The following is a 115,580-nucleotide window of genomic DNA, read 5'->3' as shown; positions in this document are numbered from 1 at the left end:
TATAAAAACGCCATCGGGTACTAAACGTACCATGACACCGTTAGAGAATGGGAGTTTTCTTGCACGTGGATAAATATTCGCTTACAGGGCGCCTATATACAGGGGTGAGGCAGTGCAAGTTAATGTTCTCTTGCAATTTCAAGATCATTCATAAAGCTACGGGTCATTGATCCATCTCGTTTTGATCTGGACGGAAGTGGAGCGACGAGCCTGGGCTAACGAAAATTCATCACCGAATGCTCATGCACAAAGTTTGTTACAGTCGTAACGGAGAAGCCTTGACGTCAATGGACGTTTGATTAAGCACGTTTGTGATGTCATGCATCATCGCTGTCATATATGGTTTGCCACAAACTGACACATCAGTTATTCTTTGGTGGTAAGAATTTGATTTAGACCGAGTTTCTTGTTTATTTTAAAATATCTATTTAATCTACAGTGCCTTAACCACTATCTCATTTGCTTTCCAGAAATGGAAGTCTGTATTACACTATATTAGTTTCATGGTTTACCGGAAGCTGCGCACTAACCAGTTTATATTATAACCTTATTTTCTGATATTCTCGCCTTATTTTCTATTTTGTCATATAGTCTAATATACTGATATGCCACTCAACACTAATACGATTGAAATTTGTTCTAAGCAGGATTATAAATTACTGAACTACCTGTGATTACTGTTATTGAAATCATAAATAAAAAAGTTTAAATGGCTCAAACGAAAAACAAAGATCATTGTAGATTGTGAGTACACTTCTAAGTTGGTCATAATTTATTATCTGTTCTTGTAACCCAGTTTCTGTACTTCCTTGCATGCACAATATATACGTCCGGATGAAACCGGATAAAGTAGACATTATTCAAAGCATGATTAAAATCATTTTTGGAATTTAGCTTATATTTTGTTTGTAAATTTATTTTTTTACTATAATTTCCAAGATCATTAAATGAGTCTTAAAAACATTTTACTAAAACCACATTCAAAAGCATTTACACTCAACTTTCTAACTTATAATGCTGTAATCTTAACTAATTTACAAAAATTTTAGCCTTTGTGAAATAGTGTTTTATGAGCATTTCATGAGAAACTCTAGCTAATTTAATTCATTTTAAAACAATTTTGCATCTTGATCGATTGAAAAACAATTGACTGAGACCACATATGAAAGCATTTTTCACACACATTTTGGACTTTTGGTTTTGAACTCTTAAATAATTTACTAAGTTGTCAGCATTAGTGAGTTTAGGCTTTATGAAAATGTTATGAAAACCCCTGGCTTGCTAAACTCCAAATAATGTGTGAAAAACACAAGCTCACCACCCAACAAACCTTTATGAAAAACCGTGGCTCATTTACACTCAACCTTTTCTGAAGAAAAATAAACATGTACATGAACCTCAGATATGTTATGACAAAACCTATCAGACTTACCCACAAAATGTAATGAAAAACGATCAACAATTAGCAATCCCCCATCCCCCACCACGGTAGTACACTACAGCTGCTATCGTATAAAATTGAATGTGCAAGTTATGTTTTTAATCTAGTTTTGGAGATTAGTGAGTTAGAAGATTTCATAAAATTTTCAAAGGTTTGTTAGTCAGGGTTGTCGGACATATTTTTTAGGTTAGTCAACCAGGATATTTCACGCAAAAATAGATGGCCAGTGAGCCAGAGTTTTTCTTTTAAATAAAATTTTGGGTGTAAGTAAGCCGGAGAATTTCATAAAAATGTTGAGGTTAGTTAGGCATCATTTTTCATAACATTTCAGATGTTAGTAAGCTAAAGATTTTCACGCCATTTTCACTTAAAGCACTTGCTCACTATAGCTCAAAATTCTGTAAAATAGTTAAGAGTTCGGCACCAGAAGTTAGATATTTATGTGCAAATGTTTTTAGATGTAATTTTAACCGAAGTATTAAAGAAAACGACTACAAAGCAAAATGTGGGTAAAAAACGTGGCAATTGAGCCATGGATTTTCATAAAATATTCCTAAGAACACTAGATACTCAAAGCACAGAATTTTTTAAGTCGAGACGAACTGAAAATGCACAGACCATATACGAGTCCATGCCTTTTTGAAGGAGTAATAAGTAGAATAAACATGGACCTTGACCTGACAGCGCACTATGTGACTGCAGGTAAGGGCCTATATGTTTCTTTTTGCAGTTAGTCTCGACTTATAAGAGAATGCTTACGCTATATTTACATTGGGTTTTGTGCTTGCCAATTTAGTTTATTAGTGAAGTCTAAATGTAGTCTGGTTGAACTATACGTAAAACCGTAAAAATAGCACACATCAATGGAAAATTGTTGTTATTACACACACACACACACACACACACACACATATATATATATATATATATATATATATATATATATATATATATATATATATATATATATATATATATATATATATATATATATATATATATATATATATGGGAGTGGGGGTGTTTTCTTCAAATTAAATGCTTGTTTGTATTCCGGAAATTAATTCTGCCAAAGACTTGCTGTGGATACATCTATCTAATTATGTACCATTAACTTTACTGGAGTATTACATTCACCTTATGTACCTTTAACTTGACTGAATTATTACATTCAACTTATGTATCATTATTTGACTGAAGCATTACATTCACTTTATGTACCATTAAATTTACTGGAGTATTACATTCACCTTATGTACCTTTAACTTGACTGAATTATTACATTCAACTTATGAATCATTACTTGACTGAAGTATTACATTCACTTTATGTACCATTAACTTTACTGGAGTATTATATTCACCGTATGTATAAATAAATTTACTGAAATATCCCATTCACCTTTTGTATCAATATCAATTTAAATTCACTGGAGTATTACATTGACCTTATTTATCATTAAATTTGCCGGAGTATTGCAGTTCATTTTTTGTATCATTAAGATTAATAAAATGTATCATTTTACTGTAGTTTTCCATTCTTTGCATGTAACGTTCTCTTTGATGGAGTATTACATTCAAGTTCAGTGAAATGCTTTGTGATTCCACGCGTTTTTAGTGAAATAATGTTTCTATTTGCTTGTACCAAATATTAAGCTCGGTTACATCCAGTCGATACTGGAAATCATTAGTCTTAAAATCTGAAATGTTCAAAAGGCCAACCCATGGTCGTGGGTCAATAGTTAATATCCATTAGTTCTTATCTTTACATGCCGTGCTGGCGTTGACAACATTATGAACTTTTTATTATCAAAGAAATATTAATCCCATATCACATACATCAAAACAGATTTCTGCAGCTGAGATAAAACCAGCCCTTGCATCAGATGGCTTGTCATTTCATTAATTAGTTCTTTAATGGATATTGTCTTCCACCATTTGTCACATTTTTATTCGTTGGTGATCAAATGGTTGTATCACTGTTTGTATTTTTATACTGTAGATTAGATAATTGAGAAAAGATGAATACGTGACGGAATTCATCATAATATTTGGACCAAACGTTGCTTGTAAATTATTTCCCCCTTCCACCCCACCCCCTTCTTTTTACAACACTGTCAACACATTTTCGATCATATCAAGACATGGAAATGGGATCTAAGTGCCTTTTTAAAAGAACATCGAAGCTGTTGCTTTTAATAGTGAGCAAAGACACTGATAAAGAAATTACGAAAATAACACTGTTCCAATTGATTGGTGCAAAGTCAGAAGTAGCAATTATTTGCCCTTGTACCGCGGGTTTTAGTACTTTTATTAAAGTTTATATTTGGTACTTTCGTTCATGTTTATATTTGGTACTGAGGGCATTTGTCGAAGATACAGCGTCCAAGAAATATATGAAATTGGATTAGAATATAACTATTGTAACTTTTATAACGTAATGAACTTTTGATTAAAATCCATTTAAGGATTTATCAACCCTAGAAGAAAAAGAAACATAATAAAAAAAACAGCACTCAGAGGAACATAACTTCATGGTGGTTGTTGGTTGCATTTAGTGTCCATGATTGGTGTCCATGGTAAGCATCATGCACATCAGGCAGTGCGTGGATGCATAAATGTACGCTGAGGGGCATTGGGGAGGCCGTTTATCCCCTCTCGATTTCCCAAAGATCCATTATGCAATATATATATATATATATATATATATATATATATATATATATATATATATATATATATATATATATATATATATATATATATATATGTGTGTGTGTGTGTGTGTGTGTGTGTGTGTGTGTGTGTGTGTGTGTGTGTGTCACCTACAGCTGGTCAAAGTTTAAGTGTAAGCAACAGATATTGGGTCAAAGCGTGTATTGGGTCGAAAAGATGACCGCGACCTAATGTTTTGCGATCGATTTCTCTTCTTTTCTCCTTTTTCAGTCTGAAACATTATGTTTAGAAACAATCCCGCTGACCTGAAAAATAGTAATAAATTCTGTTTAGTGAGCAAGCCACAAATGTTATAAAATGTTGCCTTCAAAGCTAAGGGTTCATATTTGGCTAATGAACAAAAAATATATTATGTTAAAGGCCCAATATTTGCGTTAGTTTCGGTGAAAATAGGTTTACATTTTTGTCTAATCTTGCTCATGAAGAAATACATTGATATTTGTTCTTAAATTCGTTTGTATACATATTCTGAAATATATATTTGTTTACGATACACACTTCCAAAGAGTCTAAATATAGCACATCATCTTATCGAACTCCCTTTACGGTTAATGTTCGTCCATCGGTGTCGATGAGGACCATTCAATATCATCGATTCACTGGGGGTGGGTCAGGAGATGGCTGATCAGTCCAATCCGGGCCCGGAAGAGTCTGTTACAGTGAGGACATGGATGTACTGGTTGCTGACTGCGAGTTGTGGAACTGCTGTTCATGGACTTGCGCAGATCACGTTTCTCAGCTGCGTCCACCAGTCTTTTCTGCTCAAAGGCTGTAGCACCGGCATTGAATTGACTGCACCAACCAGGTCGATCAGTAGCGACACTCTCCCAGCTGTCAGGATCAATGCCTAAGTTCTTCAACGAGGCCTTGAGGGTGTTCTTGTACCTCCTTGTTTTGACCACCGTGAGATCTCTTGCCTTGCTCTAGCTCTCCATAGAAGACGTTCTTGGGTATGCGTTCTAACGGCATGCGGACAACATGGCCAGCCAGTCGGAGTTGTGCCTTGCATAGCATGGTGTGGATGCTCGTCGTGCCGGCCCGAGTGAGCACCTCTGTGTTCGGTACCTTGTCCTGCTATCTGATGTTCAGTAGTTTTCTCAGGGAGCTCATATGGAAGTGGTTCAGTTTTTTTTTCACATGGCGGTTATACACAGTCCGGGTCTCGCAAGCATATAGGAGGGTGGGGAGAACAACCGTTGCGTAGACTTTGAGCTTGGTGGCAAGCTTGATATCTCTCCTATCCCAGACATTTGAGCGGAGTCTGCCAAATACTACGCTGGCTTTGGCAATCCTGGTGTTGACCTCATCGTCTATGTGGACTGCTTGTGAGAGGGTGCTGCTGAGGTATGTGAACCTGTCTCCATTATTTAGCTTTTGGCCATTGACAGTGTGGACGTCTGGGAGGTTGAATTCTAAGATTCATCTTGGAAATCAGTAGCCTGTGGTCTGTCCAGCCGTCAGCACCACACATGGCCTTGGTAACACGGACATCCTACCTGTCATTCCTATGGACTAAGATGTTGTCGATTGGATGCCAATGCTTATACCTTGGGTGTATCCAAGTGGTTTTATTATGGTTAGGCAGACGCAAGAAGGTATTTGTGATCAAGGGCTCATGTGTTGCACACATCCTCAAGAGCATATGTCCATTACTGTTGCAGTTGCCAATTCCATGTCTACCAATAACTCCCTCCCGCAAGATTTGGTCCGCGTCAACTTTGGCGTTAAAATCACCAAGAATGGTCAGCTTGTCTGACTTTGGTACTGAAGAAATCAAAGCTTCCAGATCCTGGTAGAATTTGTCTTTGGCTTCCTCCGAATTGATCATTGTTGGTGCATAAGCACTAACGAGTGTGGCTTGCCTTTTTCCATGTAAGGTAGCTTCAGCGTTATAAGCCGGTCGTTAATACACTTTGGTAAGATGGAGAGATTATTCACAAAATTCGACCTGACAGCGAATCCAACTCCAGACGCACGACGTCCACTCCAGAAAAAGGTGTAACCAGCTCCAACTTCAGTCAAATGGCCCTCGTCGGCCGAGCGAGTTTTACTCAGGGCTGCTATCTCTATCTTGTAGCGAGCAAGTTCTCTTGCAATCAGGTAAGTTCTTCTCTCCGGTCTGTCAGCCTCTGCATGATCCAATAGAATGCGTATGTTCCGCGCACAAAGAGTGAGCGGAACCTATCGGGTTTTCTTTGTGTTTCGACCGCAAGAATGGAATTACCTCCAGCCGCGGTAAGCTGGTCGGGGTAGATGAAGCAGAATTGGTAGGGCATCTTTTCTAGCCCCTTCGTCAGGCTACGAAGGTAAGCAGCACAATTCTGAAGAGGTCTGCTAAATCGCTCAGACGGCTGCCGAGATCCATTTCTTCTCCAGATCAATGGAAGACGACCATATGACCTGAGCCGCCTGCGTGCAGGTCTGCCATTATGGCTGCCAGTGCATACGCACCTTCCGCGTCGCAGCTCGCTCATCGTCGCAGGACTTGGGCACGGGTGATGACATAAATGACTTGCGCGTGAGTTGGATTAAAGTGAGGCAGAGTTGCGCTGAGTCACCCACACTCTCTCTTCCAGGCTCCACTTGTGGTGTAAGGGGTGCTCATGGAGGGGTAGTACCTCTGGTGGGGGTAGCAGTCGTACTCCTTAGGGATAACTAGTCCACCTTTGGTCTCCACTTGGCGCTCAACTCTCACATGTGGCTCCAAAAAGCTGCAGCATGTACAGCGGCCACACCACTGGCAATGTCTTCGACTGGCCGGCTAAAACCAGGTTGAGGGTAACCGAAGGGTCTCAAACCCCCGGTGAGTCAGGGATTGTCATCCATTGCATGTGAAGACTGGACCCGGCGAACTGCGCGGAGGAACCACCAGCTGATCAACGGACAGGAAGGCGGACCCAGAAAAATGATGTGGAGCGCTAAGAGTATGGCAAGACACGTAGGACGCCTTGGTGATCCACTGTATCCAGTCTCCATTCCAGCCGTCTTGACTCTACGGTTAACGTAAAGTGACGGTGGAGCTGAGATGGCGTCTTCTCGATTCCGATTCACAACGTATATTTCTTTTTCTTGTGGGTGGATTATGGTAGCTTATTATGTATGTTACTTCTCCTTTATTGAAGATTGGTGACGTTTTTATGTACAGAGTGGTGCAATAATGTATTCTTCATTGCATCTATCGACCATTTGGCATTTGTGATATTTGTAAAATTGTGTCACCGAACCAAGCCAAACCCTGTTTAAGTCTGCTGCCTGGGAAAGTTTTCAAGGGATTTGTACATAGAACAGTATGTGTAATCTTCATCTGTACAAAGATATTGCTCTTCAACGACCTGAGTAACATCAATCAATTATGAATATTTAAGCAATTACACGTTTAATAATTCCAACAAAATTTTCAGTGGACTAGCAATTTAACAAGATCTTGGATAAATTGCTAGATTAATCCCGATTTTGACATGATTTGCCAAGTTAGTGCCTGTACGAAACTTAGCCCACTCAGATGATGCAAGCAGAGTTAACACATTGTCATAGGAAACGAAACTTAAACCCTCATGATCTGGTTTGATGTGATAGTTTGTTGATCCGTATAGGTCAGGTGGTAATCGAAGATAAGTGTCTCTGCCGAAAACAAGGACGAAACAAAACCTTCTATTTTAAAAATGCGGAAACTTAATTGATCGAATTTGAATTATTCAAACGTCGTGTGTTGGATGCACTCAAATATGGTTAAGAATGAGACATAATACAGTCCAACAAAGTTAGATTACACAAGGATACAATGATACAGCCAAATACAACAAACAAAATTAAATACATAATTAAGTCATACATTGTGTGAGGAAATTTAGGCTGAATTTTTCCCTTTTTTACGGCCGTGATTTTAACTTCTTGTTGGCTAAGGGTTATGTAGGTTTTATGACATTCAGGTTAGAATGTGAAGCCAAAAGCGGATGGCCGGCTGTGTGTTTATTCAGTAACTAGACTGTTGAGTCAGCTAGTTGCTTCAAAGAAATAAGTTCTTTGTGTCGATAAGAAGGCCAGATTTCTGCGCTCACAGCTACATGTGAAAGAATTTGGGCCCAAGCGCCGCTGACCATCAAACGAGGCGCACCAGCCTATCGGAATTAGAGGAATTGAAAAACCTACCAGTAGAAGGCGATCATGTCTCAGACAGAAAAAGGGACAATGAAATATCTAGCCAAACCTGTGTAAAATTCATCATTGGTTTCCTGACCCTTTGAGAAGAGCGGAGGATACAAAGAATTATCAAAAAAAAAATTATGGGAAAAGACCACTCCGAGGGAAAGACGAATTGAACTGGGAAAATATAAATCTTCTACAGGTAGGAAATATCTCAGCCGAATATTTGTGTTTCTCTCTCTCTCTCTCTCTCTCTCTCTCTCTCTCTCTCTCTATATATATATTCCACAGGAAGCTCGCAGTGTGTACGTAAGAGGCAGCACTAAACTCTCAAGAGAGTGAAGGAGGTGCAGGAGAAGATAAATAGTACAAGGAGTGGGGCCACAGGAGGGGTGCGTGAGGGAAGAAGAAGGGAGAATACACAAAGAGAGGAACTGATGCATATGATTACAAGGAACTACTCGCTGAAAGTAGGCTCTCTCACGTTAGCGCCCATATGATGGAATAAAAGAAGGCGGCTTTTTAACAAGCCAATTAATGTTTTAATTTATGAGTGAAGTGTAATTGGAAGATTTATATCCACAAATTTCTTGAATAATTTATTTATTAACAGTACTGATTCATTTGTAATATATTTTACCGTGAGTTGTTCCTGTATTTAGGCTGTCGTCATTCATGACTGGGGCCTCGTGAGTCATTTAAAAGGTAAATGTCCACCTTTCTGCCGTATTAATTCTATTACAGCAGAGGGGTTGTGACACATTGGAAGTACAAACTACCAGGATGAGTTGATATTTTACATTACACTCAGTATTTTAGAGATTGCTTCCATTTTTATTTGCTATGTTTGAAATGAAATTGTCAGCAGCTTAACATAACGTCTCGTGTATAATACAAAGTACGGAAACTCGAGTGCACGACATTATGTAAAACTGATGCCGACTGTTGAAATAACGTGTTTACTATCTCTGACATCAAATTGTCATCTGCATAACTTGAATGTTTCAGTTTCATTGAGTCGGTATCGCGAATGAGACAATTTATGAAAACTCAAGTGCGATACTTTATGTAAAACGGGTGTTGGCTATCGAGATAGCGAACCAGGATGTCGTCATCATGTAGCATGAAACTTCTATTTACAGTCCTATGCTGCATTTCTGTTAATGTCAAAATGCCTACAAAGTAACAAAAGTGATCTTACGTGAAATGACAACAAATACATAAAGCATTTCCTAAGATTAAACTTGAACTACGGTAGCGTTCAATCAACCTAGAATCCAAATCCGAAGGAAAATCTACGATGTAATCTTAATAAAACATTTTAAAACCATTATATTAATTGAAAAAAATAAAGATTGTAAGGTAAAATAAAAACAAATATCTCGTTTCGAAAGAAATGTCCACCCTACTCCGCATAAATTAAATTGTAGATTTCCTATACTCACTGGAGTGCTAAGTCCTAATAATTGCTTGCTCCACCTTTGCAAATCAGTGTAATCTTAAGTCGGGCATTACCTCTTTGAACGTGGGGGCCCCGAGCGGCCGAGTGGTATAAAACGCTCTCCGTCACGGAGGTGCCATCTCACCTCTGTGTGCGTGGGTTCGAGTCTCTGACTCGGCCAATGTGGATATGTGAGAAAGCTTGCCGGTAGCTTCTCGTGGGTCGATGGTTCTTTCCGGGGTTTTCCCGGGTTCTTTCTCCACCATTAATACTGGCTGCCATGTATAGTCTTTCTTGCGCTTAAAAATGGCGTTAAACCCTATAACAACAACAAGAACAACAAATTCTAAGAACGCAGTATTTGAGAAATGCAAATTATGAACAGTGGTATAAATACAAATTATTTAAACCTGTGTGGACAATGAAATAATGGATCAACACTGTTGCAGGGACAGTGAAAAAAAATCGGCGATATGCTATATTTGCATATGATGGATTCATAATTACTTATGCGATTTACTATAAGCCATATTTGTTCCTTTTTCAACGTTCTAGACCCTTTTATAAGATTTTCTTTCTTCCGATTTATTATCATTTTCATTGCTTGCCGCTTATAATTTAAAAAAATCCATGTTCCATTCCGTTTCTTTATTTTTGCTATAAGAATTAATTTTGAATGCTTGACACTTCGGCATTTGAGTTTGTTCTATACTTGAATTTCTTGATTCCACATTTCCTCCAATCTCGTCTCTTTTATTGTATGTAGTCAACTGAATCAAAACTACAGTATTAGTTGCTTCATAATTACCAGTGTAATTAATATTTGTAAGGTGGCTCATCTGCAAGGGATGCACACTAATGTTGACAAAAGCGCTTAGATCAGTTTCGTTAAATAAATTTAACACAAATTAACTGACCGAAGCAAAAATCGGCTATCAATGTATTTCGTACAACCGAAATATATGTCGACGGTTTTTGAAAACGCCTCCACTTCCTTGTGCCAGGATTTCATTCCGCCAGGAAAACAACCTGGAAAGTACAGTCCGACTGAACAAAACGATTTTAATTTGTTTAGCGTTGTCAAAAGGGGCAGTGTTATACGTTGAACATCTTGTCAAAGTTCTTTACAGATAACGATCCACAACATACGGATCTTCAGTAAGACACCACTGTATATATTCTATATATTCTGCTATCGTTAGATAAAGTCACTGTGTCGCAGAGAAATTGTGTCTTTGGTGCTTTTGTAAAATTTCTGAGTGTTGTTGTATCTTTATAATTATTGCGAAATTAGCAGAATCCGAATTCAGATCAATCTTAATTAGTATAATGCGTCATCTCGCACTTTAGACTTAATATCTTATTTTATGAGATTGTTCCCATTTCGTCTGTCTGAGAGATGGTACGAGATTGTGCCCACTTCGACTGTCTGAGAATAGGTACGAGACTGTGCCCACTTCGACTGTCTGAGAGTAGGTACGAGATTGTGCCCGCTTCCACTGTCTTATGTAGATTTTATATATATATATATATATATATATATATATATATATATATATATATATATATATATATATATATATATAGAGAGAGAGAGAGAGAGAGAGAGAGAGAGAGAGAGAGAGAGAAAATGGTCCCAATAATAGGTCGTTAGCTTTTGCTACTTCTAGAGGCGATCGGTTTAATCAGTGAACATCAATGATTTGTTTATTTTTTGGTAGAATTATATACATATATATATATATATATATATATATATATATATATATATATATATATATATATATATATATATATATATATATATGTATATTGTGTCGGAACATTGTATAAATGGTCCTCTTGCATAATAGATATATACTTGCAAACATGTTAAGTGTCATACAGTACTGCATACTGCATAATATTTGTATACGAGACTTTTTTTATCCACCCGCTAAAAGGCGTATCGGATCTTGTTATGATGTTTGCCGTTGGCCTGTCTGCTCCCTATTTTATCCGAATGACCTTTAACCTTTTTATCCTATATCAATAGGCCTCTTCTTTCTTTTCAGCGAAAGCCTTCCACAAAGTTTATCCAAGGTACGTTATCGGAGTCTAAAGTTATTATGCACAAACCAGTACTTCTTGAAATTATAGTGACATTGACCTTACGACACAAAAATCGGTACGCTTCTTTGTTATCAAAGTACAAGTCATCCTTAAACTTTGATGTAGAGACACGATCGAAAACATAATATATGCTGAAGCAAACATTAACAGGCTTCAAGATTTCGCCGACTGCAAGCCTTCCATAAACCTTCAGGCTGCGTTGTATGAGGTAAAATTAGAGTTAATGAGCGGAACGAAATGCAGTAGAAATGTCTCCCGGTACCTTCAGAAGACAATCTTGAGCTGTGATAATGAGCATATCTTGGTCAACAAATAGTCGAAATCAGCTTGATATCATGTAAAAATAACATAGAAGGATGCGATCATGGATAAAAAAACCAATGAAATCTCAATTTGAATATGGGTGAAGAAATCGAATAGACGACTGAAATATTTCACATAATTATCATAAAACTGACATAAGAGAGAACATGTCACTACTGATGATAATTAATATCTGCATGTGCCGTTTATGTGTCACACGCGCACAAAATGCAAACACTGCTTGTTCTACTTACGATTTCAAACAAACAACGACCACATCATTGAAGACAGATCTAGTTCGAACATATTTCCGTGATCGATGAGTGTTATATATTTCCATTCATGCCAAATACTCGGGATAATATATATGATTCCTTTCATGCCAAATGATACTTTAGGTTGAAATACTGCCTTATTTAAATCAATCTTTGTGGAAATCTAGCTAAACATAAAAAACAGAAATATTAATTTTTATTCAAAGATGCGAGTTTAAAAAAAAAAGCATCCTGTAAATGAGTACTAGAAGAGTCTGTATACTCGTACATTTCCTTATTAAACTTAATAAGATTATACTTTTAATATATTTTGGCTATAAGAATATGTGATTTTCAAAAGAGACTGTAATTTTAGTAAATCTTGACAGGCAGAATATGTGTCATTTTAAAAGACAATTATTCTTGTAGTAAAAATAGTCATGTAGATTACGTGTCATTTTATTTTACTAGAACACTGGATTAACTAGAAGTAAGCTTCCGTTTTACTTCATTTCTTCTGATTTGTTTTAGTACACTAAGGCTCCTGTATACTCAACTGCCAAATATTAAACTTGCTTGCACGAGAATGGATATAGTATGTTTTAAATGTTGGACTTTTCGGCGCTTTTGTTTAAGTAGTATTTTTACCGTTGTGTGCCGTACTCCAGCTGGTAGTATTATTACCGTTGTGTGCCGTTGATATTTTGTTTACCGTTGCGAGCCGTATTGTAGCTGCTTTTCAACTTATATTATCAAAAGGGTTATACAATTATGGCACGAATCTCGCAAGATATTTCGTTAAATTCAATAAAATTCGGACTTTGAATAGGTGCTTTTGTAATTTCTTTTCGCATCAACAACAATATTTCGTTAATTGGTCCATTCGTTATCTGTTACTGATCCTGTCTGTGTGTAACCTCTATTAATTTTACACTGCAGCTTACATCATAAGTCACTTAAAAATCATTGATTAATAAGAAGACTTATGCAGCCATAGCTTACGCAGCCACAGACAGTAACTGAACGTTTGGTGCAGGAGTGAAACATTCTCAGACAACGGTGCTGAAACGGTGAAGAAAGTCAAAAAGACGATTAAACTGACATGACAGTCTGTCGAATTATACATTAGTAATAATTAATGATTTTGTCATTGAGACCCAGTTTCTGTACTTTCTTGCAGTCAAGTATACGTCAAGCCTGATAATGCAGGATTATTATTCTTGTTTAAACAATATATTCAAAAAGATTTCGTGACACAATCCAGCCACAACAGCACTTCAGCAAGTTAAAACAACTTCCTGTACATCCGACAGATTAAAAAAAAGACGTTCTCTGAGGTTCAACGTGAAATTTATGCTGACAACTGTTTATCAAAGTTTAGACAAATGGTTGGGCTGGAATAAAGGTTGTCATAACAGTAAATCATTGTGATACCACTCGAGTTGTTCCCATAAAGCAATTAGCATTCATGAGCGGCATCATGACGGACAAAAATAGTACGTAAACCCTTCCAAGGCTTGAGTATAAATAACGACTAATTTAGAACCGCACTGTCAGCACAGAAAGTTTTTTTTCTTTCCTGGCTTGCTCTCCTGACCAGTTCAGCATAAATTAAAATATTTTCTTACAATTATACGCAGATATATGTCGCTCACAAGATTAATTGTAAGTTGTAGTAACAGTAGTGGGACCGTACACAGTAAATAATAAGGAGATTTGGTAGTGCAAGACTGAGTTATATTTAAGCACTTGTAGATAATGGAAAGCAAGCGATAAAAATTACAGAGAGCACTGACCACACGATATACTCAAAATTACAGAACCAAGATTAGTTGTTTAGTTCCATTTTAGGGTCAAGTGCCTTCAACAATGTTAGAAACTCGTATTTATAATTACAATACGAAAATGCCACCAGCAGGTACAAATTTTGCCTGACACGAGGCTGTGTCTGACGCAGTGGTCTGATCCCAGGGGCTGTGATTACCTAACCTACACCGATGCACAATAAAGGTTTCTTTTTCTCACATTCTCGGGTCAAGCAGCCAGGTAATAAATAAAATGGTCCCCCATTTAACACAGATTCACCATTAAAGGATAAATACACATTTAATATTTTGGGGACATTATGAAAGCAGATGTTGACATTTTAGTGTGTGTGTGTGTGTGTGTGTTTTCTTCCAAAATGTCATTAAGCCTCAGAAATGAAACATAGATTCTGAAATTAAATCAAAATAATACATAGAAAACGATAACGCAATGAAGTCCTGCAAACGAGATGAGTAGTGATATTTCAGCAGTGCACATTTAGAGCATCCTGGACCAGTCAGTATGTGCGTGTGGGACTTGGATTTTTAACATAGCTCTAACAATATTTCAGTCATATCGCTACTACGTCTGCAGTGTGGCAGTTTGTAGTGATGTCTAGCACTGGGGCATCATGCCGCAGACATGTAGCATAATGTCCCACCCAGTCACATTATCCTGACACCAGTCGACCAGTCCTAACATTAACCTCTTAATGCTGAGCGCCAAGAGAGACAACTGTAATTACCATTTTTGTAAGTCTTTGGTATGACTCGACCGGGGATCGAACCCACGACTTCCCGCATCCGAGGCGGACGCTCTAACCACTAGGCCACCGGAGCGGGTTGACCAGTTAGTAAATTAATGAATTGAATCTGTAAATTGGAACCACAATATGGGACTTCCGTCACATTCTGTCATTAGTAAATTGTAATTCAATGGGTAACTAATGAAAAAACCCCAAACGGTGCTCAAAATACATTCTACTCTAAAAATTACTAGACCAGTCAGACTTGAGAACATTGTCTCACAAATTTAAAATTACTATACAGGTCAGACTTGAAGCACAGGTAATAAAATATGTTTGGATTTAATGGTGGCAACACTGAAAACAATGAAGAATTGTACGAACTTTTAATTATATTAAACCATAGTTGAAGATACTGCTGGAAGATTCGACAATTTGGCCCTGTGAAACTTCAATCAGACTGCGATTAGTCTTATGAAACGAGCCAATAAGAAGAAAAAGCTGAATATATAAATTTTAAAACAGAACAAGGTCTCTGCTGAATAGCGTTTACATGAATATAGTCTCTGAACGTTTAATTGCCACTTTACAGAGTAAACTCGGGCACAAAAAGGAGTGTACACGATGGATCTTTGACAGGATTGAATACTTAACACTGAACATACAATGGTATTACCGCTCAGAGGAAACTTTCAAAGTACAGTTAGGAGATATCCAGTTATTAGTTGGCTAGCTGTTCCATAAAAAGAGAGGTAATCATACAATTTTTAAAATGAAATTGAAGTGTGAAATATTGGAAGCGGAAACGGAAGGAACTTCATCAAAATGGATAAAATAACTGAAATAAAAGACAAAGGGAATATTGACATATTAACAGAATTTGAATGTGGCAGTCCTGATAAATACAAGCATGGAAGGTAACACTGTGTTGGGGGTGGGGAATCAAGATCATTGTATCACAGTTCAAAAGATACAACCGGCAAAAACATCCGAAAATGCTTTTTAATTCAATATACCCAAAAAAGAATCTGCACAAAAAAGACTGTTACAATGTAGATAACTATCTACACTATAGCAATCTTTTTGTGCAGATGTATTACCTCAAAAGGGTTAAACTGTATAATGTAACAACTATAATAACAATTTTAAATTCAGTATGTTATTTTTATGATGGTATCATTGTACACATGAACAAAGGAATTCACATACAGCGACGGTTCATGAGCAAAGCAAAACCGAACAGACAATCCTGTATAATCAAACCAAATATATTTTATTATGTTTTTATATCGGACTCAAAATAATCCTTAATATATTCACGGTGTACTGAGAAAACTTGCAAAACTGTTGTGTGAAATCTTAAGGACCATGAAACCCATGGTGCTCCGTCGATTCAGATATATCAATTAACGATTATCAGTATGCACAGGATAAATTTCTGGTCATTAAGAGTGGTATAAGAGGTGGAATTAGTATGATACCACGTGCACGCATCAAAGAAAATAAATAATATTACTCAGAATGAAAAAGAACAATAACATTTTAAAAACGATCGTATGTATCAAAGGTCATTATTTATGTACATATGTATCAAGATGGCATAGGCCTTGAATCAATGATTAACTGAAGTAGACATTAAAATGAATGAGCAACGTTTACTCTCTTAGATGCTGTTTTTAATATAAGCCTAATTTTAGAAGTGGAGTTAGAGATTACATTACACTGCATAACTATTTCAAGGAATTCAATTTGCTCCAGAGAAATTTATTCCAGACACGGACATGATTTATCAAATTACAGAAGTTGAACATAAACACAAAAACAAAAAGCAATAGTACCAAAATTATCTGCATATTAAAAAGTAAATAAAAATACGTTCTTCAATAGAGAACCCCAAATCTTTGCATACAATTAGGTTTTAATGCTGAAAAATAAACAGAGTTGTTTTGTTTAATCAACACCAATTGTTACAATCATATATTGAGCTGAATATAAATTTCAGGTAAAAGCTAGCAATGATTCCGCGAAAGATTTTAAACTTACAAAAATGCTATGTTTAGTAAACATTTGGAATGTCTCAGAAAAAAGACATTTAAAATATGTTTAGACGGAAATAAATCACACTTGTAAATATTATTATTATTATTCGTGAGGAGAATAATTTCTGACAATGGTTTAGTGTTAGTTCGGTAAACAAAAAGATCAAATGTACCAAACCAATGTACGGAGGTTTCACATTGTTAGAGTTCTCAAAAATGGTTGACGCACAAATTTTTCTACAACAATTGGAACACAAATACGGTAAAAGAATGAGATTACTCATGACTGATAGTTTCAATGTGCATCGGTGTAAAGACAGAAACTGTTGATAGTGACACGAAAAATATAATTAAGTTGTATGACTATATTATCTAATGAAACCGCTACATGTTTATTTCAAACAAATATGAAGAACATTATACCAGATCTTCTCAAATTTGAACTAACATATATTTCCATTCAAGCATCTGTATGATTGAGATCCAAACTATTAATTCAGGACTTTTCTGTACTTTTCACAACCGGATTAAAATCGAGATGTCCAACATAACGATCTGACGACATCGATACAAGATTAAGTGTTGCTGATCTTCATAATGATCAGCCAGATTACAGCTTTCACATTTACGAAACTTAAAAACTAAATTTTCTCTCGGAGTGAACTACCGGCTATTAGCCATTAATATGGAATTCCTTACAAATTTGTAGTCTTGTACCCTGGCTTAGAAAGGCAGGGTACCAGACGACTGATACATATGTACATAACGAACATACTTAGACAGTCCAGTTGTCCCTTATACAGAGCAGTAAGCAGCTTCATTCGCAACGTACAGCTTTTAGCGATAACTCTCCCGAATACGAAATGCAACACTTTGTCTGATATATTAATAAAATAAATCGACCAGGAATTCCAAGGGTCAGCAAAACATTACTTGTCTCTAACATTCTTAACATTCCAACGGAATGCTAGACTGTTTTCGCATGCTACCACCATGATTGCCATGAATACCACCGCTTAATATGCAAGCGCAAAGAACTGATTGAAAATATGCCCTCTCATTGGTCGACCGAAGATTACGTACTGCGCCTACTGATAACACTATGTAACACAATTGTCGTTTCTGGGTAGTAATTGTTATTTCGTAATTGCTTATGCCTAAAAATTATAGAAAATGGCTCTTATTCCCCACAAACTTTGCTTTTGTGACCTGGACAGTGATATTTTAAAACTTACCTATTTCTAATGAACAAACTGGCAAATTTGTGTCGTTTCGTTCACATAAAGTCAGAAAAAACAACATATGCATCAAAAATTAAACATGTATTTATATTAAAGAAATACAAAAATGACCATAAAATTTTTAGAAATGAGTAGTTTTTCGAGATTTACGATTATACTGTAAATCACTTTCACGAATCAGCCCCCAAATGTAGTCTCCGATCATGTTCTCGTTATACTGTCCTTGATAGCGGCGTTGAAAGTCCAGTATATCCTGGTGGAAGCGCTCGCCTTGCTCCTCCGAGTACGCTCCCATGTTCTCCTTGAATTTATCAAGATGAGCATCAAGGATAATGGACTTTGAGGGACATCCTGCAACCCACTGTGCCCTAGTTCTTCACCAGAGTCTCGACCAGCACCACATAGCGTTCAGCCTTGTGACTGCCCATAAAGACCCGAAACACTGCGACAAAGCTGTTCCAAGCCGCTTTTTCCTTACTTGTGAGCTTCTTTGCGGAAATCATTGTCCTTCAGGGTCTTCTTTATCTGTGGTCCGATGAAGACACCGGTTTTGACCTTTGCGTCAGACAGCTTAGGGAAGAAGTCTCGAAGGTACTTGAAGGCTGCTGACTCCTTATCAAGAGCTCTGACAAATTGTTTCATAAGGCCCAATTTGATGTGCACTGGCAGTATCAGCACCTTCATAGGGTGCACCAGTGGCTCCCACTTGACGCTGTTCCTCCACACAGAGAACTCGGTCCGCTGTGGCCAGTCCCGCCTGTGGTAGTGCGCCTTGGTATCCCTGCTGTCCCAAAGACAAAGATAGCTGGGAAACGTGGTAAAACCTCTTGAAGACCCACCAGGAATGCCACCATTTTGAAGTCTCTGATGACCTCTCAGCCGTACTCATCATACTTCATGGAATCCAGCAAGATCTTGATGCTGTTTCAATCCTCTTTGAGGTTCAGCGAGTGAGCCAGGGGAAGAGACAGGTACTTGTTTCCATTAAGCAGCAGCACAGCTTTGAGGCTCCTGGATAAGCTCTCGATGAAGAAGCTCCACTCATTCTGGTTACAGGCGATTCCGATTGCCTCGAACAGACTGGTCACATTGTGGCAGATGCAAAGCCCATCTTGACGGGTGAAGAAGCTGCATAAACCTTGGTGACGCTTCCTCTGATCTGCGACTTGCATACCTTCATCCAACAAGTTCCACTGCTTCAGCCTAGACGTCAAAAGCTCGGCACTGGACTTGGTGATACCAAGATCTCTGATCAAGTCGTTGAGGTCTGTTTGGATGGGGTAGTAAGGATTTCTCTCCTCAGCTCCAACTCTGAAATTGTTATCTGGACATACAACGTCTTCCTCACTCTCTGACTTGCTTGTCTCTTCTAAAGACGGCTGCTCTCACTCCGGAGGAGTGGGTACGGGGAGCTCAGGGCAGTGTGGCACTGGGGCGATCGATGAGGGAAGGTCCGGATACGTGATAGCAGATGCATTCTTGCCAGTCCGACGTTTGGATGGGTCCACCATGCAGAAGTAGCAGTTGCTTGAGTGGTCAGTCCATTCCCGCCAAATTCTTGGCATAGTAAACTTCATAGCCTCTTTTCCCCTCTGTACCATCCTACAAGTACATTTATTTCATCCATGAATAATGTGTAAGCGAGATCTCGCAACATTTTTCATATATATTTTTCCAATAATATCGAAAATTGTAAAACGTTTTAAAATTATAAACTTTTACAATTTTACAAATTTTAACAAATTTTATAACATAAAATTCCGAACAACAATTGTCCATCTTACCTTCCCGAATTTTTCTGCAGTGGTCGCAGGTGAAATGAGGTGACCAGAGTTTGTCTTGATCCGACAGGCATGCCGAAATATGCTTTGTAGGCCTCACATATCTTAGCAGATGCTTCCACGGAGTACCTTTTAGCTCATGTCCTGATAAATTGTCCGCAGACATAGCAAAATGGTCTCTTGATACCATCTCAGAAAAATACAGACATGTGTCCACTTAGGCAGCTGGAACGAAACTGAACTGATGGCTTAAGGCCCCTGTATTTATACTTATACTACTATTTATATTACTGGAAAGTTCTAGAAAGTTTTAGAAGTTACTCCAAGTTTACTCAGCACTGAATCTATCTTGAATGTTCTGGAAAATAGGTAAATTTTAAAATATAACGGTCCTGGTCACAAAAGCAAAGTTTTTGTGGAATAATAGCCATTTTCTATACTTTTGAGGCATGAGCAATTAGGAAATAACACTTACTACCCAGGAATAAAAAAACTGTTACACGGTGTAACCTGATTTTAAGTCGACCAATAAGGGGCAGCATTCCATTTATAGTAAGTGTTTGCGATCATGACCATGTTGAGAAGTAGCGTGGGAAAATGGTCTGGTGTTCCTTAATGTAAGAAAGTCAGACTTCGTCTAGGCCTACGAAACGGAATGCCTGTTCTAAACATCGCTACCAAATTTATTACGCTGCGCGAAGTGCAGCTTGAAATACCAGAGCTGATTCTTAAATAGGTCGTGCGAGAAGCAAGACAAATGTCCTTGCTTGTAGGATTATATAGTGCATACATGATTTGTAGTAAAATTGTATGCAACGATACGAGCCCATGTGGTTAGAACAAGAAGAAAAGTTAATTAAATTGGGCGGACACTTTTGGTTATAAAGTAGGCTTGACCTTTTCAAGGTAACATGCGAGACACACGTAGCAACAGGATCGGAAGCCGGACAAGGTGGTGTGTTTGATGTGATGAACACACAAAACTGCCGTACAAAACTTTAAAACCATATGATCTCCTTTTTGAAAGAATTAAGAAGCCTATGCAAGAAAGCACTAAGTTTTGCATGGAAAGTGATAAGAAATTGATTTTCTTGAAATTTAAATATACTTAACAGCTCATGAAATGTAAATGATTTATATACATATACACGTGTTGTTATAATGCATTTAGATATACCAATACTGTTGGTTTACCAAATTGTGATCCACCCATTTGCCTAAATGCGCATATATGTCTGTTGCTGCTATACAGGGGCGCCCAATCTTGAAATCAGGTCTCCGATGTCCTACGTAAAGATCTGACGACGAATGCTTAGAGGTCAAGTTCTGGAGACCTTTGAATTAGCCAATGAAAATGCAGCTTTCCAGTCTCCAAACACGAAGAAATAAGATTTTATTTGATTGGCTTAGAAAATTAGCGATTACGGTAATAATATAGGTTGCCAGAAGATTATCCTTAAGCGTTCGCTGTCATATCTTCGTGTATAGCAGCGGAGATCTGATTTTAAACATATTGCAGGGGCGTCCAGAGAATAATTATCGGCGCACCCTCTCCCCTTGCCCCTATGTGCGGGCGCCCATACTTCTATACCCTCTACATTAGTCATGAATTTCCATCGATTATTATTAAAGGCATGAGAAAATAACGATAAAAAATATTAATAGTCCCCGTATTCGAAATGAATTAAACACGATTTACTCTCTCTCTCTCGTAAATAAATTACTTGAAACTCGGTAAAGTGAGAGAAAAAAGTTGCCTTTGATGAAGACCTGGAAATGAACTTGCACTAAGCAAACTACAAGTACATGGGTCGTCGTAACGGTATGTGTGGACATTTTCCTTGGGATTTATAAATAGTGTTCACAATACCAATGATATACATTGTAAAAGCCTGTGTATAATGTACTGTAAATATTTTGGTTACATGCGCACACACACGCACGCACATACACTGCAATATATTTAGTGCTTTGATTTTTATATTAAAAAACCTTCCTGTATAATAAGGTTCTAAAAACATTTTTAACAACGAAACAATCTCTGAAGGTTGCTCCACCTCCCATTTCTGGAAGACCGAGAAAAAAAAAAACCGGGCGTATCGAATTTTCGTCCGTGCTTGCAACGATATCCATGGAGTATGAAGTTTGGTAAAATTTACAAACAAGTCGACCAATGGAAACCGCAGAGAGAGAGAGAGAGAGAGAGAGAGAGAGAGAGAGAGAGAGAGAGAGAGAGAGAGAACGTATCTTTAAAAAAAAGTTTAGTCATATCGCTACGATGTCTGCAGTGTGAGTTTATAGTGGTGTCTAGCACTGGGGCATCATGCCGCAGGCATGTAGCATGATGTCCCACCCGGTCACATTATCCTGACAGCAGGCCGACCAGTCCTAACACTAACCTCTTAATGCTGAGCGCCAAGCGAGAGGCAGCTGTTGGCACCATTCTTGTAAGTCTTTGGTATGACTTGGCCGGGTATCGAACCCACGACATCCCACATGCGACAATGAGACAATTTAAGTAAGGTATCACTTTTAATACAGCGAAGCCTAGGTTAAAAAAAGCATTTGGACGTGCAATCATTAATCCATGATCGTCCATATCAACAGCAAATACATTATGTGCAAGATTCTTGATGTCTGCCTGTTTGAGAACAGTATGCAGAGGCCGGCGCTGCATCATAGTCTTCACTGTAACATGTGAGGCTGGGGATCATTGTAATGTCCATGCGCTGGGTGATCTCCACGATATTGCCATTGATCAGGCAACAGGCTGAGATCTACATGGTCATGATGCCATTGTTCACCGATGTAACGTTGCTGGCAATTTATTACACAGTCAACCCTTTCAGCCTTGTGACCCTCCCCACAACTCGAGAAAAGCCTTGGACGTGAGAAAGAAGTGCAATGTGTCCTGCACTTCTGTCTCAAAGCTGGCCAGCTATTACAGTTACAGCGCATCAGTCATAAAAATTTCTTCCTGACGCTGTGGCTGTGTAAAACATGTTCCCACATTCTCAAGGCATTGTCAATCACATACTGGATGGCTGCAATCGTGCTACCTCGTTTGTATAATTTCGGCCAGTCCTTGTACTATATAATACGCCACACAGAAAGTGGGTCCGTGTTGGGCTACAAACTCACAAAAGTCTGAGCTCATGGCAGGGGTTGTGGATACGGCTGCAAAGCCTGACCCGAGAGGCCATGAAACACTGGGCGACAGTGGTGACTGGACATCTATCAGCATACTGACAAGTCTTCTATCTTTGTTGGTACTTGACGCAGCGCTGGCACGGGCATGCTCTGGGCAACTGGAATCTCGAGGCAGGCAAGGCATGCTGCTGCGGCGGCGCTTGCAGCCACCTATCTGGCTGCTTTCAGTGCATCTGGAACAACGGTCTCGACTGTGTTGTGTGCCCTCAAGACATCAGCTTTGCAATTCAAAAATTATCATTCTTCCATCTTCCACCGCTACAGAACAGCCATGAATCAAATTAATACCATCTAAAATTGGTGCAGCTAAATTTTAACTGAAATGGGTCTTTTTGTGAATGCTGACGCTGCCGTTTGTAATGCACCAATATCATATGACATGACACCAAATTAATCAGGATTAAGATGGTTGCAAATGTACTTATTTATCTGTTAATTTATGCATATAACAATGAAATATTACCTTCTTTTTTATCCTTTTATTTTTTGAATAGAACTACATTTCTTTGCTGAATCTTTATAGATCAACATAAGCCACAATGATGCTTGCTTTTTATGTAAACTAGTTTGTATTGGCTACCTATGAGCGAATAAATAATAAATTCAAACACTAGGGTTCGAACAGGACAAACAAAACTGTTATAGAAGGTTGCGCTTCAGACCAGCATGTGACGGCTGGTGTGCCCCTAGGATATATACTTGGACCACTGTTATTTTTAATTTACATCAGTGATTTTGTCACAGACATTCGGGCCAGTATAAGATTGTGTGCTAATGGAATTTTTTTGTGTGTGTAAGTTCAATACAACCCTTTGCTGTACCCTTCTAAATCACATCTAAATAAGTATCTAGAAAAAGTCCCAATCTATTTCTATCAAGGAGAAAGAACAGCACCGATTATGCACGCAAAGACTGTAACTTGGTGTAATTTATTAAGGGATAGAAGTTCATGCAGAGAACAAGACAATGCAAATATTTTCTCTTAGAATGTACAGAATATGTCACTTTCAGAAACTGAATAGTAACGTTGCCACATAATACAAATATAACTTCACTTGTAATGAGTAATCCCTTGCTATTGGCAGAGGTCACTGACAAGATCTATTTGATCACAAATTATGTCTTTACTTTTAGTTGTAACATCGCTGGTAAATATTTTGTTAATATAAATATGTACTGAGATGAAGTTATAAGTCCTTTTTTTACCCACCCAATCAATGCCAACACCTTCAGCCATTTTCTCTCATCGGTTGATTTGCAAATTCCCAGCACATGTAACATGATTTCTGCTGTAAATGCTTATTAGTTACTGTCCAACATTATTACAATATTCTATGTACAATTTTCTTTCATTACCACATTACCAAGATAACATGATTTTCAAGATGGCTGATGTGGCAGCCATACTGGATGTGTGAGCAGCAGCATTTCACTTATGACCAACCATACCTTGGAATGAACGTGTGTCACTTCAATCCTCCAAGTAGTTTAGAGGAAGTAATAATAAACTTGTGCTAATCAATAAATGGATGACAGATAACAGATTTCGAATGAAAGATAACAGACAATGAACAGCTGGTCATCCCTAAGCTCTTCTGGTATATAACCAGAACAGCACAAAAATTTAAACAACTTTTTCTCCAAAACTGCTAAACAGAACAGGCTCATATCTGAAATAAAGCATTCTGACAGCAAGACCTTTCAAATATTTATTAAAGAGGATGGTTTATAATCAACCATGACTACTGATGCTAAACACAGAAAAACATTTACATGACCTCTGCAAAACTCCTGAAGAGAATTTCACAAAATTGTGCAGAAAGCATTCTGGCATGAAGGCCTTCTACGTTTGTACAAATGATGATGATCTGTTATCAAATATGACCTCCATTCCTAAAATAGAAAACCTATAAACATATCCAAAACTGAATAGAATTTGACGAAACTTGATTGAAAGCATCCACACAACCTTCAGAATTTGTACAACAGATGCAAATTCACCATAAGATATGGCCACTATTACTAAAATAAGAAACTTTTAAATAGCATCTTCTAAAAAAAAAAAACAGCTGTACAGAATCTGACTAAAATATGACAACGTATCCTGTCATAGACCATTTTCAACTTTTGTACAACTGATGGTGATTTGCCTTCAAATATGTCCAATGTTGTTACCAAAATTAAAAGCCCGAGTATGTCCCCAAAACCACTGGACAGAATTTGTTATTTGAGGAAAAGCATGCTGACTTGAAGTCTTTCAAATTTATATAAACAAATTATGCCAATCTGCCATCAAATACAACCCTGTTACTAAAAACATAACAAACTTTAAAGGATTTCCTTCTCCAGAACTGTTGAATACAATGGGACTAATCTTGACAGCAAGCATCCTGTGATCAAGATCTTTAAACTTTGTACATAAAATATGGCTACTGTACAACCTTTAAATAATAATAATAATCATGAGGACTTTGTAAAGCGCCTAATCTTTATAAGTTCTAAGCGCTTTACAACTTTAAACAACACCTATAAGACAAGAAACATAATAATATTACTACAAAAACAAACAACGTGAAATTAGAAAAACATTAAAAAATATAATAAAAAACATGCTGAGAATATTTCAGGAAGGAAACATTATTAAGTCTTTAAGTTTGTTCTTGCTGTCGAAATAAGTGAGTTTTGACAGCCCTCTTGAATGTGATCACTGTGTCTTTGTGTCTAAGTTCAGTGGGCAATTCATTCCACGTTGCTGGGCCCTGCTATGCAAAAGAATGCTATCCATATGACATTGTTTTCATACTTGGAATAATCAGCATACGATTGTCAGAAGAGGAGCGTAAGTATCTTGCTGGTGTGTACACATGGGTGAGGTCAGATAGGTATGTTGGACTAGAGTCCGACAGTGAAACGTAGCACAGAGAACAAATTTTGTGTTTGATTCTGGATCGAATGGATAGCCAGTGTACATAAAATATGGCTATTGTACAACCTTTAAATAATAATAATAATGAGGACTTTGCATGGCGCCTAATCTTCATAAGCAGAGCAGCGGGGAGGTGTGCTCTGGTCGTGGTACTCTAAGTATGATCCGAGCAGCTGTGTTTTGAACTTTTTTTGAAGCTTCTGGAGTAGATATTGAGACGAACCAGACAGAATTGAGTTACAATAGTCCAGTCTTGAAAGTACTAATGAACACACAAGTGTTTTAGTGGCATCAACTGAAAGATATTTGCGAATTGAGCTGATGCGTCTCAGCTCAAGATATGCAGCCTTGCATATGTTCATGACATGTTGGTGCAATGTGAGAGTACTGTCCAGAGTAACACCTAGGTTTCGTACTGATTGTGTGAATTTAATGTTGGTATTGCTGATATTTATTGTTTTAGGTAAAGGATGTGAATGAAAAAGTCTTTGTGTTGTGATCAGAATGGCCTCAGTTTTATTATCATTCATCTGCAGCTTGTTACAAGTCATCCATGATTTCACATCAGAAATGCACCTCTCTACTCCTTAGATGGTAGCATCAACTTCAGTTGGGTGGTTAGATTTGTATATTTGCGTGTCATCAGCGTACAATTGATGAGACACTGGATGATGATCTATGACACTTGAGAGCGACTGAGTGTACAGAATAAAGAGAACAGGTCCAAGAACAGACACCTGTGGAACACCACAACATAGATCAACTGGATTGGAGTGTATTCCATTTGCAGATACAATTTGTGTCCTGTTGACCAAGTCGGACTTGAACCACAGTAAGGCTGTATCATGAATGCCAAATACATGCTTGAGACGGTGAAGTAATATATCATGATCTATTGTGTCAAATGCTGCAGACAAATCAAGGAGGGTGAGGACTGTAATCTTTTTACTATCCAGTGCAGAGAGAATGTCATTAACTACTTTTAGAAGAGTAGTTTCAGTACTGTGGCAAGGGCGATATGCAGATCGTACACTGCTAAAAAGACTGTTTGAATTTAGATGAGATACAAGCTGGGATAGAACAACCTTTTCTAAGATTTTTGAAAATGAATGGGAGATTAGAAACTGGGGGGTAGTTCTTTAAATCGTTATGGTCTAGTGTTTGTTTCTTCAGCAGAGGCTTTACAATGGCACTTTTGAAAAATGACGGGAATTCCCCAGATGAGAGAGAGGTATTAATAACATCAGTTAGTGAAGGCAATACTGGATCTAAGCACTCAAGCAGCAGTGATGTTGGAATTGGATCAAGTTCACATGACTTTGGTGCACTCTTCATCACTATTGTACGTACGAAATCCATAGAGACAGGTTCAAATGCTGCTAATGGTTGCCGCTCAAATTCTTTATCCCAACTGTATGGTGACGACGAGTCAATTGAAATTGTGGTGTCAAGCTTATCTCTAATGGTTTGTACTTTGTCACGGAAAAAATCTGCAAACATGTCTGGAAGATCGACCGGAGTGAAGGTAGTTGGAAGTGGTGTTGATTTGTTCCTTGACATTAGCTTGTTAGTAACCTGAAGAGTTCTTTGCAGCTGGAACTTTCCATGATCTTAGTAGTGTAGTGGGCTGATTTCGCTGCATGGACTATATTTGTGACATTCTTCTTAGCGACTTCATAGATTTGCTTATGAATAGTGAGTCTGGTGGAAAGCCAGAGCCTCTCAGCTTTACGGTGGTCTCTTTTAGCAGTGCGAAGCTGGTCCCTAACACTGCTATACCATGGAGAACACTTTTTCAACTCATACTCTGCACTTGGTAGCTGGGGCATGTTTGTCAAGTAATGAACGCAGACAGTTATCGAGTTGTTCTGCGGTAGGAGGTAAGCAAGTTGTTAGGTTAGCTTGGATGTCGTGCATTAATTTGGTTCTATTTATCAGGTTTTTCTTAGTAGCAGATAAAGGTGGAGGGTTAGGGACTGATACGTCAAGATGGCATATAATGCAGAGGTGATCTGATGCAAGGTCATGGGATACCAGGGAGGACCGTAGAATGTTATCATCAGGTCTATGAAGAATCCAGTCTAAAATGTGACCATGTTTATGGGTGGGTTGGTTAACTGACTGTTTGAGGTTGAAAACATTAATTGAATCTAGGAGTTTTGATGTATCTGAGTTTCCGGGACAGTCAAAGTGAAAGTTGAAATCTCCAAGAATAATCAGGTTGCCACCTATCGAATTTCCCTAGTCCAGGAGATTCGGAAACTGCTCCAAAAATAGAGAGTCAGCCAGCTTGTTTTTTCTATTAGGAGGAGGGCGGTATAGGCAGAAAAAATGGACTGACCTTTGCTCCAGTGTGAGTGTGGTTTGAACTAGTTCAAACGATGTGTGGTCGAAATTGAATGTTGTGGTGTAGTTCAGACGTTTTATCATGGAGTTCTTTGTGATGACAGCAATTCCACCTCCGCGAGAATTACGGGGGAACGACTTGATGGAGTAACCAGTGGCTGTTAGATCCGCACACTTGGGCTCATCGCCTGATGTTTTTAGCCATGTTTCTGTCAAGAATAACATGTCAACATTTTCGTCGTTGATAAAATTAACTATTTCTGTGCGCTTTTCCGGTGGTCCTACTGACTGGGCATTGAATAATGCAATAATGCGCAGAGGTATTTCTTGGATAGTTGACATAAACTACCAAAAAGTGTTATCATTGTTCCTTTCTTTCTACACTCTCATGATAATGTGAGCATTTGTGTTTAATTTTCTGAGTGTTCCTAACTTTCCCTGTATAGTCAAACGCTGTATTATCGCGGGCTCTATATTATCACGGAAAACGGGATTTCCAGAGTAATTTTGCACACGAGCGGCATAGAGGCTGTTTACCTTAGTAAAGTTGCAGAAAAGAGGTTACGCAGATCGGTTAGAACACATTTTCATCAAAATGTCAACATTTTTGGTAAGTATCATTAGAAAACCCCGGAAACGCACTATATGTTAAGGTGCATGCAATTTCATGGATCACTATAAACAAAGCACTATCGAAATTTTAATATCTACATCGGTCTTGAGTACTAAATATACTAAATGTGTCGTCTGCACTTTAATAATTATAGGTTATATACTGGTGGTGACGTATAAGCCATATCAAGGCTGCGCATGGAATTAGATTCTATGGCAGCCAATAAGGACCAAAATGGACAAAACGTAAACAATGATCATGGGCATCATGCATAAATATGAAATTATTAATACTTAACTGTTTCCATTTGCTATTTTTAAACAATAATGATAATAACAACACATTCCTTAGTATTCAGACCTTTATATATATATATATATATATATATATATATATATATATATATATATATATATATATATATATATATATATATATAATCATCACAAACTTATATTATTTCTGTCTTTCAGAATCAACGTTTTAAGAAAGCAAGGATACAGTATAATTATACGAATTTACATAGACCTTTTAATGCAACTCTTGCAGGCATGTCTGTTTATCATGCAGCTAGGCAGTTTGGTGTTCCAGAGTCAACCTTGAGAGACAGGACTAGAGGACATGTATCCCTTGATGCCAAGACAGGTTCAGAGAGAATCTTCAGTGATAATGAAGAGCATCAACTGGTAGATCATCTCAAGTATATGGCTGATATCGGATATGGATATACAGAGGCAAATATGCAGTACCTTGCAGCAGACTATGCAGTGTCTTGTGGGAAAAAAATGGAAAAAAAGATCCAAGTGAACGACCATTGAGTGATTGCTGGTTTTATGGGTTTATGTGCAGGTGGCCACATTTACAACTTGCCAAGCCACAGAAGCTATCTATCATGCGAGCAAAATGTGCTTCAAGGGATGTACTAAACCACTATTATAAGGAGCTATCAGCCATCCTTACAGTCAACAATTTATGAGAAAGGCCAGATAAAATATTTAATACTGATGAAACTGGAATCAATACTGAGCATTCACCTCCAAGAGTTGTATGTGGCAAGGATACTCAGGCACAAGCAGTGGCATCAACAAGATCACAAAATGTAACCATCATTGGGTGTGGCAATGCGCTTGGAAACCACATCCCACCATACTTTGTCTTCCCTGGGAAGATGTGGAATACTCAGTTGTTAAACGGTGCTCCTCCAGGATCTGTTGGTCAGATGTCAGATAGTGGTTGGTCCAACTCAACCATATTTCATAATTACATCACCAAACACTTTGCAAAGCATAGTGGAATAGCTGATGGAAATAACTCACAGCCCACCCTCATATTGTATGATGGTCATAAATCACATATAGCTTTAACTCTTCTAGACTGGGTGAATAAAAACAATGTCATTCTTTTTGTACTGCCACCTCATACAAGCCATATCACCCAGCCTCTGGCCATTGGTATTTTTGGACCCTTCAAATCAATGTACAACAGTGAATGTCAGCTATTCCTGCAGAAGAACCCAGGACACTAAGTAACAAGATATGACATTGCAAAAGTTAATTGCAAACCTTACTTGAAGGCAATGTCTCCTGAAAATTTAATTTCTGCTTTTGGTAAATCGGGAATTTATCCATTCTCAAGTAAGAAAATTTTGGATTCCCAGTTAGCACCATCAACCATTTACCATGTGGAGAATGATGCCAGTCAGGGTGAAGAACAAATTACAAAAACCTCTCAAGCAGCAACTCAGGATTACGATAAAGATGTTAAAAATGCCAAAACATCAGAGAAGGATGAAGACATACAAGATTTCTTTAAGAAGAGAAAAATTTTAAAAATTGCCCAAAAGCCACAAAAAAATTGTTACACCATTCCCTACTGGTAGCCTAGCAAAGAAGAAGAATGTCAACATCATGCAACACTCATCAGCTACAAAACCTTACAAAGCTCCAATTGTTCTAGACAATTCAACAAGTTTCACTGTCAGGAAATCATCTGTCTCAACTGTGAAGTCAGCAAGTACAGAAATAATGAATATCAGAATTGTACCTACTTTCTCAAAGAAATCTTGTACTACAGCCAATTTTTTTTCTCGAAAACATCACCTATGATTACAATCCCTTCTTCTCCTCAGCCTGGTCCTTCTGCATATTATGCAGATGATGATGATGAAAACATATTTGAGGACAGTCACGACAGCTTATCTGTATCAGAGGATGAATTGTTGTTGTTGTTGTAGGGTTTAACGCCATTTTTCAGCACATGATAGGCTATACATGGCGGCCAGTATTAATGGTGGAGGAAGAACCCGGGAAAACCCCAAAAAGAACCACCGAACCACGAGAAGCTACTGGCAAGCTTTCTCACATACCCACATTGGCCGAATCCGAGACTCGAACCTACGCAGACAGAGGTGAGATGGCAGTGATCCGTAACGGAGAGCGCTTTAGACCACTCAGCCACTTGGGGCCCCTTGAGGATGAATCTTCCAATTGTTGTGTATGTCACAAGCATCAGCCTCCTGCACTTAGGGGTTGTGTTAATCTTGTGATTGTTAAATGGGCACAGTGGGACAATTGCCAACATTGGACACACCTTTCATTTTCTTGTGCAGCATAAGTTGTTAGGCGACATAGTTCACTTCTTTGCCCATATTGCATTTAAAGTTCATAGAAATTTAATTTTTTTAAACAATTTATTGCGTTTTTATTCATGGATTTCATGTTTAATTACATTTCTGTTGTTGTTGTTGTTATAGGGTTTAACGCCATTTTTCAGCACAAGATAGGCTATACATGGCGGCCAGTATTAATGGTGGAGGAAGAACCCGGGAAAACCCTGGAAAGAACCACCGACCCACGAGAAGGTACCGGCAAGCTTTCTCACATATCCACATTGGCCGAGCCCAAGACTCGAACCTACGCAGACAAAGGTGAGATGGCAGTGATCCGTAATGGACAGCGCTTTAGACCACTCGGCCACTCGGGGCCCCTACATTTCTGTATTCCAGTTAATCACTGGATCCTTTTATTTATGTGGGATATTCAGCCAATGCAAGTGTGGACATTCATTCTTATAGGTAAGTTCAAATTTACATTTATTATAATACATGCGTGCTACCATACCCAAGTTATGTAAATACCGCGATAATATAGAGTTGTTCCCCCATGGTAATTGAATCTGGGTCATCAACTATATTTGATTTTATGTACATTTATGGGCTTCGATTGACAGAGAATTTTTATAGGAATGGATAGAGGGAAAGTCACAGAAACTTTACGAAATGTAACCATGCAGTAACAACAAAAAGGTTTCAATATATACCAATAACAACATTATGTACCGCAATAATACAGCGTTCCAGGCTAATTATCTTTTCCTTAACTTAAGAAAAGAAAGCTTTTCAAATGGCACATAGTGATGTTTATAACTCAAAGCAGTGAACTTTAAATCAAATTTACAGTTCCTGGTTTTAAATAGAATGCTGATTTTGATTGTACTTTTAACACATTATTGGCTATATCATGCCAAGGAATAGAAGCTGTGTGCCAAGGCATCCAACACAGCTTGGTCTAGGTGTGTATCAAAGCAATGACCTTTGAATCAGGAGTCCAATGCTCAACCAACTGATCTAGTTCTCCATTACATAGAATAGTATTCTATCAAGTACTTTAGACATCGACCAATGTAATTCTATCAAGTACTTTTGACATCTACCAATGTAATTCTATCAAGTACTTTTGACATCTACCAATGTGATTCTATCAAGTACTTTTGACATCTATCAATGTAATCAAGTATTTTTGACATCTACCAATGTAATTCTGTCAAGTACACATGATATCTACCAATTTGACTGTGAAGTACTTCTGACATCTACCGATGTAATTCTATCAAATTCTGACGTCTACCAATGTAATTCTATCAAGTACTTTTGACATCTACCAATGTAACTCCATTAAGTACTTTTAACATCTACCAATGTAATTCTATCAAGTACTTTTGACATCTACCAAAGCAGTTCTATCAAGTACTTTTGACATCTACCAAAGCAATCCTATCAAGTACTCGAGACATATACCACTACAAAATTATACAATTTTTGTTACTTACCTTTCTTCCAGGGATATAGTTTTCATAACATCAAATCTCTCTTTCTCTCAACAAAAAAATATTACAGTATGATATATTCTGATATATTGTGTAGCTTAAGGCACCAATCCTCATTCCATTCTAATACAGTGTAAAGACAAGATTACATACTTGAGAACATGCTGTACAGTAATGGACACAAAAATGTCAACATTTAAAACCAATCAGCATTAATACCAAGCTGTTGATGAAACATGAAAACTATAAATCAATAGTTTCATTTAAAATGCTGACACAAGCATTATCTACCAACTTTCTTTTAGGCTTGATTGGCCCATCGATAATAAAAAAAATTGATGACAAGAAATTTAAGGACATTTACACTTACAAAAATTCCATACATTTCTCATTTCTTCATTCAGTGACATTTTGCAAAAATGCTGCAAAAACTATGAAGTTTATTAGATTTTACTGAAATGACTGATCAAAATGATCAGTGTTGGAACAAGATTTTTTTCTCCTTCAATAAAAATATTAAGTGATCTAAGAATTACAATCAGATTTGTTATACATTTTCATCAGGACCTGACACTTCAAAGTTTTACCATTCACACAGCTGTCTTCTTGAAAAAAGCCATATTAATCTCAATTTAATATTTCTTATTTCATAGTAATTTCAATTGAGTACAAAATATAGATACATATATTGAAATTTCACTTCCACTTTTAACAAACCTTTGCTCAATACAGAATTCTATGAGACATTTAAGGTAGTTACATATTTATTGCCACTTGCATTAAGTCCACTTTCTATGAGACATTCAAAAGTGGGTATATATTTATTGCCACTTGCATTAAGCCCACTTTCTATGAGACATTCAAAAGTGGGTATATATTTATTGTCACTTGCATTAAGCCCACATTCTATGACACATTCAAAAGTGGGTATATATTTATTGCCACTTGCATTAAGTCCACTTTCTATGAGACATTCAAAAGTGGGTATATATTTATTGCCACTTGCATTAAGTCCACTTTCTATGAGACATTCAAAAGTGGGTATATATTTATTGTCACTTGCATTAAGCCCACCTTCTATGAGACATTCAAAAGTGGGTATATATTTATTGCCACTTGCATTAAGCCCACATTCTATGAGACATTCAAAAGTGGGTATATATTTATTGCCACTTGCATTAAGCCCACATTCTATGAGACATTCAAAAGTGGGTATATATTTATTGCCACTTGCATTAATTTGTATATATTTATTGCCACTTGCATTAAGTCCACTTTCTATGAGACATTCAAAAGTGGGTATATATTTATTGCCACTTGCATTAAGCCCACTTTCTAAGAGACATTCAAAAGTGGGTATATATTTATTGCCACTTGCATTAAGCCCACATTCTATGAGACATTCAAAAGTGGGTATATATTTATTGCCACTTGCATTAAGTCCACTTTCTATGAGACATTCAAAAGTGGGTACATATTTATTGCCACTTGCATTAAGTCCACTTTCTAAGAGACATTCAAAAGTGGGTATATATTTATTGTCACTTGCTGTTGTTGTTGTTGTGGGGTTTAACGCCATTTTTCAGCACGATAGGCTATACATGGCGGCCAGTGTTAATGGTGGAGGAAGAACCCGGAAAACCCCGGAAAGAACCACCGACCCACGAGAAGCTACTGGCAAGCTTTCTCACATGCCCACATTGGCTGAATCTTAGACTCGAACCGCCGCAGGCAGAGGTGAGATGGCAGTGATCCGTAACGAAGAGCGCTTTAGACCACTCGGCCACTCGGGGCCCCTATTGTCACTTGCATTAAGCCCACTTTCTATGACACATTCAAAAGTGGGTATATATTTATTGCCACTTGCATTAAGCCCACATTCTATGAGACATTCAAAAGTGGGTATATATTTATTGCCACTTGCATTAAGCCCACCTTCTATGAGACATTCAAAAGTGGGTATATATTTATTGCCACTTGCATTAAGCCCACTTTCTATGAGACATTCAAAAGTGGATATATATTTATTGCCACTTGCATTAAGCCCACTTTCTATGAGACATTTCAAAAGTGGGTATATATTTATTGTCACTTGCATTAAGCCCACATTCTATGAGACATTCAAAAGTGGGTATATATTTATTGCCACTTGCATTAAGCCCACTTTCTATGAGACATTCAAAAGTGGATATATATTTATTGCCACTTGCATTAAGCCCACTTTCTATGAGACATTTCAAAAGTGGGTATATATTTATTGTCACTTGCATTACGCCCACATTCTATGAGACATTCAAAAGTGGGTATATATTTATTGCCACTTGCATTAAGCCCACTTTCTATGAGACATTCAAAAGTGGGTATATATTTATTGCCACTTGCATTAAGCCCACTTTCTATGAGACATTCAAAAGTGGATATATATTTATTGCCACTTGCATTAAGCCCACTTTCTATGAGACATTTCAAAAGTGGGTATATATTTATTGTCACTTGCATTAAGCCCACATTCTATGAGACATTCAAAAGTGGGTATATATTTATTGCCACTTGCATTAAGCCCACTTTCTATGAGACATTCAAAAGTGGATATATATTTATTGCCACTTGCATTAAGCCCACTTTCTATGAGACATTTCAAAAGTGGGTATATATTTATTGTCACTTGCATTAAGCCCACATTCTATGAGACATTCAAAAGTGGGTATATATTTATTGCCACTTGCATTAAGCCCACTTTCTATGAGACATTCAAAAGTGGGTATATATTTATTGCCACTTGCATTAAGTCCACATTCTTCACTTATGACACTCATGTCGTACTATTGCTCCATGAAATGTAAATAAAATGTCGGAAATAATGAGACCTAACTTCAGTGCACACTCTTTCTATGCTATAGGTGTGTATGCACTTGTAAAGTACCATGTATTCATAGGGATTTATTATCATAACAGTGTTTATAGTATTGACCAATTAAAACATGACTTGTTTCAGCAAATCAACATATATAGTACTCTACCATTTGTTTGTAATACAAAGTCAAGAAAAATATTGTAAAATGAGATATATTTAGTATAATATACAAAGAGATAATTTAATAATTAATTGCAACTCTCCAGATACAAGATTTATTGAAGGTATTCACACAACAAAGTAAGTATGATTTAACATTTTGTACAAGCATGAAAAATAATTCAACATACAATATAGTAGTAAGAAACATATGTCTACTCAAACTAGAAATGTACACATATACCTTGATAACTCTCGCACAACGAGGTTCAAAAACATAGACTGCACTATAAGCAAAGGTGTGAGTTATAGAGGGACCACTGATAAATAAAAAGTTATGCCATCCCTGCTGGACAAAACCGTGCTGGGGAGGGATGAGAAACTGGGCTGTTTAATGGCTGAATACTGGTTTTATAATCACTTTGAAAGTAATTGTCAATATAGCACTTTTTCTAATGAAGTTCTCCATTATTAAGTATAAATTACATTTATTTTCAAGATGTCCAACATGTGAAAGATCATTAACATTATTTCAACTGATTTCAACAGCCTTCATGTTTAATACATTTGTGTATTACATCACTGAATTTTGTTGTTGTCGATTAGTCTGGTTCCCAGCTTATTATGTTATAGTGGAGTGTGAAATAGGAAGACTGCAAACAGAGAAACAGATTACTTGTTGACAAACCACAAAACTAGATTCCGTCTTTTTTCAAAAGCTAGAAAATTTATGTCATGTAACAATCATCTATGTCAAAACTTAAGTTTTGTACTTTTCAGTTGGTAAAATATTGATGACATGATTTCATTGCAAGTAATAGTTGAACTTCTCATCTTTAAGGATATCTCTAAGTGCCAATTCAGGATATTTCTGAAACTCACTTCTCCACAATGACCTGTGTCTGGAAAACAAAGCTTTTTATTTCATGAAGTATTAATTTTGCTTGGTTGCCTGGCTATCTTTGATCACATTTATGAAGGATTTGCATGCCTTTTAACTTTTCTTTTATTCCACATCCTGTATTTGATACAAAAGACGCAATTAATGTTATATTACAAAGGAGCTCAGCTTTTAATTCAGTGCAACAATACAACAAATATTTCAATAAGTCAGATATCAAAACATGGTTGGCAGTTAATTAGGTTCTCAGAGAAATGCTTGCAGACATGGCTGTGGATTGACACATATTACATATGAATACAAGAGGGCACATTGCATTTATGATCATTACACTTAGACCTATCAAAATGGTAGAACTCAAATATAAATTTCAATTGATAAAAAACTTGTTAATTGGTTTATATTTATTAAAGTTATGCCTCCAGTAGGTGAAAGTGACACTTTCATTTATAAAAATTTTGGTGAATATTATTATTTACAGTATACTAAGAATGTTGTTTGGTATTTATGACTTCTTTTTAAAAGCTGACCATTTCATAATGTTGAATCAAATTTCCAGGTCCTATTTACTATTTTCACTGACAAAACAAGTGATATATCAAAATTTAGGTTACCAACTGTGGTCACGATGTTCTCCAAATTCAAAGTTCAACAAATAGGGGTCAATTTTTTGTTGTTGTTGTTGGGGGGGGGTAATTTCCTGTGTAAAATAATAAGATCTACACCTGACCCCACGTTATAAGCAGGTTCATTAGTTATCAAGCCACCTGTTATGGAGAGAGTGCTGTATCTATAAAACACATATGCCCCCTCCAATATGAACCAACTGATGGTCAAAGGTGGAAGTCAAATGGGACCATAACTCTGAAACATTTGGCTGGAAAATGGTTAAAACTGACACTGAGTAAGGTCTTAATGTAAATCATCATCCCAGATTCATTAAGTCTCTCAAAAGTCACTGAGTAGAAATTGAAGGACAAAGAAAAGCTTCAGACAGGGGTCATATCTTCATACATATTTTTTAAACAAAAAATGGCGTGAATCATAACTCTGACCTAGATCTTCTTGATGTAAAGCCTGATACTCAAATTTCCTTTTAGTCCATTAAGTCTTTTGAGAAATTACTGAGTGGAAAGGCATTTGAAGGCAATATGCTAAGTCAAACAGGAGCCATAACTCTGTCATGTTTTGCCAGAAAACGGTGAGAGAGAAAAAAAAGCTGACTTTTGGTCTTCTAAATGTAATGCCTAATAACAAAATTTATTTTAATCCGTGAAGGCCTTCAAAACTTAGTGAAAAAATTATCTATGTGATGGATATAACAAGGTAAGATGCAAGAGGTAACACTACCAGCTTCCCTAATAAATACACCAAAGGCATAGAAAGCTACTTAACTATCACACATTTTAAAACTTTTTAAAAAATGCTTATTTTTATCCTTGCTCTGCTAATATTTTGACATTTTAACCCAACACTGTTTGCAAGTAAATTAACCAATCTATTTATCACAAATAAGAAAGACAATGTAAGCTCACTGTAGCCTATATTCTTCCATTGTAAAGAAGCTTTGCATATTGCCATCAGAGTTACTTCCCCTTTAATAGGATTTGAAGTTCCTCATCATTATGGCAAAGCTGTTTCTCTGCAGAATTTTTACCTCTTACATATGTTCAGAACCTGTGCATATACTATGGTAAGAACAGATTCTGGTGTCCCCAATTTTACGTTTACATTGTTACATTGATGAAAAGATGTTCTAAGCTCACATTTGATTAACACCAAATTCAGGTGTGGTTAACATTTGTTTTAGAGACAAATCATGGACTTTACGTACCAATCAAAAAGTAATTTTTAGCTTATTATAAAAATGAAAATTGATGCATTCAAAAATAAATGAATTCATGGTATCATGAGTGTATTTATTCCTTGAGTTAATGGAAAGTTTATAACCAAGCATTAAGAAAGACATGATGCATTTATTGCCCTTGTAAGCAGGAGATTCAAAGATTCATTCATGAAAGGTAAGGCATGTTCGACACAGGCAAATCCAGAGTGGAAAATGACTTTTCATGACTGAACAAATCCTCATATCTCCCCAAAACAATGGCAATAAATTTTTTATTATAATGAATTAAGAAAATGGGGAAACATGATTGTGCAAGGCACAATCACATGAGAAAGACATGGTCATGTGAGAAAGATGCCATGTTTTGTCACCTGACACATGACATCAGCATACAAATCAGATAAAATTAATTTTAAGGTAAAATAATAATAAAAATATAGAAAATACCAAAACAAAAGCTTTAGATAAATCAAGAAACAGGTGGCCAGAGCTTACTCTGGTTGCCATGTTTAGTAGAGACAGAGATCACAAGACACTGCCTTAATAGTGTACTTGTATATTACATGTCACCATCTTTACTTGCTTATAAGTCTAGTCCAACTGCAAGCTGCACATACCCAGATCTGCCACTGCATAAAGTGCCAGCAGATCTTGGTCTGTGCAGTATGTTAGGAGCAATCAGTACAACAAACAACATAGACCCTAACATGCAGGTGCATTATGCTATGGCAGATAAGGATCTTTTGTTGTTTGCAGTTTGACTTATCAGCGACTTATCAGCGAGTAGATTTGTCAACTCAAGCAGACGACGTCCAATTACAGCTTGATCAAGACGAGTGACCTTGTTCAAAGAATCAGCATTAATGTCAGCAGGAGGACTAAAACCACTAACAACCTTATCCTGCTTTGGGTGTGCTTTAAAAGACATACTGACTCTCTCCTATCTTGAAAAAGTTGACTCAAAAATATTTTCTTTCTTTGAAACAAGCAGTATTGGAAGAGGACAATTAAAAATTTACATTTGTGATTACTCATTACTCTTAGATGAAAAATATGCAAAAGTCTATTGATAAGAATTTCTGAGTTTATAGTAATTTTCTGAGAATTCTTGAATAATAAACACCCACAATGGATGCCAGAATATCTTGTATATGATTTAATTTAACATCTCATTCAAACAAATTTTGTCTTTACTGCTATTCTTAACCAAATCATGCAGGATACATTAAGACCCATGTGCCATACATACTGACTGAAAAGTCATGTCTAACTGCAAACAACACCTACCATGATCCCCTGGGAAGAGCAGATCTGGGTCTGTGTAGTCTGCACTTAGACTGAACTTTTAAGCAAGTACATATGGTGAATAGCAATCTGATTAAAGTCAGGATTTACTTATAATAAAAAAATCAGATGGCATTCATAAAAATTCATATTCTGGTGACCTTTGGAATTTCTTTAGACTATCAGATACAGCACTGCATTTTGACTTAGGAAGAGTTATTGATAATAACAACTTCCTCTAACTAAAGGTTTCACTTTCAGAAATAGGACAGTGGTTTTATTTGATCAGTGATTTAAAAGTCAAAAGAACATAAACTCATATCAATACCCATGAGATCTTCACGATGTCAGAAAAACTTGACTCAGTAAATAGCAGATAATTTACAAAGGAATTAATACAATTCATAACATAATGTAGGCAGGAATAGTTGTTTAAATAGAAAAATAAATTTTAATTGCAATTGTTCCTGTAGCTTTTAACAGAAAGCTTCAAGGGAAATTAGTGTATTTAGTAATGTAATTATTTTCTATTACATTCATTATTATTTTTATTATTGTTATTATTTTATTAATCTAATTTGTAATTTCCTTTTAAAACTGTTCATAATAATAACAACTGTGCTTTATAATGGTAAAAACTCTGCAGAGAAATAAAGAAATACACAGCATTATTTAGAAATCTCCCTGTCCCTGTTCGGCACAAAATGTACTTTGATCCAGCATGCAAATAAATGCCTTCATGACAGAAAGAATGGATAAAGTATGATGGAAAAAAATCCAAAAACTCTAGGAACAAATTATTGTTGTTGTTGTTGTTGTGGGGTTTAATGCCATTTTTCAGCACATGATAGGCACTGCATGGCAGCCAGTATTAATGGTGGAGGAAGAATCCAAGAAAGCCCCAGGAAGAACCACCAACCCACGAGAAGCTACTGGCAAGCTTTCTCACATACCCACATTAACCAAATCCTAGACTCAAACCCATGCAGACAGAGGTGAGATGGCAGTGATCCGTAACGGACAGCACTTTCGACCACTCGGCCACGGAACAAATTGTACTGAAGTGAATCTATGAGCTGTACAATGAAAAAAGCCCATTCCGAATTCCACGTGTCCTTACATTACAATTTGGTATTCCACTGGTTGGAGTTTGTACTCTAGCCGCCAATCAACTTGTCCAACTTTTGTTATTACCATATCATTAAATGACTATTTCATCTGTGATATTGCAAGAATTGTGCGTATTGAACTACATGAGGGAAATTAAACATTCAAGCAATTGTGACAACAAGAGGCCCAAGCTGGCATGAAATTTCTCACCGGGCTGGTATCTGCCTCATAGCCAAATGCAGGAGCAGTCAGCCATGAAATATGATTCTACAAGATGCTTTCTGTAAAAATGACTGTAATAATGCTGACTATGATAATAAAACAAATTTCTCCAGGGTCTCTATTTTTTGTATCTTCTTCCATATTGGATGACACATCAGTATCATTTCTTCAATATTCCTTTACATGAAGGGAGGCTTTTTCATCAAAGCTGGTCAAATTATGTCACGTTTTTTTGATGAGATAAGGTGTCTGATGTGTTTTTGATATCAGTAACAGTAGTCATGTTTGAGGAGGGACTGACATCAATTTTACAAAATGCTGTACGTAGCAGAGTTTGCAGTCAAATTTTGTCAAATTCTCTGTGTTTTATCATGGTTCTGTTTTTACTAACAGTGGTCGTATCTGATGGCCAGGTGTGTGTAGGAAGGATGATTAAAAAAATCTAAAAAATAAAAGGAAATAATGGTTAAGTTATACATGGTTAATGTAACTGGAGGTCTTAACAAGAAATAGTTGAGCTCAAATCCATTGTCAAATTATTCTTAAAATGAACTTATATTAGGTTTGCATGAAAGCATACTAAATGTCTGAGCAAAAGAAAAGTCACAAAGAGTTTTGTGACTGGTTCTCCAGGTGACATGCAACTTTTCATAATGCATGGAAATGTAAGACAATGGTTAAGGTAAAATAAAAACTTTCTGTTCAAGAAGCTTCCATTCATTTTTGCAATAATTAATGTTGGACCATTCCATTTTGTGCCAGGGGAAATCAGGGAGTAAAATTAACCTCAGCATCCAGTGACGGTTGGGTCTATCCCAGATCTTTTGGTGATCTGAAGCTTGACTACTTCCTCTGCACAGGTTGGGTGAATTCCAACAGTGTTCTTAAAGTGTTGCCATGTTGCTCCACACCTGAAACATAACATGATGATAATGTATGTATGTACATATATATAAACATCAGATTTTGCCCTCTGAATTAGTGAACTCGCTGTTTTCAATCAAAACTCTAAAATTTATTTTTTCTTCCTATCCAGTTTTTTTAAATTTCACTTACTACTTTTAAAATACAATGCAATTACTGAAATAATATAGACATAACAATATATAATATATTTTATTAATATAAATATGCAAATATTTATCAAACCATGAGACAAACTTGCTTAATGCACTTACATTAGTTTTTTCTAATGCATCATGGTTCATCTCATATACTGTGGTTTGTTTGATACATTTTTGTTTTGTCTGTTACACTGTGGTTTGTCTGTCAAATACATTGTTGTTTGATACACTATGGTTTGTATGTCAGATCAGCTGGGTTGCCTGTATGATACAGTGTGGTTTGTCAGCCTGATACATTGTGGTTTGTCTGTCAGATACACTATGGCCTTTCTGTTGGATAAAGTGGTTTGTCTGATACATTGTGGTTTGTCTGTCAATTACACTGTGGTTTGTCTGGCAGATACAATAGTTTGTCTGTTGGATACACCATGGTTTGTCTGTCTGATACACTGTGGTTTGTCTGTCTGATACACTGTGGCTTGTCTGTCTGATACACTGTGGTTTGACTGTCTGATACATTGTTGTTTGAATGTCTGATATACTGTCATTTTGTATGAAACAGTGGCTTGTAGATCTGCTACACTAGTTTGTTCTATTCCTGGATATTTAGAACAAAGCAAAGAAAAACATTTTGTCTTGCTGAAATAATTCTGAGTAATACTCATTCCTTGAAGAAATGAAGAATCTGATGATGTAACAATGCATCATCACTGTTACTGGCAAGCCTTTTATAAGTACACTGCTCCTGCATAACTTACAACCCTGTTCATTGGCAAGCCTTTCATAAGTATCAACTTACAACCCTGTTTATTGGCAAGCATTTCATAAGTATCAACTTACAACCCTGTTTATTGGCAAGCCTTTCATAAGTATCAACTTACAACCCTGTTTACTGACAAGCCTTTCATAAGTATCAACTTACAACCCTGTTTATTGGCAAGCCTTTCATAAGTATCAACTTACAACCCTGTTTATTGGCAAGCCTTTCATAAGTATCAACTTACAACCCTGTTTATTGGCAAGCCTTTCATAAGTATCAACTTACAACCCTGTTTATTGGCTAGCCTTTCATAAGTATCAACTTACAACCCTGTTTATTGGCAAGCCTTTCATAAGTATCAACTTCAAATACATAAAATTTCAATTTCATTGTAAAAAATGGTGCAGTTCTTTTTACTTCTGACAACAACAAAAATTACTTCTCTTAAAATTAGCCTTCCCTCCCCTAACAAATTATGAGTACCATATACAATCAACTGCAAACTGCACAGGACCCAAATCTGCCAGCGCATAATGTGCCAACAGATCTGGATCTACATTGTTTATTTGGATCAGTCAGTAGAAACATGCAGCTGGACCTGACTTGCATGCACGTATATATGGTATATGGCATGGTATATATGGCATGGTATATATGGTATATGGCATGGTATATGGCATATGGCATGGTATATATGGTATATGGCATGGTATATAGGGTATATGGCATATGGCATGGTATATATGGTATTTGGCATGGTATATATGGTATATGGCATGTGGCATGGTATATATGGCATGGTATATATGGTATATGGCATGGTATATATGGTATATGGCATATGGCATTGTATATATGGTATATATGGCATGGTATATATGGTATATGGCATGGTATACATGGTATATGGCATATGGCATGGTATATATGGTATATATGGCATGGTATATATGGTATATGGCATGGTATACATGGTATATGGCATACGGCATGGTATATATGGCATGGTATATATGGTATATGGCATGGTATAGAAAACTGAACATACTTGATTGCCACAGCGAAACCTTGGAGTATTTCTCCAGCATTGGGACTTGTTATATGAAGACCGAGTATCCTGCTGTTACTCTCTCTGTGACACACCAGCTGAAAGGGAGAGAATCTATATACATACAACAAACAATAAAATCACGTTCTTCTCAAATGGAAGTGACATTTGGAATTTACATGAATTTTGCATTCAGAGATAATAGAATAGATGCAGTAAGAATTGGAATTTACATGAATTTTGCAGTCAGTCATAATAGAACAGATCCAGTAAGACTTGAAAGTAACATGTAACTGCTGTTCAGAATTTAGCAGAAATTCATTTTTGTACATATGACGCTTTTTCCAGTTTTATATTGCTGAATTATTTTTTCTATCTTTAACTTACTTTTTAAAACAATGCACTTGCAGATTAAGTCCAAATGCAACTGCATATAAATCTGGGTCTATATAGCTGTTTGGTTGAAACTAAAGGTTGTTTAATTGTGTTTCTATTTTGAACAATATTGTGTATTGGCAACATTCCATGAATGTGAGAAGCTCTTTCTGTTAGGATTTGCTCTTATACAGTCTTGGGGAGAAGGCCTTTCTGTGATAGTTTTTATATATTAGTATCAATAGCTATACTTCATGGGAGATGAGAATCATTTGTAAGTTTCCCACTTGGTTACTACAGAAGCCACCCCATTGCTAACGAGCCACCTCACATTTCTTGCATAGCATATCCTAAGAAACAGTCGATTTTATAGTAAATTATGTTTATCAAAGAAATTTTACATAATCACATTAACATTTGGAATAAACTGTTACCTCCCAAATCCAGTCTTCGCAATAAAGACACAAAAAATAATCTTTCCCATCTCGAGGTCATGAAGACTAGGGGAAGAAACTCTTACAAATTACCTCCCTTGCCGTTGACAGGCGGGTACACATTTACCAGCTCTCCACTACTTAGTCAATAGGAGTAAAATATAGCTACTTTCATCTCATCCTCCACCAAAAAGTGCCAATTAGTAAATAGGAGTAAAATAAAGCTACTTTTGGCTCATTTTCCACCAAGTGCCAATTAGTTAATAGGAGCAAAATGTAGCTACTTTTGGACTCATTTTTCACCAACAAGTGCCAATTAGTAGGAATAAAATATAGCTACTATGGGCTCATTTGCTACCAAACAGGAACCAATTAGTCAGTAGGCGTAATATATAGCTACTTTGGGCTCATTTTCCACCAAAAAGAGCCAATTAGTCATTAGGAATAAAATATAGCTACTTTGGGCTCATTTTCCACCAACAAGAACCAATTAGTCAATAGGAGTAATATATTGCTACTTTGGGCTCATTTTCCACCAACAAGAACCAATTAGTCAATAGGAATAAAATATAGCTACTTTGGGCTCATTTTCCACCAAAACAAGAACCAATTAGTCAGTAGGAGTAAAATATAGCTACTTTGGGCTCATTTTCCACCAACAAGTGTCATGTGTCTAATAGCACTAATAAAGCTACTTTACATTCATTTTCCATCAACATTTCAATTCAACAATTGCAATGTGACCAGTCAAATATAGCTACTCTGGGCTTATTCTGCACCAGCAGGTGCCATGTGACACATAATTGTCAAATACTGCTTACTTTAGGTTCAATCTCCACCGATAAGTGCCAATTGTCTAACAGGAAATATATAGCTACTTCAGGTTCAATCTCCACCTGCAGGTGCCATGTGACCAACAGCAGTAATATAGCTTCTTTGGACTCATTCTCCACCAATAGGTACCACTTGTCTAATAGGAGAGATATAGCTACTTTAGATTCAATCTCCACCAACAGGTGCCATGCCACCAATAGCAGTAATATAGCTTCTTTGGACTCATTCTCCACCAATAGGTGCCACTTGTCTAATTGAAGTGACATAGCTACTTTAGGTTCATTCTCCATGAAACAGTTGCCAATAGTAATTTGAGAAAATTAAAGTCATTTGCATGTTTCCACAGAAAAGCCTCTAAATAATATAAAAATATGTACAATCTTCTGTGTTTTCACTCTCATTAATCATGCCTGCTAGAATAAGTAAAAGTTCTCATACCTTCACATTCATCAATCATGCCAGCTAAAATAGGTAAAGTTTTCACTTTCAACAATCATGCCTGACTGAATAGGTAATAGTTTTCATACCTCCTCATTTTTCACGTATTCTTTTGCTCAGTCCTCTGAATTTGTTTGAAGCAATAATGTAAGTAGGTCCAATATATTTATATAAATATACACATCAGTGAATAAATTAAACAAATAATTACATTAATTAATATAACAATAAATAAATCAGCAAACTTACAAAGCTACAATTTGCAAAAAGCTATAAATGTTTTGTTTATTCACAATATTCTTGTGATATTGTAAAACTTATTTCACTGCATAAGGAAATAATTCTACAAAATTATAAATTGATTGAATTTTAGTAAGCTTCAACATTTTCAACATAAACAATGCCATTTTCTACATGTATAATGTTCATTATGATGAAATAAAAAAGTAGGAGAAAGAACTGCCAATAAAGAAAACACTTCTGACCATAATGTATATACAATTTTGTTCTCTAATTTCTTAACAAATTCATTTAATTAGTAGTCGTAATCAAGATTATGATGTGCCTAATAAAAACAGCACAACATAAAAGCACTATTTCTTCTGAGAAGTAATTTGTATTCCAAAGAAAATTATTTAAAAAAGCCAATAGTTTTAAGGATTTTCTGAACATACTGAATTCAGAGAAAAGGAGAAAAGTAATCATAATGGCATAAGTAATACATTTCTACTATTGATACACTGCTAATCCTTTTTCTGGCACTAGCCTCCAGTCTAAAGTGATTTCCATCCTCCAATGAATAACTGAAGGACTTAGAACAAAAATATTATGATCCCAGTCAGGTGCCATGGATACTTAAGTTATCTGGAATATCAACCTTATTTTCCTTGGACTTCATGTGGTTTTCACATGTTCCTGAGCATGAGATGATTTTCATCATTTTAAGATGTTTTCAGCCTCAGTTGCTATCAGTACATTTTGTGTTGCATTATTGAATTTGAAGTTTTCTTTCCAGTTACTGATCAGTGTTCTTTCTTGTTAATTTTTGGGGTTTCTGTAAATACTGAGCTTTTCTAAGCTCACTGGTAAAGCAGTGCTTCATATTTTACACCCTCTTTAGTTCACAGTGTCATGGTAAGTTTAAACCACCATAAATATGTTCCTGTTGTATGTGTGTGTAGGGGTCTGGGGGCAATATTGTACTATTTTACTATAATATTAGCTATATTACTCAAATGAGCCCAAAGTAGCCATATTACTGTAACAGATATTTGTTTCAATGTCACAGAAAACAAAACTGTGAAACACCTAGTGTTAAGAATTCATGGGTTTTCTTGCAAGTATTTGACTTGACCTGTTGTTTATATGCATGATAATGACAATTCTTCCAGGCAAGACAAAATCAAGTCAACAGTTGTCTCAATGCTATTTACCTTAATATAACACTGAGAAGCATCTCTTCCTGGGACAGTGAATTCTAATGGTTTGTAAAATGCATGGTAAACCTGGAACGAAAAACACAATAATCTGAATGGTAATTCAGCAACAAAGTATCACCTGATACCTAGTATTTATTGTAAGGACAGACAGAAATGGAAACCTTTTTACAAAATAACAGTTTTATCATTCAAAATGATGCAGTCGACATCCTTAGGTTGTATTATATCTGTGTCCTTTCCATCCTTAAATCCAATCCTTTGCCAGAACTCACAGGAAGATTTATTTTGAATTCGTGGATTAAGGCTGTAGGATGTATATGAACTATCACCAAGACAACCATGCCTACTCATTGTAATATCACATCAGATGAAATCAGAATATCCCTAGTTGACACTTACCCAATTTGAATTGACATTAAGGTTTTAGTGCATACTGAAAATCTAACTGAAAAATGCTCACATCAGATGAAATCAGAATATCCCTAGTTGACACTTACCCAATTTGAATTGACATTAAGGTTTTAGTGCATACTGAAAATCTAACTGAAAAATGCTCACATCAGATGAAATCAGAATATCCCTAGTTGACACTTACCCAATTTGAATTGACATTAAGGTTTTAGTGCATACTGAAAATCTAACTGAAAAATGCTCACATCAGATGAAATCAGAATATCCCTAGTTGACACTTACCCAATTTGAATTGACATTAAGGTTTTAGTGCATACTGAAAATCTAACTGAAAAATGCTCACATCAGACGAAATCAGAATATCCCTAGTTGACACTTACCCAATTTGAATTGACATTAAGGTTTTAGTGCATACTGAAAATCTAACTGAAAAATGCTCACATCAGATGAAATCAGAATATCCCTAGTTGACACTTACCCAATTTGAATTGACATTAAGGTTTTAGTGCATACTGAAAATCTAACTGAAAAATGCTCACATCAGATGAAATCAGAATATCCCTAGTTGACACTTACCCAATTTGAATTGACATTAAGGTTTTAGTGCATACTGAAAATCTAACTGAAAAATGCTCACATCAGATGAAATCAGAATATCCCTAGTTGACACTTACCCAATTTGAATTGACATTAAGGTTTTAGTGCATACTGAAAATCTAACTGAAAAATGCTCACATCAGATGAAATCAGAATATCCCTAGTTGACACTTACCCAATTTGAACTGACATTAAGGTTTTAGTGCATACTGAAAATCTAACTGAAAAATGCTCACATGTTTAAATTATGAAGAGTGAAGTTATGTAATGGATATAGTGGCTCTCAGATTTGTATGAGATATAGTGACTGTTAGATGTGTATGAGATATAGTTGCTGTCAGATGTGTATGATATACTGGTTGTCAGATGTGTATGATATACTGGTTGTCAGATGTGTATGAGATATAGTGACTGTCAGATGTGTATGAGATATAGTTGCTGTAAGATGTGTATGATATAGTGCTGTCCAATGTGCATGAGATTACTGGCTGTCAGATGTGTACAAGATATAATGGCTCTCAGATGTGTATGATACGTAGTGGGTGTTAGATGTGTATGAGATATACTGACTGTCAGAAGTGTATGAGATATAGTGACTGTCAGATGTGTATGAGATATAGTTGCTGTCAGATGTGTATGAGATATACTGGCTGTCAGATATGTATGAGATATACAGGCTGTCAGAAAGGTAATTGATATTAAGCCTCTGTATGATCCTGTAAATCATACAATTTGAACACCCTTGTCAGTAATAGTACTAGTTGGCAGTCCATCATATGTTAGGACTTTAAGCGACATAAGGTGGTATGTTAATTGTTCTCCAAGTGTTTTGGCAATTCTTTGAACTTTATTATTATTATCTTTATAATACTTACAAAAAATGTCGCACAAAAATTTTAAAGGAAAACCCTCTCCAAAACTGATTCTTGCTTTCTTTTTTGCTATGCTAATGACTGATGCAAATCTCAAATATTTTACAATTTGAATTATATCTTAGGTCTCAAATACTGTACAAATGCAATTACATCTTAGGTCTCAAATATTGTACAATGCAATTACATCTTAGGTCTCAAATATTATACAAATGCAATTACATCTTAGGTCTCAAATACTGTACAAATGCAATTACATCTTAGGTCTTAAATACTGTACAAATGCAATTACATCTTAGGTTTCAAATATTGTACCAATGCAATTACATCTTAGGTCTCAAATATTGTACAAATGCAATTACATCTTAAACAACCACTTGTAGGAAGTGGAAATACTGTCTTCTTAGGATAGATGGCTGCTTAATAGAGACTTAACATGAAAATACAGGTTGCATCAAGAACCTTGAAAAAGTGGCTGTTTAAAAGAGGTGACTGTTTGATTGAGGTTACCTCTTCAACATGTTTGACTCTATACTGTTAAAAACTGTGCATAATAAAACATGTGACTAGACCATATCTCATATCCATTTTTACCTAAATTCTCCTAATTTGCATGTTATCATGGTTCCCAAGCTTTTCTAAAGAAAAATTCCCAAGTCATTTCCAGGGTTTTTGCAGGATGAAATTACTTTTTCCCATGCTCACATATAGCCATTACTGAATGGAATTAAAAAATATTTTAGATTATAAAACACGTTTTTTTCTTAATCTAAAGATATTTCTCTTTCCAGGCCCTCCAAAACATCGAAGTCAGAAAAGATGATCATGCACAAAACCACAAAATGTATCACATGAAACAAGTTTGATTATATTCCTATAAATTGGCATGTAAAGTCCTTTCAATGTACAGAATAAAAATTCTAACTTTATTTTACTGCATTATGTTGCTAAGTGGGAACAACATAATGAACATAAAGTGTGTTTTGTTTCCTTTCAAACCTTTAATTCTAAAGAATTCTATAGCAATATATATATATATATATATATATATATATATATATATATATATATATATATATATATGCATCAATAGAAAGTAACATTTCCTATTACAGTATGTACATATTAAAAAAACAATAAACGCAATTAAAAGTTGAACCCTGAATTTATTTGTGCCAATAAAATCCCAAACAAGATTTTTCAAACAACCTAACCTCCTTAAGACGATCTGGTTAAAAACCAATCATTTAGAAAACATTTTCAAAAGGGTTGATTTAAATTTTGACAAAAGACCTTGAAATTATATACTGTTGTATAAACAAGGACTGAATTTTCTGTAAAATCAACTTTTCTTGTAATTCATTAAACTGAGTTTCCTCTGAATATTCCCACCCTATTTTTCATATTTGGACATTTAGGTTGGGGTGTGGGGTCATTGCAACTGCATATCCCCAAAAAATTATTTGCTGTCACCGTGTGGTAGCGACATATAGTAGTCACTTATCAGCGGGCCTAGAAAATTTAAACTTATGTTATATCGACTCATATTTGCATGATATCGATAAGAAAATGATTTATTTTCTCAGAAATGGCAAGTATTATAATCATTATGTCGTTACTCCACTGACAGACAAGACTAAACTACAGCGTAGATGAAACCTGACCCAGTACTTGCCATTTGCAGTACTAGTAACATGACTTCACAAATTTCAACTGACAACATCGGAAGTCCAATAGTCATGTAATATCAACAGCAAACTCCTTTATAATGTTGTTGTACAGAAATTCAATTATTTTAAATGAAAGTCAGATACTTTTTGTAAAAACCAGCAATCTGGCCAGTCTGATTTATCAAGCAGAGAGCACATGTCAACGTGGTAGTCTCGTGATACAAAAAAAACTCCAGAAGTTGTTCTCAGAATATATAAATATGGAGAATTTTGTGTTCTTTCGTTTTTGTATTTTTATTACAACCAGTATACGACTTTCATTTAATATTTGTGTATTTTTTTCTCTACAACATTTAAAAATGTGAGTTGTTAGAGTTGTGTTGTTGTTGTTGTTGTTGTAGGGTTTAATGCCATTTTTCAGCACACGATAGGCTATACATGACAGCCAGTATTAATGGTGGAGGAAGAACCCGGGAAATCCCCAGAAAGAACCACCGACCCTTGAGAAGCTACTGGCAAGCTTTCTCACATACCCATATTAGCCGAATCCGAGACTCGAACCTACGCAGACAGAGGTGAGATGGCAGTGATCCGTAACGGAGAGCGCTTTAGACCACTCGGCCACTCGGGGCCCCGTTAAAGTTGTGTATTCATGCAATTAGCAATGCAAATCGCAAGTACCAGGTCACATTTCATCAACAACGTAGTTTTATCTTGTCTTTCAGCAGATTAAAGACATAACGATTTCAATGCTCACAATTTCTGAGAAAATAAGAAATTTTCATATCGATTTTATGCATGTATCACTTGATCTAACAACGTTTAAAGATTGCTAGGCCATCCGTTTAGCAGCCATGCTTTGCCACCACCATGTTGGCCTCTTGTGGTACTAGACTGTCTTCATACCTTCCACGTAAGGAAAGATACGGCTATCGAGCTGACTTTGAAAATAAAAGTCTACTAGACGAATCTAATCCACTGGGCATTTGGATTGACTCAGCATATGTTTATTGCAAGCACCCAAATGATCCATAATGCACCCTCCAAATATTCTGGTTAGAACTCGATAAATTTAACTCATGATCAGTTTAGTTACAACTGAATTACGTGATTGTTATGGGCATCAAGTTGTGAAGGAAAATTCACTGGTTTTTCTGGACTTTCATCAATATTTGTAACATTCAAGAACTTTTCACGGTTGGGACGAAATTATAATTTCTCCTGACTTTTTCCTAATTTCCCGGTAGTGTGGGAACCCTCATGTTATGATTCCCTGAATGAGCAAAACACACTGTTCCTTCACTATAATGATGTTCTTTGGTGCAAATGACCGCTTGACAAGTGAGGCCACCTCATACAGATATATGTTTAACAAGACGTTTTAAAATCATGCATAAATAGGATAGTGAATTCAATTTTAGTAGCAATAACAGAACCAATGTTAACCATTTTGATGATATACAAGACCAGACGTACTTGCCTCATAATAGAAGCCGTGGTTTACTGATGAAATGGATACAGAAAAGTGCCTTTCCCAATGACAGACTGAGGCAGCCAACCTGAGTTGGCCTGAAAGGGCAACAAACCCATGACCTTTTGATTACAAGTTCAATGATCTACCAAGTTACTGCAGTTCCCTCTATAGCAATGCTCAGATATGTTTTGCTATAAAGGCATACAGAAACTTTCTTCCAGAGAACAGATGCCCTCATCCTCATTCTTACTAATGAGCACACTTGTCCACTACACTGTTTATGGTTTTTATCACATGCAAGTCTGATTCTAAAATGGGTTAAAACCATGGAATTATTAGTTCTTTGATAAACGTAATCAGTGATAACTTTTGCAAGTCAATCAATTGCAACTGATTTCTTAGTGATATCCACATTTATGGTAATGCCTTTTTTTTAATCTATGTAATTTAAAAGCTTCCTTCTTAATGAGTTTGTATGTGAGAAGTTAAGAGACTCAGACTGTCCAATTTTTATTTTTTATTTAATTCTAGTCAGACAGTGTAATGACCATCTAATTAAAATAGAGAGCTTCTAATAATAAATAAATCTGATAGGCATCAATAAGAACTCATGATCTTTTGACCTTATGATTTTCTAGTGCTTTGAAATTTCTGAAAGCAACAAATGTCAAAAAGAGCGTATCATTAGTAACAATAACTCTCCCCAACACAAAACTCAATGCTTATCTGATAAAGTCAATCAAAATAAGTAGACTGGAAATTCCAAAAGGTCACTAAAATAGAAACTTTTATTACTGTGTGTCAGATCTCTGTTAGACATAGATCTTTATTTTAATCAGACTGGTTTTATGCTTTCCACAGATAACTAGTGTTTTCAACCCCTGCCAAATCAGATATTTACATAAACATGTAATTACTTTTCAGTTTTATCCTGTACAACCAATTTTTACTCAGTTAGGACAAGAAGATGAGTAATTTTTTCCCGAACCCCACTCAAAAGTGATATATCACTGAACTGTATTCAACTGGCATGTGAAATTCCAGTATCTAAAGAAGGGTTATGAGACACAAATCACATTTCTCACAAAAGTGGGACCTGTAAGATTATGTATAAAAATCAAACTGTCAGTGCTAACTGAAGTAAAAACTTACTTCAATATTGTCCTCTCCATACTTCTGTATTGCTATTTCTTCTGACATCCCAACTGAGCCAAACTCCAAGGGTGTGAAGACAGTTGTTGGGACCTGCAACAAAACATAGCATGGTGTCATGATAAAGTGTTGTTTCCAAACTATAACTGTCTCCAGATGACTTGGATGTTTTCTATAAATAAGGTGTAATTGGAGAAATTTTAGCTCATTATGCGAAGGTCAAATTTCCAAGAGGCCAGAACTTAATCAAATTTTGACAGCCAAGAGCAAAAATCAAGCTCAGCCACTGCTTTCTTTAGAGTAAGCTCCCTGTAAAAACAGGGTTTGAATTCATTGAGTTCATATGGAAAATGAACCTAGTAACAATGTATGCACCCTCCAAAGAATATGGCAGTTACACAAAAAAAGAAATTATCCTAATAAGCCAGTAAATTTTTTCTTTAAATCTTGGTATTGTAGTTAGCAAAAACCCACTGAATTTCAAGTTAAATGCAACAGATAATTAACTAAATAAAAAATACTAAATATTTGCTGCACAAATCAGTGTCCCAAATGAACAAAATCCAAAATATTTATCTTCTATAATTAGGAAGCCACTGTAGCTCAGTTGGCAGAGCACTGAACTTGTAATCCAAGGGTCATCTGTTTGATACCTGTTCAGGACAGCTCAGGTTGGATACCCTGGCATATCAATAAGAATGATACTAAGCTCACATTTCTTTAGCATGTTAGAGTCAATAATGTGCTAAAAATTCTCTAAAAAGCAACAAAAACATTCTCACAATTTGCTTTCAGTATCTTTAAAGTGACAAGTGTTCTCAAAGATGAATCCTGCTTGTATATCTGTATAATAATTTTGTTACTTTTTTTCTCATGGGTGTGTACAGCATAAGATCATGTGATTCATGTTAGAGTATTAATTAATGCAGAACAACTCACCTTTTTATTTCTCCACATTTTGTGATTGAGGGTGGAGAAAGAGAGAGAGAGAGAGAGATTTATATATGCAGTTGTCTTTTGGGAAAAATTTCCTTGCTATCTGAAAAGAATGTGATTATTCAGATGATCATAGACATTTGCTAGTCCTAAAAATGTATGATGCATGATGCCAAATCAAATTTGAAATAATACTGTCATAAAACCAATACCTGGTGAACTTTATGAAAATATATATTCTGCATATGAATCTGAACTTTAAAGTTTTATACTTTTGTTTAATTTAAGACTACATTATCTACAGATACATTCATTTTTGATACAATTTAACACAACTTATATTTTTAATGATAATATGCAAGTCAGTGACATTGTACTCCCTACTGTGAAAACAAATGCTGAGCAAGTTAATCAAAAAACTGCAGTTAGACCTGATCAAAGTGAAACAAAATGAGGAATGTTCGATTAGTTACATAATGCATGAGTTCTCATTAATGTACGATTTCTATCAACATCCACAACATTATAAAGAGATATTTAATACTTGAGAATGCATAGTTCTGCCAGTTGCTGCATGCACATACAAAGAGAATAATTATTGCTAGATGCTAATTCACCATACATTTTCAGAAATATAAAGATTATAATGAACTTAAATTCATTATCACACTGAATTTCTACATGCTGTATAGAAATGAAGATGCATTCATACACTTAATAACAGATGTGTGTGCATGGGCAGGGACACTACATAAATGGTTATTAGTTTCAGGTGAGAGTGAGAGAGCATTACAAAGATTGTGTATCTTTACCCTGTCTTAAACTATTTTGTATTAATTATGCAAGTACAGTTGGGTTTTGTGGTTGTTGTTTTTAAATCACAAATGGTTGCAAAAGTCATACTAGATACATGAAGGTTCACAACGACTTTAAAAGATAAATGTTCATGTGCAAACTAATAACCCAGCACAATTGACAAAACTGAGCTAGTTTATAAAGTTGTGTATATATTCAGTCGTTTTTTTGTGTGTGTGTACCACCATTACTGATTACAGATAAAAAAACATGGTTAAAAAAACATGGTTAACGTTTCAGTGGCACATATCAGTTCATATCAGTTAAAAAATCCATCTAGTTTATCTACTAGTTGCTATGTCAAAAGATGTCATAAACTCTAGAATGACTAATGTTGATAGGGTGTTCGCAGTGCATGCAAATGATAAAATACTCCCTCCTGCTGTATGGACTGGGTATATCAATATTTGATGAATCATTCTCTCTCATGTTGCTGTTTATTTTTGCTAGATTTGTTTGTTTCATCATGGGCATGATTATGGAACTAACCTAAAATTGTTTGTTGGTACAGCAGTCTGTGGACAAACAATCTCTACATCCAGCAATGAACCTACGCATGCACCTCTGCCATTGCTTGGCCTTATGTAATGCATGTCTAGAATACAGGTAACCTTCAAAACTGAGTTTAGAACCACCCGTGTTGCTTATGATGATTTCTATTTTGGAATGATTTCTTTGACACATAACCTTGTATTTTCATATCCTTTCAATGAAAATTTTTTTTGCCCATATTTGAAGCCATAGAAAGTAAATCCATTTAGCACAAAACAGGGTTTCATTTCATTTATGTACTTGTTTAAAAAGTAATTAGAGACCAAAACCAAAATTTGGCTTTTATATCTTATCAAAACCATAATGGGGACCCGAGTGACCAAGTGGTCTAAAGCGCTCACCATTAAGGATCATTGCCATCTCACCTCTTGAGTGGGGTCAAGTCTCAGGTTCAGCCAATGTGGGTATGTGAGAAAGCCTGCCAGTAGCTTCTCATGGGTTGGTTCTTTACGGGGTTTTCCCAGGTTCTTCCTTCACCATTAATACTGGCTGCCATGTATAACCTATCTTGTGCTGAAAAATGGTGCTAAACCCTACAACAACAAGAACTTATCAAAACCACAATTTCCTGTCAGAGAGAAGCTTTGAATAATCTAAATGATCTCAATGTTATTTGTTTTACAATCCGCCTGAAAGACTTCATTTGCTAAACGAATGTATTTTTTCTGTGATGTTATCAATACACTGTAATTATTAATAGCAATGAAGAATTATAAAATATGATTTTAATACATTTTTTGACATGTCTTATGATAAATTTGTGTGACAGAACAAAAAGTCAAACATCAAAGACAAAGGGAAGTTAGCCTGACTGATCTCCTTTTAGAAATCAACAGTGCCATTTATTTTATCCTAAGCATACTGCACCATTAAAAATTATTTTAAAAATTCTGTCATGACTTTTCATCTTGTTACTTTATGTGTAGTCGTGACTCTGTCCTAAGTGGGCTGTGACATTTTATTGTATACACCTTGCAACATTACAACATCACAGAACAAAATCCACAAAAACAATGTGAAATGAAATGAGTTTGTTAACAGAAGCAATGGGATTATCAAGATTTGTAAGCATTATTTATTTCTTTAAAAAATAAAGCTAGTAAATGATGAAGTAACAATGCAACAAATTTAATTATTTTACAAAGAGTGAATGGGATATGTGTAGGCATGTAAAGTGTCATAATCTGCTTATCAAATCAACCTGGGGGGCCCCAAGTGGCCGAGTGGTCTAAAACACTCACCGTTCCGGATCACTACCATCTCACCTCTGTCTGCGTTGGTTCGAGTCCAAGGCTCGGCTAGTGTGGGTATGTGGGAAAGCCTGCCAGTAGCTTCTTGTGGGTCGGTGGTTCTTCCCTGGGTTTTCCAGGGTTCTTCCTCCACCAGTTATACTGGCCACCATGTACAGCCTATCTTGTGCTGAAAAATGGCATAAAACCCTTGAACAACAACAACAACAAATCAACCTGCATAAATATTTTTTCTGTTATACTATAAAACATGCAGGCACTATGTAAAAGAAAAAAAAATATATAAAAAAGTGCACATTATATGTACAAAAATATGGTACACTGTTATAATGAACTGTTAAACAGAGAATCTGGCCTCCATTTTGCACTGGCAAATATCTTAATTTACTGCACCATAGAAACAGTGTACTGAACTCCAAGAAAGCCCATAAATTTATATCTCCTCTTATTCCAGTGCATATGTGGTACACTTTTCCCTTGCAAGAAAGCCATGTGAGAAATATATTGCACCTGATGACCTTAAACTGATATCATTCTGACCGTAACAAAGATATTCATTTTGTTTGCAATATATGGTAATTTTTCCCTCTTAATGAATTTAACCATAATATTTGACACATGACTAATTATTTGACCCATGACTATGACAAAAATAATCAAGTATATTTACTGATGTTGAATAGGAAAATCTGCCCCTCCCCCATTCCAACTTTGGGATTCAAAGTCTTGTTCACGCCTTCCGTCTGTCCTACATCTATGAATCTATTAGACTGACCTTGGTGTAATCCATCTGTTTTGTGGAGTGATTAAAGAGTCTATGGGCAAGCAATCTGCCTGCTTTTATTGCCACTGGTGTCAATTCTGGTGCACCCTGAAAATGAATCAAAATCTGAATAAAGACCAATTTGTTTTAATATACTGATGAAAATTAGGTAATTATATCATTAATTAATCCTTTCACAAACATCAACTTAAAACACAACCAAATCAATAAAAAAAATGCTGACAAAGAAAGCTGTCATGAAATAAGTGAAGAATGACCCCCTGAAAAGCCCAAACCAACACAAACATGAATCCCTCTAAGGAATTATGTTCTACTGCCTAAAAAGAATTAACAGGAATTCAAGATAATAATAATAATGAGGACTTTGTATACAGCCTAATCTTTAGAAGCTCTAAGCACTTTACAACATTAGACAACACCTATGACATAAAAAAACATATAATAATATTATTACAAAAACAACATGAAATTAGAAAAACATTAAAAAATAAAAAAAACATGCTGAGAATATTTCAAGTGGGAAACATTATTAGGTCTTTAGGTTTGTTCTTGCAGTCGAAATAAGTGAGTTTTGAGAGCCCTACTGAATGTGATCACTGTGTCTTTGTGTCTAAGTTCAGTGGCCAATTCATTCCACATTGCTGGGCCTGGTATTCAAGATAATACTGTTTCAGTCTTCATTTTTTCTGTCAAGAGCTGAAACCTTCTTTAACATTCTTTTATGAAACAATTTTCGAAGTAGCTCATTAGCTGTAAGATCAACAACATCTTTATTCCGGATGAAATAAATATCACACTTACTCTTCTGGTGAAACCTGTGCCAATATGACTTTCCATTTACGACCCATGACAATGACCATAGAGGTGTGTGTTTTGGATTTTTAATGTAGCTTTAACAATGTTTCAGTCATATTGCTATGATGTCTGCAGTGTGACAGTTTATAATGATGTCTAGCACTGGGGCATCATGCCGCAAACATGTAGCATGATGTCCCACCCAGTCACATTATCCTGACACCAGGCCGACCAGTCCTAATACTAACCTATTAATGCTGAGCACTAAGTGAGGCAGCTGCTAGTACCATTTTTATAAGTCTTTGGTATGACTTGAATGGAGTTCGAACCCACAACCTCCTGCATCCAAGGTGGATGGTCTTACCACTAGGCCACCAGAGCAGTGCTGACCATAGAGGTATGATCCATAAAATGGCAACAAGACACTTTGCAACAATAATGTGTAAGCGTACCAAGCCTGGTCCAAAAAGCTGAAAGGACTCTAAAGTTATAGAGTGGAAAGGAAACTGTGATGGAGAACTCCAAAAGCTGACATGTGACCTTAAAGTCATAGAGTGGAAAGGAAACTGATGGAGAACTCCAAAAACTGACATGTGACCTTAAAGTTATAGGGTGGAAAGGAAACTGATGGAGAACTCCAAAAACTGACATGTGACCTGAACTTTAATGTTAGCACCACCAAGTTAGTACAGAACACACACACAATCATGAACAGCTTTGATGTTATAGACTAGAATGGAAAGTGTGACAGAAAACAGCAAGCTGAGATCTTAGCCATAAATATAGGATCCCTCTCTCAATGTGGTTCACACACACACCTTCTAATTATGGAGTAAAAACACATCAAGTATATCATCTCTTAATCTCAAAGGGCTTGAAAGTTATAGAGCAGAAAGGAAGGTGTAAAGGAAATCTTAAAATACTGAGTCCTCACTTTTACCTTAAGATCAGATCCCAATGTGATAAGCAACACACTCTTTAATCATTTACCTTAAGATCAGATCCCAATGTGATAAGCAACACACTCTCTAATGATGATGTATAAGCAAACAAAGTTTCATTTCTTATCTCACAAAATAAAAAAGGGGAAATGAAAGTGACCAACAGACAGAAGAAGGAACATACAGATACAATGTTTCTAACAAAAGGCAGTATCAAAATATACTGGCCACTTTGGTCAACATACATGTACAAGCTCTTTTAACTGTTTACAGAAAAGCAAATATCTTAAATCCAAATATTATTACACATTTTTTTTAAAGAAATATTTTTCAAAATGCTGAAAATCACTAAAAAGATGCAGAAGTTCACTTGTTTTCACAATCTTTATGATCTAATTGGAACACGCATGTAAGACATATACAGACTGTATAAGTGTTTTGTTCTAAGATGGTGGAAAGAGTTTGATATGGTATAGGGAAAGTCAAGGCCATTAGGATGAGACATATTCATATGTTATATCAAATCAGTTCTTTATCCAGACTTGGTATAAAACACAAATGCAGTTTTGTATTATTTAATACATCACTTTTAATGTTTTCTAAACAACTGTAGCTTTAATGCATGAATAAAATTCAAAACAAACTGGGATTTATGAAAGTTCAATTAACACATCTAAAAATATCCAGGTATGGACATCAAAGGCACTTAAGTAGTTTGAATCCGAGTGTTCAATATGGAAATATGGATTGAGCTGTATCAAATGCCATATCAAGCAAGTATGATTAAACAGGTATTTAATACACTTCCTGTAGCATCCATTGTATACAAAAGTTTTTCTAACAATAACATATTTTGATTCACAACAAACTGGTTTTAACTTACATGTAGAACATCCCCAATAGCATAAATATGTGGAACAGAACTTCGCTCTGAGTCTCCTCCCATCCCTCCTACCACTTTCCCACTGTTGGGATGTATGGCAACTTTTGTGGCATTAATATTAAGCCCTTTAACATCAGGCGCTCTACCTACAAAAGACATATTTAATATACATACATTAAAAAACCCACGTCTTCTACTTTTTTCATGCCTGTGATAGCAGACAGTGAAACACATGCATAATTGTTCTGGTGGCCACATTAATGACAGCAACATTATTAAGATTTTGTGTTTTGACAGTCATTTATTATATACTGTACACGATAGTTCAATACGCTGTATATGACTGTCATATATTATATACTGTACGATTCTGTATATGATAACCATATATATGAGAGTAATCTTATATCCTATATACGATAATCAGATATTATATGTAATCATAATGTGTACATACTGTACATGATAGTCATATACTGCATACTGTACATGATAGTCATATACTGCATACTGTACATGATAGTCATATACTGTATACTGTACATGATAGTCATATACTGTATACTGTACATGATAGTCATATACTGTATACTGTACATGATAGTCATATACTGTATACTGTACATAATAGTCATATACTGTATACTGTACATAATAGTCATATACTGCATACTGTACATGATAGTCATATACTGTATACTGTACATAATAGTCATATAGTGTATACTGTACATGATAGTCATATACTGTATACTGTACATGATAGTCATATACTGCAGACTGTACATGATAGTCATATACTGTATACTGTACATGATAGTCATATAGTGTATACTGTACATGATAGTCATATACTGTATACTGTACATGATAGTCATATACTGCATACTGTACATGATAGTCATATACTGCATACTGTACATGATAGTCATATAGTGTATACTGTACATGATAGTCATATACTGTATACTGTACATGATAGTCATATACTGCATACTGTACATGATAGTCATATACTGTATACTGTACATAATAGTCATATTCTGTATACTGAACATATTATACACTGTACATGCAAGTCATATATTATACTGTACATGATAGTCATATATTTCACACAAAGATCCTTAAATGCTTGTATTTGCCAGACATGATTGGTAAGTCAAAGGTTTAGACCAGCACATATTCTGAGGAACTGGACATTACTCACAGGAGTTCAAGTTCTAAAATAGCATTGTGTCAACTTGTCTGTTTATCAGTTGCAAAATTAACAACTCAGCAAAATTAAAAGGTTACTATGGATAGTTTTGCTGATAGTTTCCTTGCCAAAAATCAATTAAAATGTTAAATTCTCAACTCAGTTAAAAGGTGGCATCATTGATTTTTTGTTGGACAAACAATAAATGTGTCACCATCTAAGAACGTTTGGTCATTATGGTTCCACTCTCTAATGCCTCAAACACTGATCTGAGCTGAGTCATTGCAAAACACACAAAAGATTCAGTTTAGGAAACAAGGTGACTGAATTGAGCCTACTTTGATTATGCAGAGATGCTGCCAAGATTTTATCAGAAACAGTGATCTTCACTCTCAAAGTAAAACAAGACTTTCTCAACCTGAGGGGACAGGGTGGGGATGGGATTATCCTATCATTCATCTCTCTTTGGGAAAAGGGACTCATGGTCACTTCTTGACAGCGAGATGAGGAACAGGTCCCTCCATTTTCTTAACGTCAGTGGGGACTTGGAGGTTCTATGGCTTGCCTGGTATATTAAAGCATGGAACCTGGTTCTCAATAGCATGTGGGAGAGTATAAATCTCTCATGTGAAAACTCTTACAATTTTTAAAATGTTTCAGAATCTTGACAAAAATTAGGCTATCTTCCAAAAAATACTGCACTGATTAAAATCAATGGAAAAATAGCTAGTATTTTGCAGGACTGTCCTCTTACCTACAGCAAGAAGTACAGTATCAAAGACTTCTTGATGAGACCGCTCTGTCATATCTGTGTACACCACAACCAGCTTCCCATCTTCCCGCTTTTCTATCCTTTGTGGTGCACATTTCCTTAGGAACTTGGTGCCACTATTTTCCATATGTTGCGTGACTAAACCTGCCATTTGCTGCAACAAGGAATTAAATGATTTTACATTGCTTGTCGTGCATGTAATAAATGTAACTGATATTTCATATTTTACAAGCTTGGACTTACAAACCAGTATACTGTAAATCAAAACACATCAGCAAAATACAATTTTAGAGAATGTCAGATTTTAGCATCTTAGAAACTCACAACTTCAGTGAGTTACCAAAGCACACCATTTTTATATATTTTGTGGTAGATTTAAGCTACCTAAAGAATGCAATATAGAAATCTATATTATGGCAAGTGTTGTCATTTTATTCCATCATGAAGCATTATTAAAATGACAATTAAATTTGGAAATAATTATGCTAAAAATAAAAACAAAATCTTAACAAAAAAACTGTTTAAATTCCATCAAAATCTATTTCATACTTATTCAAATGAGTGTCAAAAATTTCAGGGGAGATAACTCTGTTCTACCTCATCAATATTCATAAATTCTAAGAGGTCACAGATGGGGCAAAAGATTTTTAAAAATGATTTCTTATAACTGAAACTAATAGTACATTTGTTGCAATTTTTAATTAAAAAGATATGGAGGACACAGAAAGTTATTTTGATAATTTTAGCAACAGTAAAAACCAAAACTTAAATAATTTCCGTAACATACAATTCATAAAATTGAAACATATCTGGTGGACTTTATTTGAAATATTGAAACACAAATTTCTCATTCACTTGTCCAAAACACTTTTTGAAAACTAAATTTAAACATCTCATTTTCTCTTTAACATAACTAATATTTAGTTACTGTCATTAACAAATATGTATTTGGAGATGAATGTTAATCTAAATACTTTCAAAGAACATTTTAATTTTTGTTAATTATTAATCCTCATCTATGATGTCATCAAAGGAAAAAGAAATGTTTGTGATGAGTCCCCTGAAAATGTTCATAACTTTAAAACTATGGGATGTTTTAATCAAATTTTCACCACTGGCATTGTCAAGATATCCTCTATATTTCCATACTATTTACTTTATATACTTGCTTAAAGGTTGAGTTCAACTGTGTAGACTCAGATCTGTGCTAGCAGATCTTGTTCTATGTAGTTTGTAAGGAGTATTTGATAGAAGAAACAGCATAGACCTTGATCTTCTAGAGCATTATGCAATGACAGATCAAGGTCTATATTATCTGAAGTTGGATCTTACTTATAAGCAGGTATACATGGTATTCTAAACTTCAGAGTCACTTTAAACCACACATAAGATGAATCACTGAAAATGGGAATCAAAGTTTTTCTTCAAAGTAATATTTAAAAAGCCATCTATTCACTCATTGTTATTACATCATTAGTAAAATACTGAACTTGGTAATTATGCATAGCTGCCAACCTTCCAGGCTCGTATTAGTGAAAATAAGGATAAAAACTAGTGAATTTGGACATGAATTTGTGAAAAATACCATGACTATAACTACATCCACTCTGACTGTCAATAATACACTATACAAGATTGCAAAATAAAAATAAAACACTACATATATGCAGAAATATATCTGCATTTCTATTTATTATGGCATTCATAAACTTCACTTCAATTTCAAATTTAAATTATTTTACCATGCTTTTATTCAACACTATAATTTCCACATGTAAAAATCTAAATTATTTTAACATGCTGTAATTCCACACATAATTTCCACTTATAAAAATTAAAATTATTTGAATCTGCTTCAATTCCAAATTACAATTTCCACAGATAAAATTTCTAATAATTTAAAAATGCATTTCTTTACATTTTATACTTTTTGAAAGATAGCTTACATTTTAAACACACTGGTCAACATACCCCCATGAAAGAGGCACAGAAAGAAGAAAACTAAAATTATCTAATGCTAATTTTGAGTACAATCAAATTTTTCTAATATCTGGCTGTAGATAAAATTAAAAGTCTTTTGAAAATTCTTAACTGATGACTGGACATCTAATTTCTTTAAAATCTTTATGTGCCTTACACTGTTTTCAAGTCTGGATGGTAAGTGTGAAAAAAGTAAGGTCTAGACTGTGCAACAAGTACTAGATGGGCAATGGGTATGCCTTGCTTTAGAATGCAGGTAATCAAATAGTCAGTTGCCATGGCAACCAAATCCTACATAGAGTTTGTAAAAATCATTACACCATTAAATATTTTTAAATATTCTTCTAAATTGATCTTTTTACTTTCTTAACAAATAGTCATGCTTTAACTTTTCTCAACTTAGGATTGAGAAAACATATATTTTCCAATTATCAGGCTTAGATTCACCTGAGATCGGTATAATAGAAATTTTGTTTTCAACGACATATCAAGATTGAACACATAAAGTAAATAACGTTTTAGCAGTATATTCTGTGCTTATGTATCTTTTTTAATATTCTCAAACATTTAAAATATAAAAAAGCATTTTTTAAGAAGGTGTTTTATCGTGCTGGACAATTAAAGAGAGCCGCTATAAGGGGCATAAGAATCAAAGGTGGTGGGAGGACCCATATATTTATATCTTGTTGGAGTCCTGAGTGACAAATCTTGAATGAATTATTAAAAAATGTGACGAAATGCTATATACAAATTTAATTTTACTAAATGTTTTAATAAACCATGAAATAAGTACTGAAAAGAACAAAGAAGATACAATTATCTCATTTCACAATGTCATTTTGTGGTTTAAGGAGAAAATTAAGATAAGAATTATCTGGCATATTATATGTTTTGCTTATTGGTACCATTTAATATCATTTTAATATGAGAAAATAATAAACAGGAAAAATATTATTTTTAATGTCACAGAGAACAAAGCATTAAACAAGTAGTCAGTGTCAGCTGATTACTTGTCTGTACCAATTTGTAATTAGAACAATGTAATCTAGGTACTAAGAATTAATTACAATATATAGTTTCCACTCTGCTCATTGGAAGACATTTGGCCAAAACACATGACATAATGGCCAGGAATCCAGCATACTTTAGTCCAGCAATTAAACTAATGAATTTTATTTCATAATATAGTTTCTAGATTCATTTTCATAGCCAATCAGCCATGCAAGTGATAGTTATGAATGTAAAGACTATATTGGAAGTATTGAACCTCTTCATACGGTTTGTCATGACAGGTGTCTGAAGTTATCATTGCATGGTAAACAGCTGGCATCAGAAGGCATCACTGTACAGTAAGCAGACTGGCATCAGAAAGTTTCAGTGCACAGTATGCAGACTGGCATCTGAAGGCATCAGTACACAGTAAGCAGACTGGCATCAGAAAGCATCATTGTGCAGTAAAAATGGTTAACTGATTGTCTATTCAAAGTTCACGACAAATGTAGACTTTGTTAATATTCTAATTTTAAATAAATCGAAATCAACTTACCTGATCAAACTGTCGAAGACAAATGGATCGAACCATCACAGTTGTATCAAAACCCAAACCAGTGAGAAAACCTGCACATTCTAGCGCAACATCTTATGTTTGTTAAAGTCATAATTTGCCTAATAAGGAAATTCAAAAGCAGGAACTTACACTTAATTTATGAATGTGCACACCTTTAGAAACTTTTAGTGGTTTAATATATGTAATGCATGCATTTTTTAAATGGTTCTTTTCAAGAATTTTGTGCAATGACTTCATTTTTGTACCAGTGTATGGACTGATTATTTTAGCAGTTTGAAGGAAATAAAGTATTTATTCCCACAATCACGGCTCAAACTACGCTGGCTTTTTTCTTTTGTTGCTGAGGCTGACATTTATAACAGCTTTCAAAATCCCTTTACAACAGTTATTTATTGCATATGCTCATATAAAAGTCAAGTGCAACTGCAAACAACAGTGATTCTGATCTGCTATTGCATAATGCATCAGAGTATCAAGGTCAATATTGTTTGTTCTACTGATTACTTCTAGCAAACTGCATGGAACCAGATCTGGGCCAGTGCATTATGTGATGACAGATCTTGGTTAGTGCCCTTTTCAGTTGGACTTGAGATATAAACCAGTACATGTAGTGTTATAGGTCCCTGACTATTTTAAGGCACAAATACACTAATCAAGGTGCACTGTACAGCTATGTGCGTAGTTTTAACTTAGAAAATCCACTAATTACCAAACACTACAAATTGTCCATTTTCATTTAGTGTTTGTCTTTCTGTGTGTGTTCAGTGAAAGTTGAGAATATCTGAAGATTGTAGAGTCAATCACATTCTTACCAGCTGACAATGATAAACTTCATACCTCCAAAGATCTGGGATGTGTAAGCACACAAAGAATTTATGGATTTTTCATTTGTTAATTCTATCAAAGGATACAGCTACCACCAACAACAAGCCTGCAACGAGAATTTGGGATGTAAGAAAATTAACGAAACACTATTATCTGAATTCAGGGATAAAAGTCGAGAATACAGACAACTGAGTCCTTATCTGTATAGATTAGAGATGTTAGGGGAAGACAATATGTTTGAGATGGACCAAGAATACATCTGACATCTGGACATTTGAGGTTCTGTTATTATATGTGCCTATATAAAATTTCATCATTGAAGTCTTTATGATTGCAAAATGACACAGACCTGTAAATCTAATCAATCCAAATTCAATACTTAAGTAAATTTTATAACATCTCACATGTTTATGAATAAAACACAAAAATATCTGCTAAACTCTTCAATGTTATAAAATGGAATGAAAGGGGATGAAAGCAAAGTTTTATATCTGTACACATCTGAAAATTCAAAATCAATGTTTTGAAAGGAAATACTCAGGATTCACACATACGCTTTCCTGGGCAATAACAGTCTTGCATTTCATGGTTGGAAGACACTAATCACAGTCTTACTGTTGAAAACTAAATAATAATGATGGTTAACACATATTTGAAACTGTAAAAACCAATAATTCACCCAAATAGCCCTAACTCACGTCAGGTCCAACTGAAAACTGTTGAGACACAGATCTGCCATCACATATTTTGCCTGCAGATTTGGGTCTACAAAGTTTGTAAGGATTATCAGTAGAACAAACAACACTGACCCTGATCTCTGTGCAATATGCAGTGGCAAATCAGGCTCTATCTTGCTTGACGTTGGACCTCACTTGCATGCAAATACAGGTGTACAGGTTGGTTATGAATCTCTTCAAGTCGTCACTCATGAATAAAATTCAGCCCAGTATACTCCTCTCCCTCTGTAACTCGTACCCTGATAATCTGTAAACCCACTTACCGTACAACATGGGGTCAGGCATGGATCTCATTTTTTCAACCTAGAAAATACCAAATAATTGGCCCCTATTTGTTGAACGTGAAGAAAACCACAATCCAAACGAGTAAATAAAACTTTGATACATCACTCATTTTATCATCAAATATGGTGGTTAGTGCCCAGAAATTTTATTTGGACATCATGAAATTCACAACTTTTAATATGAGGTCATATACTCTGTTCAGTTTTTTAAAATAAAATCATTAATCTGTAAATAACAATATTCAACAAAAATTTGATCTATGATAATGTCAGTAACGCCTACTGGTGTAGTACTTTAAGGAAAAAAATACCAGTTAAGTAAGTCTTGCCAAGCAAAATTCATGATTTAATTAAACCTTTTAATTCTGTTTCACTGAAATCATTATAAATGCTACATGCAAACTTGAATTAAAATGGGAAAATTTGTAATCTATTATAACAGCAATGTCTGCAAGCATTTCTGAGAACCTGTGCTGTGTTTTGATCTATGATTTGTAGAAGTGTTTGTTGTATTGTTAAAATCAATTAAAAGTAAATCTGCTTTGTATTACCATGTTAATTATGTCTTTTGTATCAAATTAAAAAAAAAGGGGCAGAATAATCTTTAAATAAAAGTTAAATTGCTCCAATCCTACATGCATCAGAGCTAAGCCTCAACTGTGGGTCAGATCAACTCATTTCAATTGACCAATTGTGCACTGTTATCAACATTATTATGTAACATAAAAAGTGTCTAACAGTAATCAGCGATTTATACTAAAAATTCACAATGGTGATTAACAATAGCAAGATAAGCAAGCAAAACAAGGAGTACTTGGTACATGAAAAGCTTTGTTTCACAGATACAGTTCATTATGGAGAAGCGAGTTCCAAAGTTTGTAGTGAACTTTCTGGCACCTAGGATTACTCAAGAATGAGCATGAGCAGAACAATCAATTAAATGACAACATTACTATTTTACTAATCAAACAATATTTTAAAAATTCAGTTTCAATGTTAATGATTGTTGTTTCATGATTTAAATGTCCAAAGTTTTGGAAAAAGGAATCTCGCTTTGTTGTGAATCAACAATAACACTCGAATATAACCACATTCACATGCAAACAGCAGTGACATAATACAAAATATTTTAGAGGTCACATGAAATGTGTCGAAACATCTTGGAGTTAAAATTTTAATAATCTTTATCACGAAAATAAAGGCAACTTATGCAGAAAAGCAAACAACTTCATTAGAAAAAGCATTTTATTTACGATTATTCGCAACACAATTACAAAAGTATTAAGCTATTTAATAGCCCACCCCCTCATCTTCTCACTGCTGCATGTCCTGCCAGGATAGAATTCCTTCTCTTTTTATTTTTAGAGGTCCCTTTGTGTGCTTACTAATATTGCAGTCTGTGTTTGTGGACTTCACTGTGTGCAAGTTTTCGAGGGAGAGGTGTATTTATCTAATTATGCTTAGTCATTGTTCATAATCATGCTGAAGTAATTTTCAGACAGAAAATGAATGGATGGATGTACAAGTTGACATATGGTCAGTAAATTCCATCATCTATTGTCACTATTGTGGAATACAATGAACAAATTCGCTTAATACAAAGCAGGCAAAAGTAACAGAGCTTACGTTTTCCCAGGAGGTTTCTTTATCCAGAAAATATCATCACTGGTAACAGTATATTTGGCAGCTCCTTGAACCTAGGGCATAAAACAAAAAGGAATACCGTTAAAATAACAATCTTCTTGGGCAAAAACAAATGTGCACCAAACTAGTGTGCTTTTACTATTTTTCATGAGGTACTCAATCTTTGTCATGTTGTGGCTGCTCCAATCCACTGACTTAAAGGTCCAACAAAAAATGTGTCAAATATGATGCAGAAAGCTACTACCCCTCCAACTTTTCACCTCTGCTTCTTACTCATACATTCCCAGCAATCAATTCAGTTCATCTATTTAGAAGAAAAAAAAAAAGAATTATGAAGTAGTTTATATAGTTTCAAAGTACATGTGTGCATTTAGTATCCAGTACCTATCCATTCACTGCCTTAAATTGTTATATGTTTTGAAATTAATACGGACGGAAATTTGTGATTAAATATTATTTCTCTGAGAATATTTCACATTATAAAACAACCTCCACTAACTCTGAATCTACCCCTCCTTGAAAGACCAACAAATGTCTTTGTGCTTTATAGCATGATAAAGGAAGTAACTCTGATAGATTACCTCCCACTGCCAGCTCTCCCGTCCATCCCAACTGGGTGGTTACCCATTATTCATATGTCTACCAATCTAAGCTGGAGAAAAACCTACAACAGGGTACTAGTATTTGTAGAGAAGTGTGGGCAGGATTGATAGTAATGTGATTGGGTAAGTATCCTTGGAGAAACATAATTTACAAGGTAAGCAAGTGGGGCATGGACAGGTGGAAATTGGACATTAAGTCACAAAGACCCTTACTGCAATCAATAGCATCCATAATGTCTGATCATACTGGTACTGTATCCTTTGATAGTGCAAGGGTTTAGCCTTTTTGTCCTCAAAGAGAAAAAAGGAGGATGTTAGCCATGGAGGCTAAAGTGGTGTGACATTATTAATGTGACAACAGTTTGTGAAAATGCACAATTTCCCTGTATAAGCCTTTAAAGTGTAGAAATCCTTCAATAATTCATTGCAAACAGCATCATCGTGAAGCTTAGAGATATTTCAGGTTAGCTTCATTAACTGTAGATAAAAGTAATAATTCATTTCGCGTATGAAATATTTCAACACTGTAGGGGACATAAAGTGTAATACATGCTAAAACAAGGTGGTCCATTTACATCCAATATTTTTTATGCTGCATGACCTGTGGAAAAGTTGATTTATTTATTATGGAGTGATCAGCTTTCCTATTGAGAAATATTTGGCCATAATATAGCTGCCTCCCTTTTATTTCTTTGTAATATCAAAAATGTGACATTCTTCTTAGCGGCTTATACAGAACTCAAGTTGAACATGGAGAGTTATATGTACACAGACCAGTCTTTTTCAGCATGTATTGAATATATGTTCCAATCATTTGTGCATGAAATGAATTTGGTGATTTTTGCTACATTTCAAGATGATGACATGAAAATTCAATGAGAAACAGACTTGAATATCATTCGAACTATAGCTGTTCAAATCTTCTCCATGACTTACATGCAGAATTAGTTTCTCTGGACATGTGACCTGGGTTTCTTAAGCAGTATGGAGGTTGCTATGATTTCTTGCAGACATGATTTTGGTCTTCCATAAAAAAAAGCTGGAAAAATTGTAATGGGGGTGGGGGTCCTCGACCAACGGTGTCTCGAGGGGGCCAAAAATCCATTTACACTCATAAAAAACTGCTCTTGGTGTGACTTATGATCATAAAATAAACCAAAATAATCAATTGAAAAACTAATAAACTTACCAAAAAATGTTCGACTTAAGTTCAATAATTTCACAATATTTATAGTCACATGAATTAATTCTCCAATACTATTGATGCTGAAGTTATTTCATGTGCATGTCAGTGTTCAGATCATAATTAAGTCACAATAATTTCTCAATTTTTGCAGCAAATACATTATACTTCTCTCTTTTCATAAAAAAAATGTAAAATAAACACGCAAGTATATCAACTATATGCAAATAATCCTATACATTCACTTGTCTTTTTCTCCAATGGACACAACCTGTTGATATGCCAGTCTAGCTCTTTTTGTAGCTTAGGCAAAGATTTCTTTAGCCTTCCTTTTTGTCACCAATAATTTTTATGGCTCATTTCTTTTTATTTTCAATTACAGCCTTTTTCCTTTCAAGCTGTGCATATTCTGACAGAGGGCTACATCTGTTCTCTCATGCAAGAAATCTTTCTCCTTATAGTAATTAACTGCACTTTTCCAAATGGCTTCTGAGATTCGACTTTTCTGTATGCAGCATCTTTTGTAGGTGCTGTCCCAAACACTTCCAACCGCAATCATCATAATTCAAAATGCCAGTCCTCTAGCATTCAGTTTTCTTATAAACTGACCAATTAAATTTCCATCAACTTTTTGCTTCAGCCATTCCCATTTCCATACGTTTTATTAAACCTTTGTCTAAACGTTTCGTGCCATGCTCTCTCTCAAAAATTTGGGATGCCATGTTTAACAAGCATGCTTCTTCTTTCCATTGCCATCAGTTTCCGTTATATGAAGATTCATTGGATGAATTTAAACCTTTGACCAATCAGAATACTCTTTACGAGAGTCAAGTGCTAACTAATATTTGGAGCAAATAATTTACAAGGGTTGTTGCATAATCGGACCAGACAGACCATTTTTTTAAAAACCGGATTGGAGACATGAAAAACGGACTATATCAAGAAAAATCTGATTCAAGCCAGGAGAAAAGTGGAATTCTGCTTTAAAACGGAGAAAAATCATGTCTGTTTTGGGGTATGTAGGTTAAGAGACTGTGCAGATCATTGTCTGAGGATCTGTCCTATTGGAAAGAGACAATCAGAACTATTCTGCAAGCCTTGCTCCACATCTTCTGGATTATTAGTTTCAGTATCAGAACTGCTGATTCAAAGGCAAAGGTCCATAACCCTTCCCAGCTAGGAGACTTCCATATTATAATACAGCTCTCTGGTACAGTAGTCCCCCTCTTAAAAGGTTGAAACCAAGAAGGCATTGTTAGGCATCATCCATGTGATATGACAAAGTTACTTGAACCATTAGACATTTACATTAATCACTGTTTCAAAGCTGAGCTTCGGAAGTTGTTTGAACATTGGATAATGGCAGGTGAGCACAGCTTCACAAACATGGGATGTATGCAGCGCGCTATATATTCCAAAGCTGCACATTAGGATAACGATGCATGGGACAGGGTTCAAGAAATGGCTATTGTGAATGGCTTTGCCAAAGCAGAAATTTTCAGCAGGATAGAGAAGCCAGATGAGGATGACGAGATGAAAACAGACGATAATGAGAACATTTCCAATGATCTGAGCCGTGAGATAGCCGCCATTTTTCATTCTGAAACAGAAGACAAAGACTTCCAGGGATTTTCAGATACAGGAGATGATTAAGTGAACTCTTTAATCATTATTTTCTTAATTAGAGTGTGGAACAGTTCTACTACAGGTAATAAAATGAATTACAACATCGATGTGCGTTCAATTACATTTGACATGTTAAATAATATGTATTATAAAACTGTTCGTTTGTGTAAATTTGATACAGCATTTGAAAGATATGTTAAAGTGTAATAAAAAGTATTTTTATTTATTTTTCGTTTGTAACTTTTCTGTTTTCTGTTTAATTTTCTTCACATTTCTGATTTCCCTATGGATAGCCTCATTTCCCTATTGTTAGCCTCATCTGTTGAATCTTGCACTCAAGGCTGGTTTCAACTGGAATAATCAAGTTAAAGCTTTAGACCTTTCATTAACATGTACATAGCATGCACAGCCATGTGGCTCTTGTTGCAATGGATATCATAATTAAAACAAGCATGGACTGTTTATTCAGCTGTGTCAATTGATAACGGAATATAGCAGCGCCTTGTTTACAGGCGTAAAATCACAACCAAGTTAGCATCGGTGATGCAATATCATGATTGCTGGTAATATGGATTATCATACAGTGATACCATTAATATGCATGAAACCAGAAGTTACTAGTGCAAAAAAACGAAACCAAGATATTGACCTGGCCTCATCTTATACTCAGGAAAATACGGTAGTAATTACATATGAAGAAAGTCACAACTACATTTAATTCCGAAACATTTAATATTTTCATTTAAAAACCCCATGCATGTTGTGAAATCAATGTGAAACAAACTGTTACTAATGTCATTTGAAAAAGAATGTTATGAATAAGGGCTGTTCCATTTAAAATTACAAGGTACCCAGTGAAGGCAGTTTAAAAAAAAATATATTGCACAGAGTTCATATTAAAATGAAAAGAAAATTCTAAATTGCATCTGTGGTTCAGTACGCTATATATAAAGTGGAACAACTCTAACCATCAATATGGTTTTAAAACTGTCTTTATAGTAATATTTCAGAGAGCATCATCTGTCACCAGTAGACACTTTAACACAATCCTAAGGCTTGACAAATTTAACCAGAATAGGTACAGCAGCACCAACAGTCCCCCTAGTCATATGGACCTTGCCATCTCCAATCTAAATTTTTCATGCAGCAATAAACTACTTGAGACTGGAGTATAAACCCAGAGAGTCCAGTTTCTGGACTAATTCCACTACCCACTTTACAAGCAAATGCTTTATCTCATACAGCTTGAGACCTCCATCATGATGGTGAATGATAAAAGGGGTGTGAGATCTAAAGCCTTTATGAAATGTCCTGGATGACTCAAACATTTGTTAGAATGAGACTGATCTGGTGAAAAAGGAAAAACTTTAACATTATGACCTGTAATGTTCGATGCAAAACATCTAGTGGCACTTTAAAAGCAAACCCTCCATCGGTAAGCAGATGAGCAAATGTGACTGAAACCTACACTATTGACCTTTGACCATGACCTTGTAGATAGCCCCCCACCCTTTCATGGCATAAAACCCACCATATAATTATAAGATAAAGTTACACCAAGTTTCATCCCTCTTTCTCAAACAACTCTATTGTGATAGAATGGAAAGGAAAATATGAAAAATTCCACATATAACATCATGATACTGATCATGTAGACAAGACCCCAATATGCTATTCAACACACCTGCTAATGATGATATACATGTTTCTTCCCTTAATCTCCGAGGTCTAAAGTTATAGACTGGAAAGTTAAGTGTGATGCAAAACATTTAATATTGAGCCATAACCCTGACCTTGCAGCTATGACCCCCAATGTGGTGGATGATATACATTCCAGGTGATGATATAAATGAATATCAATTGTTATCCTCAAATAGCTTTAGAGTTATTGAGTAGAAAGGAAAGAGAGAGGAAGGGAAAGTGTAATGGAAAATGGAAAATTTAGTCTTGTGATCTTGATCTTAATTATAGGACACCCAATGTGGTATGCCACACACCTTGTACAGATGGTGTGTAAGTTAGGACACTAAATCTGGTGTGCCACACTTCTCCTCATGAGGGTGTGTAAGTAAGTTTAATCCCTTGATCTCAAATGACTTTAAAGTTATAAAGCAAATAGGAAAGTGTGATATTGGAGGAAAGCGTAGATACTATGTCCCCCAATTTTCTTCAAAAGGAAGAAGACAATAAATTCTGTCTTGTCAAAATGTTAGCAGGTTAATTTTGATAAGAATGATGGCAAACAAATTTAAAAGTTACATCAATACTTGTGTTCAATACATATAGAAGACAATTCTTTTATTACCTACCTTTTCTGGGATAGTAGGCCGTCCACCAACAGCTATTACTATGTTTGATGCTTTAAGAAGCCTCTACAACCAAAAATGTAAAAAATATTAGCAAATAAATGAATAATTCTTACCAACAACAAATGCTGATTCACCATCAACATGACCTCTGACCTTTTTAGTTTCATATATAGCAGCAAAACTTCAAGGATATCTTTATAACAAGAATGAATTTGAAATTGTTGGACAATGGTGAAGGAATGATTTAGGCACATATTTACAATTAATATATGCATTTAATTACTTTTTTCACACAGTTGTGTTCTTCTTAATAAACATGAGGGTGACTACCACTTAATTTTAAAAAGATTCCACTGAACTTCCTCATCAAGTCAAACTATTATAGCAAACATGGCTTTAGGATATTCTAAAATACCCCCATCCACAATAAATCTTGCCCCAAATGTTTATGCCAATAATAGATCAATACATGAAAATGTAAATATTTATAAATGTAAAAGGAATAATTTTCGGATTTGGAAACTGCTTCAGAAAAACTTAAATATATTTAAATTTCTGACGTCAGTTTCTTCTCAGACAAAAAAGTTAAACTGATTATTGAACATAAGTAATGGCCAAAACAGCTGATGTCTAGTCTGCAACTGAAATCACTATACAATAATTACATTGTAGACTGGGGGTGAAATCGCTGTACAATAATTACAATGTAGCCTATAGGTGAAATCACTGTACAATAATTATAATGTAGCATGTGGATGAAATCATTGTACAACAATTACATTGTAGTCTGAGGATGAAATCATTGTGCAATAATTACAATGTAGTCTGTGGGTGAAATCACTGTACAAAAATTACATTGTAGTCTGTGGATGAATTCATTGTACAACAATTACATTGTAGTCTGTGGATGAAATCATTGTGCAATAATTACAATGTAGTCTGTGGGTGAAATCACCGTACAAAAATTACCTTGTAGCTTGTGGATGAATTCATTGTACAACAATTAGATTATAGTCTGTGGATGAAATCATTGTACAATAATTATACTGTAACCTGTGGGTGAAATCATTGTACAACAATTACATTGTAGTCTATGGATGAAATCATTGTACAAGGATTACATTGTAGTCTGTAGATGAAATCACTGTATAATAATTAGATTATGATTTTGCTTGAAGAATGGTTCACAAGATGTCAGTTGTTATGACAGGCATTTCACACTTGTTTTTGAATTTCAAGACTAAGTATTAAAGACTCATGACCTCACTCTTCATGTCAACTTAAATATCTGACAAATTTATTACACAAAATCATGCAAAGTGCCTTACACGTGGAAAAGTAAGCACACTGAATGCACTCTGCATACCAAAATACAGTGGTCCCTTTTAAATCCAGAATTCCCTGGCAACAATGAATTTGTGTTTAAAAGTACTCCTTGAAAACTGTCACCCTTTTAACATGACAAGTGACCAGCATATTAGTGGAAAATGTAAAATTTACCCATCACAAGTGGCCATATTTTATTTTAATACGTGTCCAGAACAAATATTTAATTCATAAGGTAAGGTAAAAAAAACATCCCAAATGTCAGGTTTTTGTTACTGAAAAAAGTGTTTGCTAAAGTATATGTACCACTAAGGTTAATATTATGTCATTATCTATAAATGCGGACATTTACAGGAAATGGGCTCAAGAGTGTTGTGATCAAGTTTTGGTCTTCACAAAACTGTTGAGTTCTTCTCTTTGATGATTATCACCAGACATAATTGTCAAGATCATAATATGGTCAACACAGGCTAAATATAGATTTTGTGGATAATACAGACAGAAATTAACCCTGAAGAACACAGGGTTCCAGAAAAAGACTGAAAAATCATATGAGAGTACATGTATCACTTCCTTTATAAACAAAGGCATTTTGTCTACTCTACAAAACTTTCATTTTGCATAATTAAATTCTAGTACTCTACTTTAACATGTCATCATGTAAACAGGGAATTATTACTCTGGAAGAAAAGTAAAAGTTATTCAACTCAACGAGATGTGAGTTCAAGATTTCTTGCTGAAATTTTTTATTTTGGAAAGACTCAAATAAACGACATCATAACAGAGTATTGTGAAGCAGTCTGAAAATGGAGTAAACTGAAACAGAATGATTCTAAATGCCAAGTGACGTTTGTACCAAGATTAAATAACTTTCAACCACACTGCCAACATAACAAACCATAACAGTTACATGCATCATCTTACATATCAATACATTACTGTTTAGTCCATCCATCTATCCCATATATAGATTCACTAACAAGTCTTATTTAGTATTTTAAGTTTTCAGTTTAATCAGATTCATAAGGTGAGAGCAAAAGTCTGACAACAACTATGTTAAATTTTTTACATTAGCACGATTTTGTTGTCAAGTATCATATATCATGTAGACCTATTGTATGACCTCTTTTTGCTTTATGCATGTTCAGTACTCCAGAATATTCATTATTTGTTCACATATAATTTTTTGCACTCTCAAAAATACAATTGTTTTATCATGAATGAAAAATTATAGCACCTCATTTCCCTTTGCATCCACAGCTTTGATGGTGTGATCATCCACAAAGGAGCCCTGGGCATTCAAATATTCCACTTTTCTGAAAAGGAAGCAAATAGCATAACATAACCAAAGTAAAAACAAGCCTTACTATGACTTCCCAACAACCACTGTGGTGACCATATTGAATATTGGAGTTGCAGAAATTTGTTTAGACCAACTATATGCCATAAGAAGTTTTCTGGTGAAAACTGTATGCTGACAAGACTTTCCATTCAGGAGTAGAAACAATAACAAGATTTTCAAAAGGCTGCTGTGGTGGCCATACTGGATGAAAGATCAGCACTATTTTCACTTAGGACCAACTAAATATCAAAGTCTTTAACAGAAAACCTCATGTACATATAACCATCCATGTGTCTGTGTGTGTGTGTGAGAGAGGTTCATGGCCATCCTCCAAATGATTTGGGAGTAGTGGTAACAAACTTTTGTTAATGGACAGATGGACGTCAGACACTGGATAACAGACATTAAGCTCTTCTGGTCTAAAAATTCCCAAACAAAAAAATAACAGAATTTGTGTATGCAAGCATATATTTTTCATATCAAGTAATATAATCACATTTATGAAATAAAAACATAAAACAATATTTGTCTTGCTCTTCTTTGGTAGATCCAAATGTAAAGAGATTCAAAACTGGAGCACCTTGTTTAAATAAATATGTCAATGACGCTCACTATTAATCCAGCTGTGACTTGGTTGATTTATATTTACTCTAGAAATAGCACTATTTCCATCTGTCTCTTTGCCTCAGAAATGGTATCTAAAGGTGAACACAGGCAAGAAGCATATTTATATTTTGTAAAGCAGGGTCGTAGGCGACAATCCTACCTGCCAAATGTTTCTATCTGGCCTGCCCCCCATTCAAAACTCCTGCTGACATGGCAGGCCAATTTTATAAACAGTTGCACGAGTGTGAAATAAATTGTGATGCCTCATGTGAAAAGGTTGGGCAACCCTGTTGCAAAAATCTTGATCAAATCAGTGATCTATTAGAAAATTCCTTTCATTTAGGGCAATCACTGATATGCTTAGCTTGGCTGAACCCACTAGATTTGTTTTGCTTCCAGTAAGCATCCTAATTAGTGTTTAATCTGCTGTTTTATGGCACAGAAATACAAGTAGTGCCAGGGAAAATGGAGTAATGTTGTTGTCATTGTTGTAGGGTTTAACGCCAATTATCAGCACAAGATAGGCTATATATGGCAGCCAGCAACACTGGTGGAGGAAGAACCTGGGAAACCCCTGAAAGAACCACCCACCCACGAGAAGCTACTGGCAAGCTTTCTCACATACCCACATTGGCCAAACCCAAGACTCGAACCCACACAGAAAGAGGTGAGATGGCAATGATTCCTAACGGTGAACCTAATTAGTGACATTTATTTTGTAAACAACATAATACAAAGCTAATATTTCTCTATGATTATGGATTAAATTTTCAGATCATTATTAATGGATGTAAACATGTTTACTTGATACTTAGTCTAAGACATTAGTTTTTCACTTGCAAAATCCTAATCTTGCTGACAACATAATGTTTTAAAAAGGAAACTGAACTATATTTTGCCTCTATTATTGTGTCTTAGCTTTTGATATTAATGTTGTTTACTTCAAATTTATTCATTCCTACCAATCTGAAGTGGAATTAGTCTTTTTGTTGTGTTCAGTTTTTAATTTGGGTGGATTTATTTATTCAAAGTAGTATTCACTGGAATTATAAAGAGAACAATATTTTCTGACTAAATCATTATTTTGGAATTAATGTGAATTCATTCAAGACTTTTGGGATTATATTATTGTGTTACATCAATACTGTTAACTCTCTGTGACATTCCAGGCCAATGGCACATTAGTACATTCAAGACTACATGCACATCAGCACATTCCATATGGAATTCATCTGGATCACCACTGGAATTTATTTGGAACTTTATACATCTGGACATGTGATAGAACTTTAAGGACTACTTTAGATTTAATTCACAATGCTATAAGTTCTTTTCAAATTTTCACTTTGTGTTGTAGGGAAATAAATTATTTGTTGAATTTTACAAAACTTGTTGGTTTTTGCTCTTGTATGTTACTTAGTTTAAGACCACAGAGCTGTAACAATCAGCCACATGTACTGGCAGTGTGCATTTAGAATTGCGCTATTAAAAGGCAGGCTGTATTGAAAAACTTCTAAGCAAACTTTAAGTTTGAGAAATGTTTATCCATTTTCAAATACCAATTGGGGCATTTTTCAACTGCAGAAAAGGTTTCAGAAGAAGTCATTTAAAGGTTTATTTATGTTTTAGTAAATGCAGTAATATTTGAATTTATATTACAGTAAAACCTGTTAAAAGAGACCACACCTGCTGCCAACAAAAAGCGGTCTCTCAAGACAAGTGGTTTCTCATAGCAGATTTGTAAAAAAAAGACCAGTTTCCAAGGTCCAGTTTCAAAAAAAATTTCATGACAAATAACCACAATCACTATACATACATTCTATTCTTTATTAATAGTTCTTGCTAAAATATTGTATGCATCTAAAAACAAAATTATATGGCAATAAAGATATACTTCTATCATTAAACATGAAAATATATTTACATCTGAAGATCACATATTTTAGCATATGAAATTGTTCCTGAATTACTCATTTTCCTTTATAACAAACTAAATTTGTTTTATCGATGTTTAAACTGCTGTTTTGCGAGTGGTCTGCTCTTTTTCACTTCTTTCAGTTACAATAATTATTTACTCCAGCCTTAAATTTTTTCTCTTTTTAGCTGGAGGTTCGTCCAATGTTATTAAGGTTCTAGGTGTTAAAATTGTTAGTGCTTAATTGTAATATCGAATATAAAGACGGTTTTCACTGGACTGTGGGAAAATATGAAAAATCTATACATGTGCATTGCGCATCCAACAATTAATGAAATAAAAAGAAACAATTATGTCATCCAGAAACAGAATCATTTACTCCGAGTCAAAAGTCAATGGCCTCATTCCAAGATGACATACAGTGATTAACTCTATAAACAAAGTGTGTAACCCAGTCACACCAACTTGAATAGACAACAGCTTTGTGACTGGGATGTAATCATTTAACACCAGGGAGAAATACAACAAACATCACAAGTCTTGAACACTATCAACTGAATCCCGCAAACGATTCTCTCTTGCTGGGTTAATATTCTGACCTTATTCACCCCCAGCAATATGGATTAACTCTAAAAACAATATGCATGACAAATATGACAATGTTGGTACTACAATGGCAATTCGTGATATGTTCATTCGCCTGGTTTGCAAACTGTAGCATCTATCACCAGTAGCAAAAATCCTTTTTTGTAAATATTCCATTTATGTTTGTTTTTTATCTAAACAATCATTACTAATCAAGCGATTAATGTAACAATTGATTACATATAGGTCAGTGGTGTCTGTCTGATCTCGCGATACGGTCATTGATTGGTATGCCGGGTCCTACGGTAAGGCCAGAACAATGCAGGGAGCATACAAAGCAGGGAACCTGACACTGAAATAATCTACATATACTTTAGTCTGGTTTACAACAGAAATTATAAAACACTATAGGCATAACTAAAAAATTCAGACATTGGTAACCAGCCTATTTTGTAACATTTTTTTAAAAATTTAGAACAGTATGAGCAGTTGTTTTCGCAGGGATTAAATAAAGGTCAGTGGAGTTTATCCTCATTTGCAGTCATTCATAACAAATGTATATTTTGCCAAGACATCGCAGCCGCTGGTCGCATACAGCACGTGGTCACTCATAACAGAATGTTTATATAATAAAATCGATCTATGCTGTATGATTGTGGTTGGAAATGACAGGAGGTCAATCATTGCAGTTTTTACTGTAGCAACATTTCAAAAAATCTGGAAGACATTTATACCAGAATGCTTTGTCAAATTTGTTCAGAAATATTTTATGAAGCAGTAATTTAAAAGTTGATCTATGCTAAATGGTAGTGGCCATATGGCAGATCATTTGAACAAATTAAAAAGACCTTAAACCAGAATGCATTCTTAAAATTTCTGTAGGTTTTGATAAGTTGTAAATAGCAAATGTGAATGGATTATGCATTACAGACAACACACAACAAAGGACAATACCATAAACTCACTTGGTCTCATGGCCAGGTTGGATACATACTTGTCATTTAATTGCACTCTGTGGCCCCAGTTTAGGGATTTGACATGGTTCTGAACTGCTTCACACATCTTTTCCCTGAGGAAAACCAAAGTTTAGAGTAAAGTATGTTTCTTCAATAATACATATTCAATCATATTAAGAGTACACCCAGTGCCTCACAAATTCAGCCCTCCAAAGTTTGTTTTTATATATAAAAGTGCAAACAGTTGTTTGTGAACCTTGGTAGAAGTCTGACAAAAGTTATGTCCCTTTGATCTGAAGGATTGGTGCCACATCCCATTCATATGTTACCACCAGAGAGGATATGCATGCTCTGTTGGCTTTAAATTATACCATATATACTTGCTTATAAGTAGAGTCAAACTGCAAGCAACAAAGACCCTGTATGTCTGGATCTATGTTTGCTCCACTGATTACTCCTAACACACTGCACAAACCTTCATCTACCTGCACATTATGCACCAGCAGATATGGGTCTGTACAGTTTAGAGTTGGACTCATAAGCAAGTATATATGGTAAATTTGGGGAATCTGGGAAGGTGTGCCCGCATTATGATTAGGTAAGTATTATGGATTTGTTTCTTCTAAAGTTTCGTTTTCAAATAAGTTATCATAATACATTAGGAGAATAATTATTGTTGTTGTTGTTATAATGTTTAACACCATTTCTCAGCACAAGATAGGCTATGCATGGTGGCCAGTATAAATGGTGGAGGAAGAATCCAGGAAACCCCAGATAGAACCACTGACCCATGAGAAGCTACTGGCTAGCTTTCTCACATACCCACATTGGCTGAACCTGAGACTTGAACCCATGCAGACAGAGGTGAGATGACAGTGATCTGTAATTGTGAGCACTTTAGACCACTTGGCCACTCTGGGCTTGGTGGTCTTAATATAGAGACAGTCCAATCTTTGGTTCCATAATGTACCTGAAGCAGTCTGAAATCTCACAAGAGAGACATTCTAGAGTTGGCATACCCCAATTAGAGAAAATGACTTGCCTAGTCCAACAAGTTCAGTGGAAGTCAAGTGGCTGTGTTGTTGTGAAGCTGCTGACCAACCCAGGAAGACAGCTTATTGTGCTGCCACTACAAGTCCTGCCAGGCAAAACTGATCCCTTATGGATAAATGGTTCAGGAGGTAAATGCTAGATAAAGTTGTCTCTGACCTCTGTCTCCTGTCTTGGATGTCAGTTGGTGCATCCATTGCTAGCAGTGACTGTCTTAACCTCACGAACCAATGTGCATGAAACTCATGTAGTCTTATTCTTTATACACAAAGTGAATAACCCATTGTACCCAAGATGGTAGAGCTTTAAATGAGATATTATCCTTGCTTCTTTCCATGTCAGCAAAAATCTAGATCTCCTTCTCCATGAAAGCAGAAGCCATCCCAAGTAAAACTGAACCTTTGCAAGGCATAACTTAACTCATTCTGCCTGTGGTTTGAATGACTGAGAATCAGATTTCCTACATGAGGTGAGTCAATGAGGTTCTTGACATAGGTTCCTTTGGTGATTTATTTAGCCATGTCACAATAGATTCTAAAGATGCAGGGTCAAAGCCTTCAGTTAAGACAAATCACAGTTTGCCAGAAGGTCAAAGAAGACTTTGTTTTGAATAATCCTCCCTTTCGTGATGACAATACATGTCTGAGATCATGGAACAGTAGCCTTTCTACAGCAATGGTGGCTGAATTCTTCATTTCAAAAAGTGGAAGAAGAGTGTTGTTGTTGTGGGTGTAATGCCATTTATCAATACATGATAGGATATACATGGTGGCCAATTTATCTTAAGTTTATTCAAAGGAGAAAGTGAAATATTTGTAGTATTGAGGCTTTTAACATAGTGCTGTGCTTTCAGTCACACCACTAAAAGAAATTCTCTACTTCCTTTCATGCTTTCAAAGTGGTGTGCCTTCTTGCCCAAGTAATTCTGTCCAATACCTGTTCTGAGAAATATTTTCCCATGAGGGCTTGCTTGATATAAACAAGGCATACAGGTTCAACAATTATTAATTTGGATGAAACATCTGCATTCACAGTTGCTAAAGCAGAGGAGAAAGATGTACATTTTCAGCTGCAAAATTCAATGAACCATTTATTCAGGATCAGAGCATATGGAGGCAAGGTGTATGCATCAAGACCATTTCTGTTCATGGAAAGAGTGCAGACTGACTCTGGCACCATGAATGATCTAGTGTTCACATTGGAACATTCCCCTCTTTTTTCTAAGGATAGCATTGATTCTTGCTGAAAAAAAATCCATTTTGAATGAGTCTCTTGTAATGTCTGTAACATAATGGGGAAGGGGCAATGAATGTTGTCTGGTGAAGCTCCAAAACAACCAGTGTTATCCATAGCATGACAAGGTGTCTTATTTCACTGAAAAGTTTACTTCCTCCTATTGGATGTAAGAAAGGAAGCATAATTATGGTATCAAGTGAAAGATAATGTAATTGATGTTCCCCATTTTGCTTGTCTTAGGCAGTGCTTCCTGTTTCTCCAATTTCTCACATGAAGTAAGGGCTAGCTCTGGATTGCTGGGCCAATGAGGCTCATCTCTTAGGTGGCCTTTTGCAAACTAGCTTTTGGCTTTGTTACGATTGGCCAAATTACAGATAGTAACCATGAAGAGAAATGCATCTCTTTCAATCAGGTGAAATGTGCTAATTAACTGATGTCATTAAGCAAGTGAGTTTTGTTAAATAACTATTAAGCATGTGAGTTTTGTTAAATAACTATGTCACTGTGTGAGTTATCTGAGAGATTAACTCCCAAGCATGAGTGTCAGCAGGATTATCAATTCAAGGGTTTAGACTATGATGCCATGGAAACCAAGACAAATATTGTTTCTACTACTAGGACATTCTTGCTGCATTTCAAGGAATGACTTTTGGCCCAAGTGAACAGAGTAAAGATGACAGCTACAGGCTCAAAATGTATCCACTGACAGCTGGGACTATACAGGGAAAGGTCCACAGCTTTGTAACATGCTGGATAAAATTGCTGCCCTTTGCTGGTATAAAAGAATGAGAAAGATGACCCATGGGTCTTGAACTATCCTTTCAAGACAACTAAATATGACTGTAACTTGACAAGTATGTGGTAGTTGCTTCAGTAATGGCTCATGCACTTGGCTAACAGACCAGTGGATGTAGGAATTAGTAAAAGGTCTTCAGAGGCTTAAAATGTGTAGGTATGACTCAGTGGGTAGAAGCTGGAAAATCTTGTGTATCAATGCACAGAAGACTCAGCCTCTCAGGGCCCCAAGTGGCCGAGTGGTCTAAAGCACTATCCGTTATGGATCACTGCCATCTCACCTCTGTCTGCATGGGTTCGAGTCTCGGATTCGGCCAATGTGGGTATGTGAGAAAGCTTGCCAGTAGCTTCTCATGGGTCGGTGGTTCTTTCCGGGCATTTTCCCAGGTTCTTCCTCCACCAATAATACTGGCCGCCATGCATAGCCTATTGTGTGCTGAAAAATGGCGTTAAACCCTACAACAAAACAACAACAACGACAACTCAGTCTCTCTGAACACTGTCAAATGTAATAAGGAAGATGCCATGCAAGCACGGACCTTCACAATAGTGATAGGACTGCCTCCTGTGAGCAAAGCAATAACTGACCTGGTAAAACAGTTTGTGTTGGACAGTTAAAAAATCTGCCCACATTAGTACACAGTTATCTCTAGGTATTCACTATGTGTGTTCCCAATGGTCGAGGGCTGGGACTGGATCAAGGCCGAGTTGAGACCAGTGATGGAACCATCTTAAGCAGTCCACTATATTTTAATGGGTCCATTACTGGGTAGTGCAAGTCTTGAAAATCTGAACTGGCTGAAGCAATGGGGAGTAGTGAAGCATCAACAGAGACAATGGTAGCAGACAGTCTGAATCTATATCATTGATCACACGTTTCTCACTCTTTTGATGCTCGTAGCAAGTAATAATGATGATCTTCTCAGGCCACTGTGAGCATGTATGTCATGTACAACCTAAATTGGACCATTCACAATACATATACTGAAATGGTGGGTGACTTCAGTTCTAGCTAGAGACACTTACACCACATGAGTAATTGTATTGATATCTGTAAATTCAGAAGACAAGGACAATATCACGCACAGGTAAAATCAATAAAATGCCTTGTTAAGCTTGTTAATGATAACAAACAATGCATTTATAAATTACATGCAGTAATAACAGACAACTGTTTCATAGAACTTCACAGACAATCTCAAGTACTTTCGTTGAACTGGCTTGAGTACTATGTACCTTAAGTCAGACTATTAAAATCGTACTGAAACATTTAATGTATGATCAAGTTAGGCGAAAGAAGTGTGAAATATTCATCCATGATAAAGACAGATAAAGGAATAGACAAAGATATAAATAGAGTATACTTCCCTAGAATCACACTAAAAGTTAAGAAAAGGTACAAGTACAGTTTGGTTTTGTGAGATCTGGAAAGAAAACATGTTTCCTATCACAAATGGCAGTAGTAATTTACATGTGTAATGGATCTGGCACCAATCCCACTATGCCAGGGGAGATTACTACTTTTGACTTCCACCTGTTGCAAAAAATTAGCTTGGAAGGAATGGATTTGTGAGGTAGTGTATTATGTATTATTATCTGAATAAGTATGGTATCTGTACTAATACTAATTTAAAATTAATACCTAATCTTTTCTTACAAGCTATACCATTACAAGTCCAGAATTAATGGATACTTTGGCAACAGTTATCTAAATTTCAAATTAGTCATACTGAAATATAAATAAAACTGTCTGCCAGACAACTAAAAATTAATTTATCTTGGCTAAATTATGTACATGTATGAAGCACAAATTTTCAATATATTCTACAAATTAACTATATCATGAAAGACTGATTATTGACTCTAATCAAAACAAAAGAAGTGAAACTGTTACTGAAGTATAGGATACTGATCTGGGATTTCTAATCAACCCCACAACACATTTTGAAGAAGATATGAGTGAGCTGCCACAGAAACATGCCAGTCTGGTTAAAAACACGCCAGTCTGTTTGATATGATAGTGGCTGCCAGCAATGGGTTAGCATCCCCACAACACATGCTATCGTGGACATCAAGTATTTGGTATTTGGCGGTAATGTTTCTGCTCTTATATGTAGTTCTAATGCATGCGACATAATGAAGACAAACAACTGACAGTTTAATCTATATTTATTAAAAGTTATTTATAACACACAGTTGTTCAGACAATCCCTTCTTATGAATACTTACACACACACACAAACACACACCCGTGTGAAAATTCTGAAGAAACCAATTTCTGGAATAAAATGTTCTTTCAATATGCTTACCTGATGATATCACATAAGAAGCACATCAATTACATCTCCAATACAGCACTCCCAATCTTGATTTTAGCATACGTGTGTGTGTGTGTGTGATTTGGATTTTCAACATAGATTTAACAATTTTCCTGTCAAATCACTATTGGTAGTTTATAGTGATGTCTAACACTTGGGCATCATGCCACAGACATGCAGCATGATGTCCCACCCAGTCACATCATCCTGACACCAGGCTGACCAGTCCTAACACTAACCTCTTAATGCTGAGCAACAAGCAAGGCAGCTGCTAGTACCATTTTCATAAGTCTTTAGTATGACTTGGCCAGGGTTCAAATTCACAACCTCCTGCATCCAAGGCAGATGTTTTAACCAGTTAGGCCACTGGAGCTGTTTGATTTTAGCAGCAATGAGCTAAGAATTTTCTGTCAACCAAGCTGGAAGTCATACAATGATCTCCCCTGAGTAGAGGAATTGGTGCTAAATCCCATCTACACATCATTTGCTACTCAAGCAAATGTGCACACCCTACCAGAATTTAATGTGACTGCTTGGAAGATGTTCCACTATTATGATCAGGAAAGCACTAAAATATAACTTTTACTCCAAATATTGATCTCTTTCTCAAATACATTACCCAATCATAATATATTTAGGTAAATAGGTAAGAAGTAGACATTATATATATCTTCTAACCCTGAAGGACAAATCTCTGATCCTGTAATGCACATAAATCTGCTTCTAATCTCTAGAGAGATATGGGTCAGAGTTAGCACACAGAAGTGTGAAATAGAAATACTAATGGAGTAAACTTCCCTGTATGAGAAAACTCCCCATAATCATACAAACAGTGAAAGGTACAAGGGGTGTCAGTTTATTTAGATGTCTTGAAAAAGATCATATTTCCTAACCTGAATGGAAGTGGCAACGATATATGGACATGATTTTCCAAAGGAAGGAATGCTCCTGTCTGCCTTCCAATGTAGTGCTTTAACAATTTCAGTCATATCACTACGATGTCTGCAGTGTGACAGTTTATAGTGATGTCTAGCACTGGGGCATCATGCCTCAGACATGTAGCATCATGTTCAACCAGTCACATTATCCCAACACCAGGCCGACCAGTCCCATAGCTGCCAACCTTCCAGGCTCACAATTAGTGAAAATAGGGATAAAAAGTCGTGAATTTGAACATGAATTAGTGAAAAATACCATGACAATAACTCCATCCACTCTGACCGTCAATACTTCACTATATCAAGATCGTAATATAAAACTAAAACACTAAATATATGCAGAAATATTTATTTACAAGACATAATACTGTGACAGACTTGAACTTCCCCAACGGCTTGATCGTAAATTTGTTTTCTAAACAGTTCAGGCTTCTTGCCTGCTGGTTGATCTTGGCGACTAAAATTGTTGACAAATTTTCTGCACCTAAGGAGGCCCTAAAGTCTGTCTTATTTTTCCTCACTAGAGAAAATACTCTTTCGCTGTCACTGTTGCTATGAGGAATGCACAGGAGCTGCAACACGTTTGGTTCTTCCACGGGAAAATTTGGAAGCGATTTTCAAGTCCGGGAACATTTGACAGAACAAATGTTTAGCATGGTCTCCAGCTGATGAAGGTAGATTGTGTTTGACAAGAAAACTCACAAATAATGCTTCAGCGTTGGTAGCTTGCAGGTCTTCCATCGATGGCTTAAAATATTTCAGAGCTGAAATCTGAGAATTCTTAATTTTCCCAACTGCTACATGTTTTTTGCAACCAATGTGCTTCCTCACATAGTCTCTGCGACCATGCACAATACTACAATTTGTGGCACACTGAGTGAAAAAAGTATGATGTACATCAATGTTTAATGGCAAAATGCATGGACAATTTTTGATATATTCCAAATTAAACTTCACTTTTTGGCAATACATTTCTTCTTCCTTGGTGGTGAAGACATTTTCAAGATCTTACATGTGATGCTGAACGGTAACTCAAATCAGTGTTGGTGACGCATGCATGGAGCAAATTCTGGTTAGGTCCCAGTTTCTCTCAAAAGCATTTGTAAAACTACTCTTATACATATAGATTAAAATAGGCTAAAATGCTTGCTACTGGGCCAACTGTAATAATCAGCTGTAGTTCTACTAATATCGCGACCAGCAGTACCAGACCGTTTCAGCAATTGCAAAAATCACGACTAGCGCTTAACGGGAAATTGGTTATTTTATTAAAGATTTAAAACAATTGAGAATTGGAGAATTCATGAATTTTTGTTTTGCGACGTGAATCCGTGAATCGCTGAAAAAGTCATGAAATTCATGCCAAATTCGTGAGGATTGGCAGCTATGCCAGTTCTAACACTGACCACTTAATACTAAACACCAAGTGAGAAAGCTGCTAGTACCATTTTTATAAATCTTTGGTATGATTTGGCTGGGGTTCCAACCTGCGACCTTGCACATCTGAAGCGGATGCTCTAACCACTTAGGCCACCAGAGAGGTAGAGATAACTTCCTTGCACATTTGTTAAGCTTGACAGAGGGATGGATTTGTGAGGTAGTGGTTGTACTCATAATGTGTTATGACTGGAAGGGCTGGATTTGTGAGGTAGTGGTTGCACTCCTAATGTGTTATGACTGGATGGGCTGGATTTGTGAGTAGATGTACTCTTAATGTATTATGATTAGAAGGGCTGGATTTGTGAGGTAATGGTCATATTCCTAATTTATTATGATCTGAAGACTGGATTTGTGAGGTAGTGGTATTACTCCTAATGTATTACAATTGGAAGGGCTGAATTTCTGAGGCAGTGATTGTACTCCTAATGTGTTATGATTGGAAGGGTTGGATTTCTGAGGTAATGTTTGTACTCCTAATATATTATGATTTGAAGGCCTGGATTTCAGAGGTAGAGGTTGTACTCATAATTTATTATAACTGAGTAATGTATCCGAAAATGAAATCAGTGAATGTGGAGAAAATGGCAAGGGGAAACAACTCCGACAATGCAATTTAACTGAGTCAATTATCCTGTCCCCAAGTGCCTGTATTCTTTAAAGGTATATAACAAAACATAATCAGTATGGTATATTGAAATCTTTGTCATCCCTTATGAAGATGTGACCATGGGTCACACCTGACATTTTGCAAATCCACTGATATGACATGCACACTCAAGATTATACTTCTGTCCAGACCAATATACGATACTATGTGCTCCAAAATTATATTGGACATCCCATTCTTCATAAATGTACTAGTCAGTGCTGCATTCTCTAGGATGCATCATCGGACATAAAACTCACCAACTAAGTGATACATTATCTGGGACATCCCAACCAAAAGCTCTGGCATCTTGCACTGCATGACCCAGAAGAGCAGCCTGGTGCATAAGTTTTTTGGGAATGCAGCCCACATTGACACATGTCCCTCCAAGGCCCCATTTGGTTCCTGAATGACAAAAAAATATCTGAGGAATTAGGCAGCATAGCACCTGGTTCATGACTGCACAAAGTCAACAAATGTTTTTAAAACTGTTTTAAATACAGTAAGAATTTAGTTCAATTGATATAACACATTATGATCTTGAACTTTAACATTTTACTTTGTTATCAAGTTTTAAATCTTAAAATAAAAGTGAAATAAACACTTTTTATACCACCTGGAGTTTTGAACAAAGGAAAAATGAAGTCACTTGAGAACACTGTTAGGATGCTTACCTATGAACAATTGCCCCATCAAACCTCTTTCATTTATAATCAAGAATACAATCAATGTATTTTAATAAACATATAAATTTCTCAAATATATCTTTACATATTTTCTCAAAAGCTTACAACTACTCACTGAATGAATATGAATATTGGGTCACAGATGGGATAATGATTTGTGGATGATAACTTATTTTAAAGTATTTTTTGATAAATTATTTCGACAAAGCTATGGTACTAAGCAATACAAAATCACTTAAAAATGTCAAAGCTAGTGTGCATTTTCTTGCATCATTTTTGGTTAAACATCTATCCCAAGGTAAGGGTCATTTATATCTAGAAAATTATAGGAATTATGATATAAAAGTTGATGGTGTTAATGACACAAATTTGATTGTATGAAACATTTTCCAGAATGTACTCTGTGATCCCTCCAGCACCAGATGTAATTTAAACAACTATAAACTGAAACCAGTCTGATCTGGTGTGTGTTTATTAGTATTAAAATGTAATAGTGAAATGCTTGACTAAAAAAAGTACAAACAACAAATTTTTGATAGAAAGTATGGACTTTCAATGAGCCTCATCAGCAATATCCTTGGCTGTACATCCTTTTCACTCTACCACCCAAAATTTTCACTTTTAGTATGATAGCCCTTCAATAAAAACAAGCTCACTGTAAATGCTGATGAGTGTGACACAGTAATTGCTGAAAATGCAACATGGTAATTGTTGAAGATTGTTACACAACCTGATATTTTTTTCTACAAGTTCATGGAAAATTGTTATGAACATACCTCTAGGGGAAGGCTTGACAAAATCTAATACAGCAACTTTCTTCCCCAAATCTGCAGCTGGAATTGACACAAAACAGAAAATAGTATGCCTCGCCTAAATTTCATGCCCCAAAATGCCAAACGAATAACTAGAACCTGCTCACAGACTACATTGTTAAGAGCAAATGGTACATCCAGAGTCTCGATATCAGAATATGACAATGACACAGCAAATTTGCTAGGTAATTTTGTTTCAAAATCAAATGAAATCTAACGATATTCCACTGAGAAATACAGTAAAACCTATTTAACACCTTCACATAAAGGAAATCTGCTTATAAAGGGTGTCTACATTTTAAACCCATGTTTCTAAATTTTCTCTATGTAACCTATTTATATATGAAGAACACACACATTTCACCTGTACAAATGCATACACATACATATTTTACCTCAAATATAAAGAACACTTGAAGACATTCATAATTTACCTCTATTCAAAAAGGACATGCACATATTTAACCTCACATTTAAAGGACTCACATATTTAACCTCCATATATAAAGGACACACACACACACATATTTAACCTCTGTTCATAAAAGACACAAACACCCATATTTAACATCTATATTATAATGGGCAAACAAAGTGTCAGACCCATATTAACCTCTATATACAAAGGGAACACACACTTACGCAAACCTCACCCCAAACTGTGCACTCCTTTGAGTGTCCTGTATAGAAAGGTTTCACTGTAAGTCTTCCTTAAATGATAATTAATGCCAACAGGAAACAAAAAAGGTATTGTGACAATGACTTAATGGAAACTAATTACAGATTTTACCTATTTCAGAAACTTATTTTATATATATACCATATATACTCATTTATAGGTCGAAGCCAACTGAAAATAACAAAGATCCTGATCTGATGTAGCATAATGAGCCTGCAGATCAGGGTCTATGTTGTTTGTTCTACCAATAACTCTAAATGAACCGCACAGACCCAGATCTGCCGGCGCATTAATGAGATGGCAGATCTGGGTCTATGCAGTCTGCAGTTGGAATTGACTTAAAAGCATGTATGTATGGTAGTCAAACCACTGTCATGCTACATCAATGCAAACAGTCTTAAGATAGAGATGAAATAAATACACATCTAAGTAAAAACTGAAATAATGCACACAATCTGCCGTTGCCAAAAATCTAATTTCATGGTTTGTGTGTGACTCAGATCATGTGTACTGAGTAACTATGAGTTTTGGTACAAATTTACCTTCTTTGGAGCATGCCAAACCACCTGACCCACCTCCAATTACAACAAGGTCATAATGGCTTTCTTCTGCATAAGCTGAAAAGTAGTAATATTATCATTAATCACCATCCTCATAAAAAACCATATCATCATCATTATCACCATCCTCATAAAAAAACCATATCATCATCACTATCACCATCCTCATCAAAAACTTATCATCATCATTATCACCATCCTCATAAAAAACCATATCATCATCATTATCACCATCTTCATAAAATAACATATCATCATCATTATCACCATCTTCATAAAATAACATATCATCATCATTATCACCATCCTCATAAAAAACTTATCATCATTATCACCATCCTCATAAAAAAACCATATCATCATCATTATCACCATCTTCATAAAATAACATATCATCATCATTATCACCATCCTCATAAAAAACTTATCATCATCATTATCACCATCCTCATAAAAAAACCATATCATCATCATTATCACCATCCTCATAAAAAAACCATATCATCATCATCACCATCTTCATAAAATAACATATCATCATCACTATCACCATCCTCATAAAAAACTTATCATCATCATTATCACCATCCTCATAAAAAACCATATCATCATCATTATCACCATCCTCATAAAAAAACCATATCATCATCACTATCACCATCCTCATAAAAAACTTATCATCATCATTATCACCATCCTCATAAAAAACTTATCATCATCATTATCACCATCCTCATAAAAAAACCATATCATCATCATTATCACCATCTTCATAAAATAACATATCATCATCATTATCACCATCTTCATAAAATAACATATCATCATCATTATCACCATCCTCATAAAAAACTTATCATCATTATCACCATCCTCATAAAAAAACCATATCATCATCATTATCACCATCTTCATAAAATAACATATCATCATCATTATCACCATCCTCATAAAAAACTTATCATCATCATTATCACCATCCTCATAAAAAAACCATATCATCATCATTATCACCATCTTCATAAAATAACATATCATCATTATCACCATCCTCATAAAAAACTTATCATCATTATCACCATCCTCATAAAAAACTTATCATCATTATCACCATCCTCATAAAAAAAACATATCATCATAACATATCATCATCATCCTCACAAAATACTTATCATCATCATTATCACCATCCTCATAAAAAATCCATCATCAGTATTTATCATAAATATATAGTTTTATCATCTCAACATTGGCCATTGTAAGACAAAAAAGAAATGTGAGGTGCTTACTTGAAGTGGTGATTTAAACACTATTTATCCATATACCTTGTTCAATGTTATTAACAAAAAAAGGTAGATATTGCATCCTGTTCAAAGTTAAGAATATATTGTTCAAAAAGGGCAATATTCAATTCCCTTGATTTAAAGCTAATTTCTGAATATAGACTAATAATTAAAGTTAGGAATAAAAGATGGAATTATTAATAATAAATGAGTAAACTGTTTGACCAACAGGGCTCTGACTGACATGTAAAAAGTATTGCTAAATAGTTAAATGTATTATAACTAGGAATCATCTGACACTTAATGTAATAAATATATTTAGTATAATTTAAGAAAAATATATTTATTCCAGATGAAGGGAATATCATAATAAAATTACAAAATCCAAATGATGGTAAATTATGATATTCTTGTTGAAACATTGATAGTATCAGTGCATCATATAAGTCAGATGGATCTATGAAGTATCACATTCTATACTGATTTTGTTTCCTAGTGCAACTTCTGAAACACTGTGTCCATGAGATGTACGAAACTTTGCAATAAAAGTCAAGTCAGTCACAGATGCAGAATATAAAACAGAAATAATTTTCCTGCTGAGGACCTCTAAAACTGCAGTAAAATGGAATTGCTATATAGAGGAGCCCAAAAGTACAGTAATGTTCCTACTATGGAACCCCAAAGGTACAGTAAAAAAGCAATGTCATACTGAGGAAAACAAAATGTACAGTAAAATAGTAATTTTCTAACTGAGGATCCTAAAAATACAGAAAATTATAAGCATCCCGCTGAGAAAAACTACAAGTACAGTAAAACAGATTTTTCATCCTGAGGAACCCAAAAGGTACAGTGAATAGAACTGTCCTACTGAGGAACCCTAAAAGTACAGTAAAATAGGAGTAACTGTGTAACTGTGGAACCCTATAAATAAAGTAAAATAGAACTGTCCTACTGGGGAACTCTATCAATACAGCATAAATAACGAAAGCCTTTGACAGTGCCTCCACTTCACCAAGTGGGAATATTCAGCGCAAATATAAATATGTGCATCAAATTACATCCATTTTAAATAGAATAATTGCAATGGCAGTAGCTGGTACAGGAAAGTAACATTTCCATTGGTCAGAATGTTACCACGTGATCAAAACGACTTGCGTTCATTTCTGTATGAACTGTAAAGAGAACTACTTTTCCACTTCTATAAATAGAGTCACGTGTACAGCATAAGATAAACACCGCCACTTAAGGCAGACATGAAGTAAGCATTAAAGAAAAACAACATTCTAACAAACAAACAAAAAATAATTGAAAAAATTTGGCTTCCATTGGTTGAAGGACTGGTATTATGATGACCTTATTGCGATCAAGCTGGACATCCCAAGTGCAATAAATAGCTACGTAACAGAAAAACCACAAACATGTATTACTACGCTCAATTAAGATTTCTGTTTTTTAATGATGCAAACAAAATAACATAACAAATAATTAAAATTTCAATTATAAGAGTTTAACGTTGTTTTTTCTGAGTTCATCGTGGTATAAACTGTCAGTTGCCAACTAACACAGCTTACATAACGCCCTTCGGGCGTTATTTGCTGTGTGAGTCGGCAACTGAGAGTTTATACCACGATGAACTCAGAAAAAACGTTAAACTCTTACTTGAAAAATAGGAGTGTTGACTGAGAATCATGGTGCAATTATTTGTTATTTTCATGAAGATCACCATACTTGATTTAGACTTTATTCTGAACATGATGCAAGTTTTAACAAAAGATGTACTTTTACTGTAGTTTTACTTTTCTAATTAAAATCTTGCTGTTTTATTTTTTAAGAAAATGCTTTCTCTGATAATTTTAAAAAATTATTATATGCACACACACACACACACACACACACATACACGTAGACACAGATACACACACAAATAAATTGGAAATGGCACAGTTACAAAACTTTTCCAATCATTATTTATGGTAATCAAGGTCTTGATCCAGGAATATCTCACCTTGAAAAAAAAAGGCATAAAAGCTGAGAAAACCTGAACAATGTATTTAAATGGATGGTTGAAACGACAAACAGATAGGGGCCCGGAGTGGCCAAGTGGTCTAAAGCACTCACCATTACGGATCACTGCCATCCCACCTCTTTCTGTGTGGGTTCGAGTCTCTGGCTTGGCCTATGTGGGTATGTGAGAAAGCTTGCCAGTAGCTTATCGTGGGTCAATGGTTCTTTCCGGGGTTTTCCCGGGTTCTTCCTCCACCATTTATACTGGTCGCCATGTTTAGTCTATCTTGTGCTGAAAAATGGCATCAAACCCTACAATAATAACAACAGATAGAAAGTGTTTTAGATCTACAAATACAATATGTAAGGTTCTTGCTGAAATGACAGAAACCATTGATCTTCCTCTGCCAAGTGCTGATCACATTAAAAGGACTCAATAACAAACCTGGAGGGATATTATCCCAATTGATTAAGGAGTTTAGTGGGACAGTGTAATCTGACATCACAAGCCTTTGTATGTGAAAGCTGACAAAGCCTATTGCATTAATGATAAACGGCAGGGCCTAAATGAATGATGAGGCAGTAGTTGTGGTTGGCCATTGAATTCAGCAAGGTATGTCATGAAAAAATAATACAAACAACCAGATGAAAACATTTTGTCTGTTAATTATCAAATATTTGCTTAAACAAAATATCACTCATGCTTCAAGACTTTGCTGATAAGAGTATCAGCACAAAAGTTAAATTTCTAATGCTTCAAATCCAATATTGTATACATCTTCAACAAAAATGTTTATACATATTCAGGGGAAGTGTGTGTGTATGTGTGTGGTTGATTTGGACTTTGAATGTAGCTTTAACAATTTTTTAGTCATATCGCTACCATGTCTGCAGTGTGGCAGTTTATAGCAATGTCTAGCAATGAGGCAACATGCCACAGATATGTAGCATCATGTCCCACCCAGTGACATTATTCAGGCCGACCGGTCCCAACACTAACCTCTTAATGCTGAGCGCCAAATGAGGCAGTTGTAAGTACCAATTTTTACCAGTCTTTGGTATGACTCAGCTGGGTTCGAACCCACGACCTCACACACCCGAGGTGGACACTCTAACCACTAGGCCACCGGAGCAGTTTCAGGGGAAGATTTTTCTAATTGCCCAATGAATTACTGCAAATGTCCCAAAAGGCTGTAATCTAAATTACTCAACACTTTTGGTGTCCAATTTTGTTGAAAATTCTTTTTTTGTACATTTAATTCTTATATTTCCTACTGATTTAATAGACCAACGAAATTTTTTTTATTTAAAAAACTACTTTTGAAAATGTTTTGGCATTACTACTATAACAGTATGTAAATGTCTTTGTTATATACTGGGTCAAACCTGTGGTCCCAGCCTAAACAATTAATGCATATACTGTAACGCAACATAAAGTTTGTTTTACCTGTTATAATGCGTGACAAGTTAAAATAGTTCATGGAGAATATGTGAATGGAGGTCAAACGATGTCGTTGGAGATAAACAGGGGTCAGTGCCCGATTATGGCCTTCTAGAGCCCCTAAGCACTGAAAATATTATGGTGCACCCACTCTCCTTTCTAAAAATTGTAACCTAAAACAAAATATTAAAAACTTCAAAGGTGGAAAAATACGTGTTACCATCATTCCAAATCAAAATATTCGTAAATGCAGATCAAAATGGTCATACATAATTTATTCAATTTTATAATCAACGATTATAAATTTGTCTGGTGACCTAAGCAGGTAATATAAGTATGCTTAACAGGACTATGAGACGGATGCCAGAGCCCAAAGTAAATATACATTCTACTGTTACAGGACTTTCACGATTTCATCAAGAACCATTGATTTACGACATGTTTCGAACTTGTCCTTCTCTGTCCAGTAAAACAAACCAGATATGTGTCTGTATACATCTCTTATACATCTGTTGATTCTACTGCGAAAAACTGGAGTGCAATAAGGCCAAACTAACTGTCTTTTGAAGGTGGTTAAACTTTGCAAGGGCGCCGCCATGACAGGCTACTAATTCGCAACTTACAGGTAAAATCCTACGGATCTCTCTAAGTTAGGTATATTCAATCGTAATAACACTCGGCTATTTCCGTCAAGTCGAGAATAACCCGGTCTGAAGTTATAGCAAGAAAGAAGCTAGTCTGGTTCCCTGCATCGTATATTCATTGAAGTTTTCATATAGTGGAGAATGAGAATCAGGGAAGCAGACTAAATACACGGAAGGAACTAGTCTGGTGGACATAGAAAACAATTAATATTACTATATGTTCTCTACATTTGTTTCTAAATACTGACCTTTCAACTGTGTGACAATCAATGCAAATCATTTGTTAATCTAAAATACCTTCAAAGATGACTTCACGGTGAAGTTCTTGTCAAAGGTTGACCTGCTCTTTTTTTAGGTGCTGGACTGTCAACATAGCAGCATGTAAACATAACACAGATTTCACTTCCGGATCACCACCAAGGCCTTATTACTCACTGTGCACTGTCGCCGAAATACACACAGACAACAACACCCTGAGCTCATATTATCAAGAATAAACAGTTACCTTTAAATCCCTACCAAAAATGCATAAATAAAACTCTTCTATCACCACCTAAACGAGAGAGGAAAAAATGTTCTAAAAATAGACTAGAACTACATTCGTGTATTGAACTGGAAGTATTAATTGTGACCCGATTCCTGGTTCCCTGCTTAGTATGCTCTCTCCGCTATAGTGGAGTGCAACGCAGGGAGCATTACTAAGCAGGGAACACGGAGACGATATACCGATTGTGACCATTCGGACTCAGAACACAATTAATATTACTATCTATTCTCTACATTTGTTTCTCAGTACAGAACTTTCCACTGTGTGACAGTCAATACAAATCATGTTAATCTAAAATACCTTCAAAGATGACTTCAAGGTGAAATTCTTGTCATAGCTTCATTGGCGTTTCTTTGTGAGACTGAACTGTAAACAAAACAATGTGCACTGGAACACATATTTAACTTCCGGATCATCAACCAAGGCCTTATTACTCACTGTGCACTGTCACCGAAATACACACGAAACCACACCATAAGTTCAAAGAATAAACAATTACCTTTAAATCCATACCAACAATGTCTAAATCTAGCTCTTGTAGCACTACCAAAAGGAGACAGGAAAAAAAAAAGCTCTAAAAATAAACTGGGACTACATTCATTTTGATCGGAACGAATAATCTGATCTGATTCCATTCGGTCACGATAAAAGTGGTTCCAATACTATTCTTAATGGTGGCGAGATGCACATTAAAGACTGGTGAAGGAAAAGCAAAGACATTTTTAGTTGTTGTTTTAACGCTATTTCTCAGCACATGATATGCTCAGACCCAGCCATGGGATGTGCGGCGCCCAAGGCAGCAAACGATGAGCAGGAACCCAAGCAAAATAATTGCATTGCGGAGTTGATTTCTGAAAGCGCGGGGCCAAGGCGGTTGCCTCGTTGGCCTTGCTCTAGGGCCGGGCCTGGGTATGCTATAGAAAGCAGCCAGCACATATGGTGGAGGTAGAACCACGACCCACATGAAGTTACAATCAAGCTTTCTCTCTTACCAACGTTTGCCAAGCCAAGACTCGAAGTTCTTTTCTCGTGCGACTGGTTATTGGTGAATGTATTTCTCGACATACAGCCAATACCTGGAGCAGCAGAGAGGGTGAACAGACTAATTGACTTATCTGTCAAATCGTAAAATAAGCCTTCCTCTGAAATCGCAAAAACTCTAATTGACTCACTCTCGAATCGCAAAACTAAGCCTTCCTGAAAATCGCACAAAAAAAAAAAAGGATCGCGGCGGTGACCGGGGTGCTGAGACAGCGTCTTCGTTGCTGCTATCAATTAAAAAAGTTATATAAAAAAAATAACAATAGGAGAAGCTTATACAACACGTCTAGCTCGATAGCGACTAGAAGCAATTAATAAATATCTACCACAGAGAGATGCTGTTAAGGAAAAACTACAAGCAAGACAAGAATCTCAAGTTGCATATGCAGAAGGCACAGAACAATTATTTAAACCTGTTACAAAAGCTACCGAGGGAGTTACAACAGTCATTAGAGAGGGTCTTCTTCCATCAGTCAAACAAACCGCTGAACAAATTGCAAAGATAGCTGAAGCTCAACCTCAGCCATTTCCTCAACTTGAAGATGAAGGTGAAGAAACACTTGAAGGTGCTGTTGGTGAAAAACCAAAAAAGAGAAAAAGAGGAGTTGATTTTAGGGAAAAATTTACTAAAGATGGTATACGAGAAATACAAAAATAAAAATTTAAAAATAGACAGGAAAAAGCCAAGTTTGTTGAGTTTGCTGCTGAAAATTATCATTCAAGAGATACGTTTTTAAAACCCAAATACGCTAAAAATGTAGATAGAGACACATGGAACGAGTGGGTGTTTAAAATAAATCAAAATGTTGATCATATAGACAAAGAAAATACTGATTATAATATTTATTCAGAAGGAGTAAGAAGCTATAATAAAACACTACAAGAACAAAAAGAACAAGAAAAAGAACAGAAACGAAAAGAAAGGGAACAAAAACGAGAACAGAAAGAAAAAGAAAAAGAACCACAAAAAATTACAGCGACAACCTCCTAAGCAAAAGAGCCTTTCTATCAACTTCCTCCATCAATGCAACAAATGGAAGAAGAATATTTTCCAGAAGAAGAAGAAACGTATTATTCAGATGATCTTTCTGGTAGCGGTTTTACTACAGGAAATTGTCTTGTTACTTCATGCCCTAACAATATTCTCTCCGACGTAGAACGACTGGAGGTTCTCATAGGAGGAAAACGAGCCGGTAATAATTCTCCAGAAATAATTAATGAAGCAGCTGATATCTGTCGACGATTATTTCAAGGTGGTATCATAGGCATCGATATTTATCGGGAACTTATTGATGAAATCGCGGACGGCTACTACAGCGATTAAACGAATAAATAACAAATAAGATGATCATACACAACAATGGTCACCGCAGATCCGTGATGGTCAGAGCAGTAAACTCGCGATTACCTGTTTACAGGGTATATTACGGAGACGGAGCGATTATTCAGAAGGATGGCTCCAAAAGCAGCACCAACTGCAAAACAATTATGAATGAAAGCTATCGACGTTATTCGTGAAAAACTCCTGGTGCAGTTGCTAGTGCTGCTGGTGAAGCCTTCACGGCAATCAAAGACAGAATAGCAAGACTATTACGCACACGTCAGACTGTACAACCACAACAACCAGGAAAACTACCGTCTACCGAGGTTATGCCCGCGGATGTCAGTAAAATAATAAATCAGGCTGCAAATCAAAATCTAGCAGCCTTGGTAAATCAAGGAGAACCTAAAGAGGAAAAAATAAACACGAGTTTTATGTCAGGAAGCGGAGGTTCCCGAAAGTCGAGGCGACCACGATTTAAAAATTGAGCAGTATAATAAAGATGTTGAAACGTATATCCGATACAGCATTCGATATGGATGAACCAGTTCAAAAAGATGAATCCGTACGCGATTTTCAGTATTATTCTTATGACGCACGTGTACCTAACGCACGAGGAAGAATTTATTATAGGTCCATGATACAAGTATATATTTTCTACCCTCCGGGGCTTTCAATGAAGTAGAATGCGAGCGTTGTAACAGATGCTGCTGACAATGCACCATACGGCGATGGGGTAATAGTTGGTTTTGTTAGTAACGGTATTATGCCGTTGTTTGACAGTGCCACATACGTGATTGATGGGGGAAAAAACATCAAGACAATTCAGAAGGATCTTGACGTTGCCACAACAATAATAGGGTTAGCAAGATACTCCGACGATTATACAAGATCAATTGGTCCGTCGATGATGTTTTACAAAGATAATTCTAATCATCCTGAACACAAGCAATTTCTTCAAGTACAAGTGCCACAAAATATCGCGGCTGACCCACAACCACCTGGAGCGATAGTTAGACCAGGCGCTGCTTTTTTGATGCTACAAAGCAACAAAGACAATTACAGCCTTGGATATTTCCTACGCGTAAGAACGTGTTAAAAGGTGGCCGCAGAAAATTTTCATGCGCGATTTCACTGCCGTTAACTCGTGGACATTATCAGCGATTGGTATCTGCCAATATCCCTTGGTAAGTTCTAATTTGGAAATGTATTTATGACCTGCGAACTTTGAAAATAAACCTTCCATATCTGGCATTGGTTCTGCGTCGAACACGGTGATTTTGTTCAATTGCCGAAAGTCAATGCAAAAACGGTTCGTCCCGTCTTTCTTTCTGACTAATACAACGGGGGACGAGTACGGGGAACTGGAAGGTTCGATCACTTCCTGATCTCACATTTTCCCCATTTTCTTCGTTGATTGTCTCCCGCGCATTAAAGGGTATTGGAAATCCTTTAATCCTGATCGGCTCAGAGGTATTCAACTTGATCTCGTGTTGAATCAATCCAGTACGGCCCGGTTTGTCCGTAAACACGTCGGGTATTGGGACAAAACCTCCAAGATCTGTGTATGCTGATCCACTGATAAATCCGGGCATACATTGATCTGGTCAATACCTTCTTTCCCTACGTCAATGGGGCATTCAGGGGCATTTCTGTACTGGAGACGAATTCCGATTCGTCACACGACGTATCCTCTATCACCACTACGCATACTACATTCAAGAACCCTTTATCAATTGTTTGTCTAGGTCTTTCAACGTAGAGTTTAAGCCTATTGGCATGAAATATCTTGGACTTACCCTCCACGTTAATGATATAGTCCATTTCGCCTTTCACCTGTTTGACTTCGTATGGCCCTTTCCATTGGACTAGCAGCTTGTTTTTATTCGGCTTCCCTTTCTATCTCTAGTTTGTCCCTTTCTATTTGCCTCTCTTTTAACCTTTGACCCCTTTCCCCTGCCTGTTCTTCACGAACAAAATTTCTAAGGCTACTCCCCCTCATAGCCAACAAGTTTCCCCAGTTCTACAAGTTCTTTCCTTGACGACATTTCAAAAGTTTGGTGTGACCAACTTAAAGTGCAGTATTATGCAAAATGCGTAATTATTACAACAAACCGTATTTTCCTTCTCGAAAGGCAACAAAAGCATGAAACATATACAAAACATAAAATAACGTTATGTGTCTACTCAGCCTCAAGGTCTTGTCTAGAGCGTCTAAAACAAACAAAAGATCATACAAATATAATGAAACAATATTAGTGTTCCGTTAAATCCGAAATGATCCCACTTCTGACACCATTTGTAACAAGATAACCGGATGGGATTTTCGGATTCACAACAGAACACTTTTGACCATGATATAAATACAATGTTTAATAACGGATGACTTTAATGAGCAACTAATTTTGAAAATGTGCGCATATATATAATCCAAATATTTGATTTGATTAACATAAGAACGCACAGACTTAAATTATGAAAAATACAAATAAATTAATTTAGCAAATATAAATACAAGGGGTGAATGGTTCACAACGATTTGACAATGAAACGATGGATATAGTTTACTCAGGTAGTAAACGATGTAAAATTTTATTCATGTAGTAAAATGCATTCACTAAGGTTGCGAAATTATGGTGATAAATTAGAGGGACAGATATACAATTTATCTTTACAGTCCCGAAAGATACACTGGGTTTTACGAACCCCAATATTAGCCCACGACTAACAAATTACATTTACGGAGATAAGCTCCGTCATCAGTACACTGTTTCAGCTCCACGGCTGCTAAAGCCCAGCTTCACAGCTGCTATAGACTCCGGACACTCGGAACACTTCGGAACACTTCGAACATTGTACCCTTCGGATATTAGACACTCTGGACACACCGGACATTAGACACTCAGGTCACTTCAGACACAGACACTCTGGTCACTCCAGACACAGACACAGACAGAGACACTCTGGTCACTCCAGACACAGCCACTCTGGTCACAGAGACACTCCGGTCACAGGCAGACACTCCGGTCACAGACAGACACTCCGGTCACAGACAGTAGACATTCCGGACACTCCGGACATTAAACAGAAGACAGTAGACATTTCGGACACCTCGGACGTTAGACCCTCCGAACATTCCGGACACCCTGGTCACAGACAGAGACACTCCGGTCACAGACAGCTCTACAGCTGAAGATGTGCAAGTCCTTGAAGCAGACTGCCCGCTGACAAGACTATTTCGTATTGTAAAGAAATGTACATATGGTGAGGTATTTATACACAGACAGTCTGTGCATGGTATACATTCGGTTCGTCCCATCGAGAGCACTTCGCACGTGCGGCATGGGATGAACCGAACTCACTATTTCGAAATACGACACAATATACATAAATCACCCTCCGGTATCGTTGTAAACAAAAAACGAAACCCGAGTACATGTTTCCAGTAAAAGAGTTTAATTCCGTGACAGTTATACACGCTTGAAGAAACGTTAATGAATAGCGTATTGCAGTCGAAAAAATCCACCTTTAGACGACAAGAGGGTGGATAGTAATCCATTATCACCTCTCTGCTAGTATTTTGGAACATCTTTTTCCAAACAGATTGCTGAAAATAGTTGAAATCGAGTCGAAGAGATGCCGACCATTAACATAATATCTTTATGAAAGTTTTGTGTCATATATCTTTTCTCCGGGGTGGGTGTGGGTGGGTGCAGATAGATACTATTTTTATGACGCAATTGGTTTGTTACCAGCGATATTGGAGTTCTGAGTTGTACGAATTATTTATACCAAAGCCACTCCCGTATTTTTGTAAGAAAATGTTTCGATATCTTTTACGTCACCTTTCTTGGTCACTCATTTTCGTACAGGTAAGTAAAACGTTCCTTTTAAAATGTATCCGTTCATATCATCGAATTTAGGGACAATCTAGTGACGTCCACAAACGTGTTTGTCACACGAAAAAAAATCTCTAATGCAGTTTCGTAATTTGTATTTGTTTTTCCCAATACAAACCCAATCTCTCTATTGTTACCAGTTTTTCTTGGCTGCTTCACAATCGAGCAAACACTGCCACTTCATTTTGGGTAATCCCTTATTCTGGTGCACATCTCAAACTGTATCTTTTAGACAAACATATATATTTCATATGTATTTTACTACACACTGCAACATTGTAAAGTCATATTGTAACTACCGTTGTTTTTATGCTGAAGTAGTGTTCAGTTATCTTTCCAAAATTCTTGCCATTTACATGGAAGGTGATTAAGGCAAAGAATAAGGCGAAATTAAAACTGAAACAGTAACTAATAAGGTAACTTCACAAAGGTCAAAAGACCTTATAGAGTTAAATGCAGTAAGGAAACCTTTAAGGGCAATTAAAGGAGCTAAAGCTGAACGTTTCAAGAAGTTAAAAAGGAGCAAGATGCTGGAACACTATGTCTAATGATAATACGTAAGAGAAATAGAACAAGTTCAAACAACACGATCGACTTTATCCTTATATAATGGTCGACGCCGTATAACCAAATGCCCAACGATTCTACCAGACCAAAAACAATTGTGCTCTTTTGGCCTTTTGCAAATAAATAAATTACAAAATATCACGCGAAACAAAACAACAGAACTGACACAATTTACAATACGACATTACGCGTTATCACTGATGCCTACAGAAAGCTTTTAAAGGATAATGAAAGATATAGTTAGTATAACATCAACAATTCACATTGAAAACGTTGTAAAGCTGCTCCAGATTTTTTCTACCAGTTCACATTTTACCTGACAAATATAGACATATCCAGGGGAGGGTCGGCGCCGGCTCCTACTACAAAACAAATTGAACGAAGAAAATTGCCTACAATAAATTTTCTTTACGGTTAGATGGTTAAACTTATTTCCTGAAAACAGATGAAATGAAGCAGATTTCGGTGGCCTTGCTGAAGTTTCCGTCCCACTAACCTCTTTCCTGTTTGTTTACACAATTACACAATTCACCCCCACCCGAATAATATTTCTTGATCCACCGCCTAATACTGTTGCACAATAGAAACAGCAGTTGTACAGCTATATTAGTGAAACAAAAACTACGTATTCCAGTGATTCTGTTGATCAAAACAGTTTTGTTCAAGGAGATTACATTGCAAAGTCTTGAGAAAACAAAATTACACAACTGTCTGCAAAGTTTTTCAATTGTTAGAGGCGAGTATTGGCGTGTTTCAGTTTGTAAATATTTTCTGTTTATCTTGGATATATACTTGTATCCTTGTCCCACTAATCTTCACATGTTTTAGCACATGAATTTTAGGAATTATTTAAAAGGCTTTGAATGTTAAATTTATTTGCAAAACGATTTTGAAACGTGATTAAATAATTTCATCATCATCATCATCATCATCATTGGCGGCTCAGTCTCAAGAGATCATGAGAATAGTGCCCTTGGAGTGTCGTTTGTCTCTGGGATTTTGGTAATGTCTAATGTGGCTGTGCAGGCCTATGCATGAGTGACAGTCTCTATTGCAGTTGGTGCAGACGTACTGGGAATTCTGAGTTGTAGTGGTTGCTTCCGCGCTCTTCTTTCTCTCATGTTTCTCTGCCGCACGCTGGCCTCTCCTCACATCAGCGACTGTTATGCCCTTACGGACCGTCTATCTCCAGGTGCCTCGGTCTTCAGCCTGCACTTTTCAATCGTCGGGTGAAATGTCACATGTCTTCATGTCCCTCTTGCACACATCCTTGAAACGGAGTGAGGGGAGGCCAACTCTTCTGAATCCAATGGCCAGCTGTCCATATAGGATGTCTTTTGTCAGCCTCCCATCTTCCATGCGTCTGACGTGTCCCAGTCATCGATGGCCGAGTTTGCTCAGCAGGAAGTACGTGCTGCAGATACTTGCACACTGCAGGATCTCGCTGTATGGGACGCGGTCTTACCAACTAATTTTCAGGATGCGTTTTAGGCACCGTATATGGAAGGAGTTGAGCGAACGCTCTTGCCCCATATAGGTGCTCCAGGTCTCACTTCCATATAGGAGGGTGCTGAGAATACAAGCCTGGTAAACTTGGATCTTGGTGTGCTCTGTCAGCGCGTTGCTTTCCCACCCTCATCGTTAGTCATGCCATGATGGTGTTTGGCTTTCCAAGCCCTATGTCCAGCTCCACATTGAGCGAGAGAGTCTTGTTGATGGTTGACCCCAAGTAAGTAAAGTTTTTGACTGCTTCCAGGGTGACACCGTCGATTTTGATGGAAGGTGCAGTGGTGACATCTTTCACGCTGACGTTTGTCTTGTTCAGGTTGATGGAAAGTCTGAAGTGCTTGCAGGCATCAGCGAAACGGTCTCCCAGTCCCTGGAGGGCATCCAGCGAAACGGTCTCCCAGTCCCTGGAGGGCATCCTCGGTTTGGGTCACAAGAACCGCGTCATGCGCAAAGAGGATCTCCCTGATGTGCACCGACCTCACTTTAGTCTTCGAGAGCAGTCGTGCCAGGTTGAACAGCCTCTCGTCGGACCTGGTGTGCAAATATATATCATCAGTGGACGAGTCGAAAGCGTAGGAAAGGAGAAAGGAGAAGATGATCCCAAAAAGGGTCGGCGCCATCACGCAGCCTTGCGTCATGTCGCTGTTGATGGGGAAGGAGTCTGAGGAAGTTCCATCGTACATGACTCTTCCCTTGATATAGGCATGGAAAGAGTTTAACATGCTGCGGGGGGGGGGGAGGGGCAGACGATTTTACTGCGAAGTTCAAATAGGCCCTTCCTGTTGACCAGGTCGAAGGCCTTAGCGAGGTCGATGAACATCATGTAGAGTAGCTGACCGTGCTCTCTGCTCTTTTCTTGGATTTGTCGGAGGGAGAAGAGTATGTCTGTTGTTGACCTGCTTGCGATGAAGCCGCACTGAACAGATCAAAGGATACCCTAAAGATGAGCCACTATTCTAGTATTTAACACAAGATTTTAGTATTTAACACAATATTTTGTTTACTACCGCAGCCTGGAATTTCAGCGTCGATATTTTGCCGTCGAGCATCTGCTGGGCGATAACACAATGGTACGGGTAGATTCTAAAAAATTTCTTTATGTAACAGAAATAATTGTTGATGAAGTGTATCACGAGCTATCTTTCTAAATGCAACTATCAAATCATCTGGTCTCCACAAATTCCAAAACTCATTCATAAGTGTTTCTGAAATATCTCACGCATTATTTCACACTGAATATTATTTGGTTGTAGTCTGATTAATTTCTTAAGCTCTCTTAATTCTGGATCAAGCGCTCTATGATCATCAGTTATTTCCTCATAATTACGAATTGTTTCAGCCATTCATGCGGCGACAATCCAACAAAATGTGGCGGTTGACCATGATCACCATTATCACAGCAGCATTTTTTGTCAACAACCAATCAAGAAATATTTTAATGTCTCCAGTGACACTGTACATAATTCATCCCGGATAATAATATCTGGAATATATTTCTCACCCATTCGATAGGAGTCAATATATCTTCCTTCTATCGAAAGAAGCTGTGATAAGTATATTTAACTCGTTCGTACATTTCTCTGGCAAGTCTGTGTGTAGGGGTTAACACAATCATATCAACATAGTTTGAAGAACTCCGACAAAATAATTCGGTCGCACGTGATGTTTTCTAGAACATCCCGGTCCATTGAGATAAACGGTCTTATGTCTGGTAACCTGATCATATACCGGTGGTGCGGATGACAATTCTGATATTTCATTATTTTTGTATTAAATATCTTTGACTTCAACGTCGTCACATTGAGAATAACTAAGTATAATTGCAATGCCAGTAGCTGGTAAAAGAAAGTAACATTTTCATTGGTCAGAATGTTACCACGTGATCAAAATGAATTGCGTTTATTTCTGTATGAACTGTAAGGAGAACAACTTTTCTAAGAATACCTACTTCCATAAATAGAGTCATGTGTACATCATAAGATAAACACTGCCAGTTAAGGCAGACACGAAGAAAGCATTAAAGGAAAACAACATTCTAACAATTGTTTTTAATTTTTTAAAAAATAAATTTGGCTTCCATTGGTTGAAAGACTGATATTATGATTACCTTATTACGATCAAGCAGGACAATCCCAAGTGCTATGAATAGCTACGTAACAGAAAACCCCAAACATGTATTACTACGCTCAATTAAGATTTCTGGTTTTTTAATGATGCAAACAAAATAACATAACGAATAATTGAAATTTCAGTTATAAGTGTTTAACATTGTTTTTTTATTTCTGAGCTTATCGTGGTATAAACTGTCAGTTGCCGACTCACACAGCTTACATAACGCCCTTCGGGCGTTATTTGCTGTGTGAGTCGGCAACTGACAGTTTATACCACGATAAACTCAAAAAAAAAAACAACGTTAAACTCCTAAACCTTTTCTTGATTTATTCTCCATTCGCCCCATGATGCATCAGCGCCGATATGTAGTTGTTCTGTATTTTGGGGGGATATAAAATGAATATGTGGCGACTTTAACAGCGGCATCAGAAAATCTATTTACCATCGATCATAAATTTATCGAAACGTACGCGAGCATTCAAAATCTTAAATGAGTATACTGCGGTGACTCACCATCAGTATAGCTCACAACTGTACTTAATTTAGTTCCGTTCGATAAGTTAACATTACTTCGACTTATAAATGTGTTTCTCTCCGTTGTATCGGTAATTATAAAATCGAAAAAAAATTCGTAAAAACCTTTCCTATCATTGTTTTTACCATTATTTGGAGTTTTAGTTTCTTTCCAGTTCAGCAACGTCATTGATAGACGCTCATGTACCTTTAACTGTTTCTGCCCACTCATTTATATTTTTACGTCTTAGATCCGTTAGTTTATTTTCACGTATCGCGTTTGTGAAGTGTTCTGTAAATCGTTCGGCTACACATTTTATTTTCAAAAATTTCATCGGTTTGAGATCATGAACGCTAGGTTTATCATTTATTGGCTATTTTGCATAAATTACTGCAGTCACAGGATACACTCGTTCATAATACGGTTTATCAACATTCCTGGTTTGGAATTTTTATTTAATGCAACAATATTTCCAGTGTCAAGACGGACAGGGTCATGCTTGTCATTGATAATATATCGTCTTCCGCGGTATCTACGGCTACAATAAACTTGACTCTGCAAAAATATTTTTGATTGTCGAGATAATTAACAATCGTCGCTGGTCGTTGGTCATTCACTGTATCATCGATAACACCTTCGGTATTGCGCATAATTATGAATGTTGACCACACATGAGATTCACCATCATCACGAACTTGGCAAGTCGATATATATATATATATATATATATATATATATATATATATATATATATATATATATATATATATATATATATATATATATATATATATTGAAACGAAGAGACAACCCTCGGAATCTCTAAAATTTCCTCTTGTTTTTAGAGATTCCCTGGGGGGGGGGATCTATGCAAAAATTTGTGGAGTCTTCAAAAATAAACAGTAGCAATCTCACTGAAGGGTACCATACACAAAGACATCCAGAAAGAATGTCAGCCAAAAAGAAAAGCCTCGTGGGGAGCCAAGAAGACCACAAGAATGGTCCTATGAAAAGGCAAAAAGGCAAATGAAGGGACCCCGTGGAATGATAACCGCTCATATTAATCTTCTAATCAATGCATTTAAAATATCTATTATCGAAAAGTAAAGATCTTAACTGATTATACTGTGGTGGCTCACCATCAATATAGCCCAAAATTGTACCTAATTTAGTTCCGTCCGGTAACGTAACATGCCTTCGACTTATAAATGTGTTCCTCGCCGTTGTATCGGTAATTATAAAATCGAATAATTCAGCATTATCAATAATTAATCTATATAATGAATTTTGAAATTATTAATGCTATTATTTCTGCAATTCAAAAATCAAAACATGACGGTATAAAAATATCTGATGAACTAAATCCTGAAAAAAATTATTTGTGATTTTGAATCATTACAACAACGAAAATTTGAAGATAGATCTATACTACCAGCAGAATACAGATTTATTAAGCTGATTTAACAATATATGTTTCGATCCTTGGCGACAGTCAAAGATACAGAAGTTGAAACATTCGTTTATCTCTCACGCGCGATGAAAATATTTTAGATCAGAATTATCTCACGAATACGAAACAAAAAAAAGATTATTAATACGCGTGTAAGACAATTGAGAAAACTATGTCAGATCGTGAAAATTAAAGCGCTGTCACCAGTGACCGTCGTGATTGTGAAAGTGAAAGTAGTGACAATGTCACTAAAGGGGATTGTGAAAATAAAAGTTATGGCAACAGGGAGCATTTCAGCTTTGGCTGCGGTAACGGATTGTGAAAATGGAAACAATGACAAAGTTACCAGTGAATGTGATAGCGAAAGTGAAAGTGTTCATACCAAATAATAACACGTGTAAAATTTATTCTGATTATAATATTTATTTTGATTCAGATTTATTTCTATTCTGATAACACTATATACTCTGATTCAAATTTATCACCCCTATAGTCAATATTTTTAGTATCATTTACCCATACAAATTATAAAATCTGAATGATTTTCACAATTTTAAATACCATTTACCCCATCAAAATATTGAAATGTGATCAATGATTACAATTTTGAGTACTATTTACCCCAGCAAATTGTATAATCAGTGAAGAATAAGATTTTTATTTTTAATTCAGATAATAATATTTATTCTGATAATAGTAGTTATTCTGTTGTTGTTGTTGTTGTTGTAGGGTTTAACGCCATTTTTCAGCACAAGATAGGCTATACATGGCGGCCAGTATAACTGGTGGAGAGTAGTCATTCTGATAAAAATATTTATTCTGATAATGATATGAATGATGATAGTAATATTTATTCAGTTTCAGATTTATTTTTATTCAGATTATAATATTTATATGTATTTTCTGTTTTTCAGTAGGTTTTTCACAATTTCGAGTACCATTTACTCCATCAAATTATAAAATCTGACCGATTTTCACAATTTCGAGTAGCATTAACCTGAAATCTGGACAAAATTCAGTATTAAAAAAATTCTGTTACAAAATATTTATTTGTTCCTTGACAAGTCAGGGGTGAAATTATTCTTATGTAATTTTTTCTTCTGTTTTCGATGAGAGTTTTATTATTTTGAGCATTATTTACCCTTCAATTTGATAAAACCGTTTGATAATCTGATTTAATTTGGGTAACATAACCATCAATTTGATGAAATTGATTGATAATCTGTTTTAATTTGGGTAATATAATTCGATTTTTATTCTGAATCCGATTCAATGATTTTGTCATTGATATTTATTTTTATTTTGCCTTGACTTTATCAATGGTGGATAGTGTCAATGTTGTTCAGACGGCAGTTTCAAGTATCTCTTTGTTATATATAAAAACTCTCACGTGCTGGTACATTATCTGATAACGCTTGATTAAATCTATAAATAATTGTTTGTGAGTTCGTAGACTCATAAAAAATTCTTTACGAATATGAAGATCTATGATTTTATATACAGATCTAAATTCAAAACTTCATATTGCAAATCAAGCAATTGTCCGGTTTGGTCAGTAAGTTTGAAATGTGCCATTGATAATAACGGATTATGACATTGCATATAAACCGGATTAATGGGTTCTTGTGCGATCAAATATCCAGGAGGTACATGAGGTGTAAATGTATATAAAGTATATCCCTGCTGAGCCTGACTCGATCTTTTAAAGATCTACTTGATAACTGTCATCAATTGCATCACATACAAGATCGACTGCAATTGTTGATGTTATATTTACAATTCCTGGTGAAATATGACGACCTCCACCGTATGGATCATAGTTATACTTGAGAATACCTGCTGATGGGTTTATTTTTCTCCACGGCTGGATAATTTTTGTAAGATTAGATTAGATGGTTGACTGATTTTTTGTATCTCGTCGGCGTTAAGTCATGGCAGTACAAATTTAGTTAATCTGCCTCGGTTATTTAAAATGATTGAGAAAATATTTTTTTAGTGTTATAGTCCTGATGCGCGGGTGGGTGGGTTAATAAATTCATTACCACGGAAAATTACTGTTTCAACGACAATTTTATTGATATATTCAAGGTCTGATGGAACCTGGTTTAGATGTTGTATTGTTTCAATGATCTGATGTTTTATATCATCATTATAATACTGAGATAGAGAAGAAAGCAGATTTCGCAGATCTATAACTGATTTAGAGTGTTCAGACTTAATATCTTCGAAAAATACATCTTAGTATAATTTTTATAATACTCATTCTTAAATCAGGAAGTTTTGTGTCATCAGGCGCAATGAAAGTAAATTCAATATTCCACGGATAATCTTTTTGATACTCTGGAAGTTTTAAAAATATTCGTTTATCTGTAGCAAAGTCGACTCTTTTAGTCTCTGGTGGTCCCTAATATACGGGCAGAGCTTCTGACCATCCTAACTTAGTTTTGAGCGATGAAGAATATATATATATATATATATATATATATATATATATATATATATATATATATATATATATATATATATATATATATATATACGGCATAATATAGAGAGTTTATTTCTATCGCGGTTGATAATGTTGGTTCGTGAACAGTTATAGCTATTTTAGATTCTTTTTTTCCGTCATAGATTTAATTCTGCGCTGGAATTCATCGTTGATATGTTCGATGTAAATTTACCTGTGGGAATATCAATAACTTGCCAATCGGGGCTTCCATCTGGTTTATTTTTATGTGGAAATACCAGTGAATATTTTGCTTGCAACCCACCGAATGAATTTGATCTAATATTTGACCAACTATGATATACTCATAAGTATGCTAGTGTTATTTCGTACGCTGGAATTGTAGTTGGGAAATTGAAGCTAAATTCAGGATTGGTTGAGCTTGCTGATATCATCGTGGTTTTTGACGGAGTTGGAGTATTTCTTTCGATGACGACATTATTTATAACCCCTGATTTTAAAATCATGATTTTAAATTTCGATTTTCTAAATCGGACGTATATTCTGATACGGTCATTGCCTCCTTGTAAATCTTAATCAGTTCTGTGAACGCAGTTTCTGATATTATTCCATCGCTAAACCTGATGATATTAACAAAGATAATTTGGAGTATCCTAGAGTCGGTGTATGAAACTTTATTGTATAGACATGCAATTTTGTATTTGTACATGTCGATACTTTTGCGATGATATTAAGAATACCAGCAGTTGTTGTTGCAGTTTAAACACAAATTGTTACAACTGTTGGTGATGTCATTGTTATTGTTGATAGCAATACGCCGGTTCCAGGTATAACAGCGGACGCCGAAAACACAATTATTTAAAAAAACAACTACACGTTTGCGATATTCTTATTTATTTTTACTGTATACTCGTCAACGATATTTTTCAGTTTGGTTTGCCACTCAAATACTTGATTGTATTTGTAATGTTGAACATCGATTGG

At 35.8% G+C, this 115,580-nt stretch overlaps 1 protein-coding gene and 1 pseudogene across 3 annotated transcripts; one reads left to right on the top strand and one right to left on the bottom strand.

Moving 5' to 3' along the window:
* The first annotated feature begins 29,118 nt into the window (after positions 1-29,118).
* Positions 29,119-31,674, top strand: LOC149771434 (uncharacterized; annotated as a pseudogene).
* A 4,618-nt stretch (positions 31,675-36,292) lies between these two features.
* LOC149771433 (thioredoxin reductase 2, mitochondrial-like) lies at positions 36,293-99,207 on the bottom strand. Of its 3 annotated transcripts, none has more exons than XM_089948480.1 (17): positions 99,149-99,207; positions 93,780-93,854; positions 92,523-92,579; positions 91,321-91,465; positions 82,676-82,750; positions 78,471-78,549; positions 75,908-75,970; positions 70,170-70,240; positions 67,609-67,628; positions 66,677-66,768; positions 63,133-63,304; positions 61,181-61,326; positions 58,553-58,648; positions 54,185-54,277; positions 48,003-48,074; positions 44,489-44,586; positions 36,293-42,527 (listed from the first exon to the last, which is right to left on the bottom strand). In XM_089948480.1, the coding sequence occupies exons 4-17, from the start codon at positions 91,404-91,406 to the stop codon at positions 42,398-42,400; spliced, it is 1,293 nt and encodes a 430-aa protein (XP_089804606.1). In that variant the 5' UTR covers positions 91,407-91,465; positions 92,523-92,579; positions 93,780-93,854; positions 99,149-99,207; the 3' UTR covers positions 36,293-42,397. The 3 variants fall into 3 exon arrangements, with proteins under 3 accessions (XP_089804606.1, XP_089804604.1, XP_089804605.1); XM_089948478.1 differs by lacking the exon at positions 99,149-99,207 and adding an exon at positions 99,003-99,141; XM_089948479.1 differs by lacking the exon at positions 99,149-99,207 and adding an exon at positions 99,083-99,125.
* Between the last annotated feature and the right edge of the window lie 16,373 nt (positions 99,208-115,580).

This window comes from Sinohyriopsis cumingii, unplaced genomic scaffold, assembly GCF_028554795.1.
Source record: "Sinohyriopsis cumingii isolate HCF-2022 unplaced genomic scaffold, ASM2855479v2 utg001869l, whole genome shotgun sequence".
NCBI lineage: Eukaryota > Metazoa > Mollusca > Bivalvia > Unionida > Unionidae > Sinohyriopsis > Sinohyriopsis cumingii.
The sequence above is the reverse complement of the archived record's forward strand: the minus strand, read 5'-3'. Positions and strand labels throughout refer to the sequence as shown.